Below are 126,168 nucleotides of genomic sequence, written 5' to 3' on the forward strand. Positions count from 1 at the left end.
GGAAGATTAAGAAGAAGAAAAAAAAAAAGTGCCATGAAAATGTTTTATAACCTTGGTTATTTTCCTCTGCAGAAGTGCCATTCACCAAGGCCAAAATTGTTCAAATGGAGGTAAAAAATGGGTAGAAGTTTTGCTGGTGCTGCTCCTGGGCACCTGAGGATGGCAATCCTCAGCGGTGGGATGAGCTGGAGCAGCAGCAGCAGAAGTTTTTTAATTATTTTATTTTATTTTATTTTATTTTATTTTATTTTATTTTATTTTATTTTATTTTATTTTATTTTATTTTATTTTATTTTATTTTATTTTATTTTATTTTATTTTATTTTATTTTATTTTAATTGTTTTCCCCTTTTCAAAGCCATTCTCCCTCCTACCAACTAGGGCAGGGTGCATGTTGTACTGGGTTCTTCCCGGTGGCATCCCCAGCTCTGGCTGACCTTTGTATTTATTCTATGCATTGTATTTCCCTTTCAAAGCAGAGTGATATTAACATACTTTTCCTAATTGGTTTTACTCAAACACCTTTATTCACGGGGTCACCTTGAACAAACTGGTTAGAGCTGATCTCCAATTAGCCTTAAAATATTAATTCATCACTCTGCTCATTACTTTAAAAACAAAATACAATCTTTTTATTCCCTTTTCAGCCTCTGGAAAAAAGGAGTTGGATGAATCTAAAGGTTTACTGACTTTCTTTCTCAAAATGTTACACATTGTGTATGAACAGAAGCCTGAAAGTTCAATAACCGATCCTTGCAAAAGAGCCCGGGGGTAGATTAAAGGAATTTAGTTGAAATGGAGTGCAGATGCTTTCTGATTTTTTTTTTTTCGTTGTGATGCTACAACAGTTTAAATTCATCTAGAGAGGGGCTCCTGGCAGTGTATGACTATCCCCTTCTTGTCTGACTTTCTAGAGAGCCTCCTCACCGTGTAGGAACAGACCATGGGTCTCATGTGAGGCTCCCAACTGGAGCAGGGGGCAGTTGAGACAGAGGGGTAGTGCGTGGATCCCTAAACACCATGCTGCCATGGGAGGCTGTGGGGTCTCCTCCTTGGGGATCTGCAGACACCACCTAGAAACGGGCCTAGGCAGCCCTGCCGGAGCAGGGGTTGACTAGGCGGCCGCAGAGCCCACACAGCCCCGGTCACCCTGCCCCGGGCGGCCCGTCCGGAGCAACGGGTTGACCAGGCGGCCGGGGAGCCCGTTCCTTCCCCGCACCGCCCCGCTCGGCCCGGGGGGGAAGCGCTGGGGCCGGGGGGCGGCGCGGGGCGGGCCGGGGCGGGCCGGGGCCGCCCCTCCGCCAGCAGCCGCCGCCGCCGCCGCGGCGGGAGAGGCGAGGAGAGGAGAGGAGCGGAGCGGAGCCGCTGCAAGGAGGCGCCGCCGCCCGGCTGGGAGAAGCGGCCGCTCCCCGGCCCCGCTCCGAGGTAAGGCGGCCCCGCACCCCGCGGGTTTTCTCCCCCCACCCCGGAGCCTCCTGCACCGGGGACGTCGCCGGTGTCCCCGGGAGCGCTCGGCTCGGCCGCTGTCCGGCCTCTCTTCCTCCTTTCCTCCTCCTCCTCTTCCTCTCCTTCCCCTCCCACGCCCGCAGTTTCCCCCCTGGCTCGTGTTCCTCGTGGGACCTGGCGCTCGGCAGCAAGTTTGGGGGACTTTGCAAAAGGGGGAGGGGGGCTCGGAGCCCCCTTCCCCGAGCGGCACCCGCCGCACACACACGCTCCCTTCCCCTCCAGGGTGCTGGGGTACGTACCCCAAACCTCCCACGCACCCACTCGTGTCAGTGAAGGAGACAGGGCGAGAGGCCAGCGTGCACCCCAAGGAGCTTGGCACGCATGCTGGATGTCCTCCCCGCAGCCAGCGACATGCAGAAAGCTCGCACACGCAAGGAACGGGCACGTATAGGCACACACGGCACCTATACGCGCACACGTATGTTTTCTGAGCCGTGACAACGTCGCCTACGGGCTTCTGTTTCCAGACGCTTTCCTTTCTGTTTCCCTCAGGCTGATTTGCATTTCTGCTCAGAGGTGAGCCCGGCAGCAGAAATGCGGGCTTCAAACAGGAGCAAGGAGCAACTCGGTCGCCTTTAATGCCCCCACGGAGGACGGCCACGTGGGGTTTGCGCGCTGTGAAGCGAGTGTGTTGTGCCGGTGTACCTTGTTCAGGCTTGTAGGTTTTTAAAGCAGTGTGGACTTGCAGGCAGGAGCGGAAGTGCGATTAATTTTAAGCATGTGACTTGGTCAAGTGCTTATCATTTTAACGTGGCGTTCGTACCTTGGTAAATACGCATAGATTTAGCCATCTGTCCTGCCTTTTCCCTTCTTGCGTGCACATACCAGTGTGTGCGTGCACACAAGTGAAAAATGTGCCTGTAGTAGGCTTTAGGGCCAAATACGTGTTTCGACTCTTCTGGGAAATACTCTAAAGTTACTGTGGAGGACTGATGGGAAGCTTCTTTGATACAGTCCTTCGACTGTGTGTTTGTTTTTATTTTAAAATTGCTTCAGCAATGCCAGTTTGTAACTTGCAATGCACTGGGTGTTAAGGCTGTTTGCATACACACACTACAGCTGGTACTGCTGCTGGAAAGCATGCCGTTCTTCCCACTGTGGACAAGGCCCTTTTGTGTAGTGTCAGCTTAGTAGGCTTTTATTGGGTACGTGAAGCCAGGGAAGAGCCCTGTAGCCTCTCCCTTCTGTGACGAGGAAGTTTGGGGGTGCCAACCATTGCTGCTCATCAGATGCTGGCTGGAGCCCCGAGTTGGGATGTGCCAGTCTTTGGGTCTTGCCAGTGTTGCTGGCCTATGCTATGGCTCATCTATGTGCAGGTGAAATTCGAAATATATTTCCCTATGTCACCAGAGGAGTGGTCCCTCTGCAGATACATGGGTGGGCCACATGGCTTGTGTCACCCCAACATGCTTTCCCTCTGAATCTTATCTCTGTTATCATTTATGGCCCTCTCTGAAGGAACGGCCTATTTTTAGACCTCGGTAGACCTGCCAAAATCTCAAATCTTTGGCATTGGTCTGTTTGGGATTGTGATGCTGAAATCTTCATTTGAGCATCATTTTCTTAAATTTGGCTTTTGCAGAATAACAGTTGTCATAAGAAGATTAAAAATAAAGTCTACTTGCTGTTAACACTTGGTGGGTGAAATTTTCATCTTGTCTACTACATCTGGTCTGTAGCTTCTCTGCTAGTTGCATAGTCTCTAGAATTGTAGTATGCAGTACCAAATAGGCTGCCTGTTCTTCTAGCCTAGGGATTCTCAAACCGTAGTACATGTACCGTAGCAAAAGTGGTATGTGAGGTGGACCAGTGATGTGTGACTGCTCTGGGTTTAGGAACCTTCCTGGTCTTGCTTTTTCTTAGCTTGAAAGCTCAATTACAAGGCAGTGGAAAAAATTCTGTTAACAATTTATGGCAGGAAGAAGGAAAAGCATACAAAATTGGTATTCCTTTTGCTGCGTGATGGTGTTGGATGTTTTTGCATCCTCTGGGTAGCTCTTGGAATCTCAGCAATGCTTTATGATTATTTTTACTCCTTACACTGATGAGTAAAATTATAGAGCCTAATTTGTTTAGGTTTGGCATGTTCTTACTGAAACTGATGCTATGCTAGGTGAATGAACAGTCTGCTTGTTTATACTACCTTATATTTTTTTTTCCATTTTTAATAGGCCCCCATAGGTCTTACTGTGGTATTAGTAGAAGGTTTCAGAATTTGATTTAATCTGCCAACAAAAACAGAAACAAAGATCCACGAACCGTATTAAACTTGTTATTGAATAAGGTATTTTAATACTGTCCGTTATCAGGGTAGAAACCTCACTTCAAATTGCTCCATCCAGTGCTACAATCACAGTTACTGCTCTTTTACATATTTTTGTTTTGTTTTGTTTTGGCCATTTATTCTTAGCTCTGTGGTGTTGGATTGAGTGCTCAAGACAGATGTGAACACGCTACCTTCATCTTTGAAGAGTTGTAAAGTAACCTAACTGGATTCCAGATCTCAGTGTATTTTTCCTCATGCCCCTCTATCATATTTCAAACTCTTTCTGTCTAGTCATGACTCCTTTCCAGATGTCTTTTACTTATCAGATCTTTGCTGGGTCACTTTTCCTCACATGAGTTACTATTCATTTTTTATAGGCATCCGATAAATTGAAATGCCTGATGAAATTTTCTTTCTTTTTTCTTTTTCTTTTCTTTTTCTCTATTACCTTTCATCAGTACTCTCCCACGTTCATTTGTAACTTTATGTAAGTAGAGGTAGCTAGAAAGTGTTCATTAAAATGTCACTGAAGTGAAAGTCAGGAAAAGTGTTGATCAAAATACTTTTCATTTTCTAGTCACTCATTTCTTGTGAATAATCCTTTAAAAACAAAAATAATCTCCCTTTTAGACTATTGATATTTCCCCTGTGCTTTTTGCACAGTCTTGATCATTATGGATGGATTATTTGTGATAACTGGGTTTGACACCTTCAAAGCTTCAGAGAAACGTGATACTGAAACACAACTAAATTTGGAATAGAAACGCAGTCGGGTATGGCTTAAACAAATATAGGTACGAGGGAAGAGCAGTCATCTTCAAAGAGCTGCAGGTAGTGGATAATGCAACAGTTTATCCCTGTCTTGCAGTTGCAGATCAACATTTTTAGCTCATGATTAGTGACTGAGGGAAATTATTGTCAGGGATTGTTTTTCTGTGGAGCCTGAGGTAGCCCTTTTGCTGTCCGGGGCCTAGGCCACAGAGTGCTTGAAGACTACAAGGCTGTTTTTGGTGCAGTTTGGAAGGTGGAAGGATGTGGTGGTCTGCAGCTGTATTCCTGGAGAAAGACACAGCATGTTCTGGAGTAATAAAATTTCCTAGAGTGGAAGGCTTCATGGCCTGCTACAGTGTATTGCAGGCACAGGTCACTCTTTGCCTAGATAGAGCTGAGACAGCAATGCTGTCATTGAGTAATGTTTCAGTATGAAAGTATAATGTCAGTGTAAAGTCCAGAAATACTTCTGACCTATGACCAGTTGGGATCATGTATCTTAAAGCAACAAAACCAGAGCCTGTAGGTGGCTGCAGCCTCTCAAGTGTTTTCCTTTGCTCGCCGGTGAATTCCAGGTTTAGATTTAACTTCAATTCAATTTAACTTCAACCGCTCCTCAGCAGCAGGTCGTTTTGACAGTGCCGCAGCTGTTTGTGCTGAAGGATAAATAGGTCTTGTTGTCTCCATATTGGAAGAATTAGAGACTGTTTCTGACCTGTTCACTTGCTGGTTTGATGCTGATGTTGGAAAGCAGCATGGAGAGAACTGAGCTTTGTAGGTCTCTACCAGGGAAGGCCGAAGGCTGGTGGAGCAGCTTCCCACTGCTACCGAATTATATTGCTGCTTGTTTTCAATTGCTCCTAGCTTAGTTAGGAAGGACCCAAGCTTTATCATATTTTGTGGGCTCTTGTGAGGTGTCTCCCCCCCCCCCAGTGACAAGTATTTCATGCCTGATGGAATCCAAAGGAGGTCTGGGAGGCTGAGTATATATGAACCTGTATCTCCTGTGATAGGAACTCATTAGATGTGCAGGAAGGTCCGTGCCCTCTCTTTAGTTTGGTGTCCCTGGTCCATAGCTTTAGGCCCAATTAGGTGAGCTGATAGTTGGCTTTGGTACTGACCTTTCTCAGGAAAGGGAGATTTGGCACTAGCTAAGGAGGGTGGCAAGTTTTTTACATTTTCAAGGAGGAAGGCAACTTCTGAGTATTTTGTTAATGGTTTAAGTCTGGAAAGAGTGTGGGTTGAATTCACAGGTCTTGGAAGAAAACATGTTTTGAAGAAGAGGGATGTCAAAATGTACTCAGCTTGGTTTGTGAGTGAGCTGTTAGTGGGTATGGGTGAAGTGTGTTCTTGTTAGCTGAAAGGGATTTCAAAGCATGCACAAGGTTTTTATGAAGTAGGACGTTTCTCTGCAGTGCTCTAAGTTTATATGGACATTATAAGCTCTGAGCATCAATGGCCTTAGCATAAGCTTTGAGGAATTGGTTACTTGGCCATTGTTTGCTGTCCTAAAATCTGGAACTTCTGTCCTATGTGTGTAATTGATGAATAGCCTAAAAATATCAAGGCAATTTTTGATTTCTGGGTGTGTTACTGAAGCAGTGGTTATTGAGTTTTGACTGTATTTATGATCAGTGCTAGTGGCACCAGTTAGCAGGTCCCTGAGCTCTCAGGCCCTTGCCATGCTTGCCTCCTGTGAACTGTACAAGATTTTGGAGTTTCCCAGCCTTTGCTCTACTATGGCTTTCTGTAGCTCCTGATTAACTGGGAGTTCTCCCACTTGCTTGAACGAGGAGGTGCTTTTTCCAAAACGGCAATAATGTTGTGACATCCTTAATCTCTGACTTCTCTGTCAGGTCTGCAATACAGCCAGCTCTGCTGGTTGGACCAGAGGTGACCTGTGAAGGTGCCAAGGGAACTATGAGGAAACTGGCTTTTCATACAAAACATGAAAAGATGAATACTGGAGTCTTAACATGTTTAGCCTTGTCAATATACTTGCTGAAATTCCCTAGATTTATCATTCTGGTACATTTTGCTACCTTCTATTACAAGGTATTAGCGTTAGCCTTCCTAAATCTGTTCTATTCCTTTAAGTGAATAAATGTTAACTTTAGCTTTCCAGGTTAGCGAAATATAATAAAAATGCCTTACTAGAAACACCTTAGATTTCATATTTGCAGAACAGGTGAGTAAAGTTCTTCCTGCCATCTGCTTGTGCCTGAGTCTTTGACTTAGCATCATGAGGGAGGAAGAAAAAGACGTAGGATTTAGATCTCCTGTAGACAGCTTTGGGTGATGCAATTCCGATCAGGTATTTCACTCCCGAGAATCTGTATTGCCTGTTGGCAGTTAGAGATAGGTCTCATGTTACTCAATTCATTCACTTAATTTCATAATGCTTTATGCTCTTTGCTTCCTGTTTGTGGTGGACTGTATTTCTCGTGCTACTTACAGCTTTTAGAAGATATCTGATTTCTCTGGCTCTTTTCCAAATTTCTTGAACCGTCTATTCCAGTTTATACTTTGGTAGTCCATGGTAGTGGACTCTGTCATATGGATTGCTAGATGCCCCAGGAGAAGCATGGTTACCCTGGTATTCCTTCTGGAGGTACAAGCTGTTGAATCTTGGACATGGTTAGACCTGGCAATGCATCCTGTGCAAGCAGTGGTGAGCATGGACGTGAAAGGTGAGGGCTTAATATCTGTGGTGGTATGATTAGGACACAATCCAGCAGAGCCGAGGTATTGTGAGTGGCTTCAGTCCGACATTTTCTTGACATAACCTGTCCTTACTGCCATGAATTAGAGGAAGAAAAATCAATATGCTTTCTGAGCTGTAAAGCAACCTCTTGACTAATAGCGTGGCAATAACTGGAGGCCAGAGCTGGGTGGAGCTCAGTACTCCTCCCTTGTGAGGCAGCAGGGTGGTTTGGTAGTCTGAATTGTGGTGATGGCCCGAGGGCTGACAGGAGGATTAGCATGGCATTGTCCTCGCTTTCTAGAGAGCTTACCTCATGCTTCTTTAAAAATTTCAGAGATGATTGAAGCCCTTTTTCTTGCAGTGTTACCAGCAGTGCCAATCCTGCTAGGGCTGGTCCCTGCTGCTGCTGAGTCCCCAGTGGAGGAAGTCTGGAAACAAACTGGAAACGGGGATGATGTCAGTCTGTGGGATGCTGTGCACAAGGCTTTGGGGATTGAGACAAAGAGTTTTCTGAACTGGAGGAATGATTAAAACTGCTGTAGTTCTGCTTTGTTTACATCAGCAGAATTTTGTCAAGGGGTTATAATTATTTGTTGCTTTCCGCATAAAAGACTGAAAAAAGGAGTAGACTGAAAAAATGGGATATTCTAAAAGGATTTTTTTAGAGCTGTCAATACACTTCAGGTTGTGTTGCCTCAGAAAGAAATGTTTGGACATGGCCATTACTGGCAATGTCTGCATCAAATCTTGGTTTCTGAAGGATGAATAAAGGATTCATCTAGAAAGTAAGCACTAATAACTTCATTTCTTTGTTGTTCAGTTGTCTTTCAATAGCTGGAAGGGTTTCGATGAGGTAGTGTGGCTTCGTGATAGATATTTTGTAAAATCGAAGTGCACTCAATACTTAAAATATCTGAGAGGGCAGAAATAGCAGGGCCCAAAATCCTGTGGACCTTTCTGTGCAGGATCCAGGGCTTTTAACCCATCCTTCTGCCAGCAGTTCAAAGAAGAATCAAAGAAGCAGACGCAAAAAACATTTGAGTGGTATTCTCTTGTATATGCTGCCAAGAGTAAAGGACCAGATGATCTTGAAGGTCTTTTCCAACCTTAATGATCTGATGACAGAGATAAAGCTAACGTTTCTCTAGTTCACCCACTGGGAACTGAGCATACCTTCACTGCTTTTATCCGAGGTGCTACATCCAGCTCAGATGAAGAGCTGGTGCCATGTCTAGATCCAGTATGAAGCTACCACTGTGAACAGGGGCCTGGGCTGAGGGAGCTGGGGGTTTTGAGTTGGATGACAAAGCTCAAGCACAACTCGGTAGCTGCTTACACCTACTCAAGGATATGATTATAAAGATATTAAAGCCAAACTCTCCTAAGCAGTGCCTGATGGCAGTGATGGGCAATGGCAACACATTTTAGCTTTGGAGATTCAGGCTGGACATGGGGAGGGTAGTGCAGCACTGTGGCAGGTCCTCCAGAGAGGCCAATACCTGTCCCCAGAGCTTCTCAGGACTCATGGAGACAGTGCAACAGCTGAACTGGTCTGCTGTTGGTGATGGTTTTGTTTCCAGTTGGAGGCTGGAGTAGGGAACCTCTGTCAACAGGCTTCTTTTTGTCTCACCCGGCTCAGATAGGAGGGTAGAAATCCTTGTGTGGTTAATACAGCCCTAACAGTCAAACCCCAAGTCGTGGGCCTGCTAAAGCTGGCTTCACAGGATGAGGTGCCATCGTGATCACCGAGAAGGCAGGTGGACTGTGCTGAAACTGGCCTTAAGATCTTAAGTTCGTAAGACTGTATACCGACTGCAGCAAAGGATCTACATAATCTTCATCCTGCACTCTTCCTCTGCAGTCCCCTTTGCTTAGTACTCCCTCTAAGCCGAAGGTAGCAGACAGGATACCTTCTAATCTTATTTTGCTTCTACTAATATGCATTAGTGCTAATATTTAATCGTTATTCAAGTTGGTACTAGGGGGAATAGCCAAATGAATGGCTCTGTCAATTTTTTTATCTTATTTTATATGAGAGTGGAAGAAGAGAAGAGAGTCAGAGTAAAATGCTGAAGCAGTAAAGTGCACAGTGTTAGAAAGCTGGATGCTATCCACTTACAGAGTTTTCCCTACAAATAAACTCTCCTTTCTGTTTGTGGACCTCTAGTGAATGACACAGTGTGTGAATTTTGATTTTGAGGCATTCTTTCTGCAATTTACTTCATTTTTGAGGTGGTGGGATTAAATCTGCAAGTATGCTGCTGGAGCCATACTGTCATCAGAGATTAGGCTTTTGGATGCCATTTTATCCCACACCTAGTGCTTCTGCTAGAGGACCTTGTTTCTCGCCCTTCATTACTCCTTGTTTGCTTATTTTTCCTGAGTGAAAGCAATTCTTGTTTCTTCCTCTGTATACAGCTATTTATTTTCTTGGTTTCTGTTAGCCTAATGTGACATCAGAAAAAATGAAGGTCCATGATCATGTATATTTATATAGTGTTATGTGGCAGAATAACCGGGCAAAGAACCACATAGGATGTTTTAAAACATTACACAAATGAAAGCATTCTTGGTGCTTCACAGTAACCATACAGCAAGCTGAAACAAATCAACCTTTTTTTTGAGGTGAAAATTGAAATCTGGTGTAAAACCCATGACTGTTTGAACGCATGTAATTCTGATGTTTAAAGAAAAGCTTGCCTATGTGAACACAAACTCATAGCCTTCACAAAACAGAGCTGCCTGCTAACCAAAAGACTAGTTGCTTGCCAACAGTTCGCTTGGCATAGCTTTCTCCTACCTGTCATCCGTACTTCGCAGAAAGAAATAAAACCCTGTACTTATATACTCCAGGCCTATCCTCCTTGCCAAAGTAATGCTTTGTTAATTACATGGAGTCCTCTACTCTTACGTGTGCGGGTCATTAATTGCTGTAAACGGGTGAGGGATTCAATCCTGCTCTTACTGATTTTATAAAACAAAAATTATTCAATTGCTGCTCATTTTCTCTGAAGTCTCCCGGAGCTTATTTTCTCTGCTTACAGTGGAGATTGCTTGCTGATTTTGCTGCATGCCCCTGAGCATCTACCCTACGGGCTCATGCTGTTAAGTGGCAGCTTGTAGGGAAATGGCAGCTAGCGTCACCTGCTAAATAGCAATGGGATATTTTGCACCTACGTCTCAGCAGGGTGCAAAAACAATAGAATAATTTTAACCAATTAGAGTGAGTTGAATTATTTTTGTGCTAATTGAAGATGGGGATAATCAAAATGCAGCTTAGTTTCGGTGGCATCTTTTTCCCCTTGGGTTTATAATGGAGTAATAAAATAGAGCTCTTGGATTTAAGGGATAATTAAAGACTCCTCATTACATCACCGGTCAGAAAATTTATCATTTGCAGCCATTGCTTGAATTATATGCAGGATCTGGGTTATGTTAGAGGCTGATAACTGAAGCTTCACAGAAGATTAAAAAATATTTGGTTTACCTGCAGAAAATGTAATCATAATAATATATTTTTTTCAGGCAATTATATGAAATATTATTTGTGTTAATTAGGAACTTTTTAGAGGACAAGTCTTGTTCCTGTTTTAACAGCCTGGTAGGTTGGCTGTTACAGGAAGCCAGCAAATTCTAGCTTCTCAGGGTAAGAGGCAGAAGTTTAGTATGTGTGTCCTCCACCTATGCTCCCTGAAGCACAAGGGGTTTTTCCTATGCCCATGTGACTTTGGGATGAGGTTAGCAGGTTCTCTGACAAGGTGATTTATCAACTGGTTTCCTCCTGTTGTAGGTTTGAACGGGAGCTACTCCAAATCTGAGGCCAGAACAATAGCTGTGGAGGAAATTAGTCATGGAAGGATCTGAGGAGGAAGAGGCATGTTTTTATCAGCAATGGAAGAACTTCCCAATACCCAGTGGTCCCAGTAAAGATAATTTAGGTAGTACTGAACAGCGGTTTACACCTTTGCATTGTTTCCAGCTGGATACTGAAGACTTACAGGAACAATGTTTTCTTTCTTCTTAACTACATAATTTGCTAAAAGTGTTGGAAGGTTGTGTTCTGATGTGTATTGAGGATACTGCGTACGTTTTTGGATGGGTTTAGATAGCTAAATATATGGCATCTAAAATGACACAGGACAATTTTATATCTGAGATACCTGCATAGGGCTGGTAGATACAACCCAGGCCACACCAATGGCTCGATCTTTCAGCAGTAGCCACTGGAGCCCAACGGGAACTCCCTAGGAAGTCTAAGAAGGCACTTGATATCAGAGTTTGGGTGACTACAATTTTGATGTTGCTGTTTTAATGCTTCTGTGATTTGGTGTTTTGGATAACTGCAAACAGCTTTTTTAGCTGCCATGAATGTTTCTGATGAAACTTTTGTGTAATTCTGCATTCTAAGAGCTAGTTAATGAAGGTCATTAGACAGTTTATTTTACCTGATTTATTATTTTGCCAGTGTGTATTTCCTAGTTTATACAGACAAAGCCAGCAAAAAATCAGCTGTTTTACCAATCTTCCCTCTCCTAAAATCCTCCCCTGAAAACCAAAGAGAAAATCAGAAAGAAGAACCTAGTCTGACTCCTCTTAGGTTAATTTGGTGTCAGTCCATTGTTCAGAGGAAGAAAGCATGAGGGTGTTCAAGGACTGATGTTCAGTCAGGGGAAAAAAAAAAAAAAACATGCTGGAACATATTCAGCATAGCTTAGAGAACAAGCTTATGTAGCTTATATAGCAACATAACTGGAACATGCTTATAGCAAGCTGAGGATTTACACCAAAGCTGTAACTGTGCATTGTGAAAATATACATGTACGTCGTCTTAAGCTATATGCTTATGTCTTTAGTTACTCTAACTTAAACTGAAAATGAAAAGTACTATCCAGCAATGTAACTAAAGAGACTAAATTTGTAAGTTCCTAATAAAGATTCTTCTATAGTAAGATCTCATCTTTTATGTGTTTAACAACGGACTTAATAGAAGGGTGGCCATCTCAGGTAATCAATAGAAAGACATTTTTTAGGATATGGAAAAATCTCTTAGAATATCTACTTTGGGATAAGATGAATCACAGCCTACAAATGCCTATTTCTCTCTAGTGACTATAAGGAGAGAGGGGGAGTAGGGTGACTCATGGAGATGTGGTTGTTTATATTTGGCCACATATATTTCAAGCTAAGCACATAAGGCTACATCCAGAGGCAGCTCGGCTTTGCGGTGCACCCAGGATACATGTCTCAAATGTTCAGCTATAAAACCTGGTTGGAGTGTGCTGCAGCTTCTTCTGGCTGGCGTGTTCGTTACCCATCCCAACTGCAACCATCGTGAGAAGGAAGGGTGCATGCAGTTTGCTTCCTGATGGGGATGTGTTGTCATCCCAAAATAAAGTCAGGATGCAGGCAGGGTGCGAGCCTGAACCCATGCATTTGGATCTCATGATTTAGACATGGCTTAAATTCCCTGTGCAACCAGCGGGTGGAGAGAGGAGATTTAGAAGGCCTCCAGAAGCCACCTCAGGTTTGGTAAGGTGAATCCTAACTTCTGGCTTTGAATAAGTGCTTGCTTCTGTCTTTTTGTTTCATATTTCTCTCAGCATAGATAGTGAAACTAGAACAGTCTGTTTTCTTGTCTGTGTATGATCAATTTCAAGGTTTTCTAGGTTAGGAGGAAGTTGGGATGTCTAGGTACTAGAAAGTTAAAGCATTTGAAATCCTGGACTTACAGTTCTTATAAGCATATTTAAAAAGAAACAAATCGGATCTAGCAGCATCCTTTCAGAGCATCATGCCTAATTCTGGTCAGTAACTTGAATTTTGGCAGTGCTGGAGATCTTATTTTTGTAACTTAATACGATTTCTACCATCGCTTCAGCCCCATTATCTCAGAAATAGTGAGATATTTTGCAAAGACTGGCATCAGTAGCACTGTGCATGAATAGGTCTAGGTGTCTAGATTTAAACTCTTGGCAGCTGCCTTGAATGTTCTTTCTGCTGTCATTCAGACCATAGCTACTAAGGTTGAATTTTGCTGGTAGTAGCAGCTGTGGGAAGTTACTAGGGGAAGAGTCTATCACTGACACGAGGAATAGTTCTGAAGTTCTTTTCCCCATTGCTGAACTTACCGAAATGTCACTGTTGCCATAGGTCATTTATGCAGGGCTGAAAATCATCTTTCTGCTGCACTCAATATCATGTAAGTTGCTTGGCGCTTTAAATGCTAGTGATATCTATAGTCCATACTTGTATAGCTCTGTTTAAATCAAGAAGTTTTGTTGTTTTAGGGATTAGATCTAATAGCTATCATTCAAGAGTAAAGAAGGCAAAAAGAAAAACATACATTTTGCTCATTCCAGTTTACCGCTACTTTATTACTTCCAAAATCATCCAATTTTCTCCAAAAGTTATATCTACAACCTTCAGAAAATCGTGTGCAAGAATCACCTTCAGCAGTGTTTTTACCTTGAATCATTAATTACAGGAAGCTCTCAAACAGAGCAGATGGCATTTCTGTGTTCAGAATGTACCTTTATTTGTTTTTCTTCTCTCAGTTTGACATCTGAGTTTCTCTGCGTCTGTAAGATTTTGTCATACTGCAATTAAATATATAATAGAATGCATAAGTAGGCCTGAAAAATGAAATCCTGTCCTTTTTTTTTTTTTTTTTTTTTTTTTTTTTGTAACTAACGTAAAAGATGCATGATTGGATGGGCACATCTCAACTTCAGATCAGTCACTCTGGAACTCCTTGCTCAATGTACAGAACAGGTATTTTTAAATATATTTTTTTCCTTCAGTCTGTGAACTCATGCCTTACTTGCTGCATGCTACTCAAGCACCTTTTTTTTTTTTTTTTTTTTCCCAGAAAGATTATGTATTTTCTCTTGAGCTTTTTGATGGGACTTAGCTGAGGGGCTGACACATCTGACCATTTATTTTCAGCACACCTTAGTGATTTGAGAGGATTCTGATAATTTGACAGGGGAGGATCTAAAATGTAATTATCCACACGAGGAACCAGGTGAGAACATAGCTGCTAGTTTTGCTTACATAATTTAAGAGGACTGTCATAGATTGGTTTGGGTTGGAAGGGGTCTTAAAGACCATCTAGTCCCAACCCCCCTGCCATGGGCAGGGACACCTCTCACCAGACGAGGCTGCCCAAAGCCCCATCCAGCCTGGCCTTGAACATTTCCAGGGATGGGGCACCCACAGCTTCTCTGGGCAACCTGTTCCAAGGCCTCACCACCCACACAGTGAAGAATCTTCTGAAATCTAATCTAAATCTATCCTCTTTCAGTTCAAAGCCATTCTCCCTTGTCCTGTCACCACGCTCCCTGACAAAGAGTCCCTCTCCAGCTTTCTTGTAGGCCCCCTTTAGGCACTGTAAGACTGCTGTAAGGTCTCCCCGGAGCCTTCTCTTCTCCAGGCTGAACAATCCTACTCCCTCAGCCTGTCTCTTGCTCAGAGCTGTTGCTCAGTGTGGGCTTGGTTTGTTCCTACAATGCACCTGGAAGCTGTGGCACAGTCAACATGTGCGCTGTGAAGCAGTGCCACCAAAATAAAGCTGTGGAGGTATTGGTGAATCCCAGTGCTTCTGGGCTTTGTGCTGGCAACTTGTCTGGATTTAGTTATTTCTTTTAAACTTTGTGAAGTAACTTGGAAGTTTCCTTCTCAGAAGCAAACTAACGAACCACTAAAGCTCTTGATGCGTGTTGCCATGTTGGTTCACTGAGAAAGGGGGACTGTGGCTGTGTGTCCTGCTGGACAGGAGAGGGCAGGGGACAGGGTGCTGGCACCAAGCTGAGGGACACGGCTGGCCTGCCTTTCCACAGCACAGGGCAAGCCCCTCTGTGGGCAAAATGGTGGTGTCTGCGCTGCACATCCTCATCCTTGGACCCTGTGTGGTGCTGTGGGGCCATCGGGCTTCATCAGTCTTTTGTCCTTCCCTTGGTAACATCTCTCAGCTCCTGGCCATGCTGGACCCAGTGGTTCCCTGTGCTGGCTGCTCTCTCCAGCTCCTCATCCAGCTGAAACACTCTCTGCTTCCTTGCTTTAACCTTTTGCTCAACCAGACCCAGGATTCCCAGATTCTGGCTCTTGCTTCTCTTTCTCTCCTTCCTCTAATTGCGACCTCTCCTCTCCTGCCCAGCTTCGTGCCATGTTTTGGTCCCCTTGACCTTTTCTCACACCCTGCTGTGGTGCTGTATGAAGAGTCTGTCTCCTGCACATCCGTGGGGCATCAGCCGAAGGGTCACGAAAGCAACAGGCAAGGTTGTCTTCCTGCTGTCACTTCCAATGTCTGGTCTTTGGCAGATGGGAGCAGCAGTTACAGGGGAAATCCTGCTAATCTCCTGTAACTTGAGCCCATTACATGCTCAGTCGCACTGTGGGGTTGGTGCCTTTCCAGCCACATTCGGAGGAGGTGGTGGATGCTTGCTGCAGAACATTTTCCGTGATTTACGTTGCAGGGCTCAAAAAGAAAAATAGGAAGGTGTATCAGCTGGATTCTGGTAGGTGCTAGAGCTTTGTCTGACACAAAGATGTTTTCATAAGCATAGCAAAAGGCATAGCCTTTAAAAATTAAAGTAAATAAATAATAAATAATAAACTGAGGGATCAGTGCTGTGCCAAATTTCAAGCCTGCGCTGTCAAGGGTGAGCGGGGGGAGCAGAGTTCCCCAGTTGAGTCGGTTGTGAGAACGGCAGAGTAACATGTTTTTGTCTAGCCTGTCTCAGAAATGGGCAAACTGCGTTTTGGCAGGCAAATAAATAAATCCTGCAGCAGATGTCCAGCATGGAAAATTTTAACACGGGCAGTTTGAGTTTGACAGAATCAGAGGAATGTGGAAAATACCAACGAGATGCGCCGGGCCACCTCGATAATAGATGGAGCAGGCCAGCCGTATGACCCGTCTCTGGGGTTCTGAGACTCTTCAGTACCAGTTATTTAGTTTTTTGTTGTTGTTGATGTTAAAAGCAGAGAATGGAGGGGGTGATTCAGCAGAGAGGGAGGGCTGCCTTGTAGGAGCCAGCAGAAACTTGAACTTGAAGGAGGGGGAGCTGCGAAGGGATGGAGGAGAGGAGTGCGTCATGGTCAGATGGTGGGGACACCGGTGGCAGCAGGCCAGAGGGCTGGTGGTGCCAAGGAGGGGGGGGAGACCTTAATAAATCAGATGGGAGATGATGAAGCCCAAAGGAGAGTGTTTGCTTGCAGGATGGCAGGGTGATGGGTTTTGGAAAGCGTCATTTCTAATATGCAAAACAGGCAATAGGAAACAATGGGGCCTTGGGATGGAACTGCCGGTTGAATGAGGGCTTTGTTTTCCTCTTGTCTATTCACATTTTTAAAGTTTTAGTGGAATTTAAATAGATTTTACACATTTTTATGTAATGGATTGAATCGCATAAACGGCTGTCTAAAGTAGTATTGCACTGCAATCTTTATCCCCTTCTGGATAAAGATTGACTTTCTGGTTAAGCTCATTTTTGTATTTTTTCTTAATTGCAACTCTTGTTCAATAATCCTTTGCTGCCTTGCTCTCTTATTTAAAACTCCAGCAAAAATTGTGAGCAAATTGACCGACACCAGACCTTGTGTAACGAGTGTATAGATCTGCCCACGGTTTGGCTTGAAAATGGCAACTGGTTTCGTAGTCCTTACGCCTGAACCTCGATGCTAACGAAGATCAGTTGTGAGCATGTACCACAGTTTGGGGGCCGCTTACGTGTTTTTTACTGCCAAGGGTATTAAAACGTCATCAGATGGATCATGTCTTTGTCGAGGAGCATCCCGTACCTGTGGTGCATGACAATTGGTTTCAAATGTTATGAAAGTGATGGTGTATGTGTGGCTGTTAAATGCAAACACTGCACAGTAGGGTTGTGCAGTATTAAAATGAGAACATCAAGGTCTGAATCGGAGTGCGTGTTGGCTGCACGTTAAAATAAGGGGCGGATTATTTGCCTTGAGATGCACGGCAAACCTTTACAAACAAAACAGCATCGCTGCAGTTCTACGATTTCACCAGTGCTGTTTGTGCACGCGTTTATGCCCAGCAAAAGCTCTTAAAACCCTTCTGTAAAAACATCGCCGAGCTGTCGCGGCGATGGAGGGGAAGGGAGTTGTTTGCGTTTGCCGCATGTGGGATTTCATGGAGGGGGATCGCTTTGCCTCCTCGCCAGCAAAACTCCTTTCCTGGGCGAGGGAAATTCCCGGTTCATCAGTATGGACGCATTGTTTTTACACGTTGGAAGCGCTGTGTTGCTGTGTCAATCACCCCGATACAGTCGGTGCGAGAGCGGCAGGGCTGACGATGCGGGGTGTGATTGGCTGCCATATGCTGGGAGGGCTCTGGGAGAAGGAAGGGCTGCAGTCCTTCAGCAACAGAGTTTAGGCTGTGTCTTTGCTTCATCATCTGAGGGAAAAATCCCCCGATAAGGGATAAGGCACAGGGCTTCCCGAGCACCAAAAAAAAAAAAAAAAAAAAAAAGGAGGGGGACTGCTGATCATTTTGGGTGAAAATTATTCATCGCAATGATGGAACAGGAAAGGTGCGGCTGTTTGTTGATAGCAGAGGTTTCTGTTCCCGCTGGAAATGTGCCGAATAGACAGAGCTGAACAAGGTAGGAGGATCATTGTCTTTTATTGAATGTTTAAAGAGTTTGCTGCAGTGTGCTGCATACCGTATGTGTTGCCTGGGGGAGTCGGGGAAACAAGATTTCTCCGGTGATTACCTGCTGTCGGGGCGCAGTATGCGGATTTTATGCTAACTTGTTTTTCTAGGGGAGTTCAGTCACAACATAAGCAGCTCTTTTCAGAAATAGACCGTGAGTATATGCACATTAAAAATAACGCGAGCAAAAATAAAGAAATAGGTCAGTGTGTTTCAGAAGTACGGCACCCTAATTGGATTTTTAGCTGGGCTGCCGCCTGGCAGTGCTTCCTAGCTCTAATAAAGAGAATGAGTCAACCTGGAAATCTGTGAAGTTTCTAGCAGATATGTCTGAAGATTTACGTGAATTAGGATGGCTCTTATAAATAATTCCCTATCGGAGGCTTTAACTAAAGCCAGGACGGTCTGCCTGGGGCTTGAAGGAGCTGCACGGTGAGATTACAGTATTTTACTCCATTACAAAAGTCTAGGCATTTTAGACTGCGCAGTGATTCCTTGTGTTCCCGAAGGCAAGCTGTTAGAGTTTTTCGTATTGTAGTTCAGTCGAGCATTTCCCCTGCCATTTCCAGGTCTTTGTCTCGGCAACAAAACAGGACCTTTACGTGAAAACAAGGATAACAAGGTTAATAATACGTACTGCAATTATCTGATCCTTCTGCATTTTTAATGAGAGAACACACAGCTAGCAGAATAATTTAATGAGCAGGCTGGCTTTTGCAGCAATGATTTCACTGCTGAGACGCATCAACTTTCTTGCCGAGGAGGAGCCTCGGGAAGCAATGGAGAAGATTTATGTTAAGTGCTCTGGAGAGAAGGAAAAGGATTATTTAGACAGAAGACTGTAAAATTTTGGAGGGATAGAATTATTACTCATTATTATTACTTGTTAGGTGTTGGAAGCAAACTTTGCCACTGTATTGCTGGAAGGGTCTGAGGACATTGCCTCATCCTGTGACGTGCTAAAGCCTCTTCAACTTTCTCAGGCTGCCATATGCGCTGATGGTGCTCAGTACCAGTCAGGATCCCACCTAATTAGCTACCCAAATTACCATGCTGTCTTCAGCTGCATTGATAGTGATATCATCATAATACATAACAAAGTTTAAAAAATAAAATAAAAACTTCTTCATGAAGATTAACAGTTGGTGAAGCCATAATACCCTTGAACACTATGTATAAATATTTGTATTCAGATAAGATGTGGGTGGAAAAAAAATCAAGTGTGTGAGCTAAGGAGGACTGAAGATCAATGTCTCCAAGAAGGAATAAGGTAAACGAACCTTTTACTGACTAGAAGACTTTAAATGGTGTTAAAGAAAAAAGAAACCTTTCAATTTAAGCCAATTTAAAAGGGTTTCATTAAATAGGTCCTGCTAGACCAAGCGTCCCCCTTGTCCCACCCCATTCATCCCTCACCTTTTCAAGGAGAGGTACAGGACATGGGCTCAAAACTTCTGATGTCATCACCCAGCTCCTCACAGCTGACTTTTTTCTGCGGAGGTTGATTCAAATTCCTCGTTACCTGGCTAAATGCTCGCTGAAGACCTGGAGCTGGGATGTTGACACATCTTCAGTTTATGAATCAGTAATTTACAAACACCGAGCTCTTCGAAGTTATAGCAACCTCGTGTGTCTTCTGAGGATTTCAAGCTGCTAACAAGAGAAACATATGTCAGGATGTAGAACATTATTATTAATGGAGTATGAGTATGTACATTTTGCTGTTGCTGTTGATGTTCAAATGTAGTGTTTGTGTGCAAAGTATGCTAAGCATGTGCAGCAAAGATTGATAATTAGAAGTCAATCTTATTCATGTTATGAAGTGTGAGGTTTTGTTTTTTTTTTACTTTTGCAAATAAAACTATTTTCATGCACAGCTTTTACACAGAAAAAATTTCAGCCTCGTTTTTCAAGACTGCCTTTTTCAGATGATTTAAGTGGCTGGTTGTGTGTTGTTTTTTTTTTTTTTTTTTTTTTTATCTTTGAGATGGCACTATAGAGAATTATCATTCTTATGTCTAACTGTCCAAGTGAAAGCTTGCATTCCTCACTCAATCATATAGCTTGTAACAGCAGACCAGGTGGAATACACAATCAGTCAACAAAGGGATTTAAAGAAAAATCTTGCCTGCTCAAGGTACGCTTTTTTATGGTGGGTTTTCATCTTGGAGGGCAGAGATAGTAACAAATACTCTGAATTATCTTTTTATGTAACTAGTTGGTAATAAAATTATTTTGGGCCAGATTCTGGTACCTCTTTTCATTTAATAATATCTTTCCTGCTCAATTTCTCTATGGACTCTATCACAGCTATTTGTACAGTAATACCTTACTGTGTTCAGTCTGTCTTTTTTTCAGGGAATAAATTACTCCGTATTGAATTAGTTTCTTCGTTTTCCTAAGGTAGTATTTACTAGTGAGTTACTAGTCCTGAAGTATAGTGTTGCGACTACAGATTGTTTATAAAGGAAGATCAAGTTCTTTATTTGTAAGCATGTATTTTACAAAACTCTAAAATAACCATATGCTAAAAATATATATATGTTTTCTTGAGTAAGAGAAGTAGCTACTAATATTATATAGGATTTCAGGCACTCAGGTCTGGTAAGTCATCTCAGCTGTGGATGAATGTTCTTCTCTGTTGCTCGCAAGTATGTCAGGAATAAGCTGCACTGTGTTTATTTGTAAAAAGCTCTGTAAAATGTTCACTTTTTATAGTATTGAGAGATGAGAAAAAGACTTAGTGTTCAAATGAAATTCCTCATTAGTAATTACACATATGGTTTGATTTCTTAAATCGTTAGTGAGACACATTGCTAAGGTTTAAATTTCAAATAACAGCTATTGATGATATCTTGCTCTCCAGAGTTACTGGAAATTTCTTTGACTTTAAGGAGTCTTTTTATCTTTCAGAGAAGAAATGCTTTTTTTTAAAGCTCAATGACTTTCTACTTTCTTTGTGAGTAAAAACACATAGCTCTTTACAAAAGAGAATATAATCTCTTGCAAGAATTTATTGGTATGTTTGCTTTTTAAAACCATTTTCCAGCCTTTGGTTGTGAAGCTAATTTGATATGTTGTGTTTAGCATAATGCGTTATGGTTAACTAGTGTGAACTAGTGCTATGTAACTTGTCTGTAAAGGCTGAAAGTATAGCCTGAGGAAATTAAAACTCATTTTAAGAGGGTGTCAGTGGTGAAAACTAGTTCAAATCATGGTAGTATTATCTGTTTGACTAATTAAACTAATCTTTTTATAGAAAATTCTTATATTCTTATGCAGTGACAGTTGTTGGTTATTGATGTGTGGAGCCCAAAGTCTCCTTTTAAAAACAAACTTTTCAGCTCTGTTTGGGGCAGAAGATGCTTGAGGAGAAAGGAATGACGCATCATCTTCCTAGAATTTGCCAATGTCTTAATCTCCCCATGTATGTGTGTGTATCTATATCTATAATAAGGTATATAAAATTTTTAGTTCAGTATTTTGGGCACACTGAAAAAGGAAAGTTTGGGACTGTGAAAATTTAAGAGTGTACCCACCAGGAGATTAAATGTGAAATTCATTGTAACCAGTGCAAAGAAATACAAAGTAGGCAGAAGTAAGCAGAGGGCTTTTTGTGCTAGTGCTTGTTTCTAACACTGCTGAGAGATGCCAGTGTTCAGCTGGCTGCTGTTACAGAACACCTGTAGGATTCCTGGAGGTGTAAGTCTGGCAAAGGGTCTGGTGGGCTTGTGATATCGTCAACATGACAATTTAGAGCTCAGCTGTACTTCTGGTAAATTAAGGAGACACACGCGCTTTTTTTCCTTTCCTCCTATTTTTATATGTAGATGTATGCAAACAAACGTGTAATACACATAAAATTATCATCTTCCATTGTTGTGATTTTTGAAACACAAAGAAATACATAATGAGACAGGAGGGTTTTACTGGTGCGGTTCTTGGATGAAGAAATCAATCAAGTAGGAACAGATGGCTTATATCAGAGTCTATTACTCTTTTTTATCTAGGTTAGATCAATAATTTTTAGACATTTCTGAGTGGATGATGCATGCCATTTGAAGAATGTCTGGGTAGTGCACATTTTTGAACTTGTAAGCAGAGACATGAGCGGTAGCAAGGTTCATATGGTGGTAAAATCTTTCCTCCTGCAGAGAGTACAGCACTTTGAACAACAGGGAGAATTAGAGAATACAGGTAAGGAAAAATACGGACATGTTTTCCCTCTAGAGTTTTATGTAAGGAAGCTTGGACTTTGAAGTGCCTATTATTTTTTTTCCTCTTTCTGAGGATTCTGAAGGCAAATTTTCAATGCTTTTTGGGTGTGATCACTTTTAAGAGATAGGCCTAGGAAATATTCTTTTCACCTCCATCTAAGATTCTCTCCTATCCAGGCTGAATTATTATTATTTTTTTTTCAGAAACTGAGGATTTTTATCCGTTTTCAATCTTCAGGTGTGTATACCAAAAGGCTTGAAATCTCACCCCCCCACACCCACTTCCTGAATCTGTAGTGATTTTTTATTTTACGGCAAGTATTTTATAAGCATTTATTTTTGGGTAGTGTCTGGAACTTAGTCTAAAACGAACCTTAAATTGGAAAGAGACAAGATAAGATTTCCACTTACTTTCAAGAGCTTGGAATATGATTTTCAATAAATGAATTGAAGTGTGTTGGTTTTCTGCTTTTAACGCATTCAGCTAGCAGCAATCAGTCGGAGACTCTGCTTGACGTTGAGGTGGGGGAAGTGACTGCCCTGTAGAATATCAAAGCCTAGTTTTAGTCCATTTTTTGTTTCCTTATTCATTCTCCCTTTTTAGGTGTTTTTTTTTTTTTTTTGGTGCCGTTATCATACATAAATATTTCACTCCTACAACTGTGCTGGTTTGTAAACAGACACCTATGGCTATCCTTCCTTTCCCACATCGGTAGCTGGCACATGTGTATGTGGGTGCCCAGTTAATGATTTAGGACTTCAGCAGAGCCTTGCGTTTTATTTATTTAAAAGGTTGCCATTACAATTATGGGATTTCCCTGGCAGCTGCATTCACTGGTAGCACATTTTCCCTGCCTCTTGTTGCTCTGCAAAGAGCAATATTGATTTTCCTACCTCACCTTCCTCCACCCACAGTCCAAAAGGAGGGTCCAGGGCCCCAAGGCAGGAGGTCCCCAAGCTGGAAGGTGGGCTGCTGGCCAGACACCATCGCAAAGCGGGGACGAAGAAATGCTCTCTGCGGCCCGAGGAGCAAGGCGGGGAGCTGCAAGGCGAACAGGAGCTTGGCGGTGACGGTGGTTTTGAGCAGACCTTTCTCTGTCGCGAGGTTTCTGTGCCAGAGGACACTTGTGTGTGGGCCGCTTGTGCTACCGCTTGCAGTGCTGCAGTCCTTATTGAGATGCTAAACATGCGCCGGCAGCACGGTGCGCCGCTGTCCTGGAGCGGTAGAACATGCATTTAAAAACTTTTTTTTTTTTTTTTTTTTTTTTTTGCTTCACGGGCATTTTTTCAGGTCCCTTGTGTATTTCAGTTCCCCTCTGCTAATCCTGGGGCATGCTTCCAGTCTGGATTGCTTTATTTCTTTAATTTTGAAGGATAAGGAAATGCCAAAAAAAAAAAAAAAAAATTTCTTTGCCACAGTGAGCAAGGCATGAAAGCCTTTGAAAGTAGCTACACTGAAGTGTTTAGAAAGGCAGCATTTTTTCTTTTTACCTTGTTGTGTTTTTTGTTTTTTTTTTAAAGACCTCATTTAATGCTCAGGACTTTGCGCGGTGAGGCCACTTTCAAAGGTTTTGCAATCCACAGCCGCAGCTCTTTGAAGTGGAAACGCCGGCAGGGGACACGCCAGCAGCTTAATCCTCAGTATAAAACGTCCGAAGTGGTAAAAAGCCCCAGCATACATCTCATGGGGGGAAGCTTCAGAGTGATACCTGGAATTAAATCCATCTCACAGACCTGGACTTCACCCATGGAGCTGGAAGTGGTTGGACTCTTGTAGACCATGAGGCGTTTGAGGCATCCAGCCCCCATTCTCTCTCTCCCATTGTTTTTCCACTCTCTCTCTGTCCTCCCTTCTCTCCCCAGTCTCTTGAGGAGCAAGGCCCAACAGCTGAAGGGTGAAGGAGCGTGGCCTGAGAACAAATGCCCGCTTCTGCCCGTTTTTTACCTTCCCAAGCTGCTAGATGCTTCCTATGCAGAGCAGAGCACGTGGCCCACGCTGCCATTCTCTGTGGAGATTTTTCTGCAAAGGATGGTCTGTAGCTTTGTGGTACCTCCAGGAGATAAAGCCGTGCCTTTACGTTCCGAATCATTCTTTGGAGGTACCCACCTCTCCATTGGCACTGAGGGTGATTAAGGATATTGTGTTTTTCAGTGAGCGGTGCCGCATTTATGTGCCTGAAGATAGGTGGCACGAGTCCACGGTCTCTGAAATCTGTGTTTGAAATAAGAGATGAGAGTGTTGACTTTCTCATGGGAGGGCTCAAGGATCAGCGTGTCCCCACGGGTCTGTTGCCAGCCCTAGTTGCAGAACTAGGCTGCTTGTAGGGAGTTGCAGTCCCAAAGCAGAGAAGGCAAAGGGGTGAGCTGAGGACAGGAATGTGTACCTTGACAGGCATGTGACTTCAGCTTTTAGTCACCGGGGCTTAGAGACTTTCTGAGGAGAAGTTTCCATCTGAGCCATTGTATTTAGTAGCCTTTTCATAATGCTGACGGTGCTATTGCTCTTGTCCCTCTCTTTCCCATCTCAGTTGTGGGCTCCCTCATCTCAGAGGGGTGACAATATCTTTCCTCTGTAGTAGTGTTTTGTTTGAACTTGATGTTATATGTATGTTATTTATTACTTTTGTTGTTGTTTTTCCCCTCATCCACATTATTTTGTCTGTTTTTATGTTAAATTCTTATGTCATTTTGTCATCCAGTGTACTCATTATCATGAGATCCTTTCGTAACTCCTCACAGTTAGCTCCAGGAATGATTTCACAGTATATAATGTTAATGGCAAACTCTCTTTCAATGTTTATGGATATATTGCACAGCAGAGGAAGACAACCGTTAGTAAACTCCTTCATTGCAAAAATCGTAGCAGATAAGTAAAAGTGTGCTATTTAGCCATGTGAACTTGCTGAGTTTGGAGGCCTTCCATAGAGTTTATTGACCCAGAACTTCTGCTGACTTCAGTCTTCATGCCGTCTGCAAGTACTTTGCATTTTTAGCTACCTCTTTTAATTAAATTTTGTTTGACATCCATAACATTCATCAAAACATAACATCATCATAACATAATGTCATGAGAATTAGGTCCCACAAAAATCATCAGGTTACAAAGATGACAGATTCATTTGCTTTCATTTTGCTTAATTCCGAGCTTTTTAGGATTTGTGTTTCTTTAAGTCTTACCCACAGCTGTCAGATTTGTACTTTTTATTAAAAACAGTTCTTGTAAACATGTTTGTAGGTGATAAGGCTTTATGAAATGCACTTGATGTTTTTAAGGCTTCCAGTAAAATGGGTGAGAGTTAGCTGTGCTGCAGTAGAATAGCACAGTAGATCCTTGAACTTGAGGATTCCTGTGAGGGGAATCAATATAAGTTATTTTCTTAAAGATAAATGAAATTAAAGCGGCCTAAGTAGCAATGGTCTGCTTTGGTGAAGATAGGTAGCTGTATCTCAGTCCTCTTGGCCTTCGGACACCAAAAAGCTAACATACTTTTCACTAGAGGGAAAGGTAAATCTGATGGTTTTCATCTTTAGAGTAATTCATCTGGAGGTAAAAATTATTGCCTGAAAGTTGAAACTTCAGAAAGAGCAGACAAGTTTCTGCTCTTCTGATTCAAAAATACTAAACATTTATATTTGTGTGCCTTTAATTGTCTTCAGTGCTTCACTTATGAAATTTAGATTCTTCAGATTTTTCATAGAGACCTTTCTCATCAAGTGAGTATGTAGCAATAATAAAGCCAGAGAAGGGAAGAAAAAAAAAAAAAAAGGCCTTAAAATTGTGGATTTCAATCTAACATTACAAAATTATAATTTAAAAAAAAAAATAACTGAAGATATATATTAAGTGGGCTTTGTTTCTAAAAAAAAAAAAAAATCCAACTACATGAAACTATAATATCATTATACCTTTAGTCTCTCCCTTTTCTGACTTCTCAGAGTACAATAGTGCTTATTTTTTTGGTAGTGGACGGGCAATTCTGTTCAGTTCCTGTGAAGTGATTCCATGGTTACTGCTATTTCAGATGATGGACAGAGGGATAAACCTGGAGAAGGACATTTCAAATAGTTTTTTCAGGATTTCTAAAGTCTATGTGTTGTAATAGAGTAGCTATCTCTGTAAAATCCAAATATTGGTAATGTATACTTTGCAGCACACAAAGTTGCACAGGATTACTTGAGGGCATACTTTTGACTGAGAGGGAGCTAGTTGACTTGTTGTTTTTTTTTTTTTTTCCCCAGTCTGGTTTGATTTTATGTCCTACTTGCTATGTCCTGGAAATGATGTATGAAATGAGAAGAACTCCTATCAAGTGTCACAGGCCTGTGTGTGTACACAGGCTGGAGGTTAGAAGAGATAAAATCTCTTATTTACAAGCTAAGAAAACATTGCATAAAAATAAAGCGCATTCAAGAGAGAAATCTGTTAAGTCATTTTTGCAAAGTTGTTTTCTGAGATAGAAATGTGTAAGCATAATCACAGCAGTCCATTTTTTATGTTTATAAATGGACAGCATTTTACCTCTGAGTGATGTTTTTGGTGTTGTTTAATTGACCAAATCCTGAATATTTTTTGTGCTATTTGTTGACCTTGTCAAATAGAAAATATTCTTCAGGGAAAGAAATGCTAGGAAAAAAAAATGATACCTTTAAAAACAGTGCTGTCTATCGAAGTGAGATTTACACAAGTTTAAAGGAAAATTTTTGCATTACGGTTTTAACGCAGAAATTATGCCAGGCAGTACAAAACATAGAGTGTAAACCAAAATGTTGATTTAAATAGCCATTTGTGACTAAGCTTGAAGTACAACAAATGAATTAAACCTTTGAAAAGGCCAAAACTGTTTAGACTTATTTTAAACAGTCCAAATCTTCTTCTGCAATTCGAGCAGAAAACATGCTCTTGCCAAAATCCAGTTGCTTGTACTTAGTGTCACAAGCACATCCATTCTTCGGAAATACTCAGGAACACCAAGCTGCGCTTAGCAGTCCCCAGCAGGAGAGAGAAATCTCTGCAGTTACAGGTAAACAGAGATAGTAGGCAAAGGTCTGGAAAAGTGCTCCATCAAAACATTTCTGGGAAATGTATTCAGTGGAAATTTTCACTGAAAACATACTGCAGCTCCTTGTTTTGGTAGGATGAAAGAACTCTTATTCAACTTTCCTATCAAAACAGAATTTATGATGTGTTCCTGAGTAACTGTGTGCTTGTCCATGATAACATTTAAGTTACAATAAAGTGGTTCAGGCATATGAAAATAAAGTGCTCAGATGGAATTGTTTCAATATTGCTAAAAATACTTTTACTTTTCCCCCTGATATTTTCCCCTTTCAGTCTAAGGAAGCATTGAGATACTGAGATTTCCTTCAGGAAAGTTTTCAACAAATCCTAGTAAGAGTAGGAAGGACTTCTTCCTATTGCTCTATTTCCATATAAAATAGCTGAGTTAAAATAGAGATGGATTTTCATTTCAATATTGATAAAAACTTGCAGTCTGATTTGAAGCAGGGTTTAGAAACTAAATAGCCTTGGACTGGCACTGTCTGCCCAGTCAGTACTACTACCCGTATCCATGCCCATTTCAATTTGTAAGCCAGCAGAAATATAAAGAAAGACTGTACATTTGAAATTGTTTTTACAACGAGCTTTGTTTACTTTTGGAAATCTGAATGTTGTTTATCATAGAACAGTGTGGGTTGGAAGGCACCTTAAAGCCCACCCAATTCCAACCCCCCTACCATGAGCAGGGACACCTCCCCCCAGCCCAGGCTGCCCAAAGCCCCATCCAGCCTGGCCTTGAGCACCTCCAGGGATGGGGCATCCACAGCTTCTCTGGGCAGCCTGTGCCAGGGCCTCACCACCCTCACAGTGAGTGAAGGATTTCTTCTGAAATCTAATCTAAATCTGCACTCTTTCAGTTTAAAGCCATTCTCCCATGTCCCATCGCCACACTCCCTGACAAAGAGTTCCTTCATGTCTTTTCTGTAGGCCTCCTTTAGGCACTGGAAGGCCAATGTAAGATCATCCCAGAGCCTTCTCTTCTCCAGGCTGAACAACCTCAGCTCCCTCAGCTTGTCTTTATAGGAGAGGTGCTCCAGCCCTTTGACCATCCTTGTGGCCTTCCTCTGGAGTCGTTCTAATGTGTCCATGTCCTTCTTGTGCTGGGGGCCCCAGAGCTGGATGCATCACTCGAGGCTGCAGTCTCACAAGAGCAGAGTAGAGGGGGAGAATCACCTCCCTCAACCTGCTGGCCACACTTCTGATGTTCCTCAGAAATCCAACCATATCCTGGGCTGCAAGTGCATGTTGCTGGCTTGTGTTGAGTTTCCCATCAACCAACACCCCCGAGTCCTTCTCAGGGCTGCTTTCAATCCATTCTCTGTCCACCTTGTATCTGTGCTTGGGATTGCCTCAAATCAGGTGCCAGACCTTGCAGTTGACCTTGTTGAAATTCATGAGGTTCACAGAGGCCCACCTCTCGAGCCTGTCCAGGTATCTCTGGATGGCATCCCTTCCCTCCAGCATGACATACCTCATGTCTTGGTGTCATTGGCAAGCATGCTGAGAGTGCACTTGATCCCACTGTCCATGTTACTGACATAGATCAGAGAGGTTGTTGTTGCCCAGAGTGGTCGTGGAAGCCCCATCTCTGAAGATGTTCAAGACCAGGTTGGATGAGACCCCGGGAAACCTGATCTAGTGGGTGATACCTCTGCCAATTTCACCACAGCTGACTGCCACAGCTTCTCGAGTATGATGGATAGTGGCATGGGCTTCTCGAGTATGATGGATAGTGGCATGGCAACTGAATCCACCAGTTCCCTCAGGACCCTCGGATGCATCTCATCAAGTCCCATGGACTTGTGCACCTTTAGGTTCCTTAGGCAGCCTCAAACCTGATCTTTTCACACAGTGTCCCCCTTACCTGTTGTAGACAGTTAAACTATGCACGTGGCAGAAAACTTGAGTGCAAATTTACCTGATGGCGTTGTTATTGGCCAGTGAACTTCCTCAGCTTCCTCCTGTGTATCCTTCTTGTCCGTTGTTTTAAGTGCTTTATCTCCCATTACTTATATAAATATATATCTATGTTTGTTTATTTATTTTTTTCCTACAATGAAGCTGGGTTAAAAAGTAACTATCTTCAAATGCCAACAGGTGATGAGATTTTTGGACCAAGATCAAAATGACCCATTTTTATTGGGTCAGCACTTCCTAATCAGTGCTCAGGCAAAAACAAAGGTCAGTACTGCGTATCAACCCCCAAATTCATCATCCAAGAGATCAGAGGAAAAAAAATGACAAATGTTTACTATGGGAGGTGGTACCTGCAGACAGTTGATGCACAGTTCTTCCAGTTGTAACTCCTTCCTTTTGGTTCAGGATTAAATAGAGGTTTTCAATGATTTCCTAGAAAACAGAAATTCACCAGAAACTTGCAAGTACTCTGAGAAAAGCTCTTTGTTTCTTTGCTAGCAGTTGCAAAACCAATTCTTGAGGAAGGGCATTCTCTCTTTAAACTCATGATGCACTGACAACAGAATAGTAATTCATAAATGCAAATTTATTTAAATATACATTTCTACTATGTAATGTCAAATACAACACAGGTAGCCTCTGATTATTTTTTAATGTGGACAAATAAATGACATGAATTTTGAAAAGAAAAAGTCTTTTACTGACATTTTCACATTGAGCATAATTAGATATTTCCTTTATTCATCTTAGAGGACCAAAGATAATCTTTATGCTAAAAACAAAAAAAAACAAACAAAACAAAAAAAAAAAAAAAGAAAAGGAGGCTACTTTCAGAAGAGACTAATGAACTTATTTAATACTTTCTTACCCCGTACTTTGGGTCCACGTGAAAAAAAAATCTTTTCGACTAGGAGGGGTCTTTGAAAAATGGCTTTTAGTGAAAGGTTTCAGCTTAGATTATTCAAAACCTTTGCTGTCTGAATGTTGTCAAACATTCATTGTTTTAAGAAGATATAGTAGGATTGCTTTTGAAGGTACTTGATAACAGTCTGATACTCCATAGACATCAAGGTTAGGTCACTGTTCCATGTTTCTAGCTGCCATAAGATGTAAAGTATTTTGACATTCACATTTAATCCATCAATGCAGTTTGTCCCATGAAATATGTAAGAAGTAAAAATCTTGCATCTGTTCAGCCCTGTGATTTTTTTTTTATTATTTTTTTGGAAGTAAATAAAATTGGCTTTGTTTGTTACATGCATGCCACTAACGAAGAGAGAGAGGAATTGAATACTTGTGTTAAAATGGACGCTGACAAAGGATTGCCTGGGCAACCCTTTGAGAAGCAAAGACACTCTAGATGATACTTATTTTTCCTGCTGTAAGTACTTCCCTGTTGTGATGAGTTGCCTTCAAAATGTGTTTGAGATTGTTGTGAAATGTTTAGGGTTGGGCAGGGCACAATCAGCAAGTCAAACTTTGGGTCTTTTGGGCATGCTCTTGGGTTTTCCTTATTCTCTCCAATTCCCCATTGGATTGCTAACATAGCATTGCTTTTAGGCGTATTCTTAGGTTATGGAGCTTGGGATGCAGAAGAAGGGATCTTGGTGTTTCTTCCTGTGCTGATGGGTTTTAAAGCACTTTTCTCAAAGCTCCACTTTGGGTGGAAGGAAAAGGGATGTCTTCTCTTCTTGTTTAACACATTCAGGGGTAGTAAAAAAAGCCAGTAAAAAATACAGATTTAGTAAAATTTTTGTATGTTTTATTTTTTGTTTTTATTAGCCACCTTACTCCACAGCTACATTTGCTGTTTTCAGACATTCTGACGTGTTTTCTTCCATATCCAGTCTCCTGTCCAGAGGTGAAAGTCTTCTGTCAACAGTTGCAAACCAGTCAGATTCCCTCCCACTTTTCATGCACGTGATGAAAGACACTGCTAACAGAGCAGCATCCAAAAAGGGAGTGGGCAAATCCATGGAAGAAGAATTGAACAAGACCTATTAAATACAAAGGCATCAGCCTTAGGATGCTGGAGGTGGGAGTATATTCCTGGCAATTGCCACACTCTTGCCTGCCCTGTTTTCATAATCTTCAGTAGATGTCTGGTATTTGGCCATGGTTGGAGACAAGATATTGCGCTAGATGGATATTTCAACTGACCTGTAAAAGTCATCTTCATGTACTTTAGTGTCCTGTTCTCAGTTAAAATGGAAATGGAGAAAATGGCCCAGAGATGAAGGTATCTCAGGACAGCGGTGCTTCCCGGAGGTTGTGCAGGAATCTGTACATCACGATGGATTTACTGCTTAAGAGGCAGTCGTATTTAATAGCATTAGGTAGTGCTCTTGCTACATTCTCCTCCAGAGCTTTGTTTGGATGCGCCATACAGCTTTCCAGAGCAGGGTAATTTGTTGGAATATATTATTAATAATGCTATTGGCAGTTTTATATGTATTTTCAGCTTTCAAGTTCTAAATTTACATGGAGTTATTGGTTCGTTCAGAGCTGTCCCTGTCTCTCACTGGAAAGGGATACTGTTTGTCACATAAATAAATACCTTCCTAAGTTCTGTCTTCTGGACTTAGCGTGAAACTGGAGTACAGAAAACAGAGAACTCACAGAAGCCAGAGCTCTTTTAAGTTGTGCTCCTTTGTAACAGCATGTTGTTGGTCCTTTGGCAGGTGAGAACAGTCACTTGATCATGGATTCCCTCCATGCCAGTCCAGGACTATAAAAAAAAATCAGAGTATATGCACACACTCTTCTATAAATATTTTTACAGTCCTGAAAAACTATAATGCATGTCTGTAGCCATGTGTGTGCAGGACCTCCTAATGTACTGGGGTACCCTTCCCTGGGGAATCAGGTTTGATTAATAGCTGCTACATGGTGCACTCTGCCAAAAGCAAAACACTGGTGTTCACAAGAGGCCAAGTGATAACGTCATTGCTGCCAGGGATGATTAATTCTGCTCACAGAAGCACAGAAACAGAAATTGCTTTAGCCCTCTTGTCAAGGTGGGAGCAGGATTTTATGTATGAAATTCATACGGCTAGAGGATGAAAACTTTTCATTGGACTTGAAAACAAGAAATGTTTAAGTTACAGACTGTGAGAGAAGATGCAGACCAAGAAGGGAGGTGAAGGTTCAGTGGAGCAGGATGAAAATAATTGTAAAAACCAAAAAAAAAAGTTTGCGAGAAGAAGGGAAAACTGTTTTCTGCAATTGCATTTTAACTGAAGCATAATGAGCTTTAGTTTTATCAGCATGACTTCTAAGCACTTTGATGTTAGAAAATACTCTTGTGGGTTCCAGTCACCTACAGGCTTGAACTTCAGCAGAAATATTTCATGGTCCATTACCAAAGTAGTGCAGGGGACCGCTGAAAAGGTCCTGAGCTGTGGCTGTTGTTTCACAGCTGGCAGCACACTTTCCTCACCTGTTTCCCAGAGGACAAAGGACATTAGTGTTATTTTATTGTAAAGCCAGCTTCAAAGCACACCGACAGGTTTTTATAAGAAGCTCGGCGCTCTACTGTAAATAGCGTGGAGCACAGTGAAAACCTGAACCACAGCACAGTAGAAGGATCAACACGGCACATTAGTGATCTTGGCGAGGAGATTGTGGCTCATTTAGCAAAACTGATATTTAGAGGTCATGCTCAGTTCAAATAAAGCAGACTGGCATTTTCTAACCTGTCCCTGGACTTCTGTCAGCTTAAGTGAAAGGGTTATGATCGACTCTTGGCAGGCTTACCACTTGAATTACAGTTGGTGAGTGTTCATCTCTGGTTGTATAACAGACAAGGAGAGGTGTTGCAACAGTTATCTCCAAGTCAAGCAAATAACATAAATAATGGGTCTTTTGTAAGTCAGGGCACGTTTGATTCAGTAAAGTTCAGGTCAAATTAATACAGGAACTGGCATTGGAATTTTAGTGGGTTTGGCCCCTGGCCACCTGCTCAAGGTACTGGGCTACCTCCCTGACAGGACAGTTGTGATTTCTTCCTCGTTTGGGCAATAATGGTTTGTTCAAGGAAAAATGAAAGCTGCTCAATATCTTTTAAAAAAAAAAAAAAAAAAAAGTGTGTGGGGGAACACTGCAAATGATTAAAGAAATGTTCAAAATAACATACGAAATCTGTTGAAGAAAATGTCTTAATCGCTTTCTACTATAATTGAATGTTTTTTCTTAAAATGTTGTGGTGGCAGGAAGGTTTTCCATTCATGTTTTCCATCAAAGAGCATATGATGTGTCATGGAAGTCTTTCTTTTTTTTTTTCTCTTGTTTCTTGAACACAGCGAATATTATTTTTGTGCCTTCACAGTAGTTCAGAAAAGAGCCAGTAGCCTGCTTCTGTTTCTAATACTTTAATTTTGCTGACCTATGTTAAGACATTGCTCTATGATACATTGTCCCGTCCTACTAGATACTCTAATATTAGGTTACGTATCAAAAATATGAATGAGGTGTTAGAAATTGGTTCACAAGAAGAACACAAAACTGGCATTGTACTCACTGATGAATGATACCTCTGTGTTGAGTATCACTTTCTAGTCCTCTTTCCTAATCTGGTGGGCCGATGGAGTGAGAAAAGCTTATCTACCAAACAAAAATTTCTGGCGTGTTCTGTCTTTCAGAATGTGATTTATTGAAATGTGCTTAACAGGCATGCCAACTGACATATTGCTCGGCTGTAGGATAATTATCTTCCATGCACGGTAGCATCGTTTGAAATAAGATCTTCTGTTGGTTAATGGGGGATTTTGCACAGTGAGGCTTAAACCAGTGGGATGACTCGGTCGGCCTTGCTTTCCAGGGGCAGGGAAGCCCGTTCTGTCTGATATGGTATTACAAATGAATACAGGACCTTGCAAGTAAGAGCCAGACCTGCAAGAAAGGGCAGGTGGAATGTGGGGAAGGGAGCAGGGATGCAGCCCATGGTGCCAGGCCCATCAGGGCCCATCAGCACTGGCCCTGTCCTAGTTGTCCAACAGGTATGAGGTGTGGGCATGTTTCTATGGAGTTAGTCAGCATGGGTGATGCAAGGCTTCTGGCTGCTTTTTGCTGCTCTTTCAGCTCCATTCTTTGTCTAGGGAGGCAGATCATAGCTGATCCAGCACGTAATGTGAAGTGGTATGAATGGACAGTTGGTGACTTATCAGAAAATCTGCTGGAACAAAGTCAACTTTTGAAAGGCTATTAACAAACTTGGACTTGCTGAGAGAGTATACCAGACCAGCACGCTGTTGTGTGGAGTTTTATGTCCAGTTTTAGCACAGCCTTGCTTTCTTGGGCCTCTCGGTAGAGAGCCTGAGGGAAAACAAGAGAAAACAGGTCGGGGTGGGTCAAGGAAACAGCAGGCAGGTGGCATTTAAATGATGCTGGAGTGGGCTCATGGGTTTGTGGCGGTCACTTGATATGCAGCTCCTACTCAGCTTGGAGGCCTTGAATGCTATTTAAAGCACAAATAATGGAAAAAATGACATTTAAAAGAATGTAACAGTGAGGAGTAGGTGAAAAGCTGAAGTGCAGTCCCACCATCTTTTGGACTGAAGTGACTGCCAGTGTCCCCTGGCTGTGTCCTGAGTGCTTTGAAAATGGAGCCTGCAAGCACGAGGTATGGCTTCATGGGGTTTGGATACCTTTTCCCAGCTTTAAGGGTAAGAGGTCATGTTTAGTGGCTGTCAGACTTTGAATATCTGTATTTCCATTATGAATATACAACATATTCAACTCGATCTGGTTCTGCTTTATGCAGAAGATCCCTTCCTTACATGTTAGATTTACACATGGGATCTTTCCATATGTTTTGAGTCTTCGTGACTTATAGGCTTTTTGAGGGGGAAAGAGTGTGTGTGTGTGTGCATCCAGATTTCATTTTTTCTTCTCTTCAAATGGAATTTGAAGCTTTTCTGGTAGAAGAGCACTTTGACATTGGCAGGAGCAATTGACCATAGAAGCAGGTGCTGCTGGCCAGCAGCACCAGTGGCTTCATGTAGCAGAGACCTCTTGGCTTGTGTTTGGATTTAATGGGAATGTCTTGGGATGTCAAGGTGTGGTTGTACTTTGTCCAGAGTTTGTACTTTTGCCAGAGGGTGAAACCTCTGGCTTGAAACTAGTAAGTCCAGACTGAAGGTGGAGGCTAAATTGAGGGCGTTATTTCTTATGGATTAGTTTATGTCCTGGACAAATACCTGGAACTGACTGAACATCTTGGGAATCTGAGAGCAATACGTGGCTTAGATGTTGTTGCTAGTTTGCGAACTTGCATTGCGGAGCGTGAAGCTAGTGATGGTTGTGGTTAACATCTAATTTTACGAGACAGCCTGTTCTCAGCTGCCTACAACTGACAATCACCTGCAGAGGTAACTTTTTGAAGATGAGGTCTTAGCTCGTTGCTACACGGTATCAGCTGAAGCATGAAAATATCATGTCCAGGAAGCCTTAGCTTCTCCGTTACACGATACTACATAATCCATCACTACATAATCTGTCAGATAAGTAAAACCAGAGCAGCCCATATTTTGCGTCTAGCAAGAGCTCCTATTTTCCAGCTGAGCGATCCACTGGTTTATAACAGGGCAGGGTTTTGTGCTCACTTGAAACTCCGAAAGCTGCTGCCTGCTTGGTGTGCAAGCTCAGATTTAAAACCTTCTTTGGGGGCTCCTAGAACCTGAGTGCTTTGCCATGTTGATACTTAGAGGGATTTCATTAGTATTATGTTATTATTTTACTGGGAAGGCTTCTTTGCCTACTTGGAAAAGCAGAAAGGATTTTGTGGTTTAAAACAGAAGTCTAAAAGACTCTTTTCTGCTATCTCAAAACATGAGATTGGCAGAAGCCTCCTACTCTTCTACGCCTTGATAGCTTCCTGCAAAAGGCATCTGAAAGGTGGTATCTAAAGCCAAGTAGCTCTTCCAAATAAATGTCCATGAATTTATTTAATTACTTAAGTAACTATTTAATAATTTATTATTATTTAATTATTTATTAACAACAACAAAACAACTAGATGAAACCCCTGAGCAAACCAAAAAAGCAAACCTTTCTGCCGGGATAAGGGACCCAGTTGCTGCTGAGTCTGTAGGCTGGTGAGGTCCCGTTGCTTTTAGCAGGACAGCTGACTTTGCTGGTACTTTGGGATGCAAATCAGAGTTAGAAGGGGTGGAAAGAACAGCAGAGTTCATGCTTGCTGGGGGCCTCTGTGTTCTCCATATGGATGGGCTCTGCAACACACAAGGTCAGAGTGGGCTGTGATGTTAGTAATGGCTTGTGGCCTGAGAGGTATTTTATGGGGGCTTTTTTGCTATTATTATTTTATTGCAATTTCTTTCATAAATCTTATGTTTCTTTCCTTCATTTACAAATTACAAATTTCCCTCATTTGTTTACAAAAACCACTGGATTTTCCCCCATAACTGTATTCTCTTTTGCCTTCCATCTAAAATTCCTTCTCCCCCTTTCTTCCTCAATATTTCATTCACACCCATCTCATTTTTTGGTCACTTCCCTTAAAGCTCCTCCTTCCTCTCTCTCCCTTTTCCATAACTAGCCATTTTCATTTCCTTCTTTCTAATCCCATATTTTCCTCCTTTTGAGCTCTTGCCTCACATCTGGAACTCCTGCATTCCTTGGTTCCTCCTATAGTTGTTTTTTTCTGTTTGTATATCCTCCCCTTCTCCTTGTATCGCTTTTCTCTTTCCAAGCAGCACTTCTTAGTTCATCTTCAGTGCTTCTTGAGAAGTCAGATAGTATCATTATTTTGATAAGGTGCGGGTTTATGAGAAAAACTCCCCTTTCTTTAGAAATTCTCCATTAGGATGTTGATATATTAAGAAGACGGGAAGTATGATGAGGTTGTACTTCACTCCTCTTCTCCTCTCTACTCCCCCACCCCATACGCTTTGTGGTGTTAATTCTTGCTGCAGTCTCATGAATCTTGTATGGGATTTTGTTGTGCACATTTTTTTAAAAACCATGGCTACGGCCATTTATATAATGTAGGCTGTTTGCACTGCTACCATGCGTAAAGTCTGTTTTTCTTCAGCCTTCACACCTACTACGTGAGAAATGACTTTGTCATTTTTAGTAGTATGCAGTGCAGCAGAGTATTACTACTTGTGATTGTGAGCAGCGTGCAGTTTAACATTTACCCTTTTCCTAAAATTTCGGTCTGTCTCCTACATATATTACTGAAAACCATTACTGGCATTTCTAAATTAGAATGGGTGGCTCTAGAGAGAATATTTTCTCTTCTGCGTTTAGCCAGCTACATCATCAGCCCAACAAGCCATCAGCTCAACAGGTTTTTTTTTTGCAAAGGCTCTCCTTTTCTTTCCCCCTCTCTTTCCTTTTAATCTTTTATAAGCATTTTCTCACCATTTTGTACATTTTCAGCTTAACCTCACTCTTCGTTGATGCTGTGGGACAACATCAATAGAATATTTGATTAAATGAATATTTAATTCGTATCCTACACGGTGCTACAGTTGTGTAACTTTTAAAATATACCACCTCTAAACGTACTAATTTAAAATGTACTAATTCTAAGGCTACCTAAGGATCATCCAGACACATCTTATTACATGTTTGATTTGAAACTGAATTTTCAGGCAATTAGCATTGCTTTACCTGTATTAATGACAGTAGTAGCATATTCTGTTGTAGGTATCAGTCACATAGTGAAATCCTTTTTGGTAGTGTTACTAAGTAACAGAAGAGCCTTTTGATATGAAGACTTGGAAGTCAGAACTGGGATCTGTTCCTGAAACCGTGTGTGAGTAATTCTTACTCACATTACTAGCAATCCCAACTCCAATTAAATAGGATGGATCCAAGCACAGAATGGTAATTATTCTGGCATGGGAAAGCTGTCAATGTTTTTAGAGCTATTTTTATTGCTGCATTTTAAAACATCGCTTATTCCAGTCTTCTCTCTTTCTTTATTCTTCTTGCATAAAAATAATCCATCAACTGTTTCTGGCTGGTATCTGCAAAGGGAAGTTTGTGTGTTCCTTTGAAGCTGAACAGGAGGAAACATCATGACCATGGTTTCACCGTCTGTGTATAATATAGCCATTTATTAAAAATTGTTTAGAACACCTAACCCTTTGATTTTCAAATCTGTTTAGCTATAAAATGTCCTTGTTTTTTATAGTTGTAAAATAGTTTAAGTTCCATATTTAAAAGCCTTTTATTTTGATGCTGAACCATGTATTTGTAAAGGTAAATGAAAGCCAATTTAATCAAAGAAAATTTCAAATAAAGGCTGCTTCATACTAGAAATAACTCATTAAAGGATGATGATTTAGAGTAGTGAGCCCTTTCATGAAGCCTTTGTGAAACAACCTTTAGCATAACAGGGAAACTCATGCTATTTGCTGAAAAAGTAAATTTTTGTTTTTTTTTTTTCCTGTAATTTTGGGATGACGGTTCTTTGGGATTTCTTTTTTTTGCAGAGAAACAGGGAGAGAAACGAGAAATCTGAACACAATATTACCATCTTCATTTCTAAGGAAGAACACATAAAAAGTAGCAGTTTCTAATATAATAATACAATCTGAAGGGCCAAATGATAAATTAATGGAAACTGGTTCTTGTATATTGTTTTGGAGACTAAGCACATTAGATTGAATTGTTTCACAACCAGCATGCCTAATTATTGTGTCTGCCACATTCATCTATTTAAATCATTCCCAACTTTTGGATTGCTGCCTAGAATATTACTGCAGTACGTGTTTCAACTGGCTATTCCCTTGTCATGCACTACTTCACAAAGGATGCTGATTTTTCTCTGGGAAAAGAAATAGAAGCGAGTATTGGCAGTGTATGTATAATACCTGATCAGAAGTGATGATAGATCTCATAATGTTGATGTGAATGAGCTGAATGTGAACTGATATTGTATTTGTTTTGTCAGGTCAGTGATTTAAAAAGTGCCTTTGTGAAGTCACTTTTATGAGAGAGGACTGCTACGCCTGTGTTTTCAAAATACTGTCTTTGCCACCTAGACGTTGCCTTGACCTTATCCGTGGCAGAAGATACCTCAACTGTCTTGATTTGCCAATTAATTGATGGGAAACTGAACTCACCGTTAAAACAGGAAGAAGAATTATTATTAGTGGGACACGAACAAATGACTGCATTGCTTTTCTTGGGTAATCAATACCAGCAAGCGACCTGCAGCGAGCTAGTATTCCATCAAGGAGTGCCATTGCATTGAAGGACCTGTGCTTGAAACTGCTGCATCAGTGATACAATCAGCAGAGCCACACGTTTTGCGGACAGAAATGCTACTGAGCATGGTCGTTTTCAGCCAAAAGTCTACAAGTGGGACTTAATGATTGATGAGTGACTGCTTGCTGATAAACTTTCTCTGTTTATTCCGTGTTGTGTGAGTTGGACATCATTAATTGTCCCCCACATTATTTTTTTTTTTAACTTTCTTTTCAATTGGAATTATTTTTTTTTCTCCCCCTCCTTTCATCGGTAGTTTTGGAAATTTCTTTGGCATAATTCACTTGACAGCAGTTTACAAGTTCTAATTCAGCTTTTCATCATGGCTTTGAATGTTGCTCCTGTAAGAGATACAAAATGGCTAACGTTAGAAGTGTGCAGGCAGTTTCAGAGGGGAACTTGTTCACGCTCTGATGAAGAATGCAAATTTGCACATCCCCCTAAAAGTTGCCAGGTTGAAAATGGAAGAGTTATTGCCTGCTTTGATTCCTTAAAGGTAAGGAAGAAAATTGCATGTGTAGTGAAAATGCTAATATATTGTGTTGAAAGCAAAAAATGAAATTGAGTTACAGCTAATTGGAAAGTAATTTGTTCTTGGTAAGATGTGTATTAATACAAATGTTATTTGTCTTAACTTTTATTTATTGAAGCTTTGAAAAGTTTTCTTTCTAAGGATTTTTCTTTCCCAGTGTCAATACGTTGTTTACAAAAATGTCATACGACTGGGGGATACAGGATTGCTTACAGCTGGTATGACAACTGTAGTCACCCGAGTACATTTTATGAATTACCATTGTTCCACTGCAAATGAAGATACATGGTGGCAGAGTACTGGGCCATTATCAGTATGCTAATGAGACAAATGACATTAAAAAAGGACATTTTCATGTAAATCAACAGAAGTAAGAAAAGCCTGTCCATCAGTTTAGACACAATAGATGGTTTACCCGTGGTGTTGTGGACTCTGAGATAAATGAATAGCATTTTTATATATATTGATAGTGCATATAGCCACATAAGTTCAGAACAAAGTAAGGGATTTCTCTCCCTTGGAGAAAAATTAGCAATTATGTTGATAGGCTGTCAACTTCTTCTGACTTGCTAATGACATCAAGCAAGCTTTAGAGAACTATTTTAAAAGTTTTGCAAAAATACTTTGTACTGTAGAAAGGACTTTTAAAAGCCCCATGGGATTTGGGGAGTACACAGTGTTTTCTGTGAAGAAATGTTTGTATTCTCATGTAAACAGAAAGAAAAATACTTTTTTTTTACATGTAAATAATGCACAGGGAAAGTTTACCATTTGAGACTTTATTTTAAAAGTTTTACTAATTGCTTTGTCTTTTGGTCATGGGAGAATGTCTTGACCTGTTTTTCAAATTTGGCTCTGTAATTCAAAATTTAAATTACTCACCAAGAACTCTTACTATGGTTACATCAGAGTGAATGAGAAGAAAATTGTGCTGTTTAAAAACATTACTTTAGTTTCATTTTACATTCTTTTTCTCTGTGTGTGTGTGGAGTGCAAAACACTGTACTGAGCATCTGTTTTTTTCTGGGTTTTCTCATTTCTTCTCTTCTAAAGATTTATAAGAAGGTAATTTTGTGGAAATATTTGTGAGGGGTTTACGTTCTGTATATCCTACAAGCCAGAACAGCACCTTTGGAGTCATCACAGTATGTCATCGAGTGCTATTAATGACCTTAATCCATGGATTACTGCACGATAAACTGTAACAGCTTCTTTGTAGATGTTCTAGTATATTGGTCGCTTGCCAATGGGATAATTTTTTTTTTTCTTAAGCAGGCAGGCTAGCATCTGCAGCAAATGGGCAATAAGTAGCTTTTACAGAAAATAAGCAAGTCCATACAATTTTTTCAGATGCAATTTTTTACCCTTTGTAGAGACTCGAGAAATACTTTATGGGCTGCCAGAGAGATTTAATTTTAAACCAAGGCTTTGTTTGTAAGTTTATAGAACTGTTAGCTTTTGAATTGGTCAGACTGTGGCTTAATCCTTCGTTTCTGACATCAAACCTCAATCACAGTACAAGAATTTGTGGTTCATCCCTATAGCCTTGGAAGCAAGGGATTAATGTAAGAGGAGAATCAGTCTTAGGCACTTCCGATTCCCCTACCAAAAGAGTTTTTAAACAACATAGAACTTGGCAGCGAGGCAAATTACTGCCAAAGCAAGTCTTAATTTCAAAGTCTAGAAGTACCACCACCCTAGTAGCCACGCAGACAAAACAGAGCTGGAGAAAATCCCAGCCAACCTAAAACCCAGTGCTTTGAGTCTATGTCCCCTCCTTGTAGGGAGGAAGAAAGGGAGCCCATTTTATGAAGCTGCCCTGCTCACATCAGGTTTTGCTGCAAGAAGAAGTCCCGTTGTGCTGCGTTGCTTCCTCTCCAGCTGCCCTTGCTGGGCAGGAGGCTGGACACAGAGTGAAGGGCTCAGTCCACCTTGGTGGTAGGGTTGGCCAAACAGCTGGTTTGCAGGGCAAGAGGCTGCTGCCGCATCTTCCTGGCCGAAGTGGAGGTGGCGAAGCGTGCCAGTGCTGCCTGACTCACCCCAGTGCCCATTGCCTCCCCTGACAGCACAGGATGTTTGTGGCCGAGGTGCCAGTTAGTCAAGCTGGAGGCTTTTGTGCTGGGATGATCACCACCCAAGAATCGAAACTTGTGTTGTAGTCAAAGCTAATAACACGGCGCAGAGAGATCCTGAGGGATCTCTGTGGGTAACTCACTGACAACCAGCATCATGGCTCAACGGGAGGAAGTCCAAAACAATTTTTAAAATGCAGTCAAAGTAAGCGAGGGTGCTTTGTTCTCGTGCAGTAGGTCGCCAGTTCTGATGGCTTGGTGCTCTCAAACCTGGTGTTGGTGGCCGAAGCCGAGCAGCCCTATCCTGCCCCGAGCAGCTGGCAGAAGGGAGCAGGTACCTGTGCTTCCTGTGCCGTGCTTCTCAGGTCCATTTAATGACATTGCAGGTAAAGATGAGATCAGACCAAGAAGCTGAATTGTGGCCTGAAGCCGCAGAGTTGGAGGCTCAGGTTTCCTTCCACTGACTGCTGCGGGCAAGATGGCAAGGTCTACTGAGCATCAGGCAGAGCTCTGCACCAGCATGTGCTGCCTGACCTCCTGTACGTGGAAAGCTTTCAGAAATTGTTCCAAGTGCAGGGCTCTGTCAGCTCGCATCCTCGCATCCATTATCTGTGTTATTCCGAAGGGTGTCTGGAAATTGGTGCATATACAGCAAGATTGGGGCCGGGTAGCTCAATTCATTTATGCTGCCGGTTGAGAGACTTGTGTCGTTAGTCACATAAATCTGTCTGATGTGTGGCTTTCTGCAGTGCTGGTGTTAATCATACAGTTTCAGAATAAGGCTTTGGAATTCAACAGGCAGGATAGCAGTTATGTAAATAAACAAACAGTCTGGAGTTATAGATAAAATCAGAATTTAATTAAAAGAAAACAAGAACTGTTTTCCTTGCTGAACACTGAACCACACTTTAATGTGGACAATTATTTAGAGTTTATTTACATAATATTTAGAGCTTTGGAGATTTAGCACTTTTACTGTCTTGGCTCAGTGTACCTGCTGTAAAAATGAATTAGTAAGTTGAGGGTCCTTGAATAAACATCTTATTACCCTGAGAAGGAGCAGATTTTTTTTAGTCTAATGTTGAGGTATGTATTACATTTATGTGGTGCCTAGTAGTTACTGCAGCTCCATCAGAAATCAGTCAAACACAAGACAGAGCACTCAGACCGGCTCTCCTTTAACCACATACCATAAGGGTCCCCATTTGGGGCAGGAACGTGAACCCTTTGCTGTGTTCTTCCTTCCTGGGACAGAAGAGGAATTGTGGTGTCCTTATCTGCCAGAAGCACCTTTTACTCTGACTTTGTCCTTAGCCTCATGGTCGGTCAAAGGTAGTAAAAGCTGGTGTTAAGAAAGGAAATAAGACGCTTGCCTCAATGCCACACCACATCCTCCTTTGTGCTACCACCACTGTCTTGTGGCTGTGCAGGCTGGGAAATTGATTGTGGTTAAAACTAAGTTGTTGGTGTTGTAGTTGCTGCTGACAGAGGGGAGAAGGGCTGTGTGGCAGCAGCAGCTACAGGAGACCAGCAGAGCACTGGGTTACTTCTGTCACTGATAGTGCTGTGGCCTTAGTCCCTGGCTTCAAGAGTGATGGGATTGCATCAGAATCGAAGCTTTCCTGTATTAAAGGAGTATATTTGTAGGTCTACTGGTTCCAAGTAAAAGGTCAACAAAATTTAATGAAGAGTGTTTGCTTTTAACTCAAAAGGGATTTTTGGCTCTGAATACCTGTCCTTGCAATACTTGACTTTAAACCCAGCAGAAGTTGCAACAACAGCCCCTCAAACCGATTACAGTTTTTGAGGATCCAAAATGCTCACTGTTGAAGACTGTCTAGGCTCTGAATATCCTTCATCTGTACGATGCTCCAGGCTAGACAGAAATAGCTAACAACTAATGAGTCTGGTTCAAATTCAGGCCAGAAGCTTGCCAATGCCAGGTCCTGCCACATGGACCTCTGAGATAGGGCTCGGTGTTTGTTCTTCTGCTTGGTGAGAGACAGAGCCTGCCCTGGCTTAAAGAGGGCACTTTGGAGGGTTAGGAGTGTGCAGGGGATCATTCCTGGTAATCCTGTTGGTGCTGATACAGCAGCTGGCAGATAAGCACCCATTAACCCCTCACAGCGTTGCCTCCAGCACCTGGACTCCCACCAACAGGAACCCTGCACAGCTCTGCCAGCCGGTGTGACACCCAAAATTGAACCAGGCGAGTGGCTCCTGCTAACTTAATGTCAGGATGAAAGTGGCTCCCAGCTAATCCATTTGCCTGTGCCTGACACGGATTAAAGCATACTTACATGACGAAGCCCAGAGCATTGCCAGTGGACGGGAAAGCAGGGAGCTGGCGAGGAAGCACTGCTAGAGCCAGAGCCTCATCCGCTGCCTTAAACCTTCCTGAAGCCTTTCTGGGGCTGTTTGCTTCCCCTTACAAGTTCCCATTTGGATGCTGCAGTGGTTTTAGGTCTGCAAAGAGGCCTGTTTAAGGGGAAGTTTCAACTTCAGGAACTCCTCTGTTTATGTTTTCATACTTCTCTCTCAGTTCAAGTAGCATAATTCTTTAAAAGTGAAGAACCTGGATGTGTAACACTTCATATATCACACGCAGAGTCCTCCAAGTTCAACACTGTAAGCAAACCTGTTTTCAGGACTTTCTAGTTCTGCTAGTGGTAAAGAACAAAATCCTTTCAAAGGAATATTAATATATAATGTAATCTCTAGGGCCAAGAACATACAGAACTTTGCTGTATTTAAAAAACATATATATTAAAATGAATAATGATGTCTGTGAGGGGGAGAGGGGAGAAGCTTGGCAGATAAAAAAAAAATATGCTCGTGCATTTCAGCAAGAGCTGATTCTCACTTTCTCAGGCTAGTCTAGCTTTTAAATTATGGTCTGATTTCTCTTGACTCAGATTTATACCCTTTCTGCTAGTCAGCTACTAGGAGGATGCATTGTCTAAGCTAGTATAGACAACAGAGGAGGTATCTTAAAGATACTGTCATTGCAAATTTCATGGTGGTGACAAGAGAATGAAAGCATCTCTATGGCTAAAGATGGATTTTTCTGTATTTTTCTAATCTATTTACTAGTGTATAAATACATTGAACTGTTCTATTTATTGAGCCAGCAGACTAGTGTGAACTGTTCATTTGCATTTTCATGAAAGCCTTTTAAGAACATGCCTATCTGGTCTCATTTGGCACTACAGAATAAAAGGTAATTGAAAGCTGTACAGAGAGACCTGTTTACCAAGTTAAAAGGGTTCCAGGAAAAAAAAAGAAATTTTAGGAACATACACTTTGTTGAAATATCTGGAACTGAAAAGAATCTGTTTAAGATGGACACCAGTTTTATTTAGAAAAAGGCGGGGAAAAAAGCCTTTGTAAACTGAGCAGGCTGAGTGATCTTAGAAGTTAGGATGCACTAGCCAGTCATTTGCATTTCTGCGGTTCTTTTGGGGATCTCTAAATGTTTTACAAATGTCAGGGAATCAGGATCATATCACACTGGGGGGTCAATGATACTTGCTCTCACTTTGCAGTTAAGGCAATCTGGACAGATTCTAGGTGTGCACCATAGGCAGAGGGGACTAGCTAGTTTTGTCTGTACCAGAAGACATTTAAATGAGTGTTCATAGTGCTTTAGCTGGCTGAATTTCTGCCTATCACACAGTTATGTGGTGTGACACTCTTTGAAGACAAGGTGAGTTCAAGGGCTCTGCCTATAGCTGGTGGGAATAGGGGAAGAGTGACTGAAATGGGCAAACACATTTCTCCTGAGCGACAGCATTGCTGCATCGCTTGTTCCTTCTGGGCCCATGACTTTTGCTTGCTTTGCTGCATAGTGACCTAATTCCAGTTGGATGGGGTAGATTTAGGATCTGGGGAAGTGGAGTTTGCAGCCCAAAACCATTCAGGTGGAGGATTCCAAATCCAGGTATCTTCATCCTGCTGATGGATGCATTATCCATATAGAAGACAGCAATGAGTTCAGTCATGTCACTTCTTGTTCACAAATGTTTTCACTCCTAAAAGCCCAAAAAGTTACAGGTAGCTGGGAACACCTGGCAGAAGCTTTCCCATCTCAGAATTGCAGAGAAGTGTGGACATGAAGAGAAAATGTTGATCAAGGCCAGTTTTAGCATCCTGGGAATTAATTCTGTGGCTCCCTCTGTGGTCGGAATAGCTGTGACCACCCTGTGTCAGACCAAAGCCCCATTTAGCCCTGTGGCCCAGTAAGGGCCAGTAGTGCATATAGGAGGAGGTAGGCAAGCATATACAGGCTTTCTGCAGTGCTCTCCTAGTGCCCAGTGGTCTGCTGCTCAGGGACTTTGACAGCCAGACACGATGGGGCTGTACCTGATAGCTTTCAGGGAACATCTTTTCCCTGAGTTTTCCCTCTCATTTTTGAACCATGTGCACCTTCAGCACCCACAGCATGCTGCAGCAAGGGTTTCCACAACTTCCTCACGCAGTGTGGAAACCATCTTCTGCCATTTGTTTCAAACCTCCTGGTTTCACTTGATAGCCCGCAGTTCTTGTACTGGAACAGCAGAAGAGAACCTGCTGAGAATTATCCTCAGGATTAATCTGATTTATTTTTTTCCCACTGACTTCTCTCTGAAAGGGGTATGTTTCTCCCCAGTGAGTTCAAAGGAATGAGAGAAGACACGTTGTTTTAAATCTGCTTCCTGGGACGGTTATGCTTCATGAAGGCTCTGCTTTTGGGGGGGAATGGGAATTTCATGGCTCGGAATAAAGTTCAGAGATGAAATATCGTGTGAAATTATGTTGCCATTTTTCCTGACACTGGGCATGGCTTCATCTTATACCCAACCCATGCAACTGTGAGGTGCTACATAGAGAGGTGGCTACATTCAGTCCTGTATCCTGTCACAACTAGCTCCATTTTTTTAATCTCTGTTCAAGTAGTCATGCAGCCATGCAACTTGTTTGAGCTGGTCCAAAGGAAAGGAGAAGAACTGCATTAAATGTAACGTGAAACTATGAATGTAGGCAGCAAAATCCAGTGTAATTGAGGTACAATGGAGATTAAGAAAGGAAAATCTCTTTCTGGAGGTGCCCTTTATCTGTGAGTTCAGGGACTTGCAGTTATTTCCTGCCTTTGTCAATCATCTGTTCTTGTTTGTTTTCTGCAAAACCCTCTGTATTCCCTTTTTCTCCTGCAGTCCTCCCAGCATACACAAGCTCCTTAAACACTTTCTTTTTTTTTTTTTTCTCTTTGCCTCCCTCCCCTGTGTTCACCTAGCTGTGTTTGTGCTAGCTGTTCTGGCTTAACTAAAGGCACGGATAAAGCCCAGCGAGCTGCAGCACTCTGCAGACACAATTAAAGATCCATGAACTTGGCTGACCATGAATTGGTGATGAGAGACTCAAAAACAAGCCTTCATCTGAAGTGATATGGTGTTTAGCATTTCTTTTTTTAAAAAAAAACACCTTGGACAATCATTCTCTTTGGAAGGGGCCCTCTCCTTAGCTAGACTTTGCCTCTCTCTCCCAGGAGAGGGAGAAAGGGGAAAGTTTCTCGTCGGCTTCAGAGCAAAGTCCAGAGGCGTAGCTTGGCCCTCCAGCCTGCAGAAGCCCTGGCCTCTTGTGCAGGCCTGGGCTGAGGGGCAGCAGTAGTACGACAGCTCAGAGCAGCAAGTCCTAGCCTGTCATCACTGCTTCTGCTGTGAAATGGCTGCCCCCAGACTGAGCTGTGGGAAACAGGGAGATGTTGAACCTGTACGCTGTGTAGAGTGTTTCTGTCCTGTAGAAAAATGGGGTGTCTCCCTCAGGCCTTTTATTTGCTTGTTTGCTCTCCTAGTGACAATACTGTGAGCGTGAAGCTATCCTGACCATCACTATTACCCTCTGTAGCCATTAAAGCTGTCAAATTTTTAAGTTCAGGCACTTTGCTTCAACTTGAAATCAGTTCTGCTCTCAAAGGAGAGCCACGTCGGGTATTGTATAACTGAGCTACCCAGACCCTCTTTCCCTCTGAAGGTGCAGGGCCTCCTCTTCCCCATCAAGCCATTAAGTGTAAGGTCCTGCTGTGATCAGAGCAGAAGCCTTTTGCATTTGGGAGACCTGTCACAACACTTCACGCCTCCTTTGGCCCGTTAGGGCTGCCCAATGTGAGTGAGTGGGTGTTTACCAGCAGCTTTTTGCTGCGGTTGGTGTGGTAGAACGTGCTGAGCAGGTCCTCTGGCCCCTGGCCTGTGGAGGAGAGTGAGCAATAAGAGCAGCAATGGTTGAAGATGAAAACATTTAAAGAACAGTAGCTGAAAGATGTAATACAAATATATCTTCATGTTCTCTGGATCGTGTTGTCCTGAGGGACCTGTGTTACTCTTTTAGTAGTTCCTGGGCACTGACCACGCTGGGTGGAGTTAACTCCCGAAGCTTGCTGCTTCCAGAAGCCCCAGCAGAGACTCACAAAGACCACTCCCAGGTAGTTCTGCTTCACCCCTTTATCTCAGATACAGCTGCCACTCAGTTATCAGTCTCAGTCTGCATGAAGAAGAGCAGCTAGGCAGGCTGGTTAGAGCTGCAGGAAACATTGTGTGGAAGGGCACAGTATTGGCAGATATTCTTCAGATTCTCATGCTCTCGAGGGTCCTTCATATGCCCACCGATTCTCTGTGTAGTTTTTGTTGCTGCACCAACCCATGCTCCCCTAAGCTTTATAATAACCAGTCTGTGGGTGTAGTGAAGGCAAAATTCAATCAGAGTCTCTGACTCATCCCATCACTAGGATTTTGAACACAAGAGCAATTGCTTGCTGCCCACTCCTCCCCCACGCTCCCTATTAACTCAGGTCACTGTTCCTACAGGCTTGCTCTCTCCAGGTCTTCCCACCTACTCCTTTATTTTTCTGGCAGGTGGTCCTGCTTTCTTTCCAGGCTCTTTTTTTATTCTCTTGGCCCTGTGTATGCAGCTTTCTCTCAGCTCAGGCATCAGCTGTTCTTCCCAAGCTGTTATACTTAGACTGCATCATGAATACAAAAGGCAGGGTTGTGTTCAGATGCAGGGACCTTCATGATGTAAAAGCCTAGCAGAGTCAAGACCCATGTTCCTATTAGTCAAAGTCATCCACAGGGCTGGAAAGACATTTTTAATAGCAAAAGCTCAGACAGGACTCGATTAGTTTATCTGCAAGTCCATTTGACAGCCGTCCTGCTCTCCCAACTCACATCTTACACAAAGACTGGCACCTTGTTTCTGAGGAGGTGGATTGCACTGGAAACCCACTGCAAGAAAAGGAAAGCTGTTATGGTTTTGGAGATGTTGGAACACAGCACTGAAAGCCTGGTGTGAGGTACCAGTCCCAAAACTAAAATTCAAGAGGAAATCATTTGTGTCTGTTGTCTTCCACACTGATATGTTGTTTCTGGTGGGTGGCAGCATACTGTGCCATGCAGGATTAGATTCCTGCAAGGTCTTCACCAAGACAAGGAAAAAATAAATAATGGAGAAAAGAAGCGGTCTTCTCATCTGCTTTGTCTGGGAGCCACAGGGCAAGGTGTTGTGAACAATGTCCCAAAAGTCAGATGGCCCCAGTGCTTGGAAAGACAAATCATTGAGCTGTGAATAGAAAAAAGGAGATGATCAGTGGGAAACAGCATCACGCATGACAGAGGTAGCTGCATCCGTGAAGCACTGATGGCTCAACATGCCAACAGGGCCATCCTGCTTCCTGTAGGCAGCTGTGAACCTGCAAGCTCACACATTGCAGCACACTGCTGCCCTGCGTGGTGCCATGCTGCGAACTGAAAGATGGCTGAGTGCAGTCACCACAGTGTAAACATACCCTTTCTCACGAGGAATTACAAGTTCTCAGCCCTTGCTTCCTCACAGATTCCCGTGGCTTAAATGAGAGGGAATCCATGTGTATGCTGTTGTCGCAGCTGGCTGGATGGCTTGGGCTAACAACCCATCAGGTGTGCTGCGTCTACTTCACCTCCATGTGCCATAGACCAGACAGCTTTTGAACTTTGTAAAAAACAGATTTATTTACAGTTTTATTTGGTAAAAAAACAGATTTATTTATTTTGTTTGAAATTCAGCTGGGGCCTTGAGTTGAACTCTCTGTGGTGAAGATCCATCTCTGAATGGGTTCACGTACCACATTTTATGTGTTGTCTTACTGAGTGTCTGGTGGCATCTGTGAAGATACCTAATGGACAGAAGAACAGTTCAGCTGTGACTGAGAAGCTAACTGAGCTGCTGCGATGTGCTCTGCTGGTTCACAGCAAGCCAAGAAAGAAAATCCAGCACATCAGGCACTAGAATAAGCCCCAGTGGCTGTTGTCAAACAGTTCTCCTGGCACCCACTCCCAGCCAAGTAAACAACTTCACAAAAGCTGACTTTCCTATCTAGATGTGAAAGTCAAGAGATATTAATGCCCTTTTTTTTTTTTTTTTTAAGATCATTTTCTAGATTAGGTCATTATGTTAAAATTAACGCATATTTGTTTGCAGTGGATAGGACCCGAGTCTTTGGGCTTGATTTAGTTGCCCAAACAGGGGTATCTCATGCCATGTACGATGCCCTAGAGTGTTCTTGGTGGCTTTCCAGTGACATGTCAGAGGAGTGTGTCATATCTGCTGGCACTGCGCACAAGTCCAGGATGTCCCAGGGTGCTCCAAATGGTCCTGCTGACTTCTCTATGGCAACTGACTGAAGCCCTTCTCAGGAGGCAGCATTAGCTGCTGTACTAACTGGGGACTGTGTTGCCAACTGCCTTGAGTAAAAAGGTGGACAATGTATTTGTTACAGCGATGACCTGGCTGAGAGGAAAATCAGTGTATAGGCTAAACCCAGAAGAAAACGTCTTTTGTAGCAGAAGAATGCTGGTGTGGAGAGCAAGCAGGGGAGGAACGTTTTCAGCATGTACTTTATAGTTTCCTATTAGTAATGCTATCAGCTAATGTAAAGTCATTAACTTGAAATAAATGTAACCCATGTAACTAGGCTCATTTGCTATCTATGACAAGAAGGAAAATCTTTCTAGGCACAGGGATTTTATGACAGTGAACTCAAGCTTATTTAAAAATAAAAAGATGGGTAATCTTTTGCAAATTTAAATTGACTTCTTCTTAATGAAGATCTTAAAACTAGAAATTAACCAGGACATGGTCTATGCATTTGAAAAACCAAGAAAGTTTAAAAAAAACAAGCCCCGCTCCCTGGAAGCATAATTTTCCATCACTTCATGTTTGTCATAGACGTGGCCATGTGTCAAGTACCATCAGATGTAGCAACACATAGCCGGCTTCTAATCCAAAACAAGAAGAACTGTTTACTTTCCAAAGACCATCTTAATGATGATTTTCCTAAGGTAGGGGTTTTACATAATGTCATGAAAATGCAGACTCTTCCCTACAGGCATCTTGCCCTACCTACCTCTGTGCTTCGTGGTGCTAGTCATACAATGTACGTCAGCGTTACTAAAAGTGAAGACATGGGATTTGCGTGTGCACAGATGGGGGTATGTGGATATGGGTATGGAGTTAGGGCATCTTTGCATTTGTAAATTACAGAGCTTGTGTAAAGGTGATTTTGTGCTGTGTGCTAAACATGTTTATGCTGTTGAAGTTCCTCCCTTCGACAGGCCTCAGTATAAATCAATATGAATATTAATTTGCTGCAAAACTCTCATTACTTCAGTGAGAGCAGCGTTGGCTGATTAGTATGCATGAACCAGTCTGTGTTAGAAGTGCGGGGAAAGTCTACGGTTCTCTTTCTTTAATTGAACCTTCTGGCTATAATTGTTTGTAGCCTGGATTCTTGAGGAAATGAGGCTTATGCAATCAGACTGCCTCTCTTTCCCTCCTCCCCCACTCACTTTTGAACCCAGTGGCCAAATTCAGCCAAGTTTGACAAAGAGATCGTAGTCTCAAGGATAATTAAGTTCCTACAAGTTCTGTGCAAATAGGGAGTCAAATAGAGGGGAGGGGGGACAAAGAAGGAGAGACCAGTAAACCATCCCAAACAAAATAAAAGGGGTTGGTGGGAGCTTCCCTAAAGTTCCCAAAGAATACAGGAGATCCTTGAAACTCAGTTAACTGCAACTGAGTCAGGCTTAGGGATTTACAATCAAAGGTGTAAAACTCCTGCTATCATTTGTCCCAGCACTCATAGAACTACCTGTTTAATGATGCTAGCAGCCTTTTTACTGAGAAGCAGCTGTTGTAGAGGACTGTTTGCAGTTGTTCCCTCTAAACTTTAGCCTCCGCATACTTTTAAAGTGTGGTTTTCATGGTATTTTCCTTTTTTGACCTTTTCAAATACCAGATTTATCTTATTGAGTCATTGGTACTTACCGTTGCTTCTTTTTCTTCTGCAAGAAGGAAATTTCCATTAGGAAGGCAGGCGTAGGTCTTATTTTAGATGGTTGTACAAGGCAACGAAAGGATCCCATATGGTAGGTGGGGAAGGTCAGCATTAACGCACCTCGCTGAAGCTGGCTATTGTGTAGGAAGCACGAATTTATAAAAGACAGCAAGAGAAAGCAAGAGAAGGTGTAGCTCTATAGATTTAGTGGTTAGAGCTCCTTTGGAAGGAGGGAGTGTTTGTGGTGACCATCTCTACTGCTAGGTTTCTTTGTGCAGTTTTACTTTAGGCAGACAATTGATTAAATAATAAAAATTAAAAAAAAATATATAAGAAAGAAAGAAAGGGAGGAAGAAAGGAAGAAAAGTGTCCTGGGAGCACTGGGAGAAGGGGTGGCAATACTTTTATATAAGAACCATTTGCCATTTTGTCCTGAGCTCTTAGCATCTCACTTTGTTTTAAGAGCAGCAGTCCCAAAGGCTTTTCCTGTGTCCTAGTGCATGCGTAAGCTGGTCTTTGACATTACTCAGGACTGGCCTAAGAGATGTTTGTGTAACTTCTTTCTTCCCCCAAACCTGATATTTCTGCAGTGCAGCTAAAGTCCTTCCATGCATAGATGGTCTTTTAAACAAGCACTATTATAAAAAATACATGTAGCCAACTTTCCCTAAAGCATCAACAATACTGCATGCAAGTTTTCCTCTATTGGATATTTCAGCACGCCAGCTGTTACAATGTATGTAATGTGTTTAATGAGCACAGGAATTTATTATTAGGTATTTGAATATGGCTGTTCTTTCTAGTTTGTTATTCGCCTTTAAATCCTAGATGTTGCGAGAAGATCTCCTGTGATCTCTGTCTATTGTATCATGGTGTGCATTGATTTGCTATAAAGCATCTGTTTACCTCGGCGGTGCACACAGAAATTGGAGGTGTAAAAATAGCCAGCCAGTTTCTTATGTGAAACGAGAAAAGGTATTGCTGGCTAATTAGGTAGCAAGTGAAGGTCAGTAAATTCATAAAATATTCCTATACATGGCCAAATTCTATTTAGTGTGTTTGCTTACTGATACAGGCTTGGAAATATCAAATGGAAAGGTGGTGCAAGAAGTTAATAAATATGTTGCTTCTTAGGCCATAGAGAAATGATGGCAAATTGATATTTAGCTCAGTTCAACAGAAGTTAATTAACTGATATACCTAGCAGGTTTTGTTGATCCCAGCATGCTTGTGGTTGTAGACAGCTTTATGGCTTGAGATGAGATTAGAGGAGAGCAACCCAAAGGAGGAGAATGACATGTCCAAGGTGGCACATGTTCTGAGCAGCTGACCCTAGTGTGCTGCATCGCTGCGGACACCACGAGACCACAGAGAGGACAACACCTTGTGGAAAACACTACTGATTTTTCAGTGGCATTTGTAAAAATGTAAGAATTGTAAACATGTAGAAAGGGGAAAGCCGTGGGTAGAACTGTGTGCTGTTGTTGCACAAAGCATGGAAGAATCTTCCCCCAGACTGATTGTTTTCTGGAACAAGGGTAAAAACTAGTAGGCACGGAGAGTACAGGAATGCCAAAATTGTTAAGAGGATGTTCAGACGCTATCATGTGTTCTCTGGCTTGGGTGCTTAATTCGAAGTGACTGGGAGAACAGCATTATCATGCAGAATAAAAATTTGCCGTACAGCTGTAGACAAAGGAAAATAATAAAAGACTTTAAATGATTTGAAGGCAGGGCTGAAGCTTTCTGATATGGCACCTGTAGGATCACTATAAAAATGGATTAGTTTGATATGTTTTTGACTTTGCATTTTTATGCACATACTGAATGCATTTAAACCCTGGTTTAAATAGATATCCATAACTTATCAATATAAATGCAGTAACTTAAGTATTTTTTTATTTAATTATAATTTCCTAAAGTGATGTGTTTTTTTCTGTAACCTTTACAAGGCAGCATTTGTCTGATGATGCATAGCAGACCTCTGTTAATATCTGTGTACAATTTACAATATTTGAAAACCTTTTCATAGTTACAGATCTACTACGGGTATTACCATCTTTTACACTGACCTTACAATTAGTGAGTGGTGAATCAGAATCTTTTCAAGATGTCAATCTTTATATGTATATTTAGGCACACTAGTATGTATCAGATATTTGTGTCTGCCTATCCTGAGCTGAAATAATGACAGTCTTGGGGCTACAAGTCACAATAACCACTTGCTTCATAGCAGATCTCTGCTGGATAACAAATAGATAACCTTGGATATTAGAAGATGTTTATTTAAATGGCGGCATAGGACTTGATGTGCTATTTAACACAAATTGTTTAACACATTTGTGCCATTGTTTTCCCCTTTGTGAAAGGGATGCAACTCTTGGTTTTATTTATTTATTTATTTATTACTTCTCTCTTTGTTTTTTAGGAGAAATGAATAAGCTGTTCAAGGTTAGAAGAGAGGGATAATAACAACTAACAGCTGGAAAAAAAAAAAAACACAAATGTGTTCACACAAGAGGTGTTATAAATATTGAGTCATATTTATAAAAAAATATAAAGTGTCTTGGAAATACAGATCATATCTGTCATTCTCACTGGTCAAAAAAAATGTTTAAAAATAACTGGGAGAGGTTGTGTCTGTAGTGCAACTTACTGTTCCCATAGGAATCTGTGAATACATAGATCACCTATATACATATGTGTGTTTATATATATATATATATATATATATATACACACACACGCAGAATATTTAGCACTAGTGTTGGTGGATCCAGAATGCACTGGGCATCAAATAGCAATTTACCTGTGGGTTCCTGACACCCAAAAAATGGTTAGACTAGTTTGAAGTGGTAGAATTAAGAGGAATTAAGAGCTCTGTTGATTTCTTCTGCAGCTCAGAGAAGAGATTTAAACCCAAAATTACAGAGGAGGGATCTTTGTTTACCTCCAGGAGCTTGGTGGTTGAAGTGTAAATTAAGATACCAACACCCGGGGGAAGATGCATCATTTATTTAGGTCCTCTAGATCTAGTACCTAAGGATAACTCTCTCCCTTTTGGCATGTTGGTTCTGGTGCTCAAATTTGGGCTCTCCAAAATGGAGGTAGGTTGTGCAAGAGACATTGACCAGAGCCTCCAGCCACACCGACAGCCATGTGCTATGTCCAAGGGCTTTGCAAGGAGTGGGCAAGACACTGCATGAGACTAATGCCTGCTCCCATAAGGAATGGGACTTTGTTTCCAGCTTTTTTAAAACCACAGCACTCCATAGATTCTCAAAACCTGTAAAGCTCACAGCATTTTTGTTTTCACATTAGGGTATCTGCTGAAGCTTGATGTGATCTTCTCTTAACTTCGGAGTGGAGAAGTGTACTCCTTTGATGAGACTTTCTCTAGCTATAAAGCTGTCATTTGACAGGCATGAAGAATCATAGAATAGTAGAATATCCTGAGTTGGAAGGGATCTGCAAGGGATCTGAAGGCTCCACACAGGGCCACCCAAAAATCAAACTATATGTCTGAAAGCATTTTCCAAATGCTTCTTGAACTCTTGACAGGCTTGTTGCCGTGACCACTGCCCTGGGGAGCCTGTCCCAGTGCCCGACCACCAGGCAGGTGCAAAACCTTTCCCTAACACCCTCCCTCTCCCCTGACCCTCCCCTGTCCCAGCTCCATGCCGTCCCCTCAGGTCCTGTCGCTGTCCCCAGAGAGCAGAGCTCAGCGCCTGCCCCTCCACTCCCCTCCTGAGGGAGCTGCAGGCCGCCATGAGGCCTCCCCTCAGCCTGCTCTGCTCTGGGCTGAACAAACCAAGGGGCATCAGCTGCTCCTCATACATCTCGCCCTCCAGACCCTTCATCATTTTTGTAGTCCTCCTTTGGACACTCTCAAATTGTTTTATATCTGTGTATTGTGGCACCCAAAACTGCACACAGAACTCGAGGTGAGGCTGCAGTGTTTTATGACCAGTGCTTTGAGACAGTCATATCCCTCCTCAGCCTTTGTTTTGCTAAGCCAAAAAAACACCATGCTCTATTTCTCTGCTTGTAAGACAGGCTTTTATTTCCTTGAATCACATTGGCAGCCCTTACCCATGCCTGCTCCAGACCAGATCCATCTTTCTTGAACTCTGGTGACCAGAAGCACGCACAGCATTGCAAGTAGGCATTCACCATGAGAAAAAAAAAAAAAAAAAAAAAAAAAAAAAAAAAAAAAAAAAAGCTTTTACCACAGAAGCTTGCTGCCTTTCCTAGGCTGTCCTTGTTTAATACTTCCTTGGGGCTGTGTTTGCCTTTTTCACAGTTTTGTCACACTGGTGTCTCCACCGTCAGCCAGTGGTTGATCAAAAGCATCCGTGTTGTTCTCCTCAGGCATGGCCAGCTCCATCCCCAGGTAATAGCTGGACAACTGCCTATTTGTGTCTGAACTGATGGGCAGAGTTCATGCTGATGATTGGAAATAATTTGTTCTTTCGTACTGTTTCTTATTATCCAGATTTCAAGGTCATCATCTTCTGCCATACCCTGATTCTTCTATCTTCCTATTGCCAGCAGAGTTTGAGTCATCAGCACATTTCGCTAGCTTATCTGGAGCTTCTGAAAAACACAGATCTGGTATCCCGGAGATATGAAGCTTAACAGTGTAATCAAAGTGGTTGGTTTCTGCATCTGTGACTTCATAGCCCCTCCAGCCTATGCCCTCACAGATGACTTCTCCTGGAACTGATACTGTGTCCTACTAAGCCTATAATAAACCTCTAATTGATTTCATGGGGCATTTCACTGTCCCCAGATTTTCTGCACCTTTCTAATTTTTGCCTGTTTCCAGTATGCTGATTTAATGGTTGTTCCACTGTCTGGGGAATTAAGTGGAACAGGCTTTCCCTCCATCTGATGCATCTACTTTTTGAAGCTTTTTTTTTTTTTTTTCATCCATTGATTTAAATATTCTGGAAACTCTCAGCTGTGATATCGTGACATAAATACCTGGCTGTATGTTTCCGCGAGGACCATTTTGCAAGAGAAAAGACTTTAACACTCATAGTCAAGGGTTCTTAAAAATTATCTGGTCAGCAATGTGCATCAGTATGTGCTTAGACTGTTTTTGTGCACAGCAAGGGAGATTTTGGCTTTGCCTTGCTCCTGTGGGCAATTTTTCTAAAAAAAAAAAAAAAAAAAAAAAAAAAGAGAAATCATAAGATTTATCTTCCCCTTAATTCTCTTTTAGGAATGTTTCATGCTTTTGCAAAGGGTATGTGTGTTGGACTCTTTGTTTTCTTTTGCTTTTTTTTCCCCCTTTCTGTCAAAATTCCATCTCTGTTTTCCATCAAGGATATGTGAAAAATATTTTCAATATATATCATTAAATGGTTTCCTTGTTCTTATACTACTCCCTAGGCATCTGCTGCTGACTGCTTTTGGAAACAGGATACTGGGCTGGATGGCCCTTGGTTTAACACAGTACAGCTGTTTTTATTTTCTTAAATGCTGAATCATTTGTCAGAAAAAGTGATTTTTAGTTATTTACTTCTATGCAGCTGCAGTGGCTCTCAAGAAGTGGAGTCTGCGGTTTGCTCTTGAGAATATAAAGACAAATTCAGAGGTGTACAACAGCTCATCTAAGTAATTGCAGAAGTGTTCCTAATTGTAACCTTCTGCAGAATGCAGAGTCAGTCGTCATGTGTTGCAATGAAGTTTGCAACTTGCAGAAAGTCTGCATATTTGAGGAGAAGAATAGCCAGAGGACTCCAACAGCAGGCAAAGAAGGAAACTGTCCCAGCTTGCACTGTGGAGGGAAGAAAAGGGTGCCAGATGGGAAAAAAATCTGCCCAAGACTTGGTAGCTGTTGTTGCCACTGCTCTGGAAAGGAAATAGGGAAGAACTGGAGAGTTTTCCAAATTCCATAATATCGTATCAAAACTGTAGATGCTAAATTTAAGAGACTTACTACAACTTTGCATACATTATTTTTGAAATCTCTATATTTTATCAGTAATTCATTTTGATCCAAAGGAATATTTTATTCCTTTGAATACATAGCATAATAAAAAGTTAGGTTTTTGTTTTTAAATCAATCGCCTCACTGTGCTTGTTTCTTTAGTGCTTCATGTGCCACTGAAGTCAGTAACAGTGTTGTGGCATGCTTCAGGGAGCCCAGACTTGGCTGGGAATCATAGAAATACTGTTATTAATGACAGTGGACTAATGATGATAGGCTTACAAGGTTCACCTCATACTGAGGTCTTCAAAGATTCCTGAGCATTAATTAATCCTACCTGCTTACATGGTCATATGTAAAGGTGAAAGCTTTCCTGTTTTCTTAGTTTTGGGATTTGAATTCACAGTATTTTCAACCAAATTCTGCATTTGGACATCAAAGGTAGACTCTTAATTTACTTTTACTGTGCTTTTGCCCACTTAGTAAATTGATCATCAGAACTGATTTTATAATCGAATGTGCTGTAATCTGATTTAATTATTTTCCCTGAGGTTACTGTTTCACTTTTTTTTTTTTTTTTAATTTTGCCATTTGATGCATTCACCTTCTAACTGTACACTCTTTTTAAGTTTTTAAAGGGATCTAGAAAGTTTGAGAACCTTGACCCGTATTTTTAAATTTTATATTGGCAGAGCATTTACATCTACTGGGCTTTGTTGACTTGTTGCTCAGGAGTTAGTTAAAGCTGGCTGAATATCTGTCCTAAATATGTCCTAGCAGTATTTAGGAATACTTGGAACACCAGTTTTCCCTTCTCCAGCAATGGTGAACTAGCCAACAAGCAATATATTTTTATCTGACTCCACTCTCCTTGAAGGACTTTGATCTTAAGGAATGCCAGCATGTTTGTTTTAGCTTTAAACAAAGAAAAATTTAAACTTCTGGAACACGCATTTATTTAGGGCAGCTAGAGAGATGTACAAATACTAGTGTTAGCCCCTAAACTATTAGTGAACATGAGCAAAAATAATAATAAATTAAAAAAAAAAATCAGATGCAGTTTATTTTGTGTATATTACTTTTCCAAATGGAAGATGATATTTATCTGAAGACCATTAAATTGGGTTGGGTTGGGTTCTCTGCTGTCTTTTCTGTTGGGACCTCAGCAATGGGCACTGGCCTTTAGGCTGCACCAGCAATCCCACATCTCATGGTACAGCTACTCACAGCCAACCCAGTCCGATTGGGAAAAGGGAATGGAAACTGGGGGCGCTGAATATTGCTATGGAGCGTGGTGTGGTAGCCATCAGCTCAGGCACTCACACAGCCTCTGTAGGCAGCTCCCTGCTTGGATCAACAAGCCATGGTGTCGGCTTGGGCCATTCCCAGACAGGCAAATGCTCATTTACCCTTACTCCCCTAGCAATGTTAAGGATTTTTAGACTGTTGGAGAGCAGTGACAACCATCACGTTTCCATCATAGCGAGGCTGTAGTTGCCCTCTTAGCTGCAGTCAGAGAGATCAGAAGAACACTTCATTAGAAATCTAGGGTCTTGTTGTGTTTGTGTGAGTTTGTTTTTAATAGCAGTCATAAAAGGTAGATTTAGAGCATTAGAGCCATGTTTTTAGAGGCCTTCATAGTGTTATCAGCTCTTTGTGTGTCTACAAGTGGTACATGATAAATTGGCAGACAGCTGTTTGATGATATATAACATGTTGTCTGGTACTCAAGTAGCTTAACATTTCCCGACTGCAATCCAGCACAGTTTGTTTAGGATTCTGGTCTAATTTCACTCACTTGCTCACAGCAAGTTGAATATATTAAAATCTATCTGAAATTGTTCGGCTTTACTCTGAGACACCTTCAGTTTCTCATTAATTCTAATATTTCATGAGTAGTTAATGACTCTCAAAGGCTTTGTGTTTCTAAAGCGCCATATTTAATTACCTCATGATTGGTCTTTATGCTGGGGTTTTGTTTGGTAAATGCTGAGAAAAATCCTTTGTATAACGTGCCTGAGTTTTTGCATTGTTTCCCTGTAGTCTCCAAACTGGTCATTCCACTTGTTAAACTGGGTTGGCTTTTGCAATCTCTTTTGTTGTGGGATTTTCCTTTGCTTTCCCCAGTACATTCCAGAAATTGTTTGCTTGCAGGCAACTCTATTTATAAGTTTGTTTCATTTCTGTTTGATGCTTGAGAAGGTTTTTCATAGCTCTTACCTTTTCTTCGGTTTTGCTATGATATGCTAAGCAAATGTCCCTTAACTAGTTAAAACTGAACACTTATTTGTTAAATACAACCAGCCAAGGAAATCCTTCAGGCGTGCATCCCCATTTTTTGCTGTTTCTGGTTCATTGTTCTCAGGATTACAGCATGGGAAAACTAATAAAGTGTGGTCTACAGTATGGTGAGTGGCTGAGCATACGATGAACCTTCTATTGAGGCCTCAATACCTTTAAAATTCACCACATTTCTTCTTCTCAAACCAGAGTTGACATTTATAGCTCATTTGGAATTCTCTATTCACTGAAACTTCGAGTCTGGGACTAACATTGCTGAGAACTCCGATAAATACTTACTGATGAAACACTGGAGTTTCAGTGTGGGATGGTAAGGTGAAATACATAAAAAGCCTCGTGACGTCTACTGGAGGAGACAATTTTCTATAAAAATGTTAACAGCATTGGTGTATTCTTAGTGTCTATTTAAACTTCATTAAAAGACATTTTCCGCATTAGCAGTTTGCTACTTTCTGATGACGTTATTTGCCAAGGAAGATGGAGATTATTTACTATATTCCACTTGACCTGCTGTAGGAAAGCAAGGTATTTCTAATCAGTCTGAATTAAGGGGTACATTGTTAAAAATCTACAAAAACAGATAGAATTAAATAATTGTAAAGCTAATGATGGCATTTATGTTCAACTCATCCCCAAAGCAATCTCTGTTTCAAAGCCCATGTCTTTAAAAGTATGGAGGCACCCTTATAAAAATCTTACATTCTGTATGGAGTTGCTCTGCCTATACACAATCCACATACCCTGCAGTATATGGCCTGCCTACAGATAAGGGAAGATGAGTGCAGTCCTTCCAACCACCCACACCTTTTCCCTGTGTGCTTGTTATCTGTCTGACTTTTGGTTGGGGACAGAGCTTTGCCTTTGGTTGCCTTCTGAGTCTTAGGTCTTCCAGAGGATTCCTAATGATTTTTAAGTTTCCATGTTTCATGTATGGATATCCTGCCACTTAGCCCTATAAATCAATTTATGTCTCATTACAACTGGCTTGAAGATGTGAAAATATATGTGAAAGTCAACTTTTCTTTTTGCTTTCATTTTTTTATTTATTTTCTAAGTAGTATAATGTAGGGATTGAATAGTCTGAAGAGTGACATTTTGTAGTCTGCCTTGTGAATGACTGGTAGGAGGTAAATGACTGTTTGTATCAGGAGCTATATCTTTTGGGCATAGTTTTCTTTTACATTTGCCAAGGAAAGCCTGACTATAGTCTTTGCCATCCTAACATGGCAAAAATTTCTCAGTGCTACATATGCCAACCATCACAGAGTCACTATTTTTTGAGAGAGTTGTCTCTATGCTGCTCTGGGAAACTACAATAAGATGTTGCTGGGTGGTACAGACTGGTTAAAACCTTTTATTTTTTTAATATGCTAGTGTTAAATTCATTGAATTGTCCAAACTCCCTCACTCCTTCTTTCCATCCAGACATTGAATCCCCAGTGATTAAACAAAGGAGTTGGTTAAACCCTGTCTAGCTGCTGGTTAGTGATCTCATATTTTGGCTATTTCTCCTGATGAATGGTACTCATCCATCACAATTTTTCTTCACCGGAAAGCAGCAGGGTGGGAAAAAACACTGATTTAGCCATCTAAATACTTCTTTTCCAGACTGTTTGCAATTACAAAGGCTTTGTGAAAAATCTGAATCGTGATTGTTTCAATTATGATTAATATTTCGTACCATACTACATTTTAACTGGGGTGCCCGTCAGATCTAATTTGAAGTGCTATAGCAATTTTAATCACTTTATGATGTGCGTATCAGACAAATAAAAATAGAAAACAGAAACAAGTACTTCATGGTTCCTGGCTTTGAAAGAACAACTCTTGTGAAAAGCATGAGATCACTATGTATTTTTTCCACCATAAAACTTTGTTTTGGTTTGTGGAGTTTTAGTTTAATGTGTTCTTCAGCCTTTCGACATTTATAAGGAGTATTTAAGCTGCAGTCCTTTCTGACCACAATGTAGCTGTGATGAATGATTCTTCAGCAAATGAGAAAAACATGGGTTGGCCATGCCATGAGGCCAGGTGGTGGGACGGACAACTTGTTAAGCTCTGTGTGCAGTTTTAGGTCCTTGGCTGTTGTCTTCTCCTTGCTGATCCAGAGGGGAAAGTTCTTGGTACTTCTGATCTCTTCACTGCTGCCCAAGAGCAGAAGGGGGAGAAGGCCGGTCAATGACAGGCAGTGTGATCTTCACCTGGAGTTTCTCTTTTGGTCATTATTACCACTTTGGCATAAAGAACAGTGACAGAAGCCTTGGCTGCCCCTCCTGTTTTGGACTGCATCCTGTCTCTTCCTCCTTGGCACCCAAAGGGGAACATTTTGACAAAAAGATATTTGATGGGAGTCTTTGCCTTGTGACTGCTGCTCAGATACAGTGCAGACAGTGGAAACACTTTACTCACAAAGGAAATTCATAAATTATGTGGTCCTCTGATTTCCTCTTTGGAAAACAGTACTTCAGATCCTATGGTAGTTTCTACCGAGAAGCAGATGAGAGTGGAGCAAAACTGTGAGGGCTTCCACAAAGACACTGAAAGCTGTCAGTTTGCCACCTTCACACGGAGAACCTGCTTGTCTCCTGTAGAAACGTTAAGGGGAAGGAAGAGCAAGTCACTAAGGTGGTTCATTTATCCATTTATCCATTCATCTATCCATTTATCCTGGCAGATCTCCTAATACAGCCTGTCGATACTTGTTGAACTGCTTTTATGTGTTGAGAGTTAGGGTGTGAAGGTGCCATCTACAAAATGTTGAAGAAAACTCAGAAAAGTCCTTGTTTAAGTCAAATGGTCATGAAGTTCTTGCTGCATAGATCATTTGCTTTCACACTGGGAAGACTTTATACACCAGTACGCGATAAATTTAGATGGAACTTAAAATATATCAGAAAGTTTGCACTGGAATGGTGCTTACATGCTTAAAGGCATTATATTCTTCAAAACACTGGTTGGCAACTCATTATTCTGTCAATGCAATGCATTAGCTGAGATGTGTAATGGCTACTTGCATTAAAGCATTTCTAGACAAATGGTCCTTTTAAACTTTTTAAATGTTACCAAATGTTTTGTTTACAGTCACGTTTAAATAATTTTATTTCTCAGAAGTGCTTGGAGCGCGTGCAATCATTAGCCTTCAGTTGGGTGTGTTAATGAAGCACGTATGAGTGTTTTATTACCAACGCTGTGCCGTTGTCATCACCTGGATTTAATCTTACCCACCATTTTCCATATAATATCCTCCCGAGGATATAATATCCTCCTTTTCTGAGGATTGTAAGTCAGAATGCAATCACCTGGGCTGAAACATTAGCTGACTCAGTGTTTATTTACAGTTTTGGTGAAACACTTCAACCATTTTTGAGAAACAGCTGAGAGGTAAATACCTTGTTTTTCCTTTTTAAGTGTTTCTTAAAACTAGTTCAATAATAAAATTGATTTCCCATTGCTTACAGCTGAAACATGAGATCTCTCAGCAGAAGGGTTGTTCTGATACCAGTAATTTGCCTTATGCTATTTTTGTGAAATTTCACCCAAATCTGGTTATTTTGCAAGTGTGAAAACTCGCTTTTTATGTATGCCTAGCAGAGGCTTTGTACGGGTTGGTATCCAGATCAGACAGACTCTGAGCGTGCTTCAAACACAACTGTCTCTGTGTTTGCTCTGTCTCTTCTCGGTGTTCCCCATGTTTACCCTCCTTGTGTAGAGCAAAGGAAAAGCACGGACATAAAAAACACAAGCACATGAGACAGGAAAGAAGCGAGGCCAGTTCACTGCTCCTCTGGAGGATGGGGAGTGACACCCCAAAAGTGGGGTTGGACTCCAAAAATTGGAGTAAGACTCCAAAAAATCAAGAGCCGTAGGAGTCTGCTGAAGCCACCTGTACGTGCCAAGTGGGTGCAACTGCAAAGCAAAGGGAGGACAGAGATCCGCAGCCAAAAACCACAGACATTTCTCAGCGTTTTAACCATATTTGGTCTCAGTTTGTTCTGTGTAGAGTGGGAGTAATGCTGTCTAATCTCACAAGGAGACCAAGAAACCCATTAATAATTTTAACAGAGCCATTCATAAAGCGATCCTCTAGGGCCAGCCCTATGGGTAGGCCCAAAAGGAAGTGGATATATTGCATTCAGGACAAGGGAGAGATGAATGTGAATCATATATAAACATTATTTGACTCCCTATTCACTGTATGGGAAAGAAGGCTGTGTAAAAAAGATGTGATCATGTAATTGAGGTTGGTATTGCCACATCTGCTCGTGACACTGATGAAGTAACTCGCCGTCGACATCAGTGTACACTGGCAATGTAGTTGCAGTACAATAATTGGTACATAGTGTGTACGTTCCTCTAAGAGCCATGGATATATGCTTTGGAAAACCTACAGGCAATATTTTAATGTGAGATTAACCTAGAATTTTATTTAGTCAAATCTGTCTTAAGGAAAAGAGTAATTATCTGCTCCTTCAACAGAGCATTGAGGAGTTATAAGCACTCTCAAGACCACAATCACATATTCTGGTACTTAGATGAATATAGCATTCAAATAAGGTAATAAGACATCCTAATATGTCTTATCTTTTCTCATAACCATGATTTAGCTCCTAATTCTGTAAGCTACCATTTGAGATAAATGCAACTGCTTTCCACTTCTTGCTAGGCTTTGTTAGGTCTTCTGGAAGTTTCCTAATACAGAGTGGAGAGGACAAAGAGCCCTATAACAAAAATAAAAGATTTGTTGTTGTTTCAGTTACCGGGATGTCAGGGGTTCATTCTTGCCTCTTGCTTGAGTTTCTAGACCTCCTGCTACCCTCTCCCCCTGATATTTAAGCTGGTCTGGAGTGTTGATTCTCTCAGTAATTCACATTAATAACGCTCGCGCCCTGCTGCTTCAGGGGAAGGGATCTTATTACCCTTCCTGCTAGTAGTGCTGGTTTCTCCATTCCCTAAACAAGGAAATCTGAGGTGTGCCAAACTTCAAGAGAAGCTAGAAATTTATCGCTGATGTTAAGAAAGCCAGCTCCCAGAAGAAAAGGATTATAGACTGGGTATGGCAAAGGCTAGGAAAGGTGCCTGCTTACCTTCTGCTATTCAGGTCAGGCACACTTGGTGGAAGTTGTTCTCTACAAGCAGTCCTAGAGAGTACAGTGGCTTTTAATCTCACCTTGATTATTTGTTTGTGGCTTTTCATGTGGTGATGGATAGTATGAGGGATTTTATGTGTGATTCTTTTTTGGAAATGCAAGTATATTTCCCTTTCAATTTAGGAGTTTTTTTTTTTTTCTTCTCTTTAATCTGTGCTTTTTAATACAAATACATGGTGTTTCTAAAACACCAAGAAATTGCAGTGTGTTTTCAGCAGCTTTCCAATGCACTGGGAACTTGTGTCAGGTTCCAGCCTCGCTGGTGCATCCCAGGAGCGAAGCCTATGATTTATTAATAACACAGCTGTGGTTCCTGCACTGTCATTAAGGGCTGGTAAACACTCTGCCTTCTGCACAGGGACAAGATAGTGTACTTTTCACCTCTGCGATTATGTAATGTGTCCTAGGCTATCTGTATATTTAACTAGGCCGTAGGTTTTTCCTTTTGTTTGTAGAGCGATCAGCCAAGAAAGCATGAAATCCCCAAGGGAAGAGAAGCTTTGTGTGTTGTATCTTCACAGAAGCTTTGTGTGTTGTGGTCACCCACCTAGCAGCTCGCTTCATGGTCCCGTGGAGTCATTTGGTTTGAGAGCTGGGGGCTGTGAAACCTTTGTGGCCGAGGTTGTTGCCTGCTCCATATACAATGGACCCATCCTTCAGCAGACTCCCCTGGTACATAGGAGCCAAATCACACTGATGTGCCTTTTCCAAACCTCTGTGATTCACTGCAACTGCCAAATGAAACATCGTCTCAAGGTTCCCTTGGACAGGTGACTCACTGTACGTGACTAAGGTGGTTGGTTTTACAGCGCTCTCCCCCCCATTTTGGTGTGGTCTGGTCTCAGGTCGCTCCTCATTGCTGACGTACGTCTCCTGCTCCTTTCAAATGCCATATAGTTGCCTTTATGGCTTTTTCTGAGGCATGTTAAGATCCTTACTATGTTGTTGAGGCTTGCAGACATCCCGACGGCAAAGCCCTGTTCTCGCTACTGACAGCTCGCTCTTTCTTTTCTAACCTGGTTATGGCAAAAGACATGTATAAATGTTGAAGACATTTTGTCTTTCCTCCACAGGCCACTGAGAGAAAAATAAGGTGTCTCAGGGCGATAGCTGTCAGTACTGCAGTTACCTTTGCCTGCATTTTCACTGCCAAATGGTGTTTCCACACTGAGGTAAAGCACAGCTTGGAGTTTAAACTCATTCCTGTTCATATGAGCAGGGTTGTTTTAAAGTAAGCATACGTCTGTTTGAAAGCTTTTATGCGGATTGTAAAGGAGGTGAGGAAGGAGGTCTGTCAGGGAGTGGCGCCATGCCGTGCTCATTTTCTTGCTTGGTCAGAACATGATATATGCTCGTCTTCTCTACGCCTCTATTGCCTTTTCTCTTGCCTGATGATCTGCAGTCAAACAACTTGTCTTTCTTTACTGGCTTTACTTCTGCAACAGCTATTTGTTTCTGCTCTGGAGATAGTGAGAAAAGTTGAAGAAAATCACCTCTTCCTGAGATTTTCAGCTATCTTCTTTTTCAGTTCAGTCAAGTTGAACTTAATAGTGGAGCACGTCGTTTGCCAGCAAAAAAATCCACGTCACCCTGAATTGCCATGCGGTCCCACCCAGGATTTATACAGTTCTTTTCTGTCTGAAAAACAGTCGATCTTTGTAATGAGTGGGTGCACTGGAACTGCCCAGTCATCAGTTACGTGCGTGTAATGCTCTCTGCTCAGCAGATACCGAGGCTCTGTAAAGGTTTAGGGCCTTCGAAAAGAGCCCCACACAAGGTGGCTTCGTATCCTGTGAAGAGCCTTACCACCGATATACTAAAAGCAATACATCAGGGGAATTTTAACTAAACAAAGTTACACTTCCATCTGCTTCTTTGATGTTGGTTCAGTAGTTTTCCCTGTACTGCACATTGGCTTGTCTTTATTCCGTGGACATTGCCTACGTGCATTAGAGTGAAGATGAATTTCAAGGCTTGTCCACAGTTGCCTGTGATATATTCATCAGTGCTGGTAGCCAAGCATGAAGCTGAGGTAAAAATAACTGGTTTAGATTTTGAGTGCCAATGAAGGGGGGAAATCAAGGAGGGCAAAAAAAAAAAAAAAAGAGTCTATGTAATTGGGGAAGAAATAATCTTTATTTCCTGATTATTCTCAATTCATGTTTGAGCCAGTAAATACAGAAATAGAATGTTATCAATGTAAACTGTTGTTTCTTTGTCTGAATTTTCTTTGTCTTATTTGTTAATCTCAAGGATGTTTGTCAAGCGACTTACAATTTCATACGCGTCTGAGCAATTTAATATTGAGTACAATTCCCTTGATATTGCAAGGCAAATTATTAAACCATTCTCTGTAGCCATCCTTCTCAACATGTGTTTGAAAGAGCATCTTGAGAGACTCAGAGCTCTTTGTGCATTGCAAATGTGCTCTCCAGTAGAACATTTTGTCTTTTTCCATTTAAATAAATATCTCCTATTAAGTCTTCAGTGTTAGGACTCTTACATCATTTAGACATTCCATCTTTTTATAAGACCTCAATTTTTCTTCAATTTTTTTTTTTTTTAATGTCAGTTACAGGCAGTTCTAGCTCTTTATGAATAAAACAATCATTTTTATTCTACCCGCTTTTAGTTTCATACAAATAATTGAAATAATTAGAAGAGTAGCTAATGGGTTTTCTTTGCTTGTTGGAAAATGAATCAAGCTAAAGTCACCTGAGATTTTTTTACATTCATTCCTTTTCTACTTTCAAGTCAGAAGCTGAATTTGCCTTCTATTTTTTCTTAAAGTGGATATGTGTAGGTGCATATAAATATGTATGCACACTCACTAACTTTGGTGGGTGGACTTGCAAGGTAGCTTTAGAAATAAGGAATTAATTTCTCTTCAAAATTTTGATTTTTTTTTTTGGGGGGGGGCAGATCAAACAGCTGTGATATTTTAGGTGTGATATATGAGATGCTTTTCTGTTGTTGTTGTTTAGTTTTGTTTCTTTTGAAATAAATTTTATTCTTGTCCTAAGGTGTATTGGCAACAAGTAAATTTTCAGGTGTTTGAACTTCCCATCAAAAGCTTCATTTGACTGTTACTAGTACAGTTTGGCCTTTTTAATTTTTTTTCTTTCTCTCAGATAGTTCACTTATGTCTCGTTTTCAAAATACAAGATTTTATGCCAATTTCCACCTTCTGTAGAAAATTAGATACAATTCTACTTAGGCTATAGGAATCATGTTTTCATAAGCATGCATATTTGCAAGTCAACATGCTTCCAATATGAAATGCAAAATTCAAAAATCATTTGAAGCTTTTTTATATACATTGATGAATAAATAAAATGCTAAGTTATATCTTTAAAAATCAATGACTAGTCACTCCCAAGGCTTAACTAAATCCCCTAAGTCCTTGCACATAGGCTTAACTCTGCAGGCATGTATAGTCCTATAGATTGCGTGAGGTGGTATGTATTCACAGCAGATAAAAAGGGAATTCTTTAATGAGGTGTCTGCTTTTTTTAATTTCTGTGAGAACTTGGGAAGCAGCTAGAGCTGCACAAGAGAATTGAATCCCAACATTGTAATGCTGGATGGAAAATAGTTTTTAACTCAGCCCAAACTGAAGTCTAGGATTTTGACTTGATCTTGAGTGTTGAATGAGCTGTTGGTATTTGAGCTCTCATGTAGAAATCATATAAGGGGAAATAAGGAAATGCAAGTCCGAGAGAACAAGAGGAATCATCCTTCTCTGCATACCTCAATGAATATACAGTCCTCACTTTTGTTTTGCTTTGTTGTTGTTGTTGTTGTTGTTGTTGTTGTGTTTTTGTTTTTTTTTTTAATTTGTATTCCTTTTTGGTATTTCTGCATTTGAAAAATAGCATTCGAACTGAATGTTTTCGGATGGTAGAGATAGTGTCACTGTCTGTGGACAGGAGCATAAGCCCCTGTATTTTGGTCATCTAAAAATACCCTGCCCTCATATTTACCGGGTCTGTTTTTTGGCCCTACAGAGCCCAAGATCATTTAAATGACAACTTCCTTATTTATGCAATGGTGAAATTGTTAAATGTATTGGGTGAGGACATACTCATTCCCAACCAGAATTTGCCAAGGGGTTGCTGAAGAAGAATCCCAAAGGAAAAGAAGAGTTGTCACCAGAAACTCTTCCAGAGAAGTATTTATGGCATAGGTACCTCCACAGCTGCTGACATTGCTGTCTCTGTGGCTATTCTTGCCGTGTGCTGCCACCATCCCAGACAGGGGCCAGTGATAGCTCTTACTCAGCCAAGCTCTGAACAGCATGTAATATCTTCAGGTATCTAATATCAATATCAAGAGCAGGTGATGTCTTGTTGACTGGCATGCCCACAGTTGCAAATGCATAGAGTATATTAGAGTTTGATCTGGTCTTTACAAGCATGTGGAAAGTTTGCTGAAGCTGTATGATATGGAATTACAGATTTATTTATTTATTTCTGTTGGAGAGGTGATTGTAGCATCAGGAGGGTTTTTTTGATTGGTTGATTTTGTTGATTTTTTGTGTGTGTGTGTTGTTTTTCTAACTCCAGGAAATGTTGGGATCGATAAGTGTCTAGCTGGAAACCAGAAATTTTTTTGACCTTTGTAAAACCAGTTGCTCAAATGTCTTCTAAAACTATTCGTCTTGAATGTCATAAACATTTTTTTTTCTTAAAGTTGCATATTTAATCCTCAGAGATCACACAATTTCATCTGCATTTGTTAGTTTGAACTCATTTTCTTAAGGAAGCAGATTTGGCATAACTGCACTCTCTGTATTTTTGTCAGTGTCAGCTTTGCACCCCAATAACTTTTGAACACCCTGGCCAATTTCAGGCCACTTTACTAGAAACAGACGTCTCAAAGACGTATCACTTGATGTGAAAGAGTTCTCACAAAAAATCTGTGTCTGGGTGGAAGACAGAGATCCAAATTACTGCCCCGCTAAGGAAAAGGCTACAGCATAAACTGAGCTGCTGCTCACGAGTGCGGCCTGCCAGCCACATGCACATTTTGGCTGGCTGTTTAGGACATGCGCAGCTGGAGCAAGTTATATTTATTGCGTGACCTGTGTGCCAGTCTGCAGCCAGGAGAGGTGGGAGGGTGCTGTGGGAAGGGAGGAAAAAGGGAGGGATGGACATGGGGTACAGAAGGAATCTGGGAGCTTACAGAGAGCTGATGTGGGGGTAACTGGACATACCTTGGGGAGAGGGATGGGAACAAGGGATCTGCAAAGAAGTAGGCCTCCCCATTTCTGCTCCTCATCAGGCAGTCTGTCTTCTAAACATATTGAATGTGTAATGATGCTCCTCCTGGTAGAGCAGCCCTGACGACCACCAAGGGGGTGTCCAGAAGGTGCAGCCCAGCTCCTTACAGCCATGCATGGTGGCAGGATGCAGGACACTCAACGTAAGCCAAAACACGTCAGGTTCAGGATGAAAGCAAGGAGAAACTTCCTCATCTTGAGGAAGTTGAGCAGGATGCTCAGAGGGGTTGTGCAGGCTCCATCCATGGAGATTTTCAAGACCTGACTGGTCTGACCTCAGGGCTGACCCTGCTCTGAGCAGCTTTGACTGGGGGCCTCTCAAAATTCATTCCAACCTGAATTAGCCCCTGCTTTAGAAAAACAAACAAACAAAAAAATGATGCAGAAAAGCACCTCACAGGAGTTCTGGACTGACTGTACAGATTGGGGCTGTTCCATTCACTACTGGGCTTTTACGCTAAGCATGCTAAAAATATGCATTGACCCCTGCCTTAAAAGCAGCCTTCAGTAGGTGAGCAAAATGCTTGTGGATGCATTAGTTGACTCTCAGCTTAAAAGATAAGCAACACATTATTTTGTTTATATATATATATAATAAAATTCAAGCATCTTATTTTTACAAGAGATAAAGGTAATTTTAGTAGGTAAAAACTAACTCATTATTATGCATAGGCAATTCCCAGCCTGGGCCTGGATGAATTATTATTATTGTTGTTACCATTAAAGCAATGGTAAAATACTGAAAAACGCTGTGGATTTATTAAATATTAAATAAAGAGATGTGGCTATACAATCTGCAGTCAGGAAATGGGTTCTCAGTATTTTAATATGCACGGTTAAGGTGGTTTACTTCTGCACTCACTTCTTTTTGCTTATTTTGAAATTATAATTCCTGGCTTTTTAATATACTCCAGTCTTTGGGCTGTTTTGTGCCACTGGTTTTCGGCAAACTACATATTGGTCTTTTTAGGGAAATCTATTGATTTCAGAAGAAGTCGGTGGTGTGCCACAGCTCATTAAGGGACGTGGGTTTGGCACCAAGCCAGGCAGGTAGCTGCTCTCCAGACCATTGACCCTATGGAAGCAGAGTCGCCCCTTGCTGCACCTGGGCCCTTTGAGCCCCGTTGTGTTCCCAGCTCCCTGTGTGCATCCCTTCTGCCTCCCACTTCCTTACGGGAACAAACCTCTGGCACACCCCAGCCACAAGCCACAGCATGTCCTCGGTCTGCATCATTAGCAGTAGGAAAGTAGTGTTTCTGCTGAAACTTTCCATTACCTGCCTGAAGTGTCATGTACAGCTAGGCTAGCTGTAGAGAGCCAAGCAAGAAAAATGAAGAGGTCAGAGGTAGGTGCCATGCTTCCTGGATGAGGGGAGGGAGTAACAGAGCACTGGGAACTTAATCTGAGATCCATTCATCATTACTATCTATTACAGGTAGGGAGACAGCTCACTGCGAGTGAGCTTTTCAAGGGAATTTGTATGGGAACTGAGCAACTGCTTGTGATGTGCATGTTGATAACCTTCACTTCATGGGTGAAAGCAGTTTCTAGGGCACAAGTTTCAAACCAATCTGTCTGCACACCCTGTTTCAGAACTCTGACTCATATGTGGGAGTGGGTTAAAAGTTGTATGAAGCAATGATTTTCCCTGCTGCCTGCCTGCCTCATCCTTCAAAGGCAGTTAGTGCTGCTGTGCACCAGGCAGTCTGTGGAGCAGCTCCTGAGCTACTGCGATGGACCAAGCCTCACTCCAGAGGCTTGATATTCACACACCCTAAACTCAAACCACTTGGTTTTGCCTCTGTATTTGTTTTGAGGAGGCCTGCTACTGCAGTAGTTTTTCTACAAGAATCCAAAGTAGGCCTTTATTGTAGACCCAACAAGGTGAGTACTCCAGCACTTTGTGCACAGTGCTTTGTTCTGCTGTTCGGTTGGTGTGTTGCTATCATCTCAGTTGGACTTTGGTTTTGATATTTCAATAAACAAAAAATCCAGGGTCACATTTGACTGAGGTGATACCACAAGTTCGAATTTTCATTCTTGCATTGATCAGTTGTTGGGAATCAGCCCAGTTCTGCTCTGAAACTGTTCCCATCAGCAGTTCATAGGGGCACGGAGCATTTCTCGCCAAAGAAATGAAAAGTCGCTTCCAGGCATTTTCCCCCAACCACTGAAAGTCCAAAAAGTGAAACTGGGTCTCAGAATTTATTTTGTTTTGGTAGCTAGGACGGGATTCATCTGCTCACTATTTTCAGTGCTCATTCCATTGCCATTTATTTTGGGTCATTTCATTTTAACAAGGCTTGATCTGTTTACAGTGCGTCTATAGCAGCGTGACAGGGCTACACAAGTTCATTGCTAACCAAGAGCTCGAAAAAACTAGTCAATGAAGCACAAACATGAATAGCTTCAGAGAATGGAGTAAATTTTTATGTGCTTGGATTATTTTGGAAAATTTTCTGAAATAACCCGTCTTTTGTGCTCTGTGGGTTGCTTTGCAGAGCTTGAAGCGATGGTGTATGCTAGCCATGTGCTTTGGGAGGTGGCAGTGGAGTGCTCACTGTAGGCTTACTTCAAAGTTGAGGTACTTCAAATGCCATGGCAGTTGAAAGTTACTCCCTAATTGAGGATCACTTTCATTTGCATTGGTAGATATTTCCATCAGATAGATTTACGTGATTTTATTTTGCTGTTTTCGTTTTCACATTTGCTGTATGAACCATTTACATACAAATTAGATTAAGGTTACATACAAATTAGATTAAGGTTAAATAGGTCTCAGTTAAAAATGTCTTAATCAGGAAATCCTCATCAGCCAACATAAAAGCACACGCTCGTTGCCGCGCTCACGGGTAAACATGTTCCCATTTAACATTGTAAAGGCGACAGCCTTATTACCCCATGAATGGCAGAGCCTGCCTCTTGCTTTGTCCAAGGCTAATCGTGACGACTTCTGGTTCTCCTTATGCCAGCTGACAAAGTGACTTTCCTTTTGGGTGCATAATTAAAACCCTCAGAATTAGTGACTCGTGGAAATAAGGAGGAAGAGCCGAAAATGGCTGCACCTATACCAGCACATCTAAAGAGCACCAAGTAATGTTCCTGGGCACTGAGGCGTAGCTGTCTATAGACTGAAATTTTTAGCTTTCCTGAACTCCTTTTGGCCTCTGCCATTCAGTACAGTCACAGCATCCAGGGGCTGTTCTGGTGCTAGCAGCAGGTAAGGGCTGTTCTCCGTGGTTTAATGGTGTGGAAATAGCTGTCTGCATTCCCCTTGGCCTCGGTGCTGGAGAGCATTCCTAGACGTGTTTAATGTTTTCCTGCACAGGTAGCTATTAAGTCCTTATCGCAGATTAGAGCTGGAACCAGGAGCATTTCAGTGTGTGAGTAAAAAGTGTGACATTAATACTGCCATTCTGGGACATCCAAAGCATACAGAGGGTTTTGGAGGAAAAAGTGTGTGTGCGTGTACACATACGCGGCATCCAAGTACGTGTGTGCTGTGTGATGTTCCCTCACAGGGTTCTTAGTGTTCAGTGTTCTCGAGGCTATAGGAGGGTATTCCTGTCTGGCAAAGCATTACAAAGTGCTCATACCAGAGAATGGAAAGTTTAAGAAGCACTTCTAAAAAAGGTCTCAATTTGGAAACTTGTTTCTGCAAGTTGAGTGTGTCACTTCGAGTTTGACTAATGCCCTAGGTCCTCCGGTCACAGCTCTCAAAACTTCGTGACAATTTATGAGCCATGTTGTCAAAGAGCCGATCTCACCAAGTCCAGCCCTGCAGCTGCAGAGGCAGATACACGACCTGCTAGTGCACCCTACAGTTTCCTTTTCTGGGGGAAAATGCATCTACTTCTTACGCTGCTCTGCCAATCTTTTGGCCAACATGTAGTCAGTTGTTGTAGAGGTGTGCTCCATGCTCATCACCTCCAACACAAATCACCTAAAGGATGGCTGCCCACCATCAACTTTCCAAAATAATCCAGCTTCTGTTGCCTGTACTATCTCATAGCTATCTAAAACCCCTGTCTTCAGGCTGTCTCCTTTTGCTGTGCACCTTCAGATTTAGCCCCATGCACTTCTACTGAATTTAGGCTCCAAAAATACCAACTCGACTTCTGTTATTTTATACCTGAATGGAAAGAGTTCAAAGTTTTACCCGATGCAATAAAAACAGGAGGCAAAGTTTTATATGATGTAATAAAAACAGGAGGCCAGAAGGCAGTGGACTGTAATAAGGATGAACGTACAAGAGAACACAAGCAGAGAGTTGTCACACGGTTATTTTTTAATATAATGTACTTACAAGAATTATTTCTCTTAAAGGAGGCTTACATTTATCATTCATAATGTAATGTAATTCATAAAAACATTTATGGTATGGTTACACTGGGTACCCAAGCCAAGATACCATGAGAGGCAATTCAGGCAGCCTGGATAATACTCAGCCTATTAATTGTACAGCAGTGATCTGTACTTAACAATGAAAGTGCCATCAACAATTTTCAAAGCCTTTCTCCTTGTCTGTGGCTAATACCCTTAACAATCAGTCAGAGGTAGTGGGCTGAGGCAGAGCTCAAGGCCATCAGCTCCTCCCAGCCTGCTACACGGTTCCCAGGAAACACCCTGCATTTCATTACTGCTCGCTTAGCTTGTGGTGTAATATTGTGCTGCGGGGCATTAAGCTATCATCAAAAGCAATAGACCAATTAGTGTGACTTCTTTTTCCAGGGTCGTTGTACGAGGGAGAACTGCAAGTACCTTCATCCACCAACACATTTAAAAACTCAACTGGAAATCAATGGCAGGAACAACTTAATCCAACAAAAAACTGCAGCAGCAATGCTTGCCCAGCAAATGCAGTTTATGTTTCCAGGAACACCACTACAGCCAGTGGTAAGTTTATTTCTCTGGTGGTGTTATCGGTAAGTAAGTTAAGGTAGAAGAATATATTGACCCACAAAAGCTCTCTAAAGTGGTACCAATAAAAATAATCACCATCTGTTGATTTAGGGAACTGCTGAGATGCTAGAAATATTTTCATTTATATTTGCATTTGAAGAGATGAAGGAGTGTTGCTGGAGATTTGATACCTTTTTTATCCTAGACTCACTTCCTTTTTATCTCTTTTTTTTTTTTTTTTTTTTTTTTTCCTTCATTCAGTTCCTGTTAGGTTTTGTCTAGATTTGCAAGGATTTTACCTATAATATCTCTGGAGGTGTAAAGTTGTATAACAATAATTTGTTAGTAAGTTATTTGAGTAGGATTGCAAAGTTCCCCTCTCAGAAGCCTGTGAATTTGAGTGGCTTCAAGCAGTATTTAATCCCAATACCTGGAAAAAAGGGTAATGTCATTCAGGGTAATGATTTCTCTCTCTCTTCTGATCTGAAGTGTCCCAGAATAAGAACTGATGATACGTCCACCTACAAACTCTGTGATTTATTTTAAGGTAATTCACATGGTACCTGGAACACTTCAAATCCAGTAGGTGACATAAAAATAGTGTCCTGCAGCAACTTTGGGCTGTACATGAAAATGATCAGTTGCTGTGGACTGCCTTTGCAGTTCAGCTCTTCATTGCACCAGACTTCCAGAGACACGTAATCTGAACAAGACTTTTCACATATGATATTTTTCAATTCGAATGCCCACTGTAAGGCACTGGAGTGAGATTTCTTTCTCTAACTTGAGGCGTATACAGCATTGGCATCAAATTTTACGCTGGGCTTCCTAAATCCTTTGATAGTTTATCAAAAGAAATAGGCACTTCTAATTACCATTCACCTGGCTTGTTTCAGAAATCTGCATTCAGATTATATGGTTTGGTTTCTTTTAAGTGCCTTTGTCTTTCCATGAACTGTCAAAGGAGATAAGTATAAGCATCTCAGGTTAGGACATCTGTATTTGGCTACATTAACTGCCCCCAGATGCCTGGTTTTACACTTGAAACATCTGCCGTGAGGTGGAAGGCATGAGCAAAAAATGGGTGTCAGAAGTCCCTGAGTTTCAGGTACATGTTTATCAGCTTTCAGTATGTATGGAAGATGTATCTTGATACATTGTCACAATGTGTTTTGGTATTTCCTGATTTTCTACTGCTTAAGTTTTCACCAAAAAAAGTTTTCATGGAATAATAAAATGATTCCACTTCTTGGTATTATGAATAAAAATTGGAAATGGCAAAATCACGCTTTTTACTACTCACTCATTTTATCATTTGAACTTTACAATTTCATTGAAGTAATGCCTTCTGTACTGATGGCTGTGATAAAAGTGGAGAGTTTTATTTCTCTGTCATGCATAAATTGCCTGATTAAGATGACTCAGCCTTGACCAAATGGATAAAATGTAGAAGAAAATTCCATAGAAGTCATTTGACATGTAGATTTATCCTTAAAGTTGTATCTGATACAAAGATGGTATTTATATTTTACATAACACATACTGTCCCTAAAATAGTTGAACCATTGTTTCATATAAATCTTCATTATTATGCTCGAAATAATTTAGCTCACACTTGGCATATAAACCATGCTATTTGATATCGAGCAGTTTTGATCTCTGATAAAAACAGAGCATTATTCACTTCTAACGCTCTAGGGCAAATAGATGCCATTTCCATACAGTTGGCTATCTTGGCTAATGTGCTGCTCTCTGCAACTTCTTGGTACTAACTGAAATTCAGTTATAATTTAGTAAAAAAACAACAAACAAACAAACAAACAAAAACTAGAAGTAAACCTTCTAGCGTGTGTGCTTTCTCTTGCATATTTTCTGTATAATTTGTGTGTTGGCTTCCCTTCTGGAACCAAGGGTATGCAGGCCACCTTGATGAGAAAGACTTTCTTCTTTCATTAAGTGTTTTTAAGTCTTCCTAAGTCCATCTCTAGTGTTCAGCTATTCCATGGTTCATTTCTAGCTGCCAGTTTACTCAGGGACTTAATTTGTGACAAAGCTAATGTCAGATTTGTACTGTTTCTGCAGAGTTTTGCATTTATAATCATAATTATTTACCATTATAGCTTCACTCTCTGGAGTAAACATCTGCTCTGCAGAGCTAAATCACTTTCCAGTCATGACCGTGGTCTGACCATGGTGATGTTCTGCTTCTACCCCCCTTGGAGCTGGTGGTGACAAACCCACTATTCTGCCTTGGTAGAGCTGGGTTTTAGAGTTACACAAGTGCTCTTTCTTCTGGTCGTGACTTCACTGACTTGCTCTAAGGAGGCACGAAACAGATTTTTATACCCTTATCTTTCCTTCCAATCAACCTTTTTTTTTTTGTAAGATGAACTCAAGCTAAGGCTGAGTAATCGCTTTCTAAATATTGTGTCCAGCTGAGATTATAATATTTATTCTGCTTGCCACTGGTGACAGCTGAGCACACAAACATTTGCAAAGGTGAGACTTTTTGATGTATGAGCCATAGCAACTCCTACAATTGCAGGAGCTGGCTGAATACAGCATGCAAAGAGATGGAAGTTACATGCCAAAGAGTTCATTATTTATAGTCTTACTAGAAATATGGATTTAATATAGGTAATAATGCTTCACCTGTGAAATCTGGTACTTTGAAAGAATAGCCTGTTTTCCAAAGGAAAGTAGGTATTGAGAAAAAGCAATAAAGTTCTGTTATTTCAATTTTTTGATGTGTAAATAAGCCTGCAATATAAGCTGGACCTCCATAGAGATTCAGGTTCACAGTGGGACTTCCTTTGCAGTGGCAGCCTCTTTTCCAATAGCAGAGCTACAATGTGCAGTTCCTAGTATGCAGCTGGAATGTGTTACGTGATTAAAAGAAGAGAATATGCTGTGTGTTTTGCCAGCTGCTTGAAATTCTTTGATTAAGAAAATGAATCGGCGCCAGGGAGAACATGCAAAAGACAACTAATAAGCTCTTGATTAAGGGTTTTTTCATCTTGGTCTGTGTTTTCATTTTGCAGCCCACATTTCCAGTGGGTCCCACAATAGGAACGAACACGGCTATTAGCTTTGCTCCTTACCTAACGCCAGTAACACCGGGAGTTGGCTTAGTCCCGACCGAGATCCTACCCACGCCGCCTGTCATTGTTCCTGGAAGTCCACCGGTTTCAGTCCCTGGTTCAACTGCTACTCAGAAACTCCTCAGGACTGATAAACTGGAGGTATTGTGGGCACCACCATGACTAGAAATGTGATTCTCTGTCAGGCTGTAGGGAAGCTCCTGGAGGAGAAAAAGCCTTATTTTGGAAACTATGCTGAAATATAGTTGCTCAAAGTGTAGACATCATAACTAGACAGAATTCCTACACTTGCAGCCAGTGGTAATTAAATACATTTATAAGGTAGTGCATTTGCTCAAATTTAACACACAGAAATCAACATGAAGATTCATCTTTCTTAAACTTCATCTCTTCAAATAAACCTCAAGTTTGCATGCCCGTAAAGGTATGCTTTGGTGAAATACCTAGCAAGCACATTGTCACTGCAGTATTATTATATTATTATATTCTTATTATATTCTTATTATATTATATTATATTATATTATATTCTTATTATTTTATTATATTCTCCTTAGAAAAATCAGCTTGTCCATTCTGTTCATTTAATTATTTTTAAGGAGGCTGTCCACTTTGTTTATAGACTCTCTACCTCATGTATCAGCAAGAGGAACTACATCCATAGCAGTGGAGTTGCAAGAATATAAACTACAGTTAGAAAGGGACTGGACATTTTGTGAGTCTCAGCTAGTTTAGCAGGGGCAGTTTCTTCAGTAAGAATCCTTCCCAGCTGTTTTCTAAGCAGGAAAAGGAGAGACATTTGGGAATGTTTCTGTTCCATGTCCGTTTAGCCACCATACCACAAAGCTACCTGAGGAGCCCAATGTGTGAGGGTAAAATAGACGCGTTTCCCTCTCCCAGAAGAACATAATGGGTTTATTAAATCGGATTCAGTGATCTCACCGGGGAAGGGGATGGTCCTTTCTGGGGGGACATGGGCTCTCCCTGCCGTTTCGGGTTGCAACCAGTGTTGTTTTGCACATAGGTGTGCAGGGAGTTCCAGCGGGGCAACTGTGCGCGTGGAGAGACTGATTGCCGCTTTGCACATCCGGCAGACAGCACAATGATTGACACAAACGACAACACCGTAACCGTGTGTATGGATTACATAAAAGGTCGTTGCATGAGGGAGAAATGCAAGTATTTTCACCCTCCTGCACATTTGCAGGCCAAAATCAAAGCGGCGCAACACCAAGCCAACCAGGCTGCGGTGGCAGCCCAGGCAGCTGCGGCAGCTGCGACTGTGATGGTAAGTGCTGGCATATATGGCTGCTTTTCTTGACAGAAGCTCTTTGATGCCTATTTTGCTTCAATTTAATGCTGTTTGCTTATACTTTCTTTTTCCCTTTTGCTTTTTTTTTTTTTTTTTTTGGTAAAAAGATAAGAATTGATAAAATTGCTAGTATTGCTTGATGGGAGGAAGCGCTCTTTTTCTTCATTCCCGTATTTGAATGCTGTATTTCTATTCAAGACAGTGAAGCAAATGACACTCTATACCACTTCTGTTCTCTGCCTTGATTATATGTTAAATTTGCCCCTCGTATTTCCAAACAGAAATAAAATCGTTCAATGTCCATTGGAAAACAGGTGTGGATATGCTGGTTTAGCTCTGAAAACTCTGAAATATATAGATGTGGAAATTTGGAAGAAAAGGAAGAAAAGCAAAGAGACGTTTTTTGCTTCGGAGGTCGGTAGTAGAAGAGAGACCTGTATCAAGATGTCATTCAGTTAGATACCTGAGCCTAACCCAGACACCTTGGTCCCACCTCAGAGGTGGTGGAGAAAAACCTGCGTATTCATCCATGCTGTTCATTTGTTCATCACAGAAAGAAGAGGAAGAATTGTCCTCTGTAGATCTTTCCCCACTGCCTAAGAAGTGTTGACTATATCTTTTTGCACTTTGGTTAGGGGAGATGAGTCTCATGCTAAGAGACCTTTCTTGCCTCTCCCACTGACAAGGCAAGTTACTTGAATCTCTCCATGATGCCTTTCTATTTTCTATTAGAATAATGGTGTTAAAAAGCAGGTAACTAAAATGGAAATAGTTCAGAAATAGAAGAATAGTTCAGAAATAGTTCAGAAAAAGCAGAGTGAGTGTAGCCAAAAAAAAAAAAAAAAAAGAGAGATTGAGGACTTTCTATTTTCAGAAATTTTAAGCTCTTACTGAAAGCTGTTCAGACAAGTCAGCCCGTCCTTTTACCAGTATTGGTTATCTCTTATGGTTGCTACCAGGAAAGTTGTTAAATTTAAGTAAAGTGGTATTGATAAAGTTAAATAAATCGAGCATGCAGGATTTGTCTTGGGAGACAAAATTGCTGGCAGTAAATCAAAGAATCGTTGTCCTCATTGCTGGCACTGGAGGAATAATTAAGCAGATGTGGTTTGTGGACTTGTGGGCAGTGCATACAATAGTGACAGACAATACAGTTATTCTCTGGGTAAGGAGCCTACCAGAAACACAATACAGTACAGTATATAACTACCCCAGGCTATTGTATTTAGCAAATGAGCAAAGACCAGACTTTTTGAGGAACAAAGGATAAGTTATGCAAGAAAGTAAACCTACAAACAGAAGAAAAAATTTAAAGTTGTAAATTCTTTCTCATATAGTTTCCCAGTGACTGTTTTACACATGATGATTTTTAGTTAAACTTTCCTGTGCTTGCGGAAATTGAATACCATCTGGAAATTAAAGCAGAGGAGATTGTATTTTTATTCTAATTAGCTTCTATTGTGCAATATTTATTGACCATTTAGAGAATGTAATATTTCTAGACAGAATACTAAAGAAGAAAGGAGAGAGATGAGGGGATTCATTTTTTTTGCGCTTCAGTAATCGTTGGATAGATATCCTGTGATTTTAAATAAGCCATAATTGGAGTTGCATTAGCCTCAAAGCAAGATGAAGCATCTTTGGAAAGACAGAACTGAAATGTTAGCATTCTAATGTCATGGAGGAAGAAGACTGGGACCTGTAATTCAGGGTAACTTTTTGCAGAAAAATATATACAAATATATACAGAATATTTTCATGGAATATTTAGACTATCAAACAGAAAAGATTCTTTTCAATACAACTGTTTTGTTTTTTTTTTTATTTAATGTAGACTTGAAACAATCAGATAAAGTGAATGAAAAATCACCAGAACGACAACAAAAAGTGGTAGAAAAAATATGCTTCCAAGGCTACCCAAGAATGAACAAGAATAGTTAATTGGATCTAGAGAGAAAAAATAAGGCAGAAATATGAATGCCTAACTATAGGACTCACTTGGAGGTTGCTCCCTGGATGAACTGTGTCTAAGAGGTTTTCCTTCATGGGGGAATTGTCTGCATTGCTCTGGTCCAGAGGGCATTCTTGTAGGTGAGCTTTGTGGATGGGGTTACAGCACTGGGGGCAGAACTTGTAAGAACATTGAAGGTCAATGAAGTTTGCAGTCTGGTACCAGAAAATACCCTGCCTGTACTTCTGTACACTAAAGTTAAGGAAATTTTGCTCAGATGTCTTAGGTGACCCTCATAATATGAACTAAAAAGAAAGGAGAAAGACACTGTGACAGAGGCTATAAACCACATGCAGCGTAAATCCGAAGCTCATTAGAAGATAGTCATCCATCATTGTACTCAGGGAGATGCAGGTATTCATGTGGAGCATCAGAGAGCATGGAAAGTCACAGAATAATGTACAGCCTAAATTAAAATGTGAATTGATAGCTGGGGTTGGAAGGGACCTGTGGAGACTGTCTAGTCCACCCTCCCTGCTCTAATAGGATGAGCTAGAGCAGACTGCCCAGGATCATGCCTAGTTGGCTTTTGAATGTCTCCAAGGTTGGAGACTCTAAAACTTCTTCTAGCATGATTAAATCATGCTTACAGTAATTTGTTTAAGTTATATTTAAATAATTTAAATAATTAAATAATGTAAATATATTTAAATAAAATCTCCTGTATTTCAGTTGGTTCTCATTGCCCCTTCTCTTGTCGCTGGGCACCACTGAAAAGAGCCTGGCTCCATCTTTACTCCCCTATTTTATTATACACACTGTTGAAATCGCCCTGCATCTTTTTTTCTCCAGACTGAACAATCTAAGGTTTCTCAACCTTTCTTCATATGAGAGATGCTTCATTCCTTCCATCGCCTTTGGGGCTCTCTATGGGACTATTTCTAGTATGTCCATTTCTTTCTTGCACTGGGAGCCCAGACCTGGACATAGCAAGACATATGCAGCCTCACCAGAGGTGGGTAGAGGGGAAGGATAACCTCCTTCAACCTGATCGTGGTGCTCTTCCCAGTGCATCCCAGGACACAGCAGCCCAGGATGCTGTTGGCTGCCTTTGCTGCGAAGGCACAGTGCAGACTCATGTTCATCTTGGTGTCCACTAGGACCCCAGGGACCTTTTCTGCTAAGCTGCTTTCCAGCTGGGTGGCCCCCAGCACATACTGCTGGCTGTGGCTATGCCTCCCCAGGTGCCTGATGTGTTATTTCCCTTTATTGAACATGAGTTTCCTCCATGCCCATTTCTCCAACCTGTCTAGGTCCCTCTGAATGGCAACACAGCTGTCTAATATATAAATCACTCCTCCCAGTTTTATACCACTGTTGACTGGACTCAAACTGGACTTTATGTTGCTGATCACAACTCTTTGATCCTGGCAGTTGAGACAATTTTCAATCCACCTCACCCTTTCCACTTATTTAGCCTGTACTAAATGAGTTTGTGAAAGTGAAATGGGAGACAGAATAGAAAACCTTCCTGAAGTCAAGAGAAACAACATTGATTGCTCTCCCCTCATCTACCAAGCCAGTCTCGTAGAAGGCTATCAGGTTGGTTAAGCACAATTTCCACCCCATAAATCTGTGCTGGCTAGTCCCCATCAATTTCTTGGCTCTCATGTGTCTGGAGATGGTTTTCAGGAGGATTTGCTTCATCACCTTCCCAGACATCGAGGTAAGGCTGACTGACCTGTCGTTCCCTTCTTTCCCTTTTTGAAGATAGGGGTGTCATTTACTTTCTTTCAGTTTTCAGAACTTGCCTCAGTCATAACGACCTTGCAAAGATTGGTAAGAGTGGCCTGTCATTGTATGACATTTCCCAGCTCCTTCAGCACCCACTGATGCATCTTATGAGGTCCTGTAAACATCCAGTTTGTTTAAATGTTCCCTAACCTGATCCTCTTCCACCAAGGATGCTGAGGCCATGCCCCTATAGGTCATCTCTCCACTTCTTGTGTGCTTCTCTTCTTTATGTTTAAGTTTAGTCAGGAGCTCCTTGCTCATCCATGCAGTCATGTGTATCTTGCTCATATTCCAGGATGCATTATAGCATACAGATGTGGCATATGGCAGAAAAATATTATGCCTCAGATTGTTTGACAATTTTTATTATTATCTTTATTTGCTTTCCATAGCATTTTCCTATCTAGTCTGTAACTGTTTATTTTTTGGTTGTTAGTTATGTAGGAGCTTAAATGTTGAGGAGTTTAGCTGATGGAACAGAAAGAATCAAAAGCTTTTACCATCGGGACAAAATGAAACATAAAGGTAGGAGGGAGGAGTGGATAGGCAGTCTAAAAGCTTGAAAAGAGGGGAAGACCACAAGGAATCAAGGTCGAAGGTCTAGAAACAGATCAATTTAAAGCTTTTGGGTTGAACTTGGTATGGAAGATGAGATGAAAGCCAGTAAAAAGCTTTGAAGTAGGGAGATAAGGGGCAGAAGAGCATGGAGAAGAGGTGGAGAAAGGCAATCAGAAATACAGAGATAGTAAGAAAACAAGTGAGATAATACCTGGTTTTGGATAATAAAGGTAATTAACTGAAATGCTCTACTCTTACTGATGTTGGTTTGAATTTATGGGCTTCACCATCACATAATGCTAAATTCAGTTGTGATACTTCACCTCCATGTAGACTTCCATCAGGAGTGGATGCAGAGTGGGTCTGAGGCTGTGTTAGCTTACCGGAGCGATGTCCCCCGTGGTAGGTACCACACATCAGCTGCACAGCACAGCACCATGCTGAGATGCAAGAAGGCTATCCACATCCTCATTGGCATCAGGTGTTTCTTGTTATATCCAGGGCTTGACCCAGACAGATGAGCAAATCCTGTAGATTAGGTATATAAAATCCAGAAATGTGCTGCAGGAGAGTTGAGGAGGGAGCCAAGGAAAGCTTTGTGTAAAGTACCTGCAACAGAGCTGTGAATGAGGAAAGCAAGGTCTATCCTGCAAAATAACCTGTTGGCACTAGCTAATACCATGACCATAAGCTATTTGTAGGTGTTTTGTGCCTTGTCCTCTTTTTTATACTTTTGTTCCACATTTCCACATACTGATGTCAAAATGGACATAATTGGCATATCCTAAAAAAAGCTAAATATCAGCATGTGCCTGTAAAAAAAATAAAACATCTGATTTATAAGTAAATTGTCCTTTCTTTCTGAAGGTTTATAAACATTATTTGCACTACAAAACTCAGAAGTAATATTTTATATGAAAAAAAATTCAAAGAATGTCATCATATCAGCCATAGGTTTAATCTTACAATGAAAATATACATAAATTTATATGTCTATGTACTATGCCTACATATTTTCTTTAAAAAAAAATAATAATGTTGAACTAGTATTGTAAATCATACTTTAATGTTCACTTTTAAGCTGGGAGCAGTGTTTTCACTCCCTGCTCCCCAAGCTGGTACTGAAGGTTGTAGTGAAATTTAGAAAATATGCTTTAAATTCTGAAAGGCTGTTTTTTTTCCTCTCAATGTAATGTGGTAAGTCACAAGGAAAAAAAAAATCTACAACAATGACCCACTTGTAGGGAAAAAAATAAGGAATTAATGATAAGTTAGTGTAAGACATACTGTGTAGTCTGTATTGGAAGAGGGGAACCTCTCGTTTTGAATCCCAAACTTATTGAATTTCGTGGTTTCATTACCTAAGACCCTCACCTTGCAAACTCAAGCATCAGTAGCATTTGTAATGCATTACAACTTTCCCTAGTGCTTTGGATTTGAAAATCCAGCGTTCGAAATTGATTTTGTTGGCAAATTTGACTCAACTAACTTATCAGAAATTCTTGTAGGAGTATCCTTAAAACTCTCTGCATCTCTGTGAAGTGTTTATAAAATGCTTAATAGTGTCTGCAAGCTGCTGTTTTACTCAACTTTCCTGAATTTCAAACATCTATATTTTACTCTCTTATATGCTTTTAACTAAGGTATAGTAGATGCGTTTTTGCTTCAGTACTAATTCGAAAGTGTAATATTCATTTCTTTAGAAGACATTTTTGTTGTTGTGCATGCCTAGTGTTTTTTGTATGTTGTATATTGCATTCAGAATATTTTTTTCCTTCTCACCTATCCACAATGCAATGCCGTTCCCATGACGCACCTCTGCTTGCTGTTTACCTGTATGTTAATTCGCTTGACTCCCATTGGCCCACTGCCATCATGTGCTCGCTGCCTGTTATTAAAAGACTCAGTCGACTGCCAAAGCAATGAAGCGACCTCTCGAAGCAACTGTAGACCTGGTACTTTGACCTTTCACCTTTTGCTTTGCATGTAGCTTTTTTTTATTTTATTTTTTTTTTTTCGGAGAAGCAACTAATGAAATTTGTACCGCTTTCTTTTGAACATCAACCAGAAATGATTTCACATACTCTTAATTTACCGGCAACTCGGTACCGTATTTATCCATCTCATTCTCATACGTAATAAATGCAGACGATTTCGTTTGGTTCCTAACATGGTTTCATTTTTAAATACCTCCTCATAAAAAGTCGAATTGAGATAAAACTGCTTTTGTAATTGAAAACGCTTAACATAATCCATTAATCTATATAATAATAGGAAACAATACTTAAATTAAAAGAACATACTTGGCAATGAAACACAAGTGGTTTTTTCTCCCTATAATATTTGAAAGCCTATTTAAAGGAAATGCCATTTTCGTTGCTTTAAAGGCCTTTCTTTTCAGTAGTTGTGCTGCTACAGTTTTAGGTTAATAGTACCATGCTTTTGCTATCAATAACAAAATTTCACTCATTTTACATTGCTGTGCTTTGAGTTAATATGCATGGCAAGGCATCTTTAGCCGCTTTAAAAATAATAAGTTTTTGTACTTTTGTATATGTTGCAGACAATGCCTTGGAAATTACGCTGTTTTAACTAACTTTCTTATTTACAGGCCTTTCCTCCCGGTGTTCTTCACCCTTTACCAAAGAGACAAGCACTTGAAAAAAGCAATGGTGCCAGTGCCGTTTTCAATCCCAGTGTCTTGCACTACCAACAGGCTCTTGCCAATGCTCAGTTGCAGCAACATGCAGCGTTTATCCCGACAGGTATGTTGCACCCGCACTGACCCCAGGTTGTGTAGGGTAGCCTCTACCTCAGCCAGTTGCGCTTAAGGAAAGGTTTTATTATGCTCCCCATCCTGCTTGAGATGAGGCCTGCATAGTTATTTCCACGCTGGTTTAATTCCTTCTGCAAAGTGTGAGGGTTCAAGCTGAAATCCCGGCACGCCGTTAGGCTGCTTTCCATTTTCATAGCCTCCTTCATCATCGCCCACAGTTCGCCCTTTTTTCCTACATCGATTTGGCTGTATTTTGACTTCACCTGCTAGAGCTTTCCCAGGGAATGAGAGGGCAAAACACTGCTGGGAAAATGCTGGGAAAAGCATAGGGCTTTGAAGATGCCACGGGTGTCCCTCCATGGCCCCTCCATTGCTGCTCTGCAGCAGGGTGAGAACGGGTGCCCCAGCACGAGCCTTCTGCTCATAGCCGTACAGGAGCATCCTCAAAACAAATTGCTCCCCTCCTCGGCACTAAAGGGGCTTGGAGGCATCAGGTTTGTTCTCTTGGCTTTCCTTTTGTCACACTACCAGTACTTTTCCTAGCATTTGCAGCTAATAGCTGAGGTTGTAGTTCTTCGTCCGGGAGAGCCAAAGGTGAGAGGATGCGCTTTGCATGTCAGTGCGCAGAAGCCTGTGAGGTCCAGAGGCTTGAGCTGCACCACAGTGCTGGTGCTGGGGCTCCTCCTCAACACCACGAAGGAATGAATGCACTTGGTATTTGCATAAACAGTGACACCAGAATCCTCTAAATTATGTCAGTCGCCCCTACTCCAAACTTTCTGCAGTTGAACATCCTCTCTAAGGACCGATGTGACGTGGTCTGCGGTTGACAAATAGCATGTTCTGGTATCAGAACATGATCATGGAGAGCAGTCAGAACCCTTTATAACAACGTGTTTGCAAACGCACTTAACATTTCAGCAATATTATTTTAGTTTATAGGAATAACGCTGGTTTAAACAGGGAATGAAACACAACATGCAAGGATTGCCCAATCTATCAGCATCCCCGTATGTCTCTGAGGATGAAAACAAACACAGATGGCATTGACTTCATGAGATTTTGCTATAAGGCCTGAGTAACAACCTTGGAGCGTGCCCCTGTGTTGATAATAGCAAGTTATAGAATGCTGTATTTTTAGCACACTCGTGCACCAGAATATCTGTGGCAGAAAACATGCAGACTTTTATGGGAGTATTTTAAAAAATGTTGAGACTGCCTATTTGGACATGAATGGAAGACTGCCCTGTGCTTAATGATGTAGAAATTTATTGTATATCATAACCCTAACAATTTGTACTGATATGCATTACTCCTGCTCTTAAGCGCTCCCTTTCAGGGCTTATAACTGTTGTAAGGAACTGCCATAGAACTTAAATTAACTATGCAAAATAAAGTAGTTAAAACTTTTTTTTTCAGTGAAATAGCGTTTGGATATTTTCCATATTTTTTGAGTGCTCGTGCTTCTTTAAGTAGCTCATTCTTTGTGCCATTTATTGTCCATCCCTCTTTCTGGCTAATGGCTGTAATTACAGTAGTACCTTATAAATTTCTCATGGTAGAAAGGGTGGATCTTGGAACCAAACCTTAAGGGCCGGATTATTGACAAGCCCAGAACAAGAGCTCAAAAAGGAAGAGGGAGGGATAACAAAGCAGACGGAGCCCAGGCCCAGAGTGAAAAGCCTTTCTTAAGATGTTGAACCTCCTGCTCTTTGTGAACACCATCAGGGCATTAGAGAGAGGAGAGAGATGTGGGAGGAAGCTAGAAAGAGGGAACCCGCTCTATATGAGTGGGTGCAACGTGCTTTTTGTTAAAGACGCTTTATCCAATATTCCCATGTTTCCTGGGAAGTCCAAGAGAAGGTTGGATTTGGTGGGTGCGAGGCCTGTCATGTCACCTGGCCCTAAGGAGCAATGCATGACGTTATCTGTTGGGTTTTAAATGATGATGTGATATTTTCTGAACTGGTATAATTTTCAAATGTGTTCCTTGTGTGTGTGTGTTCGTGTGTGTTAAAAAAAGTTAACTTTTAAGACAAGTTTTGCTGCTGGAATATATATAAAACGTAATTGTTTTATATAACCTCTCTGCTTTCTTAACCACTTGCTCCCCTAATAAAACGTGTGGGGCTTCACTTAGCATGGCTTACCTCCAAATTTTTGCATTTCCCATGTTTTACATCAGTTTGATTGCTTCATCGCCTCTCCTTCTTGTCTGGTGAATGATCTCAAAACCAACAGATCCTCTCTCTCCTCCCATCGCTGTTCGTTAGTGTTTTTATGGCCGCTAGACTAGGAACTGTGTGTGTTCTCTGGGGGTTGTTCTTCCGTAAGGTCATTCATAGTTACGATGCTGCTGCTGTGATGGGCGGGGAAGAGGCTGCTGTAATAATTAAACAGGAACACAGGAAGCATATTTGATTTTATATCAAATATGTGTGTACGTGGCGGTAGTCTCCTTGCCTCCTCACCTTCACCAGCTTGCTGTATGCCCTGTACTGAAAACACGTTGTTGTTTTTTGTTTGTTTGTTTGATTGATTTTTTATTTTTCTTTTCGTTTGGTCTTTTTAGAAAGGCTAAAGGTGGACTCAGCACCAAAGCCTATGGAACCTTTTGCTGCAAGGGTACATACACACTTACATGTGCTTAGCTTGGGAACTGTCCCAGTAGTGTTTTCGCTGGTCAGAAACACCTCTCTGCTACAAGCCTTGCATTAAGAACACGTATGTCAACATGAAACATAAATTAGACAAAGCTTCTGCAGAGTGATATTAGGTACTTCCATTTTAACTTCTTCCTCTGCTGCACAAGAAGTTGATGAATCTGTGCAGCATTAAGCTCACTGAATTATGCAGTGAGTTCTAAAATTGCCAAATAATGTGATATTTAATCATAGATGTTTCTGTAAACAAAAAACCTGTTGCTGCAGTAGTACTAAATGAAAGGGTAAAAGTACTGAAGGAAAGAGCTTATGAAGGATCTTGTGTGCACACAGAAACATGCCAAAAGTCATACAATATACCCAAGTAGGAATTTAATATGATGAACATAATCACATTTTTATGTTAAAGCAAAACTATGAATGACCTTAAACTTTCATTTAACTAACTTACTTATCTGTGGTTATGCTTGAATCTCACTTTGAATGTTAACTCTAAACAGCTAACCTGTTTCTTCCCTTTATCCACTTTTTTCACCTATCATTGCATGACACGCAGGGTCAGTTTTGTGCATGACACCCGCTACCAGTATTGGTAGGTTCCAAATTTCTTTATTGATCTCTTTTATAATGTATATGATGTATATTCACTTGTTTCAAAAATCCTAGGCGAGATTTAGCCAATGACTAGAATTAAAGGTTCACTTGTCCTTCTGGTTGACTTTGTGCAGTATTTAGATTTGTAGAAGAAGCTGCAGTTTAGATGTGATATCACCTGCTATAACAACTACACTGCAAAAGCAAAATATCATGAATTCCAGTCTGCTTTTCAGTTTTCAAAGTTTTATTTCTCTTTATATTTTATATTGTCTAGTACTATAAAATCATAAAATACTGGAAAAGCCAGCAAGTTTCATCAGTGTTTTAAAGTTTCATAGTGGTGTGCCTATTTCTCCTTTTTGCTGTGTGTTAGAAAGTTTTATCAGCGTTTCCCAGAAATGCATGCTTTGATCCACAAAGGGTCTGTTGAAACCCATGATCTGAATCTTACTCTTCCTTGAAATACGTTTGGAATGAACATTTGGGGCATGCAAAATTGAAGTCCAGTGCAACAGACTTCAAGATGGAAAAGTAATCTTCCTTCTATTCTGTAGCCCCATCCCAGAGATTTTTTTTGTGGGACTACTCAGATAAGCAGTTAAAGCATTGAGCCTTTAAAACATGAAGTTAGTATTCTCTCATGAAGATGCTGATGAAAATTCATTCTTAAAATGAGTAAAAGCAGCAACTTTCACAAAATTGACCTTGCTTTTTTAGATCAAAATAGTACTTAAATCAGGAAAATTATTATTATCCTTCTGATTTTTGCCTCAAAGCAGATGGCAATTTAGCTCTGGTAAAGTCTAGCAGTTTTGCAGTGCTAGTAGAAAAAAAAAAATGCATAAATTGGATTATAAAGGAAGACAGCAAGTATCTGGCTTACTTAAAAATGAAGATGCATGAAAATAATTTGGTTTTAATTCTGTTTAAAAATTAAGATAAACAGTTACAATTTTCCTTCCCAGTTCCAAACACTCTCGTTTTTTAGCAGACTTTTATTTTGGAGTGCTTTATGGCAACACTGGGGAGAAAAAAAAATCGTCCCTCTGACAGTTCTCAGGTACCAGGCTATTTTGGCAGAGGCCTTACTTGTTACATAAGTTATCCCATTCTTTGAGATAACATCTGCATTTTCAATGTTCCTTGCTCTTTTTTTTTTTTTTTTTCTGGGAATCGCCGATTGTGTTGACAACCTTCCTTTAATTGTACTTGTAATAAGCTATTTTCCCTTTTTTTTATTTCTCCGCCACGCTTTCTCGCTTTGCACTGTGATTGCATGCCATCTGCCGGTTTAACCCATGACGATGGCTTGCCGCTCTTGATATTCACCATGCCAAAAATACCACTTCTCTTACCATAATGCTGCACCCTCCTGTTCATTGCTTCCATGGTTCCCCTCCTGAAAGTACCCATGATGCACAACGCTACGGCCGCCACTGTCTCTGCAGCAACAACTCCTGCAACAAGTGTTCCCTTCGCCGCAACAGCCACAGCAAATCAGGTTTGCTCCTTTTAAAGCTTTCTTTCACAAGATCCCGAACTCTAAATGAGTGCTGAGATTTTTATTTACTTTTATTTTTTTAACAAAAAAAATTCTCCCGGAGAATTTTTTTTTTCTCTGTGTTTACCCCATCAAATTTTTACTTTTATTTTTAAGTCGTTTATAGCAAGTGTTTGTGGGACAGGTTGCACTTATTTAGAGTTAACATTTGTTGCAAATAATGATGTAGCTGTGTTTTGTGTTGCGATGTTTGTACCTAATTATTGTGTAATTAACCCAGCTGAAGTTAGAATCACCATAGTACTGGACTGCTTACAATAGTCTGTTATTAACTCCTTAAGTTCAAATGAAGATCATCACAGATTCCAAATATTCAGGTGTGTTAATGTAACCTTCTCCATGCAGTGTGTGGAAGTCACTAATTCGTAAGCATGGAAGCTGTCTGAAATAACAAGCAGAACAAGGCAGCTAAAAAAAAAAATGAGAGAAACAAAACTGAATGTTTTCTGTAAATGCTAGTGATCGAAACAGTCCTCGAGGTATTTATGACTGTGTCTGCTTTATGTTCGAAAGAATATCTTTGACCTGGAAAGAGTATTTCCCTAAGGAAGGACATTATTTCAGCAATTCCCCAGGATTATTGGCGGAGACAGACTAGGCAAGATGATACTTTCTCCTTTTCTTCTGCGGTTTGTTATGTTAATGGCAGTTTTCATTCTGCTAGGGTCTCCCCCTCCTCCAGTAGGACCTGGTCCATAGGGAGGTCTATCTATTGCAGCTTTTTCCCTTCACTCCACTGAGGCTCAGCCCTGGCTTTTTCCTTGCTTTATGACCACACTTGGGCACTTCCATGAATGAGCTGGGATGCCCCTTTTTCCCTCAGGACTGGAGAGGTCAAGCTGCAAAGAGAGCAAGAAGCCAAAAGAAAGAAAAGGGCTGTGTCCCAAGCATGTCTCCCCTTGTTTGCTCCTGGCCAGACCAACATGCTGCTGCAGACCTAGCAGAAATGCATACCCAGTGAATGATTCCCTCCACCTGCCAAGGAATTACGAGGAAATTCATGAAAATGTTTTGCTTAATAATGTTATACTAGCAGGTTTATTTATTTTTTCTTTTTTTGAAGTCCCAAAATGGGTTAAATATCTCGCAGATATTTAAAACAGATTTTTGCTGTAAGAATTTGTAATAAACTAGGAAAAATATACTACCTCTGAAATACACCCAACTTTCTGAAAGAAACACAAACTAGTCCATTTTCTCTTCATTTTTTTGAAAGGCTTGTTTACCAAGACTGTGATGTTTGTGCTTCTAGCGTTTTCATCAAAAGAGGGTTGTCGTTTTGTGCGCTCCTTTCTGAGGGCTGGCGTGTTTTAATGAAGAAAACACTCAAGGAGGATGAGGAGGAAGGTGTAGTGGGCACATGATGCATTTAACCATCCTTCCCTCCTGCTTTTCAGGGTGTGGTTACGTAGCAGGCGGTATGGTAATGTAGCAGGCCGACACTCTGGTTGCGTAGGCCCAAGAGCCTGTGGGTGCATGGGATCACAGGTTCCTGGTTCACAATATCTGCTTGGTGGTACCCAGGACAGTGATGTGATCCCAAAGTGGCATTTGAGAATAGACAATGAGAAAATTGGGCTGTTTGGGGGGAGGGAGTCACCATGCACTGCTGTGGAGATGTCCAGGAAGGGTGGTGGGAAGGCAGCCATGGACTCCTGCACCCTCTGAGCACCAGAGGTTCTGGCTGTGGCCGAGGTCGAACAAAGGTATAGGCACCTACAGCAAGAGCAGTAAGCAGTCAGAGGGCTTTTTACAGGGAATACTTTCACACAAGTAACTTATGCTGCTTGGGAGTCTGAGGTATGCCCCAATGCATTTTCTGACCTAGCAGGATAGCAGACAGAGCCCCTCCTTTCCCAATGCAGATTTTGTTTGCGTTGGTGGATTAGACCGTTTTAAGTACAACAGTAGTTGTAAAAGTGTCTGTATTTATTTAGTTGCATGCATGTCTCTCTCTCTCTCTCTGTATACATATAATTCCATGCTGAAATTAAAGGATGGTTTAACACAGGGATGGTTTTCCACTTGTTGGACTTCAGCCACTTGGAAGCTCAGCATCCAGTTCATCTGCTTTTCCAGAGTCCTTGTTGGAGCAAGATAAGTTGCCCTGGAGGGTCCTGCCTCTTTCTGTTGGCTGTGGAAGGAGGTTAGATGAGCAACTGAAGGTCTGCACCACCAGAGTTAGAGGGGATGAGTCCCACCCCAGCAGGTTTTCTCATTGGCTTCTGCAGTGTGTGCCATCACTGTCTTCTTCTCACTCCTGCCTTTGTTGTAGCCACTGAAAACCTTTAAAAGCTACTTTAAAAAAATGTGAAAGCAGGGAAAGGAGGAGTAGTTACTTCTTTATAAGAGGCAAGGCTCCAACTTTGCTGTTTATTTATACCTTCCTAAGGGTTGAAGACCACACTACACCAAGAGAGGCCATATAGTAACTCTTATGTTCCTAACCCTTGATGTTCTAGCCCAAGAAACATAGCAGCAGCGGGTAGTTAACTTGCGTTCACCTGTTAAGACTGAGCTCATGGTCATCATGTCCTTTGTCCTCTTGTGTGGGTTTAAATTCTGTTGTATATTTCAGAAAAGGACATCTTTATTCCCATCCAGATAAAATTTCCTTTTCTGGTCTGTGCCACACTGCAGCCTCTTTACTTCTCTGTGGGATACAGCTTCCTCCTCCCAGTGTATCTACTGCACTTTTTTAATCAACCTGCAGCCTTCACACTATTCCTTTTCTGCTCCCATGGCTTCTCCTCACAATGCCAGGCATGAAAGGAGAGTCACAGCAGTGGTTAATCATTTCACTCAATACCTTTCAGCTTAATATTCGAACCTGGAGAAACATTACTGTACTTCCTTGTGTTGAGTCTGATGATTCACGTGTCCTAGAAGCACCAGTCGGAGGAAACATAAACATCCCAAAAGCCATGGAGTTGCTGAGATGACAGCTGAAAAAAACTAACAACTCTGTAGGGTCCAGAAAATTATATAGCACATGCTGTCAGTTTGTACTTTGAAAGGAGATGAGCTGTGTCTCATGTCTTCTATAGATTGTTCTTCTCTGAAAATAACATTAGTGACAGGGTGCAAAATGGGCCTGCATTGACCCGTTCACAGTCATTCACTCTTGGCCAGCAGCTCTCTGTGTTTTGTGATCAGTATGAGTGTGGATGAGGCACAAGAGAAGACTGTGTAGGGTTAAAAGCTATATAATAATGCATACATGCAGGGAGACCCAGTTAGGAATATACAGAAAAAATTGGAGTCTTTTGTGTTTCCTGATTACAGAAATTATGTTTTAAACCCCAAATAATTTTATTTTAGTGTACTTCAGAGGGGAAGAGAATCTCTTTGGCTCAGTTCTGATCAATAACTGACTCGGTTCATACAAGATTTGTCAGTGTCACCACTCACTGTATGTGGGCATCTTGTGAGGGGAACCCCACCACTTACTGTAGCTGCCAGGACTGATGAGAGGGGAGCAAGCGTAGACTTCTGCCCTGCTTGGGTTTTCCAGAGAAAGGCAGGTGGACTTTGAGAGCAATGTGAGGAGTCTGGAAGCATGAGCAGCAAGAGAGGAGAGCCCTCAGTAACTCACCCCTTCCCCTTTTCCTCTTCCCCTGTTCACAACTGCTCCAGCAATTCCCACCAGAATGGTGCTGGAGGCTGCAGCTGCTTCACCTTACTTCAGGCTTAAGGAATTTAGGTGTTTTGGGATGTTGACAGCATTGTCTTGCAGGATGGAACCAAAAAAGTTCCAAAAACTATGGAGTAACTGAACAAGATCAGGGAACATAAATGAAGGGTTTGGTACTAGCTCCCTCTAGTGCATGTCTGTGGTCAGAGAAATGTAAGCAACTTATTTAAAACACTAATACAGTAATTCTGTATAAATATACACTTCAGATATTTTTAACAAAACTTTTAATTATTACTCATGTAGATAGTGGGATCAGACAGTGGACCAGATAGTATCTGAGCAAGCAGATCAACTGTTCCCCACTTAGCTTCACTCACAGGTGGCCATGAGACTCCAAAGAAGACAATCTGTCCTGATATTACCTGAGAGAAATGTTATGCTGAATCCCAATTTTGAATAATTCCAGCATACTTACAGCTGGTTTTGTTGTTGTTGTTTGGTTGTTTTGTTTTCTTTCAGTTTGGTTTGTTGTTTTCTGTTTGTTTTGCTTTAGTTTCTAAGTAGAAAGCCTTGCTACTGCTTCATTTACATTACAAACACACATTGCTGAGTCCTACAAGGATTAAAGGTTAGGATTGAGTCTGAAATAAGGGCACCTAAGAGTTGGTATCTGAATATACATGTCTACATGCAAGCTGGAAGTGCCTGTAGCAGGCAGCGAAGATTAACAGCCCGGTCTGGAGAACAGCCTGGCTCACCCTCCTGAAGGTGCACAGGCCTTGATTTGCTTGCCTAAACATGTGCCTACTGACATTTAAGATTGTCCTAGGATAACCTTGAATGTCTAGGTTATCCAAGACGGGCTTGGCAGATACCGTACAGGACCTACAGGCAAATCTGCCCACTTCTGAATATGCAGCTGGACCACAGGGAGGAGGCCTTAGCCCAAAGTAGTCAAAGCCTGGTGAGCAAATGCACTGAGCCTGTAGTAGATGATCACGTGAAGTGATCTCCAGGCTCCACTGACTGATGAGGTTGTACCACACCATTCACTGCGATGGGAGTTCAGACACCAGCATTACGTTTTCATCTGTGTCCTCCAGCTTACTGAGTGCTTATTTAGTTGTTGGTTACTACAGGACGATTACCAATTTCCAAATTGCTTTAAATAAGATAGTTTCGCTCACATCACTTTAGTACAGAACAGAGAAAGCCTTTATTTTCTACAGCAATGAAAATGGGCCAAAGACTGACCATGTAAAAAGAGAATTACAGAGAATACTGGGTAGAGATACTACTTAATCACAATTCTGCTGGTTACGTGACTTTTAGCCAAAGAAGATAAATTAAAAGGTATATCTAGTAGAAAAAATAAAATACTTATAAGCCATGTCTGAAAAGAATTATAAGATCAACAGGCTGTCTCATGCTAAGGCTTGTGATTATCTAGCACAGCTGTTTTAAATTATGCATCAGTGTTCACACTAAATTAGGTGGCAATTATGCAAATATTAATTATGAAATCGTTCGGTAGCCTTCAGTTTTGTGAAAATCTGTAAAAATACAAAGAAGCGAAAATAAAAATGGTTATGTTACATTCAAGTACCACAAACGAGAACAATTTAAATGTTTGCTCAGATTCAAAACGTTGTTAACGCTGTGCTAATGTGCCAAATATTTTGTGGGGATTTGAGGAGCCCTGAGCTCAGCTCTCTTGGGCATGAGGGGAGCAGGGAAGTACAGCATGAAAACACCTCTCTTGGCCAGGATCTGTGTGGGGCTGCCCGAAAAGGCAGATTGCCATTAGACCAAAATATCCTGTGGCACCTACTCAGCCCCATGCAAGCAAATTTCTTCGTCTGCATAGAGCAAAGCATGGAGTGACAGCTGCTCTTGCAAATAGAGCCCTGTGTCCCCAAAAAGGGTGTTTTCTCCAGGCTGTGCATTTCACCCCAAGAAGCCACCTGCTGGGGCAGATGGCTGTCGTCAGAGCTGCTGAGGAGTGAAAAGGCTTTTTCTGTCTTTTTCTGTCTCCTGCTCCCTTTGCTCCTTGTGGAAACCTGCTGAACATGTAAACAAGGAGAAGAGCAACAATATGGTGGGGAAGTGAGTGGGAAATCTGGAAACGTCCTTGTTTGGATTTTTAAAAACAAACTTTAAGAAGGAAGATGGGAAGGGGAAACAGATTTTATTTGCATCTTTTAGTGCCAGGATATAACATTACAAATGAGAGTCACTATGAAGTAGTGGTATCTAGAATTTTTTTGGCTTTTTTTTTTTTTTTTTTTTTTTTTTTTTTTTTTGGGTGAAAGTTTTGGTCTAAAAATTCCAGAAAGTCCCAAGTTAAATGTTGCCATAAGAAATTCTGCTCTAACATCATAAAGGGTTATTTGGGCATGAAAAAGTCCAAAAAAAAAAAAAAAAAAACAAAGGCAGAAGAGCTGGTTCTTTTCTCAGCCACATTATCAGAAGGGATGCTTGCAGAGTGAGCCCTGGGCAGAACAGCACTGGGCTTCTGGTGAGCCTACGTGGAGGTGCCAGCAAGCTTTGGCATCTGGGATGCAGGATGGACATCTCACCTGGCTGCATGTGAAAGAGCACTGAGTGCCCACACCGGGCTGGCAAAACGAGCCCCCAGAAAGTGTGAAGGTGGTTCCCAAATGCTGCTCCAAGCACTCCAGCTTTGAAATTTAACTGGGCAACACTGAGCGTGTTGCACTCTGAGTATCTGCTGAAATCATGCTCTTCAAGGCTGACCGATTAACTTGGCTGGGTTGGCTGTGTCCAGAGTGGCACAGGAACAAGTCCTGATCCCTAATGCATTTGGGGGGAATGGTTAAAAATTTCCATTTCTTTCCTTTCTGATGTGTAGCAGCAACAGGTGCATTTACTGGTTTACAGGGAGATTTGTTTTTTCCTAAACTGCCATTGAACATGAAGATATTGAAGAGTAATTTCTCCAGGGAAGGTATTGGAATAGGAATATCTTGTCACAGTATGAAAGGCAAATTGAAACTGCTGCTGCCTATTTCAAGCTAGACACTCAAAAATCACAAGCCTCAATTCGATCAAGTTATAATGTCTGAAGACACCAAGTTACATGTAAGTAGCTGTAACCTTCAGAATGAACAGTTTTCAGTCTCAAGAAGTGAGAGTTTTCAATCTTAAAACCCACAACAAATCTCAAGCAGTGTCAAGAAAAGACCCTTTGAATTGCCTTGAAACAACTGACATTATAAAATACATGGCAAAACTTTGTTTTCTTAAACTGTAAGTCAGCAAAGAAGCAAACGCAAAAATTTACCTTGGAAAATTTAAAGGAACTCTATTTTAAATCTCATGCAAAGTTTAACCAAGTCTTCATTTTACTTCTAATATTTCACTTTTTTTGTCTCTTCAGTTTGGATAGACTGCTGTTCTGTGTAGATAATGAAGACTTCTGGCAGTCTTACTTGCAGAGTTTTATATTACATGCTCATACACAAGAAACAAGTGGGAAGAAATGAAAAATCGATTTGCTTTTTTCAGTAATTCTGTCCCATCCCTGTAGAGACTGAAGCCTGGCTTCCCCTGGTAGCCTGCTAGATGGCAGTATCACATAACCTGAGCATTAAGCTAAGGGGAACATTTCTTTTATATAACAAAAATCTAGACATAGTTCCCTTTCCTGTTATAGACTGTTTTAACTTTTGTAGTATTGAAATTAATACAATGGAGTTATATTCGATATAACTTTCCTTTGTGCTCTTTCTTTCAATTATTCAACAAATGATACTTTGACAAGTTGAGTAAAAGTCTTTTGGGGCATCTATTTATTATTTAAACATAGGAAATTTTTTTTCTGAGGTCAAGCGATTTTGTAGGCATTTGGGGAAAAAATGAGTTAGTCTCATTGTTCTTAGTATGTATGCACAGCTCTTGTGAGTCTGTTTTTTTCCATCATAAAATTTTAACAAGACAGTGCAGTGCAGAGCTCCAGATGTACTACTTGCTTGGGATTCTGCTCTTTGAAGTAATTGTGTCTGTACATCTACAGCTGCTGCAGCTATTTGCCCTTGATATAAACTAATATCATATTTTTATCTTAGCGTGCGATTTGTTGGGTGAGCATTTTGCACACCAGAAATGTCATTCTTTTGGGTTTGAGTGTGCAGGAGGCTGCCCATGTAACTGCAGCGGAAACATTGCTTGAGTTTATTTATTTATTTACTTACTTAGGTACTTACTTATTTATTGTACTTGCCATGTCTTTTGGCTTCAGGCAGAGGTCTGTTAACTTTGACAGCCTTCACTTTTGGCATAATATTATGTGCAGTGCCACACAAGAATATGCAGGTATGTTTGTGTCGAATCATAGAATGGTTTGTGTTGGAAGGAACCTCTAAAGATCATCTAGTTCCCACCTCCCTGCCATGGACAGGGAAATATGAGAGGATTCAGATAAGAAAAAAAAATAAGGAAGCACTTTAAATTCGCCTCAAAGATAACTATAGTGAGTTTTATAAAACCAACAAAAAGTTCAGTAACTGAAATAAATATATCCTATTATAAGTGTCATGGCTCATCAGGAAGCTTGATGAAGAAAATGTGAATTTGATGCCTTTCTGTGTTCAAGAGAAGTTCTGGATGTAGCAGTGGAACATCTCTTGCTTTGAAGGGAATCTGAATTGAAGAAAACACAGGTTTGAAGAAGGGTGCCCATATTCCTACAAGAGGAATGTGCACATCCCATAGTGCAGATTTTGAATAGTTTTGTTTGGTCTTTCACTCCTTTGTGCTCTCAGTTCCTCTGTGCAAGCCCATTATGACAGTTTCTAAAGATCAAGAAGCTAAGGACAATGACCTAAAAATAGGAAGTGAAAAACACAGATGATTGCAGTAGCTCAGGTCTGCTGAAAGGTAGCATTGAGTGGCCATTCAAAACAGTCACTGTATGGGGGCTCCTAAAATATTACAGCAGTAATTTTCTCATTTTCTGAGTAGTCTGTCTGTTGCCTGCATGATTAGTTAAAATAGATTTTGGTGGAATGTGTTAGGAGTATTTTAGGATCAATTTCAAGTACTGCATTATTAATTATTTTAAAGAAGAATAAATAAAACCAGATTGCTTTCATTTTAAAAGCAACTAGTCCTATTTGACTGAAGTGAGTAAACACCTATTATGTTGTACTTAAATATTATAGAATATTATTTGAGTAAATACCTATCGAAGCTCATAAGCATGCTAAGAAGTTGGCAGCACCAGTGGGTTTGGACTCTCTTTTGGGACTGTGTGAGTATTAAACAAGATGAATAATGTTGAACCCATGAGCCCTTTGGGATCCCATAGGTGCCTTGATCTTTTCTTTAGATCATCATGAAAAGCTAAGTTCAGACAAAGTCTTTGTCAGCTTTGTAACACCCTGATGACCAACAGCTTGTGCCTGTTGGAGTATGCTAGCAGTGTTCATCTCAGCATGGACATCTGACCCTCTGCTTTTTCCAAAGACCTATTAGCAACTATGAGCGTAAGAGTTCAAGTTTTGTGCCCAAAGTGCATAATTCAGGCATAAAAGAGCAAAAACCTGTAATCTAGTTTTAATGATAAATTATTCTTTACTATTCATAAGAGGCGACTCCTGTTTTTCCTTATAAAAGGAACTAAATATGCTAAGTATGCAGATTTGAGAAGATCATAAGATGTTCTCCTTACTCCTTCTGCAGCCCTAAGAACAAAGCTAGTGTTTGTTGCCATATCTGACCCTTTGAATTCACACCAAAATAGCATTGCTATATTATCTCACCCAAAGGAACTGGACAGAATTGGCTCGCAGGGGTGTGTGGTCTGCGTGTTTCATTCTGGCTGTGACAACGTGCAGTTTTCTGTGCACTTGCCTGGTGAATATCCCATCGGGTAAAACACATAGACTTGGAAATGGACAGGTCAGTGAGGCAAGCCTGAGGTTAGACGGATGCATCAACGTGTAGATAGATGTATTTAGTCGAGACAAGGAACAGAGGCTCTCGTGACAGTGACAAGAGCTTTAACATCCAGTCAGCGAGTCGGGAAGAGACTTCCCACGGGGAATTACGGCCCATGGAGAGCATTGGTGGAAGTCCTGGAGGAGTCCTGGAGGGGGGCATTGAATGACTCCATTTGGTGCCCCCTGGAGGTGCTGCTGCTGCAGCCATGGAGAAATAAGAGGTAAAAAAAAAAAATCCATCTACAAGGCTACATAAAAATTATACGTGACCAAGCATATCTGATATGATGGGGATTGCTCTCAGTAAATGTCTGTATCTTTTCAGCCATTCAGGCTGAAAGTCATCCATTTACACTTTTGGTTGAGAAAAAAAGAGCCATTCATTTGGAAGACAAAGAACAAGGCGCATACCACAAAAGAGCATCCTAAGAGAAAATGAAAAATAAAGAGATGGTGGCACCTCCCAAAGGCACGGAGAAATATAAATAGTCTTGGGTTTCATGTCAAAGGGAAGAAATACTAGGTGTTACTTTTATTTTTAGAAAGTGAGAGAACTTATGAGACAGCCTGATATGAGCAGGCTGTCTGAAAATATCTGTCGTTTTTAATGTATACCCTACTTATATCTGACCATTCTGCTACTGGTGTGAAAAACATGAAAATAGAAAATGTCACTGTGGTGGGAGTCCTCTGCCCTGACGCAGGTGTCTACGAGTTAAATACCTCAGTGTGAACTGCTTGCCGCAGACTCTTAACATTGGGTGGAGGACAAGAAGCATCATGAGTTTATAATTTGTCTCATGCTAAGATAAGTTGCCTGAGGTAGGCTAGCAAGATGTAAAACAGGGTGACCAGCTGAGGCTTGCCGTGTCTGAAATCCTCTGAGATGAGTCTTGTCTACAAAGAACTCCTCATGCTGCATTGCTTGAAAAACTAAAGGCGGAGTAGTCTAAAAATGTTACTACATTGCGAGTTCATTTTTAGAAGGATAAACACTTTGCAATGTGGAGGTCAAGTATGATCTTAAATCCCACCATAGAAAGTATTAACGCTTACAGAGCAAAGCGTAACTTGGAGAAATTGCTTCAAAACTTCTTAGAAATCTTATCGCAGTTTGGTGCGAAACAGAGACCAGTGGCAGTAACTTATCTCCTGGTTACTATTCCCCTGGACCACACGGCAGGAATGTGTCACCCTTGGGAGTAACCAGGGTTGTCCTGGCTGAATTTGTGGATGCTCTGTATTGCGCAGTGGGCTCAATGAGCACTGTGGCCATTCAGAGCTCCCGAAGGGCTGTCAACATTTAAAAGAGCCGTGCTCGGATAGAAAAGAGAGAAAGGAAGTCTTGACATTTCAGAGGTGAAAAAGGTGCTTTTTACAGCTGACAAATTTGGAAAAGCAAACCCTTCCTGGCAGTCAGAAAGCAGAAATTTAGCTTCACTCTATGTATATACTCATTTCAGTGATGTCTAGTAGCTAACAGTGGTGCTGTGTTAGTGATTTTATTCTACAGAGAGGCAATCTTTCTGGCACTTCAAGCAGGTACCAAGTGAGAAGGCAATGGAGAGAGTACTCTATGTCTGCAATTGCCTCAGAAAAAAAAATGCCCTTTGCTATTATTAAATCTTCTGTGCATTACTATTCCAGATTGTAAGTGCCAGGCCATTCTGCTTCTGCTAGAAATAGTGTTCCTATTAGCTCTGTTACTGCGGTCACACAAAGTCTGTTTTCTGGCATGTCTGTACCCAACCCTGCAGACATTGATATGTCTTATCCATGAGAATTTGCTTTCCCATGCTTGGCTTGTCGACCTTTGTGCATGGAGCGTGGCACGCACACACACAAACACGCTCATTGTGTAGCCTTATTTTTCAGGGGTTTTGTTGTTGTTAACACTTACTATGGCCAGACGCGCTATATCACATTGCTGTGAAGTTTAATGAAAATAATAGTATCACAGCCAATGTAATGAGTCATGTGGATGTGCACATGAGACGTAATCCTTCAAACAGAGAGCATGAAGGCTCCTGGACCTCTTTGCAAGTAATGAGGGAGTAGAGACTGTAATAAGTGTTTGCAGGGATGTCCTTTGGTTGGTGTGGTCTGTGCAATTCCTTCTTTTTCAGCATGCAATTAGCATGGAGCAATTAGCAGTGATGCAGACTTAGATAGCTTACATGTTCCATCACAGTTTATTACTTTGTTTGTAGATTAAACGGGAGAGGTTCACAGTGTATTTTCCATGTAAAGCAGCATAGCATTTTATGTTTCTCCGTCAGACACAGTGAAAAAAAAAAAAAAAAAAACAGTTGCAGAAGCTGCTACACGTGTATGTAGCTGTGGTGGAGTTGTGATATCTTTGGAGAAATAGGGTGTGAAGATATAATTAAAGACTATGGGATGCATTTTACACTTTGTGGCTGAGGTTAAAAAAGAAATGTAGCTCCTCTGTTCTGCCTCCCTGGGCTGGAGAAGCTTCTTCTGAAGGAGAGACTTGAGGTTTTTTCCTAGGAGGACTCCTACGTGCACTAGAAATAGCCAAGGTGCAACATGCCCTAGTTACATCCCCTGCGTGCATGGCGGGGCGGCGAGGAAGATGTGGTGGGAACGGGCTGCAGAGGAGCGTGGTGGGGAGGGCTCCAGCTGCCGTCTGCTCCTCCTGCACCCACCACCACATAAGCAGGCCACAAAAGGAAAGTGCCCGCCTCATCTTTGCTGTTTCCTGAGTGTTGAGAGATGGGGAGAAATGGCAGGAGTAGGGAGGCGATGGTGGAAGCCCTCACCTGGTCTCTGCTGCTCGCCTGAGTGGTGCAGGGGAGGGGTCCCTGCTCTTTCATGCTGCTGAGAGCCCCCTGTGAATTGCACCCAGGTCAGTGTCAGGGACAGCCCAGCCCTTCTCCCAAGTTATAGCCTCTTCTGTCCCATATTTTGGAGGAGCTGGGAGCATCAGGCTTGTTTGACCTTTCAGGACATCTCGCTACAAACCACAATGATCTCTCTCTATCCTTTCTCTGAGTATTTCTGAAACAAGGAGAAAAAAGTTATAGAAAAATGCAAGTCCTATCCCCTCAAAAATTGTCAGGAGAGGAAGGCAGCTGCATTATCTGAAATCTTTTTTTTTTTTTTTTAACTGAGTAGATTTCAGGTTATGTTCCATTAAAACTGACATTAGGATCCCTTAAACACATTTGTGTGATTATGGCTAACCCAGTATAGATAAAGCTGCTTTATTAATTACATTGACATGTTGGGCTGTAACATGCTAAAAATACCAGTGCTGATAATGTTGGTCACCTCTTATTTCCAGCACGGCTCTGTTCTTTGTACTCCCTGCCAAATCGCAGTGCTGTAGATGGACCAGGATTATCACAGGCAGGGCTTTATTATTTCAGCAAAGGTATTTCTTTGTTATTACAAAAGGAAACAGAAGATAGACGATAAGCCAACAAACCCACAATGAGTGGAAGTCATTAAAAATATATGTCCTTGTTGTATGAATGGTGTATTTAGATGTTCCGCCCCTTGGAGCCGGCAGGTGTTTGTACAGGATCATTACAATGGGGCTTCGAGTGTCACCGGATTATCAGTGGCAATCAAAGATTACTTTTAGGCATGCCAGCAAGTCATGCGGGGTCAGGGAGCTGAGTACAGAGAGCACGTAGTGATGGAGGGGGCTACGGCTTTAGGTGCTGTACCTAAAGTGAAGCCCTCATTGCTGGTGCAGGGGTTGTGAGGTGCGTTCGAGGTGGTCTCAGGGGTGCCTACAGCAAGCGCCTTCCAGGCAGCGCTGAGCGTGTTTCTTTTCTGTATGTCAGAGGTAGTATGTTGCTGAAGTTATTTTCAAAACATCTCTTTTTTATTTTTTTCTTTCCCTTTTAAAATAAATATTGCATTGAGCAGCGGTCTGTCTGCATAATACACAAGTAGGTCAAAGTGCTGTCATGCCTGCCTTGCATACTACCTACAAATACAGCTCAGAAATGTGTCAAGTGCCAAATTAAACAGGAAGAGCAAGCAATGCACTCCAATCCCTTGACTTGCGCTTAGGCCTGGAGTACAGATTAGCAACGGCACGGTAAAACATCACACCCCTTGTCTCTGACATCCCTTCCACTGATAGCCATTTATATGGCAGGTGATGGAAATCCAGGTCATTTCCCAAAACAGCCAGCTGGCTGAGTCAGCTGCCTTCACATTTTGGAAGAGTGCTGGGCACATCCTGCATTCAGCCACCGCAGCACTGGAAGCAAGAGAGCTTGCAGCTGCAAAATGGTTGCCTCACCCTTAGTTTCAGGCACAGTGGAGGCAAACCAGCAAGGTTAGTGACCAGCTGGGTGCGCAGAGATGCCATGACGACCATCCCCCTGGACCTCCTGCTGTGAGGAAGCATGAAGAAGCTCTCGGCTCACTGACCCGAAGATAACTTGTTAGGAAATTAGCAGTCGCTAAAAACACATTAAAAAGGCACTTTAGCTCGTATAAAACATCCAGCCCAGTACACACATAAATATTTATATTATTTTATTTTTTTTTGGCTTGATAGCGGTGAGTGGCCCTGCCTCCACCTCTGCCCCTTGCTGTTCCTGACTGGGGATGGGGGCTGCCGAAGGGCAGCAGGCCCTGATGCTCTCCCCAGCCTCCTCACAAGGCACCGAGCCGGGGAGGCAGGGGCACCTCGCAGGGTGCCCTCCGGCTGGCGTGGCCCCCCTCTGACATTTTGATACCTAAAACGTCCCCTTTATGTGTCCTCACACACTGGAGGACATGACGAAGAGGTTTGTGATGCGCACAGGCCTCCCGCCCAGCGGTAAGGATATGGGAGGCCGTCTTGTACGAGGTGGATTTAGTCAGACTGGTGCCACCCGTGCCGGTGACCTGCTCTTTGAAGTGCCACCTGGAAGCCCCATCACACTTTTCCTTTCTCTCCACAGATAATCCTGAAGTAATCAGCAGGAATGGGACGGAGTGTCAAGAAGCCTCCCTGCGGATGGCCAAGCACGGCTACTGTACATACTATCCTGTCTCCTCCTCTCTAGAATTGCCACAAACTGCATGCTAAGTAAAGAATTTGTTCTTACGGACAAATCACAAACTCTAAAAAGCTAGTGCTGCTATGTCATATATGAATATTAAATATGGTATGCTTACTATACTCCGACCTAAAATAGTTAACTACCTGATACCAGCTGTGATGTTTCAAGACATAAAGGGTAACATTTAGTTTTGAAGATTTTTAAAAACATAGTTTAATTCTTGCAAATATTGTCTTTTCTCCATAACTATACCTAATGGAAATGGTCCAATTAAGTTAGTCTTGAGAGATTCAGCGGTCATGAATCTTTCAAGCTCAGCAATAATTAATTTGTATTGGCTAAAAACTTATGCCAGTTGCAGGTTTAATTTTAACCCAAATTACGATTGGGGTTTTTCTTCTTGGTTAAAAAATCTTGGTTTTGCTCCCGCAGCAAGTTAACTCCAAGACAAAGGAAGTGAAACAAAGCCCGGTATCCTGCACATCACCCTGCCAGTCTAAAATTTTTAGCCAGAAATCCAAAGTAAAGCACAAATTCTTTAGATGCACATAGTTGGTGTTTGACTTGTATGGAGAAGTTGCATTTGAGTCATAGCAGAATAGCAGAAAAAAAAAAAAAAAAGTTAAAAATTTTGCACAGTATGAACTTCATACCCCTTTCAATCCCCAAAAGAACAAAGTCTTGAAAATATTATTTTACGAGTATATTTATAATGTTTTTAAAAGAAACTTTGCAGAAGTGCCTAAATTTTGTCACATCAGACTTGATGAAAGTGAGCCTGATGCCAACAGTCAATCTTACCGGAAGCGAATAATCTCTCAAACTCATAGTCACATTACCAAAAAGATCCAAGCTCTTAAGAAGTAACTTCTATAAATGTAAAAAAAAATCAAACGAAAAGACCAAACTAACAAAGGAAAAGGAGAAGAAGAAGGATGTAGGTGAAGAGATTTGTATGATACTCTAATTTAATTAAAATTCAGTTTAGTCACTGAGACTTCATAAGTGACTTTAATCTAGGTTATTAACTGAACACTAAGAATGTAGAATGAGATTCAGTTTAATAAATCATTACTGTATTTGCATTTTTTTTAATTGGATTATAAGATTGTAACCAGATTAGAATGGAGAAAAAATAGTTCTTTTAATTGTTTTTCTTTAAAAACATATTTTATGTCACAAAAGTATGAAGATATCTTTAATACAATTATATACATATTATATATACATACATACATATATATGGATGAAGCAGATTTTAATGTTGTTTACTTTTTTAAATACTTTGTTGATTTACAAGGTAATTATATATGTATAATTAAAATTTCATTTGTTTGATTTGAGATTTGTTTCAAGCACTATTGTACCAAATATTTCATATTTCACATTTTATATGTTGCACATGTATCACAGAAATTACATAGTTTTTAAATTATTGTTTAAAAAACAAGACAGCTGTTATAAGTGGATATTATGTATAATTGTTTGCAGCATAAGTTTTCTATGTGGACATTATTAGTGATTGCAGTATTTTAACTTAACCTCTTCAGATTGATTGTAAACTATTTTAAACTTTGGCAGCACTGCCTGTTCTGGACGACTGAAGGCACTAACCATATAATTATTTGTCTTGGAAATTATTTTCCAGGCTAAATCTTGTTTGTCCAATGTCTAATTACTATCTATTTATATATAAAGCTGGAGATTTGATCATCCGACAGAAAAAAATAATCACAATTCGATTGTAAAATTAACATAGTGCTTGTAACGTTGCGTTAGTTTTAATTTGTGGAAAAATAATGTATCTTAACTTGTTATTTAGCAGTTAAGGTATCACCATTATATACTATTAAAACACTAATATTTGTAGACTTTCTCAGTCATTATAACTAGGTAGTTGACACTGCAACTTGCCTATATCTGTCAAAGTTGTTTTTATTTTTTTATAATAGTTAATTTAGGCATTTGGGTAGCTTATTGTACAATACTAAATGGTAAATTATCCATGTTGTTTAAATATTTTATGTAGATAACTCTTCAAGACATTGTTTTGTGTGAACTTTTTATGTTTCAAAATAACTGTTATTCTATGTTTTTTACAATTAATCCAATACTACTATTTTTTGCCCATGGATGACGAAGCTTCAGATACATCAGGTCTTTCATCCAGATAAACTGACAGACAAAAAGAGAAAATGTATTTTTAATAAGAGATCCACTTTCCGACTTTATGACTTTGTAATATTCCTAAAAACTGTACAAGTACAAACCTATGCTAACAGTAAGGAGGCAATTACAGAGATGTGCAAATACGTGTACAACAGATTCTGCATTTTATTTATTTATAAAGTAATTTTATAGACTATTTCAAAATTTGGGAAGATCTAAAACTATTTTTCTGTATAAATATTATTTGCCAAAACTTTGTTTATATTTTAAAAAAAAGTCTAATGAAAATGGTTAAATTTTAAATGCTTTGTTTAATTAAAAAAAAATAAAAAAACACACAAAAAACACACAAATAAACCCCCCCCAAAAGAACCATGAGATGGGCCAACACAGAGACAGTGAATACTGTAACTGAGGCGTAGTTTCAAGTTACTTGAGATGCCTCAGTGTTTATTTTCTTCAAACGATACAGCACCTCACCAAAATACCTTTTTGTTTGCCTCTCTCATACAGTATAATTGACAACGCTTACAATGAATACTTCGGTAACCGTTCGAGAAACCCCTCCATTTGCTCTTTTCCAGCATATAACTACTAGTGGTCTGTTAAATAGCCATTCTATTTCTGTTGTGACGTTAAATTCATTCACCCAATGTACAACCACTGAAATAAAAAGAAGCATTTTAAAGTGAGAGACGAGTCGGGCCTTTCCTTTCGTGGGACGTGACTCTGACAAGATGGGGCAACAAAAATGGCCAAAAGAAAGTGGAGGTAGTCTTTTAAAAGCTTGTAATTTATTATTATTTTTTTAATTTTATTTTTTTACTTAATTGAATGTTCAATAAACTACCTGTTAAGTACAATTCCCTGGTTAATCACACACACAGACATTTGGTGAGGGAGCCTGTGCTCTTCTCCTGCTGCAGGCCGCGTACCCACTGACCAGTGGGTACCACCGACCGCAGTACCAACATCCATGCCCACTGCATGCACCCTGCTCAGAGCAGAGGTTTGGGCATGGATTTTAGCCCCAGACAGTCATTTCGTGCCCTTTCTGCCTACACAGGCCTGCCAGGGTGGCTCACAGATGGGTAACCACCAGGGAGGACTGTCAGCACATTATTCCCCGTCCTCTTGTCGTGCCCACATCTCGGAGGGTTTCGTACTGACAGGTCATCCTTGTTAGGTACTCGTTCTCCCTGGGAAAGCAGCACTGCAGAGGAATTACATGCCCAGGAGATCACACAGCAAGCTTAGAGGCAGAGAAGGGATAAAACCCGCTGGTTTGCAGCTCCATGGTTTCTTGACACGATCTCCTCTGATCCATTTTTCAAATGCTTGAAAGAAAAGAAATAGCGGTTCCCGCTCCCTTAGAAGCATGCCGAATCACGAAGGATTTGTGTCACAAGGTTGCATACATTGCATCAGCACGGGGCTGGCTTGAAAGGAGTCCAAGGTCGCAAGTGATGTGGAAAACCACCAGGTCAACCAGTCAATTTGGATGTATCACAAAGGTACTAAGCCAGAAGCCTGCTGAGAGCAAGCATGTGGGATGGAGAACAGACACGGTGATGCCTGGCAGAGCTAGAGGATTGGAGAGTTAGAGGGCATTGTGGAACAGCAGCAGCAAACAATTCAAATTCACCTCCTAAAGGTTGAAGAGCGGAAACCCTGTCTGTTTACACTGTCTTGTGCTAAACCTCAACCTGCAGTGACTTTCTGGACAGCCGTCAGCAGCCAGGGAGGGTCAGGACGTGCTGATTTTCTTGTCTAAAAATTGCTCTGTTTCTTGGCAACTTGGGCACTTGCAAAGCACTGGAGAAGCTCTAGTGGGAGGCACGAGCTTTGGGCCGCCCCACCAAACCAGTGGGTTTGTACTTCTCTGCGTGCAATGTCCCTCCTTCAGATAATTTTTAGGGCCTCCAAAATGAACCAAGAGACTTTAGAGACCTTTGGTATTCTCCACAAGGCAGCTGGCCACGGGTTGTGTCTCAGCAGCCCGGCATGCCCACACGCACAGACCAGGGCCACTGCTTTGGTGCCAAACGCTGCCTCCCCTGCAGAGAGCAGTCCCCTTGTCCCAGGGGCATCGCGCTGCTTAACATCAGCCTTCTCCAAAGCAGCCTGGCCAGGTCCACGCTCACTGCGTTTGGCTGTGCATCTCCTCCGGCCTCACACGGTGCTGCCATGGCCACAAGGCATAATTATTATTTTCAGTATGGTTTTGTTTGTTTTTCAGTTCAAAGGTCTAAAGCAATCTAAGCCTTTTTTTTTTTTCTTTTTCTTCTTTTTTTTTTTTTTTCTTTTCTTGGCCCACTGGAATTAATAGCATGAAACAAAAGGGTATGTGACATTTGAGGGGTCAGAGCCTGCTGGGATAGTTTTGCATGTTTGTATACAGTGGAGGAAGCCAAAACTGGTTCAGCCTTGTCCATGCTGCATTTTGGGAGTGTCTGTTGAGCAAGTTACCAAAGCAGCAGCTGGGGTTTGTTTCAGAAAGAGCTGTTTCGCTCCAGAAGAAAGCCCAGGAACAACACGACATTTTCTGTATTGTGGATGATGAAGGAAAAGGGACTTGTGGGCATGGTTGTTTGACAGCGTGAACGTAGTCCGTATTGAGTCTTCCGCTAGAGGCATTTATTGCATGAATTCGTGGGACCCAAAAATATGCCTTGAATTGCTGAAAACCTTCCTTGGCATCTGATCACATGCATACCATGCTCTTCATGCCTGCAATCATTTCTCAAGCCAAGCCCTTTTTCGAGTAACCTCCCTTTTTAATGTCATATAATTGACAGTTCTGAGGGCTTTTCAGATGGATCATGATGATTTTTATTGCTGTTGTACGGGGCGGGGAAGGGAAGGGGGGGGAAATACCATCTCAGCTGCTGCATCAAAGCAGTTACTATTTCTGGAACGGAGTGTATTTGAGCAAATTGTGATAGGTACAGGCTACATAGTCAAATTATCTGTGAATGAATAAATTACAGAAATGCCTTCTAAATTCTTATTCGTCTAGTTCAGTAATTACAGAACCCACAGAAACAGCAGAAAATAAATTACATGTTGTTTTATGAAAATACCTTCTGCTATGGGAGAAAAAAAAAAAAAAACGCTCAGAAATTTGAAAGGGAGATATTGGTGTGAACTGCTTATGCAATGTAAGTACACGTGGCTTTATGATCTAGGAAAGCCACTGCACAAAGGATGCCCTGCCCCTCTCCTCTGCAAGGAGCTGAATTTGGATACTACTTGTAAGGAAAACAAATTCTGGTGAGTGCCCTCCTTATTCCAATTGTCCAAGTCACAAAACCACTCAGGGTGGTGCCTGCCTGGTAGGTCACTCCTTTGAGGGTCACAGGACCAACCAGGCGCTGGCCTGTGGTGGTGGCAAGGGTGACTGAGCACTGTGTTTACATTTTCCTTGAACGCCTCTCCTTTTCCTGGGGGCATAGAAGGGGGAAATCCTTTTAATTCCTTTATTTTTTATGCTGACAGTCACCGCACTGAATGGCAGTGGAGCATACTCCGAGATGCTGAAGTTGGTAGCTAACTACTAACTGCTCGGGACTGTGAGCAAGCAAGTTTTTCTCACTTGGAAAGCTGTTGGGGTGGGATTCTGCTTCTTATCAGAAGCTGTCTAGTATCATTTCAGACATTGCAGGGTACCGATTTGGCCTAAAGCCACTGCTCTGGAGGAGCACAGATCTGGATAGATATCTTAACTCGAGTCTGCCAGCCCCTGCAGATGTCTCATACACTCCACAACACCTCAGATGGGTTTAAGCAATGAATTCCACTTATTTTCACAAGGGACTGTCAATTGTAACAATGGCTTTGATGGATTTCCAAACAGGATCAAGCACAAGCCATCAAAAAATCACGAGATTGGCTTCAATGGTCTGATGGTTACAAATCCTGTTCTTGTTTGTAGGTATTTGGAGTACTTTCAGCTTGCATATTTAAGCTTTTTGTTTTCTTCTTCTTTTTTTCTCCTACCTTGATGCCTAGAAATACTTTTCCTGTTAACTAAGATGTCCACATACTCATGGAGGTAAAGAGCAGCTCATAACATTCTTGAGAAAGTCATGAAAATCGACAACATGAATTTTACAGGTTTGGTGACTTGGAGTTATTCTTATCTCTTACCAAGTTATAGGGAGTAATTGAGAAATATTGTACCCCTTTGGCGTGTAGTATCATCTTTTTAGGCTTAGTTTTCACATGGGCTTTATTTCATTATTATTACGGTGTCAATAGAGATGTGATTTTATCTGTATCACTTAGTATGAATGCGCTTGCAATGCTTGCAAAATATACTATTCTTGTATGAAAATAAACTGTTCTATTCCAAATGTTTCAGGTGGGCCTGTTGTACCCTACTTTGTCTGATCTAGTCATGTTGCTTTAATTTCTCTGTCTGTAAGGCCAGATAATGAGCTGTCTTTTGACAGGTGTTTGGTAGACTCTGCACATTTTTTTCCAGGTTTAAGATAAATGGTGAAAAGCAAGGGTCCAGCTTTGTGTCCTTCCTCAAGCCAAATGTGACTGAAAGAAAAGCTACATGAGCAAACATGGGACTTAATGTGGGGAAAGATTATCAGATTTCAGCAGGCTTTCTAACAACAAGATGTGAAAGAACGCATTTTTCCTTTTTTCTTGATCTTAAAAGTGATTACTTTATACCAGTTCCAGGGGAACAAAAAAGATGTTGAATTCTTCTAAAAAAGAATCAGTTCCCTCCTCTGTGAGGGGGACATTTCTGATCCAGATCAACCACTTGAGAAATCCCTGGGCCGCTGGCACTTCCCCTTCTTCAGCCTCAATCTTGGAGCCCATGGCATGTGTTCATGGGCAGCAGTGGAAACTCTGCAGCTCTCCCTGCAGTTTATGGGCTTTTCAATTAATTTCCTTTTAATTGTTTGATGGGAGAGGCTGAACTTCAACTCCCTGTTTTATTTGGAACTGCAGGTACGTACGGGAACTTCTGTTTGGTTGTTGGTTTTCTCCCCAACTTATTTGAATGTTAGACTGATTGCACATCCTTTGTAGCTTTTAAGGGCCAGGCTACTTATATTTCAGATTTGCTTTAGCCCTCTTTCAATGCACATTTCAGATGTGCTCATTTGTCTTCTAGATCAATTCTTCTTATTCTCCACAGAACTGATTCTTCAGCAAGGTATTTCAAATATTCTGCTTTATGAAGCACAATCTGAAAAATAATTTACAACAGCATACAGAGAGCCTATAAGGCAAATGCAACTGAATTAATTATATCAGATTGTCAGCTAACTTTGTACTTGCAACCATTCTATTTGCCAGATGTAGCACAGTACAGATTGCCCAAATTGCAGCAATGGTTTTCTAGTGGGCATCTTTTTGTCTTTACGGGCCCACTGAAGTCAGGTGGGAGATGAATTAGAGTAATAGCAGAAGTTTATTTTTACCCCACAAAATGTAGGTCTTTTGCATTCAGCCCCAGACTTCCTGTGTAGGCAAACGGAGAGAGAAAGGCTTCGCCAGGGGCCCAGTCAGAGCAGCAACATCCAGCTTCTGCACAGCATTGCCTCTTTTGGAGCCTGCAGAGATGCCCAAGATGACTGCCCTGCTGAGTCTTATTGGGGCACACAGTGACATGCTGTGCATCCCCGCTCCTGCGCCCAGGCAGCCAGATCCTCCTTGCTCTGACTTTCACCCCAGCTTCGCTTCTGAGCATATGTGCACCGTGGGAACCCCGTGCTGCCAGCCAGCTTCTGCTCCTTTATTTTTCTCTGAGTAGTTGTTTTTTTAAAGCATCTTGTTATTCTTTCTTTCTAGAAATGACACAGGTTGTTCTGTTTTTGTGGTGTTTATTTATTTTTTTTAACCACTGTGTGGCAGAGGTGCATATTTTGGTCCTTGCTCGCAGCTCCTTAACGGGTCGTTTTTGCCCATTAGTTGCAATGAAATGATTTCTCTTGCCAGCACAAGTTGAGCAGGCTGCCTGAAAGGTGAGGATCTGACTTGTGAGCAAGTGACCTCTCCTGAAATAATCAAAGACCTTTCCCCACCACTACCTATGCATATGAACATAAATCCCTTACTATCTAGAGAAACTTTAAGGGAAACATGCCCTCTTGCTACTTATGGAAAGTATTAGCTGATCCTGGTTTAGTTTGCATGCAGAGGCATTTATTTTCAGCCCCTTGATTCTGCTGGCCTTCTTTAGGAGGCCTTTTGCTCCAAATTAGGAGCCATACTGCACTTTACCACATGCAGAAGCTTCCTATGAAAGTCTTATGAAAACTTATGTGAGAGTCATTTCCAGTAAGACTGACCGGACAGTTTTCATTTTCATAACTAAAGCAGGAAACCACAGTGGCCTGAGTATTCAAAGCACTGTTTAATTACAGATTTGCTTTGCATTGAAGGTAGAGTGGTCAGGACCTTCCCGGAGAGGATCCAACTTCCTCGCAGGCAGTGACGCGCCCGCTCCATGCAATGTTTTGAGATCAGAGACGAGATGGAGAGGGCAGGCTTCATTCCAGGCTGGCTGTAAATAAACCTACTTTTCAGAAGTGGAAGCAGGTCTCCCCATGCAATTATTGGGCGAGAGAAATTTGCCGGTCTTTCACGAGGAATTCTATCCACAGGACAGGTTTTGATGAGAGCTACCACGTATTGTGGAAACCCTCAGAAAGGCAGAAGGTGTAGAGCAGTGAAAGGACATCCTCCAGCAACAATTCAGCAGGGATGCTTGAAAAGGAATCGAAGCACGATATAGTTATTCTCTTATTTACCTCTCACATCTGTCTACATCAGATGTTCATGCTAAAGAGCCATTTTGCCACTCCTTGGTGAAATGAACCTTTTTTTGTGTTTATTTATTTATTTATTCGTGGATCTGGCTTTTGGGAATCTATGTCCTTTCTTACGTGACTCTTTCCTCTCCCTTTGCTTTAATTTTAGCCCAAATGCAGATGACCCTCTGTGACACGAGACCAGCCTTCAAGCTTTGGTGAACGCGGCAGATGTATTCCTCTTCAGGAGTAATTATCAGAGGAACTGTTCTCAAATCCAAGTTTCCTGTACAACGAAATTATTCCTGTTTAAATAAAGGACTCCGGCGGTGCTACTCAGCAGCACCTCTATACAAAGCCAGAGTTGTTTCCTCGTAGCACAGCTTTCTTTCTGCTCTTCTCAGAAAACGACTCAGTTAGAATCAAACATTAGTCAGTCAAAGTGCCTAAAATCAATGATCGTTTCATATTCAATTGAATATTTACTTTTTTAAAAACATCACAGTGAAAGCACTCTATTTGACTTTCCTTTATTATTGCTATTATTACCTCACAAATACTTTCACAGAGACAGCTGTCTCTCCTTTATTTTTCAGCTCCTTTCTAAGACATAGCTGGATGTGGCTCCAAGCTCCAGGAGTCTATACACTTGAGCCAGTTTGCAATAAAACTGATGAAGAAAATGGCCTTGATGAGCTCTGGTTTCTGTAGCACTGGGATTTAGCCCTCTCGGAGATGGAAATGTGTCCCAACATGAGTTTTATCCCGGAACACGTGTGTGGCGGTGTTGGGCCGGAGCTAGCGGCTGCCTCCTCAGCAGTGAGATCTGCAGTGGCAGGGATTAGAAATTTACTTCTGCCTCTGGATGGGCAGTTGAAAGGAGAAATCATGGGGCTGAGTTACTCGAGCAGGGTGTTGTGAGGGATTATAAACTCATCAGTGTCCAAAGATGAAAGCAGCAACACCCAGAAGGGTGGGCTTTTGGTCGACGAGAAGCGCAGAGCTGCTGAAGGCCGCGCTCTCCCCTCAGCTGCTTCGCGCCACACTGCTTAAACCAAGGAGAGACACATAAGCATGGAGCCAGGACTGGACCAAACGCATGATTTATTTCCACGCTGGCAGGTTGAAAGCTCTGATATTTATACAGTAGTCCCACAAATCCCTGAGGTCTCCTCCCTGGGTCACATAAACCAAAGCAGCATTAAGATACTGGAGTTTCTGCCAATTTATAGCAGCCGAGACTCTAGCTGAAGGTTTTCAAGGCCATGAAAAATACTGCAACTAAGACTGGTCCTGCTCTTTAATTTCCTTTATGTGTTTTTAAATAGATGTTTCATCCTCAAATCAAATGGTGCTGTATAACAATATATCAGCTTCAGTGACAATCTATTTCATAGGCACTAGCTAAAATACGAAAACAAAAGAAATAAGAAAGGGCAAAGAAAGTTGTAAATAGTCTGGTTTAACCAAAGCATGCTGCTTAATCTTTTCTTTGTATATAGATTGGAGGGGAAGGGAGCTTAACTATATTATCATTATTTTCATCTGGACATCTACTTGATTTAGAACATGAAACAATATTATTTCCTGATGAAACAGGTTTAGATAAAACTCAGTGGGGTTTGAGCCTGTGCAAACACACACAGGAACACAGAGAGAGAATACACATGCATGTATACACAGGCACAGAAACTTAAATAATATTTGCAAATTGAGCTATCACTCTTTAAAATAAAACACAGTTGTGTGTGTTTGTTTGTTTGTTTTCCCAGCACATTTTTTATAAGTTCAAAAATTGGCTTCTAAGAGTATTTTTTGGAAAGTTAAACCTTAAGTAGATATGTGGTGGCTGATCTGTGTGATTCACAGAACAGGGCCACAGTGACCAGTAACTCTTCCTGCTCCTATCTGCCTCTGTGTACAGAAGAATAAGATAAGGTTATCTGACAGAAGTGTAGTTTTTCTAAAGCAGGCACAGCAGTTACATACCTAACTGCAGCTAGCAGGCATGCACATCCACCTTTCCATTAAATTAGGTACAGATCCAGTCCCCACAGAGCAAGGGGTTGCACATTTATCCATCCAGGCATGCATCCCTACGGACCCCAGATCAACAGGTAGCCCTGCCATGAGCTTCAGACATCCCTTCAGCACAGCAGAGGATCTGTCACCTGGATCTGTCACCTCCTGACAGGTAGCACATTTACTCATGGTTGATTTGGAGCTACTGCTGCCTTGGTTCCTCTTCCTCCCATGTTGAACTGCAGCTAGTTGTTCTTGTAAAGAATTGGTTTTGGAGATCTAAATGGTTATTTTCTGGGTTTTGTTCCAAACAACTTTTGAATTAGTTGAGGGACACAATTTGCATGCCACATTAAACTTGAGATTGTAGCCAAAAAATATACAGGATCACACCTTTCAAACACCTGGATAACCTGGGGGCTCACCAACCCCTTCACATCTGGCTTAGGCCCTAAAGGCCACAAGCCACCAAGATGGTACTTCAGGAGATCCCCATCAAGGCTGCATGAAAAGAAATGGCTCTTGGCCTGTGCTAAAACGTGATTTCCCAGTTCGATTTTGCATCGATTTTCTGCCAGCTCCCATCCAAGCAGTAGGTCTAATCTGCTGCATGCTACATGTGTGACAACATCTCTCTGGACTACCAATTTCTGCAATTCCTCCCTGGATACTTACGTGCTGTCTAGGTTATCTAATGTGTTCTCTGCTGAAACTAATGAGAATGGCCAATTAAAACATTTATTTATTTATTTTTTTAAACTTAAAGAAACTCCTATGCTTGATTTTTAAACTTTCAGCAGCTTTGAAAAAGGAATCCACTTAATTATACCATGATGCACATTTTTAAGAAGCAAGAGTAAGTACAATAAAGTTATATGGCCATGTGTATTATTCAGTAGAGTTTTTTATTAAACAATTAGATTTCCCTAACAGTTCCTTGGCATGAGATGTGGAGAGAGTTATGTCTCAGCCCATGGAAAAGCTGAGCCATCACTAGTTTTACCTGAGCAGTATTTTTTTTCAGTGTGAGCATGATCAATGGTGCAGCTATATCTAAAGACAGCAAGTTTTTGCAGATAGAAGCTTCTCAGGGGAAAAACAAAACAAAACCCTACTACCTAGAGAATCAGATGGTCAGATAGAAAAGTGCAAAGTATGTTACTAATTACTGTTTCAGGTTAAGTGAGTATTTATATGCTATCTAGGCTAGCTAGCTCAGGTCTCTGCTCTCTGCACTGCTATCACTGTTGTGGTTACAGAGCTGCATCCAATGCACATCGCTTCTGTACTCGCTCAAATCTAGTTTCTCATGTAATAAGAGTAAAGATAATGAATACTTATTTTATTAGGGCACTATCCAGCAACTAGTCACTTATCAGGGCACTACATGGAAAAGACGATGCTTATTAGATTGGAGGACGATACCAAGCTGATAAGGGCCTGCAAGTGTGTTGGAGGACAAAACAGAACCTCACAAACTGGAAAAAAACAGCACAAGATCTTTAAGACCGCTTGAGGTCTTTCAGAAACAGTTGTGCAGATGTCCATCAGGGCTGACCCCAATGTGCTCAAACTGCCTCACTGCAGAGCGTGAGCCTTGCCAACTCCTAAAATTCACTCTTCAGCCTATTTTGTGGCTGTACATTCCTCTGTGTTTTAGTTGCAGGTGCTTGTGGCAGCAACCTTGACATCTCTAAGCAAGATCTTCAATGCTGTCCCTCTTTAGAGATCATAGCAACACCCCTCACAGCTAATTTTGGAAACTGAGAGCTACACCAAGAGGTGGATGTTTATAGAGACGGGACTTTTTTGGTTTGGTGGTTGTTTGTTTGTTTGTTTTTGTTTTGTTTTTTGGTTGGTTAGTTGGTTGTTTTTTGACTGAAAGAGGAGAAGCAATGCTGTGTTGGAGCTCTGTGCTAACTGGATAAAAAAGCACTATGAGTTGATCTGGTGAGCAGCTAAATGGAAGAGGAGGAATTCTGTAATCTGGTTTCTTGGCCAGAGCTAAATACCATGAAAACATAGCCTTGGGGAAGACTTGTGAGGACACTACATTAAAAAGGGAAAGAAGGTAAGACATCCCATAAGGAAGAGAAGTTTGCACCAAAGTGTAAAACCAGCAAATAAGACAGCATAAAAAAATAATAATTAAAATAAAATAAAATAAAATAAAATAAAATAAAATAAAATAAAATAAAATAAAATAAAATAAAATAAAATAAAATAAAATAAAATAAAAAATAAAACAAAACAAAACGGCAGAACCCCCTTGCTGTACTGCTACATCAAACTCTTAGGTAAATACACAAAGAGTTATGTATTTTTTTCCTCCACTGCTGAGAAGCTGGACAAGACATTCAAGCATCAGTAAAGCATTGACTTGGAAGATGAGAAGAGAACCAGGAAGATGGGAGGAACTAGCAGACACTAACTGCTTTGAGAAACTGTCAAGGGGCAGTTCCAGCAGGTTCATCACTCATCTGCTATGCCCACTACATTCATCCCCAACCTGCTAGGAAATCATCATACATTGTGCCCAAAAAAGTCTGATAAAGCTCAGCTGTGTGCAATGAGACCAGATCTGTACAAAAATCTGAATGATTTTGGAAAATCTAATCTTCTGGATTTATTTGATGTATTCTAAGTTGCTCCCCCATTATTTTGCAATAATTTACCTTCAGCTGTAGCAGCTCTCACTGAAGTCCTGAGAGAAAATGCAGAGAGAGGCTGGAGCTAATTCTTTGCATTATTTTCGTCAAGGAAATGAACTGTGGTTCTTCACTAAAGTAGCGTACATGTATCCTGCTTGTAAAATAGGCCTCCCAGTATAACACAGCTCTGAAAATGTGCTAGAAAGTAGTCACAGGGTTGCATTCCTGTACAGCATTGAGGACTTAAAGAAGAAGATGAGATCTTCGTACACCTCACAAACTCAGTTTCTTTTTCGTTTTTTCTCTGACTGAATCTTTTCCTCAGGCTCAAAATAATAACTAAGCTATTTTTATCTTGTCAATAGTGCCTGTTGCCAAAACTTCCGATTTTATCACTAATTTAGGACATTCAGTCTTCTTAAAGCACCAGCCACTTGAATCAAGAACACACGACTTCTGTTTCAAAATAAATAAATAAATAAGTGTACAAGTAGTGAAAAGCAATAATATCTAAAGACTAAAAGGCAAACCCAATGATGTTAAAAGACATCCAAGTCCTCATGATTTTCAGGCCTTTAATGCTCATCTTTGTGGCAACTGCTGTGTTGATTACATCTGAAACTCATGGTTTCAAAGCACTTAGTTAGGAATTCCTGCTCCACTAATCAGAAGTTTGGCTCAACAGGCTTCCAGCAGCAGGGACCTTCGGGAAGACCTTCAGCTAGTAAGAAAGAAGTTACCCTACAGGCAAGGCTGGCCTCCCCACACCCTTATCCCAAGCTACATCCTACCTCCATACACACACGTATCGAGGGAGGGAGGGTCTGCGCAATGCAGACAAATTGGCTGCTGAGTATTTTTTGGAAAGACATGATCTCATTTTCCCCCAGTCCCCTCAGTCTGCCCTTAAAATCTGCCCCTCTTTAGGGGCCTGTCAGTCCACTGTCGCCCACTGTGTGCTTTGGGTACCCTGTAGAGCAATCCACTTCCCTGCCTAGAGCAGATGACGCAAATCCAAACATCCAGAGCAAATGTGTCTACTGGGACATGCACCAAAATTACTAAACAAGTTTTAGGACATATACTGAAATGATCTAAATGATTTGATCACACTTGATATGATTAAATACTGCTCTGCTTAAGGAAATGTGCTTTTAAGAAATAAATACAAGAAAAGTGGATTGGAACATTTATTTTAACTTACAGTGTAACTCACAACAATTAAGGCATCTTAAAATTTCATTCAGTTCTGTATATTATGCTCAAAACAACCACATAATAAGAAAATATTATTTTAACTGTAATATTATTTTTTACTGATATGTACAAAATCTAATGCTTGTGAAATACAAGGCCCTGATGCCCACACTCTGGTTATTACAAAGGAGGGGTTAAACATTTGCTTCCAAGACTGGCTCAGAAAGATATGTCTACATGGCTTGTGATAGATATTCCAAGACTTTTGTACCTTCATAAAAACAGATGATCATTATCTTCATTTTCTCTTAAATCTTGTGATTGAATTATTTTTGAACATCATAAGGAGAAAGAAGGAGTCAAATAGAATAATAAATTAGCTGTTTTTAGCTTATTTCACTGTGTTGTGTGTTTTTTTTTGTTGTTGTTGTTTTTTTTTTGTTTTTTTTTATATATCCTGAAGCTGACTTCCCCTGTTTTGAAACTATATGTGAACAACAGCTATTTAACTTCAGTTCATTGGCAGATGAGTATTTCTTGGGAAACTTAGATATGCAGTGGAACACTTTTCATTAAAATTAATAACACCACCAAGGTTTCTTGTTTGCTTCTATGGTGAGCAAAGAAAACTTTGTTGTGAAACATCACGAAACATCAGCAGAAGTCCACCAAATCTCCACTAAAAACAATAAAAATCAGGTCACAAGCTAAAACAGAGTATTTTCATTTAGATTTCTTGGTGCTTTGGGAATGAATGGTCCAATCAGATTTTCACTCCTAATAAAAAGAGGGACCAGGAGCAATTATTCTTTTCAAATTTAACCACCATTCTCAATTAAACATAATGACCTTATTACGTGACAGGGATGGATATCTGGCTGCACGAAGTAGTTAAAAAAACATCGGCCCTGCCCCTCGGTGAGCGATCCCCTTCCTCTGAATGGTTAATCTGCAATGCCAGGAATGAGCATTAATGAGATGATAACAACAGAAAGCTGTCCCCATTTGCAGAGCTACTAAACTGGTCATCCTCTGAAATAAGCCCACAGGACTGAAGCCTGAATGCTCCTTTCTGATTAGAAAATTAAATTATGACTGAGGGAAGACTTTGGTATGCCTACTGCTATTGTCTCCGAGTCTTTCAAATTGTTAAAAGGAAAAAAAAAAATCCCCAGGGACAGGAGCACACAATTGGAAGTGACAGCTGCAGCAACTTAATGAGTATCTCCTGGTGGAGCCACAGTAATTGTGTTCACACTTGTTGTCCTCTCCAGTTGTAAGGTAAAACGCATTAATTCAATCTAGTTCTGCTGTAACGCAATCTAGTTTGTTTTAATTCACAAAACAAAAAGTCTTGTGGGCTTAATAGGTGTGGGTTTAAATGTTTTGAAACGAGGATGGAGTTAACTCTGTTCCTCTGTCATGGCTGAGTCCGGGGCAGCTAACAATGATAAAACAGTTTGCATTTCTACTTTGGATTAGCTTCTTACAGATTCAGTGGGCTACAGTGGCTCAGCACAGGGCACCAGCAGGGTGTCACAGGGACGAAGGCAGCGTGGGCTTGGGAGGAGCAGGGAGATGCATGGCAGGGTTTGCTTACGCCCTATGGAGCTACATGAAATGTTAGCACTACTGCAGATTTTGGATCCCCAACGCCAAAAATGCTTAAATGTAGACTACGTGCAACTTAACCAAAGGAGAAAGCTGCCCACACATCATTTCTGATGAGCTGGTTTACAGTCTCCCTTGCTCAGCATGCTTGGTCTGCTGGGAACACAGTCCAAGCGCTCAGTTCTCAGTTTTGCCAAGAATTTCCTAGTGCTTACCTCAGCTTCGTGAACTGCCTTCCCCAAACCAGGTTCCAGGCTCCCTGTTAGTCTGGCTCTTGTGCCGTGGCCAAGCAGGATGGCAGAGGACTCGGGTCCAACCTCCTTACCCTGTGTGAGCACCCAGAGGTTGCACCTGCTCTCCTCTAGCCAGCTGCTGTTTTCGTGAACAAGAATGTCAAACAACCATGATTTTGCAATCTGTAAAACAAAACAAAACAAAACAAAACAAACAAACAAAAAAAAAGGATAAGGTCACTGCAGGGATGGAATGGAAATTGACACTGCGACCACCTAAAAATGCAAAGGATAGGGTGAGAGCAGTCAGCCACCTTTCACCCTGCTTAACTGTATCTTGAGTTTGATAACAACTTGACGGGCAGACAATTAATTGGGCGAGAAGTATCAGATGAAAGACTGAACATAATCTCATCCTTAACACTTGATGCTGGCTACACTTCTTAAAATACTCTAATTACACATGGCTAGGAGGGATCCATGTGATGCCAGAACTGCTCTGCCAGCCTGAACAGAAAAATACAGCAGTAAGCACGGCCGGGACGTCACTGTTGTTCTACTGACCTGCACTTGGAAAAGCCACAGAAAGCAAATATATTCACCAGAACAGTTTGTAGAGTACACAGGCTCTATTTTATCCTCTCTCTCATGCTTAAATGTCAGGAGACAGTCACCAGCACTCAGATTTCCCTATTTTCCATCTTGCCAATGGCACTGTTACTACTGAAAAATTAGCAAGCCTTAGCTATGGCATAAAAATAGATGTTCGCGGCCTAGTCCCTCTTTCGTACCCATCCTATAATGTGCAGTCAGAGGCTACAATAGCTAGCATGAAACTTATGCAACAGCGTGTTGTTTTCTGCATAAAATAAAAAAATATTTATAGAGAGACTCCAGCCTATCATAAGACAGTGTGGTTAGCCACAGGCTGCTGAAGTCTGAAATATGATAGTTCAATATAAGACATAAAAGACTTGCAAAGTGAGCAATAAAACTGTCTGAAGTTCCTAAATCCTGGGAAGCCAGCGCAAGCCAGACGCACAGCACAGAGGGACTAGATAACTCCTGGAGGACGTGCTGGGAAAGGAGACCGTCTGTCTGCTGGTCAGATGTGGGATGAGATATTTGCAGGGACGAGCTTTGCCCATTCAGTCTTTGGTGGCAGGACGTTTCTCTTTCTCCAAAACATCCTTCTCCCACCCCCCACCTTCTCTGGCAGGCAATAACAGAAGTATGAGCAGTGTGCACAAAAGAAAGGCAGGCAGCCCCAAGTCCTCCACCTCACAATAAGTAACTCCACATCACTGATACCCGCGTTGCTTTTTAGGGCAGAGGTTCCAGCACTGACCAGCTGAATTTTCAATGTTGCCATCTTCAAACAAGGGTGAAAGCTAGAAAAACAGGGCAACGGCAAGGCTTTTAGCCTTACCAGATCCTTGGGAACAGTCGTCCATTCCGGGCAGCCAGCACCTCCTCCAGTTGACCATCCTGCCCTTTCTTTTCCATCCCCCATGCCATATTTACATTTCATTTCCCCTACTTTTCATTTTGTAAGCATTTCTTTAGTCCCTGCACACATCACCCCACTATCACTATGTGAAATAATGCTTTGCTGCCCATGAAACTCGGCCACCAATGAGACTGACCACCTGGTGTAAACCTGTCGGGCACACATGCTCCTCGTGTCTCTTTCTGAACCATTGCATCCTCATCCCGAGGAACTGAACCAGCAGTCAACAGCTTCTCTCTGAGAAATACCCAGCTCCAGGAGCCTGCTCTAATCCCAGGACGCGTAAGGGAGGCCCCTGTCTCCTCCCTTCAACACAGATAATTGCATCTATTTTTTATGATTGCACATCAGCCTCCTATTCTGAAGCACAATGCGTTTTAAAGCCTGTTAGGCTCATTCATCTGCCACTGCTCTTAACGGAAGGCCAGACCCTCCGTCCTCTGAGATCTCTCTTTTCCACCTAGACTTACAACCAGTTTAGATCCGAGCTCTTCTGTGGTGTTTGCTAGCTAAAATGCCCACGCTTTCATACTGCCCCAGCTTATTTGTTACTAGCAGCCGTGTGCCTCCTCCACATTTGCTTCTGCTGGTTTACCCAGGCAAATATTCCAAGTGTACTCGTGTAGATAAGCTCCGTTCTTTTCCAGTAACCCTCCCGGGTGTATTTCTGTACACGTCCCTCTTTCTTGGACATGGTTCATCAGAACTGGGTGCACTGATGTCTCACTAACCTCACCGAGAGGCTTGACCTTGTGGATGTCACAGTCATGTTTGCTTTTTCCTAACGGCATTAAATCACTAGCTTCCTTTCATCATTGCCTAATAAACCCAGGTATTTTCCCAGTTCTGTGCTCGAGAGTGCCCTGATTTATAGCGCAAACACTCATTAGCCCATACGTGCAGCATCTTGCATGTTCTGCTGCTACATGTTCGTGTAGGCTCACCTCTGTTACTCGAAGGTCTCAAGTCAAGAAACAAACAGAAATGAGATTATTCATTGAAAACGTTAGTAACTTCTGACTAGACTCGCCAGGCTTTGTAACATTTACAAATGGACTCTGACAAAATCCTGTGTGTCGTGGTTACTTAATGTATTTACACCACATGCATGTGCGTGGTTTGGTTTCGCTTTGGTGGTTTTATACCGCATGGGCATTGCTAGAAGCCAGCAAATAACCT

General features: G+C 41.3%; 1 protein-coding gene and 1 long non-coding RNA gene across 13 annotated transcripts; one reads left to right on the forward strand and one right to left on the reverse strand.

Moving 5' to 3' along the window:
* The first annotated feature begins 1,276 nt into the window (after positions 1-1,276).
* On the forward strand, positions 1,277-109,678 carry MBNL2 (muscleblind like splicing regulator 2). 12 transcript variants are annotated; one of them, XM_084506883.1, is made up of 10 exons: positions 1,277-1,425; positions 39,041-39,853; positions 75,702-75,866; positions 78,914-79,114; positions 79,997-80,260; positions 86,489-86,542; positions 87,199-87,352; positions 90,583-90,618; positions 92,030-92,124; positions 106,716-109,678. In XM_084506883.1, the coding sequence occupies exons 2-10, from the start codon at positions 39,680-39,682 to the stop codon at positions 106,728-106,730; spliced, it is 1,158 nt and encodes a 385-aa protein (XP_084363009.1). In that variant the 5' UTR covers positions 1,277-1,425; positions 39,041-39,679; the 3' UTR covers positions 106,731-109,678. The 12 variants fall into 12 exon arrangements, with proteins under 12 accessions (XP_084363009.1, XP_084363018.1, XP_084363020.1 ...); XM_084506890.1 differs by lacking the exon at positions 1,277-1,425 and adding an exon at positions 12,757-12,776; XM_084506889.1 differs by lacking the exon at positions 1,277-1,425 and adding an exon at positions 13,951-14,018.
* Positions 17,880-24,213, reverse strand: LOC311430333. The gene is made up of 4 exons (XR_014688703.1): positions 23,037-24,213; positions 22,554-22,682; positions 19,342-19,578; positions 17,880-18,521 (listed from the first exon to the last, which is right to left on the reverse strand). It is a non-coding gene; the product is annotated as an uncharacterized lncRNA (long non-coding RNA).
* Positions 109,679-126,168: the final 16,490 nt, after the last annotated feature.

This window comes from Aythya ferina, assembly GCF_964211825.1.
Source record: "Aythya ferina genome assembly, chromosome: 1".
NCBI lineage: Eukaryota > Metazoa > Chordata > Aves > Anseriformes > Anatidae > Aythya > Aythya ferina.

Bases quoted from the DNA above. Each gene is read 5' to 3' on its own strand.
- MBNL2 (XM_084506883.1), top strand. From the start codon at position 39,680: ATGGCTTTGAATGTTGCTCCTGTAAGAGATACAAAATGGCTAACGTTA. The intron at 79,115-79,996 runs GTATTGTGGGCA...TTTTGCACATAG, and splicing joins TCAGGACTGATAAACTGGAG to GTGTGCAGGGAGTTCCAGCG. The intron at 90,619-92,029 runs GTAGGTTCCAAA...CCCTCCTGAAAG, and splicing joins GACACCCGCTACCAGTATTG to TACCCATGATGCACAACGCT.